We start from the raw sequence: 140,724 nt of genomic DNA on the forward strand, positions 1-140,724 counted from the left end.
TTCTGAAACAATTCACTCAACGACAACAACCAACTTTAGGCTTCTAATATGACAGCAGCTAGCTAATCAGTTAAGTACAATTCTCCCATTACAATTGTGGTTCATTTTCGTACAAAAGTAGAACAAGTAGAGCACTGCATATGCACACGTACGTACACACATTTCATAGGGCAACGTTTTGTCTATGTAGTGTTAGCTAAGCCAGGTGGTTCAGACTCACCCTGTCCAGTCTGGCAGCGCCGGCCACTCTCGAATGAGAACAGGTTGGAGTCGTAGCCGTAGCGCCGCAGACACAGGTAGGGCCACCGGATGGCGTCCCTCTTGCGCGTGTGCAGGATGAGCTCGGTCTCGGTGAGCTCCATGGTCCCAGAGCCCAACTCATTCCCCTCGTCATCCACATTGGTTACCTGGAAAATACCAAAAAGTACAATCAAGTTATCCCAATCAAGTTTGTGGTCCCACTTTAAACGAGCTACAACTTATAAAGGCTTTATATAGCATACATTTGGTCTTCGTAAGCACGTCGTAGACGCAGAGCATAAATATGTGGCTAATTTGTATTTGGAGGTACATTGTCTATAATGCAGACATTAACTGTATACAAAGCTTAACAGAGCACAGTACAGATATTAGGCATCATTAGATAGCTGAGCCATAATAGCCTGGGGTATAGGATTAAACACAGGAAAGAACAGTTCCTCATAACAATAATATACCATGGACTACACTCTAGAAAAAAAGCTGCTATCTAGAACCTAAAAGGTTATTTGGCTGTCCCCACAGGAGAACCCTTTGAAGAACCTTTGTTGGTTCCAGGTATAACTCTTTTGGTTCAAATTAGAACCGTTTTGGGTTGCATGTAGAACCCTTTCCACAGAGGGTCCTACATGGAACCCAATATGGTTCTACCTGCAACCAAAAGTGGTTTTACCTGGAACCAAAAAAGGTTCTCCTCTGGGGACAGCCAAAGAACCCTTTTGGAACACTTTTTTCTAAGAGCGTAGGTAACCGATACACCACACACTAGGTAGCCAACAGATGAGGGTTTAGAGATGAACCTTGAATTTGGTGAGATGGTTGTCTTGGATGGGGTCTCTGTATAGACAGCTCCAACAGCTCCCCATAGCTTCAGCAGGACAGCTGAAACCTACAGTACAGAGGGAAAGATACAGTAGATAGACATTACCCCATGAACACACACACACACACACACACACACAGTATTCCTACCTAGTCCAGGCCATCAGTGGGAGTGATCCCAGCATCAATCCCAGAGTCCTCTGCTGGGTGTCATGGTTGAGAGAGAGATAGTAGGTTTGATGGAAATCTTCAACAGGAGCAGTATTTTCTCCCTCCTGCAAGAGAGGAGAGTAACATGGTTAAATAATGCAAAGAAGGTTTACTACTGGGCATGTATTCATAAAGTGTCTCAGAGTAGGAGTGCTGATCTAGGATCATGCACCCCTCTAATCAATAATGATCTAAAAAGCTAAACTGATCCTAGATCAGAACTCCTACTCTTAGACACTTTATGAATACGGGCCCAGGTTTACAATATACAGTAACAGTCAAAAGTTTGGACACACCTACTCATTCAAGTGTTTTTCTTCATTTTTACTAATTTCTACATTGAAGACAAATAGTGAAGACATCAAAACTATTAAATAACACATCTGGAATCATGTAGCAACCAAAAATGTGTTTTATATTTGAGATTCTTCAAAGTAGCCACTTTTTGCCTTGATAGTTTTGCACACTCTTGGCATTCTCTCAACCAGCTTCATGGGGTAGTCACCTGGAATGCATTTCAATTAATAGGTGTGCCTTGTTAAAGTTAATTTGTGGAATTGCTTTCCTTCTTAATGTGTTTGAGCCAATCAGTTGTGTTGTGACAAGGTAGGGGTGGTATACAGAAGATAACCCTATTTGGTAAAAGACAAAGTCCATATTATGGCAAGAACAGCTCAAATAAGCAAAGAAAAATGACAGTCCATCATTACTTTAAGACATAAATGTCAGTCAATCCGGAACATTTCAAGAAGTTTAAAAGTGATCGCAAAAACGATCAAGCACTATGTTGAAACTGGCTCTCATGAGGACCGCCACAGGAAAGGAAGACCCAGAGTTACCTCTGCTGCAGAGGATAAATAAATTAGAATAACTGCACTTCAGATTACAGCCCAAATAAATGTTTCACAGAGTTCAAGTAACAGACACATCTCAACATCAACTGTTCAGAGGAGACTGCGTGAATCAGGCCTTCATGGTCGACTTGCTGCAAAGAAACCACTGTTAAAGGACACCAATAAGAAGAGACTTGCTTGGGCCAAGAAACACGAGCAATGGACATTAGACCGGTGGAAATTTGTCCTTTGGTCTGATGAGTCCAACATTTCAGACTTTTGGTTCCAACCGCCTTTCTCTTTGTGAGACGCAGAGTAGGTGAACAGATGATCTCCGCATGTGTGGTTCCCACCGTGAAGCATGGAGGAGATGGTGTGATGGTGTGGGGTGCTTTGCTGGTGACACTGTCAGTGATTTATTTAGAATTCAAGGCACCCTTAACCAGCATGACTACCACAGCGTTCTGCAGTGATAGGCCATCCCATCTGGTTTACGCTTAGTGGACCGGACTATCATTTGTTTTTCAAAAGGACAATGACCCAACACACCTCCAGGCTGTGTAAGGGCTATTTGACCAAGAAGGAGAGTGGTGGAGTGCTGCATCAGATGACCTGGCCTCCACAATTACCTGACCTCAACCCAATTGAAATGGTTTGGGATGAGTTGGACTACAGAGTGAAGGAAAAGCAGCCAACAAGTGCTCAGCATATGTAGGAACTCCTTCAAGACTGTTGGAAAAACATTCCAGGTGAAGCTGGTTGAGAGAATGCCAAGAGTGTGCAAAGCTGTCATCAAGGCAAAATGTAGCTACTTTGAAGAATCTCAAATATAAAATATATTTAGATTTATTTAACACTTTTTTGATTACTACATGATTCCATGTGTTATTTCATAGTTTTGATGTCTTCACTAATATTCTACAATGTAGAAAATAGTAAAATAAAGAAAAACCCTTGAATGAGTAGGTGTGTCCAAACTTTTGACTGGTACTGTATTTTTTATTTTATTACCAAAGTGAAGTTTGAGTAAAACAACAAGTCTATCACCCAAACTCTGAGTATGAAGTCGACTAGGCCTATTTCATCACCTGTATTCCAGAAATAAATGAAGACAAAAATATCCAAGATAAAACCAGACATTAGAAGTGTGGGTCATAAATCCAAAGCCTTTAGAGTAGTCTGGTGTCACCCTTGGGACCAGAGATAAATAATAGCATGTCAGCTGGCCCAGATATTGGTATTTCCACTAGTATGATGCATCATGTATTTTAATTGATGGTCATGTTGCATTTGCTACATTAACATGTTTATTAGGCCTACCATGTTATAACTTCAGAAACTGACTACTGAGAAAAACAGACTAACATGAATTTGTGCAATCCCCCCAATCAAACTGGACTTCCATTAGACGCACCAGCTGTCAATATGTCTTACCTGCCCATAATATGAGAGAAATGCTTTGATCATTCACACACGTGATTTCTGTTAGGGCTTACATACAACATGTATACGCGATCCTGTCCTGATGTGATATAGGTACTACCCTGTATTATTAAGCGGGAGGGAAATGTAATTCCTTTTCAAAAGAGATGCTATAGCCATAATCAATATGCCACTTAATATTATTGATTTCATTTCGTCATCCAGACACTAAGAAAACACAACGCATGGGGATATCTAAAAATAAAATAAATACAATGAATCGAGACGTCGCCATACAAACGCACGATGACACCGACAGCATTCATCAATTTGCAGCGCAACAGACGAACAGGTTTGATTGTAACATAACAGTTTTTTTGTGTATGAAACACTGCACCGACATTGTTTATCTATGAAAATGGGAGGGGACACATATGAGAATGCCATATCGCAGATATAACAGGTTTACTAGCTAAAGGAAACATATAGCAGCGGTTGCTACTCACATGTTTGGCAAGGATTGTTAGGCTGGCTATACGAAACGGGAACGATCAAGGCTGCAAATTGTTGTCAACGGCGGCTGCGAGAGTTGGTCAGCTAGGAGTCGGTTTCTGATGCTATTGGATATGACACTTGCTTAATAAGAAAGGAAAATAAATTACGTGAAAATAAAGCAATAAACTGTTGTTGTTTTTTTCCCCTTTACGCCCCCTGCTGCAGCACGGGCCTCTCTTTGACATTTCCCGACCAACGGGTTGAGAGTTCACAATCAGACAACGAGGTTTTGTGGAGCGACAAGAAGGTATAGAACGCTGGAGGACTGAATGTGATGCTGAAGGTGTAAATATGGTTTTCTATAGGACGATGAGTTACTGTAGGTGGAGCAAATCATCCCAGTATGATCAGAAGAGGGCTTTCCATCCATAGCCTAATGCTCTTGTGAGCACTGAGTCACGAACAAATCCAATCCATTAGAAGAATAATGAGAAAAAAAAACATGCTTTATAGTTTGAAGGTCATCTACTTTTACCTAATTCATCACCAGGTGTACACTACTGGACCATGCTGGTTTTTATAGGCCTAAAGGGAGTAATTTCACTGCCCTTCAACCTTATATTTTATTATTTTCTATTCTATTCCTATTCTGTGATATTCTATGTGATATCCAAGTACATTAAATGGAATATAATAAAATCTAATATCTTTACATCTTTTATATATACACTACCATTCAAAAGTTTGGGGCCACTTAGAAATGTCCTTGTTTTTTAAAGAAAAGCAAAAAAATCCATTAAAATAACATCAAATTGATCAGAAATACAGTGTAGACATTGTTAATGTTGTAAATGACTATTGTAGCTGGAAATGGCCAATTTTTTTATGGAATATCTACATAGGCGTGCAGAGGCCCATTATCGGCAACCATCACTCCTGTGTTCCAATGGCACGTTGTGTTAGTTTATCCAAGTTTATCATTTTAAAAGGCTAATTGATCATTAGAAATCCCTTTTGCAATTATGTTGGTACAGCTGAAAACATTTGTCCAGATTAAAGAAGAAATAAAACTGGCCTTCTTTAGACTAATTGAGTTACTGGAGAATCAGCATTTGTGGGTTCGATTACAGGCTCAAAATGGCCAGAAACAAAGAGCTTTCTTCTGAAACTCATCAGTCTATTCTTGTTCTGAGAAATGATGGCATGGAGAAACTGAAGATCTCTTACAACACTGTGTACTACTCCCTTCACAGAACAGCACAAACTGGCTCTAACCAGAATAGAAAGAGGAGTGGGAGGCCCCGGTGCACAACTGAGCAAGAAGACAAGTACATTAGAGTGTCTAGTTTGAGAAACAGACGCCTCACAAGTCCTCAACTGGCAGCTTCATTAAATAGTACCCACAAACCACCAGTCTCAACGTCAACAGTGAAGAGGCGACTCCGGGATGCTGGCCTTCAAGGCAGAGTTGTAAAGAAAAGCCATATCTCAGACTGGCCAATAAAAATAAAAGATTAAAATGGGCAAAAGAACACAGACACTGCACAGAGAAACTCTGTTATTGCACATATGTAATCATGTAGTAACCAAAAAAGTGTTAAACAAATCAAAATATATTTTATATTTGAGATTCTTCAAAGTAGCCACATTTTGCCTTGACAGCTTTGCACACTTTGGCATTCTCTCAAACAGCTTCATGAGGTAGTCACCTGAAATGCATTTCAATCAACAGTTGTGCCTTGTTAGAAGTTAATTTGTGGAATTTCTTTCCTTAATGCGTTTGAGACAATCAGTTGTGTTGTGACAAGGTAGGGGTGGTATACAGAAGATAGCCCTATTTGGTTAAAGACCAAGTCCATATTATGGCAAGAACAGCTCAAATAAGCATTGAGAAACGACAGTCCATCATTACTTTAAGACATGAAGGTCAGTCAATCTGGAACATTTCAAGAACTTTGAACGTTTCTTCAAGTATAGTCGCAAAAACGATCAAGCCCTATGATGGAACTGGCTCTCATGAGGACCGCCATAGGAAAGGAGGACCTGGAGTTACCTCTGCTGCAGAGCGTAAGTTCATTAGAATTACCAGCCTCAGAAATTGCAGCCCAAATAAATGCTTCATAGAGTTCAAGTAGCAGACACCTCTCAACATCAACTGTTCAGCAGAGACTGCATGAATCAGGCCTTCATGGTCAAATTGCTGCAAAGAAATCACTACTAAAGGATACCAACAAGAAGAAGAGACTTCCTTGGGCCAAGAAACACGAGCAATGGACATTAGTCCGGTGGAAATCTGTCCTTTTGGTCTGATGAGTCCAAATTTGAGAGGTGAACAGATGATCTCCGCATGTGTAGTTCCCACCGTGAAGCATGGAGGAGGAGGTGTGATGGTATGGGGGTGCTTTGCTGGTGACACTGTCGGTGATTTATTTAGAATTCAAAGTACACTTAACCAGAATGGCTACCACGGCATTCTGCAGCGATTTGCCATCCCATCTGGTTGGCGCTTAGTGGGACTATCCTTTGTTTTTCAAGAGGACAATGACCCAACACACCTCCAGGCTGTGTAATGGCTATTTGACAAAGAAGGAGAGTGATGGACTGCTGCATCAGATGACCTGGCCTCCACAATCACCCAACCTCTAGCCAATTGAGATGGTTTGGGATGAGTTGGACCACAGAGTGAAGGAAAAGCAGCCAAAAAGTGCTCAGCATATATGGGAACTCCTTGAAGACTGTTGGAAAAGCATTCCAGGTGAAGCTGGTTGAGAGAATGCCAAGAGTGTGCAAAGCTGTCATCAAGGCAAAGGGTGGCTACTTTGAAGAATCTCAAATATAAAATATATTTTGATTAGTTTAACACTTTTTTGGTCACTACTTGATTCCATATGTGTTATTTCATAGTTTTGATGTCTTCCTATTATTCTACAATATAGAAAATAGTAAAAAATTAAGAAAAACCCTTGAATGAGTAGGTGTGTCCAAACTTTTGACTTGTACTGTACATATACGAACCAGAAGCCATGGATTACAGGCAGCATCTGCACTGAGCTGAAGGCTAGAGCTGCCACTTTCAAGGAGCGGGACACTAATTTGGACGCTTATAAGACATCCTGCTACGCCCTCTGACGAACATTCAAACAGGAAAAGCATCAATACAGGACTAAGATTGAATCCTACTACACCGGCTCTGGCGCTCGTCAGATGTGGCAGGGCTTGCAAACTATCATGGATCATAAAGGGAAACCAAGCCACGAGCGGCCCAGTGACGCAAGCCTACCAGACGAGCTATATGCCTTCAATGCTCGCATTGAGGCAAGCATGAGATCACCAGGAGTTCCAGACGACTGTGTGATCATGCTCTCGGTAGCCGATGTAAGATTTTAAAACAGGTTAACATTCAAAAGGCTGCAGGGTCAGACAGATTACCAGGACGTGTACTCAGAACATGCGCTGACCAACTGGCATGTGTCTTTACTGACGCTTCCAACCTCTCCCTTGCCCAGTTTGTAATACCTAAATGTTTCAAGCAGACCACCATAGTCCCTGTGCCCAAGAACGGCAAGGTAACCTGTCGAAATGACTACCGCCCTGTAGCACTCACATCTGTTCTACAGCTGCACCATCAAGAGCATCCTGACTGATTGCATCACCTCTTGGTATGGCAACTGCTCGGCATCCGACTGCAAGGTGGTACAGAGGGTAGTGTGTATGGCCCAGCACATCACTGGGGACGAGTTAACATACACACAATTAGTATTTGGTAGCATTGCCTTTAAATAGTTTAACTTGGGTCAAACGTTTCGGGTAGCCTTCCACAAGCTTCCCACAATAAGTTGGGTGAATTTTGGCCCATTCCTCCTGACAAAGCTGCTGTAACTGAGTCAGGTTCTAGGCCTCCTTGCTCGCACACGCTTTTTCAGTTCTGCCCACAAATCTTCTATTGTGTTGAGGTCATGGCTTTGTGATGGCCACTCCAATACCTTGACTTTGTTGTCCTTAAGCCATTTTGCCACAACTTTGGAAGTATGCTTGGGGTCATTGTCCATTTGGAAGACCCATTTGCGACCAAGCTTTAACTTCCTGACTGATGTCTTGAGATGTTGCTTCAATATATCCACATAATTTTCCTCCTCATAATGCCATTTATTTTGTGAAGTGCACCAGTCCCTCCTGCAGCAAAGCACCCTGACAACATGATGCTCCCACCCCCGTGCTTCACGGTTGGGATGGTGTTCTTCAGCTTGCAAGCCTCCCCCTTTTCCTCCAAACATAACAATGGTCATTATGGCCAAACAGTTCTATTTTTGTTTCATCAGACCAGAGGACATTTCTCCAAAAAGAACAATATTTGTCCCCATGTGCAGTTGTAAACCGTAGTCTGGATTTTTTTAAGGCGGTTTTGGAGCAGTGGCTTCATCCTTGCTGAGCGGCCTTTCAGGTTATGTCGATATAGGACTCTTTTACTGTGGATATAGATACTTTTGTACCTGTTTCCTCCAGCATCTTCACAGGGTCCTTTGCTAATGTTCTGGGATTGATTTGCACTTTTCGCACCAAAGTACGTTCATCTCTAGGAGACAGAACGTGTCTCCTTCCTGAGCGGTATGACGGCTATGTGGTCCTATGGTGTTTATACTTGCGTACTATTTTTTGTACAGATAAACGTGGTACCTTCAGGTGTTTGGAAATTGCTCCCAATGATGAACCAGACTTGTGGAGGTCCACAATTGTTTTCTGAAGTCTTGGCTGATTTATTTTGATTTTCCCATGATGTCAAGCAAAGAGGCACTGCGTTTGAAGGTAGGCCTTGAAATACATCCACAAGTTCCCCTCCAATTGACTCAAATGTTGTGAATTAGCCTATCAAAAACTTCTAAAGCCATGACATTATTTTCTGGAATTTTCTGTTTAAAGCTGTTTAAAGGCACATTCAACTTAGTGTATGTAAACTTCGGACCCACTGGAATTGTGATACAGTGAATTATAAGTGAAATAATCTGTCTGTAGACAATTGTTGGAAAAATTACGTGTGTTATGCACAAAGTAGATGTCCTAACCGACTTGCCAAAACTATTTGTTGTTCACAAGAAATTTGGGGAGTGGTTGAAAAACAAGTTTTAATGACTCCAACCTAAGTGTATGTAAACTTCCACCTTCAACTGTACCTGGGTGTGATGTATGAAATAGAACAGAATGTAATAGAATATAAATAGAATAGAATAGAATGACTGTCTCCCCTAGATAGACCTTGTGGCATTCGGATTAAATAAAAAAACACAAAACAGCACAGTTCACACATGAGGAATAGCTTACATATTCGTATTTACTTAATTGTTAGTGTTTTTGTTGATGGCCCCAGGCCCACTCTGTGATGATGGTATGGTATCCACATCTTCCAGAGTATGGCTTTAAAAAAAAGTTAAAGCTTGCGCAGCTTCTGCGCAGCATTGATTCTACTCAGTAAAAGACTGATAGAGGTTATTGAATTACCGTTCTCCTAGCAGCAGGATATTATGCTGCAGCACGATCGTCGATAATGTATTTTCTAAATAAGAGTCCCCCTGCAAATATAACCGGGGCTTTTTAGCACTATAGTGCAGTACAACTGTTTTTTACAGCAGTGCAACCAGCTTTGAAAAAATAAATGGATAATTTGACCTATTTTGAAAGTTTACACAAATACTGGTAGGGTTACGTGGGGTAAGAACCCCCTAAGAACAATGTCCAATTGCTGACACAAAAAAGCAAAGTTTTGTATAAAAAATAAAAACAAATGTTACGTGGATGATGGACATGCATAGGCAAACAAACTATGAGGGGAAATAAGTGGCTACAGTTTACACTTTTTTGTTATTTGGTGAAATTTTGTTTTTAGAAAAGGGCCGTTTTCCTCAAGTAACTGCTACTCTACAACCCAATATGTATCCCATGTACAGTCTGTTTTTTTTATTTAACCTTTTTTTAACTAGGCAAGTCAGTTAATAAGAACAAATTCTTATTTACAATGATGGCCTACACTATTACAATGTATTGCAATTGGGGCTATGGAGGGGCGGAGTAAAAAGCCAGCAGCAGGCCATGCGACACAGTCCCCCTCAAAAACGAAACATATTTGGTTAGCAGAGACTCTACTGAGTATTTTCCACCCCACTTTAGCCGAATGAGTCCCACTGTAGTGCTGGTGCATTTTGGACTTCAACCCCCTGTACACATTGTGTGTCTGAGCTACAGACTTCTGGGTTGTACCATTGGATTCGTACATTTCTTCTGCATCTGTAGATACCAACCATTAGTCTGATTAAAGGGGGGATGAGCTAGAGCAAAGGGGGTGGACAACGAAGTGCTGCTGGATATGTACGACACAGTCCCCCTCCAAAACTTCACATATTTGGTTAGCAGAGACCCTACTGAGTATTTTCCAACCCACTTTAGTTGAGACAGGTAGAAAAGTTCTCTCTACAAGCCAAAATCTATCCCACGTACAGTCTAATATTACAGTGTATTGCATTGGGGGCTATGGAGGGGTGGAGTGAAAAGCCAGCAGAAGGCTGTGTGAGACAGTCCCCCTCAAAAACCTAACCATATTTGGTTAGTAAAGACCCTAAGGAGAATTTTCCACCCCACTTTAGCGTAGACATGTAGAAAAGCAAGTTATCTCTCCAGTCCAATATTCTCAACATACCAGTGTCAACATTGTATGTTTTCATTATTGGTCATCATTTTTTTTTTTTTATGATTTTATTTATTTTTCATAAATTACTTATTGCCTTTTCTTGTTGGCCATTGATTAAAATTAAATATATTTTGAATGAGTTATCCACATTGCAATATTTTAAAATGTGGGCATTACCATACGAACGTAGTTCATCATTTGTGCTGCTAGCAGAATACTAGTGGTTATAGAAGGGTTTTGTAACACATTGGGAGTGTCCTCCTAAACAAGAACTGCATGATAAGAGAACCCGATCCTTGAGAGAAGCATTTTATCTTCGTTTTTCAGAATGTTTTAGAAAGGTGGTGTCAGGCCACCATTTCATTTGTTCATTTCACCCTTCCCGAACCGTAGCCTACCAAGCTCCGTGTAACAACATCCTCGAACTATCGCACTCATCTATCTAACAGGTAAGCAGGTAAGAAGACTGCATTGTTACATTCGATTGACACAAGTTTGACAATGTTGCAATTTAACTTGTTAGTTGTTAGAAAGTTGCAAATTAACCATAACGTTCAATAATCATAAACGGAACAGAGTGGAGAATGTAGCTAGTATGGTTTGGTATTTGATAAATGTATCTAATTTCCTCTTCTGATGCATGAATGGGATCTTTGTAAAGCATTTACGTTATGTGTCATGTGTTTATTTAAAACGAAACGTATATAGCTTGATAATGCCATTTATTTTTCAGTGAAAGTGTGTTACAAGGCCTATCATTTTGCCTACTATAACTTTGTTGATGTGTTGCCAGGAGAAGTGAATGCGCACGGTCCTTTTACGTCATGTGATTGAATGACAGTTTTGTTTAAGGTCCTAAAAGGGAAATGGATTTGCAATTGACATAACCCTACTCTAAACTAGTTTCCAGGAAAGTGTTTGTAGTTTATAAATTATACATGCAGGCCTATAGGCTATTAACAATTATTCAATCTGGTTAATGTATTACACCATTTAGAGTTCAGCCGTTTGGTAGTTTAGTGTCATTTTAATTCTGAAGTTGCAATAGGCACATCAAATTATGGGACACACTTTTGCTATAGATATCAGCGCACAGTGTTGAGAACAAGCATCACTCATGTCTGGATCTTGGAAACTATTCAACACACTGTGCATTTACAATGAGGCCTTACCCCAGTGTTTAACCCAAAAGGCTCATACTGTAGTGTTACCATCTACGCGGGCCGGCACCTGTCTCTCACTGGGCCATGACTCCAGCGGACCTGCTCTAACTTGGGGCCAATGCAAGGCCGGTGGGGTTTTCCGGAATTCATTAACATAACAATAGCTAACTGTGAACATGGGTTTACAGTACACCTTTGAAGGTTAACACCGTCTCACAAAGCAACTGTTTTGATTATGCAGAGATTGTTGATTCTCTCTTCACAAGTCCCCACTGTCAGCCATAGCTATGGAAACACAATGGCGTTACAGTCGAAAAGCAGTAATAGAGAGCAGGTTGGCTAAACGGAACTATAGTAATGGATGTTGCTGTTTATTCAGGGTGCCACAAAGATGAAGTAAACCAATGTAATCGCTGAATGTTTGCTATTTCATGCAGACAAAGAAAATAAGCTAAGTCAATTATTTAGTATTTGAATTTCACATTTGTTAAAGTTCATAATTTACGCAAAGTAATCCTAATGCGATTAGAGCAGTGTTCGAATACTCATACTACCCACACTAACTGTACTATTTGTGAAGTGAATTCAGTATATAGCGTGCTTATTGGTCATAGTATGGATATAGTTAGTATGCCAAAGGTTCCCGGATGTCGTACTAAATTCGCCAAAATATGAAGTATACATGCAGAGGACACTATACTTTACGGCCCATAATGCAATTCTTCAGGAAATGGGCGTGACTTCATATCGTTTTCAGATTTGAAGAAAATGGCGGGAAATATGCAGTCGACGTACAACGAGAGCGAATACAAGTTCAGTGCATTAACTAATTATGACAAACGCTAATGAAAATGTTACTTGGCCACTTATGCATACAACTTGCCAGTATATTAACTATAGGCTATCTAACTAACTACCCAACGTTTATTGACTTGATTATTCCCTTAATTCTTTGTTTAGTGAAATGGTAGAGACGAGCGTTCTCAATGGACATTCGGGTGATTTCTAAATTCGCTCTGGCTATCTCTTGATTTCAGAGTACTCTCGTCTGAGTGTACCAGAGCGCAGAATAATGAATGTTCAACTGAAATGATACTGTTCGTTTACTGTATACTAAAATGAATTTATAGTATATACTCATTAAGTATGTAGTATACAGTATTGTAATGAAACAGGCGAGGAGCAGTTCTCGAACCCTCGACCTAGTCCGAAGTCCAGCGTGCTATCGATTGTGCCCCAAAAGCATGCTCAAGGGGCAGAGTCGATATCCGCTCTTTTAAACCAAGGGTCGTTACAGTATGTTAGTATGGGTATTCGAACACAGCTCAAGGGTGTGTTCATAAATTCAATCTGAAGTGCCAGAGTGAGCTCTGGCCCTTTGCCAATTCAGAGCATTGTCAGATTGTCTTTTCAAATTCAGACCTTTCAGGAGTAGGGTTGGTCCGAGCGTTCTGACCTCACAAAGGTAAATGAGAGATCACCTCACTTAAACTATTTTACTCGCCCAAGCAGAGCTGGTTAGGCTGTTTTCATATTAGCCAGTGTTGGTGACTGTAATTGTGATTACACAATTATGATATAATTACGCATTTTGCCAATATTTACTGGCACCTGCCATATTCAACGGGTGTTGAGCGTTAGTAAATTCCTGTTATCTTACACTCTGTCACACTCAGTGGATTTGCGAACGCGCCCTAGGTTGTGTGACTAGGTGTGTGTGCTTCCACTCCAGGATTACATGGTAGTTGGCCTCATGTTAGGCTCGCGAACAAATAAATGAAACAAAGGACATCAAAATACATCAGATTAACCGTTTTTAATGAAGCCAGCAATGCAAACAATGCATCTCAGTGATTGACAGTAGTCCACAGGTATTATTGCATGTTGACTAACACATGGCAGTGAAATTAGATTACATCTAGTCATGATCACTTTCATATATTTAATTCTGGTAAATTTAGTAGCTAGATTGGATTGATAGCGGCATATTGACGTTGTTTGGCTAGCAAGCAACACTTGGCGTTACACATCGTTCACTTTCGGGAAAACTGGCCCAGCCACTAGGTAGCTAGCTATCATTAGTTCAAATGAAGCAAAACGGCGTAACGTTACTAATATGAAAGTGCATTTGTAAACTATAAACCCACCATAGTTTCATTTATAAATGAGCTCTCAGGCGGAGTAGCCTGGTTGCGGTCTCTGTTCGGCTACTTCATTCCACTCCCTGTAGCCTACTTCGTGTCATATGCAGTTGTGCCAAAATCCTCCCCCCTCCTTCGCGTGAATGCGCACGCTCTCAATTCTTCATTGTTTTGCGACTTGCTTGCTAGTTGAGAATTCTGCTCTTCACTCCGGTGTCGGTTTAGCCTATATTTCACTGATCTTAGTAGCAGAAAGCATTTTCTATTTTGGACCCTCTTGTGGCCCCCTAAATGTGGAGTATGAAATCATCTTTACATAACTCATTTTTGCTATCGTTCTTTTTTTACATCCGTTATTATACAGTGGCAACGCGGAACACTAATGATTATGAACATGGTCTTTTGCCTGCTAATGCCTGCAATGCAGTGAAGAAAACAATATGACAACAATAACGTCTAATGTAACTGGCCCATCTATCAGTACAACTGGCCCCAGCTTGCCCCCCCCCCCCCCCCCCCCCCCCCCCCCCCCCAGTTGAAATGGTCTAGAACCGCCACTGGGCACAAGACCTGTTATTGTAAATAAGAATTTGTTCTTAACTGACTTGCCTAGTTAAATAAAGGTTCATAAAAAAATTTTAATGACCAGGAATAACTTTGGCAAATGACAGGAGGGGAAAGGACTGGAAAACCTGTGGTGTAAGTAATGTTAGCTAAAACGACTGGTACTGAGACTACAGGCAGAGGGTTCTCGTTGGAACGTGGACGCGCATCAGACAGTCCTTGCACTTTGAAACCCACGCCCACTGAGCAAAATGCCTTGAAAGGAGTGTGTCCCATCCCATGAAATTATAGCCTCCTTATACAAGTGTAATGAATTCTACAGAATAATAATTAACAGGTTTAACCAATGTAATTAACTAATCATTAACAGGCAGCTCCCTCTCTTCTCCAGACATGTCGTGGCTGCCTATGCTTGGTTTGACTGCCCTGCCTCATCTAGGGGGGCTCTATGGAGGCTACGTGACACGCAAGCAGGTGAAAACCTGGTACACCACTCTCAACAAGCCGTCATGGCGTCCACCTAATGCTGCGTTCCCAGTAGTGTGGACCACCCTCTACACAGGCATGGGGTGAGTGAGAGACAGCATACTCTGCCAGTTTGAAAACAATCCTCTAAACCCCTTCCATTATCAGATTTTAATTGCAACCAATATGGTACTGTACACCTATCTACACTGTGTGCACAATTATTAGGCAAGTCAATATTTTGACCATATCATCATTATTATGCATATTTCCCAACTCCAAGCTGTATAAACTGGAATGCTTATTGGATTTAAGCATATCAGGTGATGTGTATTTGTGTAATGAGGGAGGGTGTGGCCTAAGGAGATCAACACCCTATATCAAGGCAGAATGGGCCAAAAAAGAGATTTAACTGACTCTGAAAAGTCACAAATTGTAAAAAGTATTTCAGAGGAATGCAGCACTCTTGAAATTGCTAAGATATTGGGGCGTGATCACAGAACCATCAAACATGTTGTTGCAAATAATAAACAGGGTCGCAAGAACTGTGTTGAGAAAAAAAGACGCAAATTAACTGCCAAAGATTTGAGAAGAATCAAACGTGAATCTACCAGGAACCCATTATCCTCCAGTGCTGTCATATATTCCAGAACTGCAACCTACCTGGAGTGCCCAGAAGTACAAGGTGTTCAGTGCTCAGAGACATGGCCAAGGTAAGGAAGGCTGAAACCCGACCACCACTGAACAAGACACATAAGTTGAAACGTCAAGACTGGGCCAAGAAATATCTGAAGACAGATTTTTCAAAGGTTTTATGGACTGATGAGATGAGAGTGACTCTTGACGCACCAGATGGATTGGCCCGTGGCTGGATCAGTAATGGACACGGAGCTCCACTTCGACTCAGACGCCAGCAAGGTGGAGGTGGGGTACTGGTATGGGGTGGTATTATTAAAGATGAGCTAGTTGGACCTTTTTGGGTTGAAGATGGACTCAAACTCAACTCCCAAACCTACTGCCAGTTTTTAGAAGACACTTACTTCAAGCAGTGGTACAGGAAAAAGTCTGCATCCTTCAAGAAGACCATGATTTTTATGCAGGACAATGCTCCATCGAAGTACTCCACTGCGTGGCTAGCCAGTAAAGGCCGTAAGGATGAAAGAATAATGACATGGCCCCCTTCCTCACCTGACCTAAACTCTATTGAGAACTTGTGGTCCCTTCTTAAACGGACGATTTACATTTTTACATTTTAGTCATTTAGCAGACGCTCTTATCCAGAGCGACTTACAGTAGTGAATGCATACATTTCATAAATTTTTTATTTTTTTCCCCCCCCCGTACTGGTCCCCCGTGGGAATCGAACCCACAACCCTGGCGTTGCAAACACCATGCTCTACCAACTGAGCCACGCGGGACCAAAAAAAGAGAATATATGTCATTCATCAGACGCTTTTATCCAAAGCGACTTACAATAAAACCTGCTGTCGTTTATGTATGGGTGGTGACGGGAATCGAATCCACTACCCTGGCGTTGCAAGCGTCATGCTCTATCAACGGAGCTACAAAGGAGCATTTACGGCGAAGGAAAACAGTACATCTCTCTGACCAGTGTCTGGGAGGCTGTGGTTGCTGCTGCACAAAAAGTTGATCGTCAACAGATCAAGAAACTGACAGACTCCATGGATGGAAGGCTTATGACTGTTACTGAAAAGAAGGGTGGCTATATTTGTCTTTTTTTTTCTTTTTCTTTTTTAATGTCAGAAATTTGTATTTATACATTTTGAGTTGTTTGTTTATTATTCTCACTTTAACAGATGAAAATAAACAAGTGAGATGGAACTTTTCGTTTTTCATTTAGTTGCATAATAATTCTGCACACTAATAGTTGCCCAATAATTGTGCACACATAGATATTCTCCAAAGAAAGCCAAAACCTCACTTTTACTTTCTTAAATATTCAGGTTTGAGGTTTATTAACATTTTGGATTGACCAAGAGCGCTGTAGTTGTTCAATAATAAAATGAATCCTCAAAAATACAACTTGCCTAATAATTGTGCACAGTGTAGATTCTACATAATGAATGCTGTTTCCCAACTGAATGTGGTGGAAATCAGCTTCATGCACTTCATTCAGAAAAGCATTTTACCACTTGTTTTTTAAATGAGTCATGAAATATGGAACTAACGTGCATTTTATTTTTGATGATCACCCTGATAGGTATGGCTCCTACCTGGTGTGGAAGGAGTGTGGGGGTTTCACTGAGGATGCTGTGGTACCTTTGGGATTCTATGGGTTGCAGCTGGCTCTCAACTGGGCCTGGACTCCCATCTTCTTTGGAGCACACAAGTTGAAAATGGTGAGCTCTCAGATAATGCAATGGTTGTGGGCTGGGCAAAAGGACTCATGGCTTCAGGTTGAGATAATGAGGAGCAGTACACTCAAAATGAGAATTTCTCTGAATATTATTTTTGCCAGAAGGTGATCCATAGACACATTCCATTGTAAAAACCACCTCCATTCTGCTGCCGTGAGTGCGACATGACACATGATACATTTTGTGTCCTCTCTCCCCCAGGCACTCATAGAGATAGTGATGTTGACTGGTGCTGTTGGAGCCACCATGGTATCCTGGTATCCCGTCAATCGCACAGCCAGCCTGCTCCTGACACCCTACCTTGCATGGCTGTGCCTGGCCACCTCCCTTAACTACTGCATATGGAGAGATAACCCAGATGCGGATGAAAAGGAGGAGTAGGCAACACGGTATTCTCTGTACTTGGTTCCAGCTCCATTGGCCAAACAATTAAGCCATTTGTATAATGATGTGCTACTGCATTTTTTTTTTGCATAAAAAAAGGTTTCTCCAATAACCTAATCGCCAATGAAGAAATTGGGGCTTGGCTTTTGCAAGATTTAAGAAATCATGTTTTTCTATCTCCTTAATTTATTCCAATATTTCTGTTGAAGAAGCCTACCATGGCTTTGCATTATACCGATATTTCCTTATCTTATTACAAGGAAAGTACATGCCAGCAAAGCCTTAAGTATATCAGATTTGATTTACATTTGCCTATTATGTTGTTCATATTAAAAAACGTCATACTTTATATGCCCCATCATTTCTTATGTATGGTACAATGGCCCTGCTTAAATGACAAGAGAACCAAAGAAATAAGAATAACAATTTATTTCTAAAGTGGCTGAAGGGGAAAGGAAAGCTATATAGCACAAGTGCTACTTGTTTTCAGGAACCTTCTCAGGGGTGACATCTTCTGGTTTGGTGGAGAAACGCTCTGTGAGAGTTTTCCACAAGCCCTTCTTCTCTTCATCCATCTGCTGCATGCTACCTGTGAGGGGGAAGATACAAGAGGGGTTAGAGAGACATCAGAACCATTACCATGCATTTTCTGAACACCCTGTGGAGTTCCTTTAGCCTGTGTGCCAGTTTGCGGTTTCGGCTCTCTTGCAGTCTGGGTGCCAGCCTCCTGCTGAAAGAGTGCGGGTGTCTAGTCTGCCAGAGGGCCCACAGGCTAGTGCTAGTCTGTTTCTCCTCTCTAAGGAAAAAGCTCATATGAACATGCTGGTATCCTCAAAGTCCACTAGATAGTGCTATTAGGCCGATTAACACTTCAGGTGTTGTTTTTGAGACAACATCATGACTGGTATAGTAGTCTATGCTTTTTCATTGATGTGTCTAAAGCCGACAGTAGTAGAAGACATTAAATATTAATAGAACATTTGGTATTATTGATGAGAAATAGGGAGGTGTGCATGTCCTCAAAATAAATACAGAAGCATTTTCACTTGTGATGGCTAATTTATTGCAACATAACTAGACCTAATAACTAGACAATGTCATATTCACATAGCTGCAAGCATAAAGAAAGAAAGTGATATACTTGGGAAAATGGATATGTAGAGACATTGTGTCCATACCTGTTGCTAATAGCATTCTACATTCTTCCACTGTGACACCTGTAAAACTGGTGTCTCTTGTGCGGGGGAACTGTGAACAGATATTACAGGAGATAAAGGTGATGATAACCCTGACTGACATCACTTGGCTGATTCCAAGCTCTTTCATAGCAAATGTATCGAGTAATGAACAGGTATCGCTCTGAGTGGTCCTGGCTGTGGATTTGGGCCTATGGGTTGGTTAGGCCTATGCTATGATGTGAAAGTCTCTACATTAAAGCCAATACAATATCAATAGGGATATAAGGGAATACTTACTCGTTCTCTGTATATGTTAGTGTTAATCCGGGCCAAGCTTTCATACATTTGATCACACTTCTCTGGATCCGAGAGCTGTCAAGAAAGATCAGAACAGTTAATAAGGGGACCATACAATATCCACATCTAGCAACTATCCACATACAGATAAGGTCATTTTGTAAGATTTCATGCTGTTCAATGGTCAGTTAAATTTCAAAATAAGTGTGAAAATTACTAATTTATAGTTTCGAAATATGTTTAAAACCATCATGTTGATCTTAGGTCAGGCTACATTTCCTCAGCCCCATTCCTCAATTTAACAAAGTGGCAGAAGAAGGCTTTTCAAATGACAGATAATGCCTTTGCCTTTTGTAAGTAAACCAGTCCCTCCGTGCTACTGTATGATTGTTTGGACTGTCGTGTGTCACAACTCAATAAAATATATTGAAAAACATTTGAATATAGCTCTATAGGTTGCGATTTTCATTACTAAACATGTTTGTTTAGCCTGTAACGGCAAGGTCGATATGGACGGGTGCCCCATCATCACCATCCTACGCTAGCTAAACTTCAGCCTGAAGCTTTCTAGACACATTGGTTAGCGTTCTCGTGCGACATATGAAGCGGAATCGTTTTACCTGTGTGTTTTCACCTTCACGAAAGGCAAGAGCTACTCTCTGTCTTAGAAACGTTCCTAAATCACGACCTTTCTTTGATTCGTCCCGTGGCCATTCTTCGCAGAGTTTCAAGAACCGACGGTACCGTGTTGCAGACATTTTCTGTTATGGAACGCAAAAAACGAATGTGAATATGTTAGATAAAGACATCATTGAACGACCTGAGTTTGGGTGCTATCGGCGACCGTAGTTTAAACTTCATGGCGTTCCGTATTGGTGTTACATGTAAATCCTTCCCCTCGTTGGGAAATCGTTATTTAGCAGAAAGGCAAGCACTCACACTAAAAAGCTAATATGAGTGGAGCTGGAAAAAAGGCTGTCGGGGCACCGTCTGGTGGTGTCGGGGCACCGTCAGGTGGTGTCGGGGAATGGATCAGTACCGCATGTCGGTTCGCTACAGATAGGAATGATTTTCGAAGGTAGTTATGATTAAACATTCACATTTAGCTAACTAGCTAAACATGTGCATGCTTTGCCCTTGGATATACCGGTATGAACACCCCTTAGCTAATTGCTCAACAGTCATTGCAAACATAAGATCAAATTCGAACGAACATGTTTTTGTTATATTTGGGACACATTTTGTGATACGTTGTGGGGTTGGGCAACCCCATAACAATAACCCCAACACACACATTGTAAGAGTCAACGTGGATCTAACTCAGTAAAGTAATGAATATAATTAATTATTGTCTCCAGTGACTTTATTCATGAAGATCATTTTGTTGTATATAATTATATTAATTAATTGTTTAATGTGTCTTTATTTAGGAACCTACTGGTCAACCTGGGCCTTTTTGCAGCTGGAGTTTGGGTTGCCAGGAATCTCTCAGATTTTGACCTGATGTCTCCTCAACCGATCACGTAGTGCAAAGCTGGATGGATGTCGGGAGGTACAGGGCAGGCCTCACCTCAATTCATGTTTGATTACCTGGTATATGTGTAATATTGGTTGTTGCTCGTTGAATGAACACCAGAATGAATATCTCTATTTTATTTTCAGGTGTCTCGGACCAAAATGGCAGTCGAAGGGACAAGATATATGCTTTATATTTACTTTTTTGTTTGGTGATGGAATAATGTTAAAGATAGTCTGGAAACTGGTGTGACTGATAATTACTTTATTCAAACTGTATTGCTTTCAGTATCTCAACACACGTTCAGTTCTTTTCATTATGTACGTGTTAGATCCAATGCACACAGTGACATAACTTACGGCAATTATTTACCTGCTTAAATAAAGGTCATAATAATAATACTTTAACTCGTATCTTAAGTGCTAGAGAGAACTTCAAAACTGAGCTAGGTGTGGAATCAATAATAAAACAGAAATTCTTCAAGAATCTAAGTCTGTGCACGCCCACTTAGCCATGGGGCAAACGAACCAGTCTGCAATATGCTACTGCTGTCAGTGTCAACAAAGAAATGTGACGACCAGAAGCAGGCATACTTTGAAGTTACCGTTAGATTGATAAATAAACTTTAGAAACAATGGTCTATAGCCTACTAATTCATTAGTCAAAGTAAATTATATGTGGTAAGAAAGGCATGAGCGTTGAACTTGTGTACAATTTATTACTAGGCTAGCATTTTTTTTTGCTAGCTAGCTGCACTGTGCTAGCTAACTACACTGAACAAAAATATAAATGCAACATGTAAAGTGTTAGTCCCATGTTTCAAGAGCTGAAATAAAACATCTTAGACTTTTTCCATACGCAGAAAAAGCTTTAATCATATTTTGCGCACAAATTTGTTTACATTCCTGTTAGTGAGCATTTCTCCTTTGCCAAGGTAATCCATCCAATTGACAGGTGTGTCATATCAAGAAGCAGATTAAACACATGATCATTACACAGGTGCACCATGTGCTGGGGACAAAAGGCCACTAAAGTGTGCCGTTTTGTCACACAACACAATGTCTGCGGTCCAAACTCAAAGTAGACAGCACTCAGCCCTTGAATGACGTTTTACATCTTCACATCCGAGTGCTCCTTAAATGTCTCTTGCCCAAGCGAGGGAGAGTGTTGATCGGAGACGCAATGTCCTTGGTGTAAATCTTAAAGTTGAGCTTAAAAACAACCCACATAAAGCTATTGGTGTAGCTAGCTACAGTTACCCATACTAGCTGGCTAGCTAGTTTTATAGTTTGATCATTTATTCCAATACATTTCAGAATTCCCCAAAATATGTTTATGAAGCTAGCTAAGTTTTATAGCCTCCTCACTCTGAGACTAAGACTAAAATCAATGTCATTGTTGTGGAAATTCTTACACAGGGACACTCAAAGTCAATCTTAAATGAATCATTGTTTATTGTCAGCGTGCTGGAAAGGTTCCAACCAACTCATTGCACAATAGTACACAAGTCAATCAGGAGCTATGCCTGGGCAGACCCAGCAGTTGTTTAATATACAGCTATGATTTAGCATTAATTAATCATTACCGTTTTATTTCATTCATGTGACCGACCAATACTGTTTCATAACGTGACAGACCAATACCTCACAAGGCTTCTCTCTAAGCTGAGCCCTTGAAACGAAGATATCTTTCATTCGTTTTCAAAACACGGTCTGGGTGTACTGCCAAATTGCAGCTACTGATAAGTGAGGATTTGTACAGTCAGCCACTTGCATGAACACATAAATTGGTTATTAGAACAGCACATGAATAGAAGACAGAAATTTGTTAAAGGAAAAGCACAAAAATTAAAATTCCCCTACATCATATACAATAGTTCCAGTCAAAGGTTGACACACCTACTCATTCAAGGGTTTTTCTTTATTTTGACTATTTTCTACATTGTAGAATAATAGTTCAGACTTCAAAAATATGAAATCATGTAGTAACCAAAAAAGTGTTAAATTAATCAAAATATATTTGAGATTCTTCAAAGTAGCCACACTTTGCCTTGACAGCTTTGCACACTCTTTGCATTCTCTCAACCTGCTTCACCTGGAATGTTTTTTCAACAGTCTTGAAGGAGTTCCCACATATGCTGAGCACTTATTGGCTGCCTTTCCTTTACTCTGCGGTCCAACTTATCCCAAACCATCTCAATTGGGGTGTGGTCGGGTGATTGTGGAGGCCAAGTCATCTGATGCAGCACTCCATCACTCTGCTTCTTGGTCAAATAGCCCTTACACAGCCTGGAGGTGTGTTGGGTCATTGTCCTGTTGAAAAACAAATGATAGTCCCACTAAGCGCAAACCAGATGGGATGGCGTATCACTGCAGAATGCTGTGGTAGCCATGCTGGTTAAGTATGCCTTGAATTCTAAATAAAAACGACAGTGTCCCCAGCAAAGCACCATCACACCTCCTCCATGCTTCACGGTGGGAGCCACACATGCAGAGATCATCCATTCACCTACTCTGCTTCTCACAAAGGCATGGCGGTTGGAACCAAAATTGGCACATTTGGACTCATCAAACCAAAGGACAGATTTCCACCGGTCTAATGTCCATTGCTCATGTCTCTTGGCCCAAGCAAGTCTCTTCTTCTGATTGGTGTCCTTTAGTAGTGCGTTCTTTGCAGCAATTCGACCATGAAGGCCTGATTCACGTAGTCTCCTCTGAACAGTTGAGGTTGAGATGTGTCTGTTACTTGAACTCAGTGAAGCATTTATTTGGGCTGCAATTTCTGAGGCTGGTAACTAATGAACTTATCCTCTGCAGCAGAGGTAACTCTGGGTCTTCCTTTCCTGTGGCGGTCCTCATGAGAGCCAGTTCCATCATAGCGCTTGATGGTTTTTGCGACTGCACTTCTTAAAATGTTCCGTATTGACTGACCTTCATGTCTTAGAGTAATGATGGACTGTCGTTTCTCTTTGATTATTTGAGCTGTTCTTGTCATAATATGGACTTGGTCCAAATAGGGCTATCTTCTGTATACCACCCCTACCTTGTCACAACACAACTGATTGTCTCAAACACATTAAGAAGGAAATAAATTCCACAAATTAACTTTTAACAAGGCACACCTGTTAATTTAAATGCATTCCAGGTGAGTACCTCATAAAGCTGGTTGAGATAATGCCAATAGTGTGCAAAGCTGTCATCAAGGCAAAGGGTAGTTACTTTGAAGAATCTCAAATATAAAATATATTTTGATTTGTTTAACACTTTCTTGGTTACTACATGATTTCATGTGTCCAAACTTTTGGCTGGTACTGTATATATATATATATATATGTGTGTGTTTGTATGTAAATATATATATTTTAGCAAGCTAGCATAATTTTGTCTGACATGCCAAAAATGCAGCCGTGTTGATTAAATGTTACACTTCGTGGCCACCGGAGAATGACACCTGACTACAGTTTGCATTGTGGGTCCGGCTTCTTCACCTGTGGGATCGTCTGAAAAATCCATTCTGATTGGCTGGGTCTGGCTCCCAAGTGAGTGGGTGTCTGCCCTCCCAGGCCCCCCATGGCTGTGCCCCTGCCCAGTCATGTGAAATCCATAGATTAGCTTAATTCATTTAAATAGACTAATTCTCTTATATGAACCGTAACTTAGTAAAATCTTTGAAATTGTTACATGTTGCATTTATTTTTTTGTTCAGTATAGTTCCCCCCGCAAACTCGCTATGCAAACTGAAGTGGGTCTAGGGTGGCAGGTAAGGTGGAGGTGATATGCTCCTTGACTAGTCTCACGAGGAATAACTATGTAAGAATGCTGTTCATTGACTACAGCTTAGCATTCAACACCATAGTACCCTCTAAGCTCATCATTAAGCTTAAGGCTCTGGGTCTCAACCCTGCCCTTTGCAATTGGGTCCTGGATTTTCTGACGGGCCGCCCCCAGGTGGTGAAGGTAGGAAACAACATCTCCACTTCGCTGATCCTCAACATTGGGGCCCCACAAGGGTGTGTGCTCAGCTCCCTCCTGTACTCCCTTGACTGCGTGGCCATGCACGCCTCCAACTCAATCATCAAGTTTGCAGACGACACAACAGTAGTGGGCTTGATTACCAACAACGATGAGACAGCCTACAGGGAAGAGGTGAAGGCACTCGGAGTGTGGTGTCAGGAAACAACCTCTCACTCAACGTCAATAAAACAAAGATCATCATGGACTTCAGGAAATAACAGAGGGAGCACCCCCCTATCCGCATTGACGGGACAGTAGTCGAGAAGGTGTAAAGTGTTAAGTTCCTTGGCGTACACATCACTGACAAACTGAAATGGTCCACCCACACAGACAGTGTGGGTTAAACAGCCATACCTAACACAGAGGCTGCTGCCTACATACAGACTCAAATCATTGGCCACTTTAATAAATGGATCACTAGTCACTTTAAATAATGCCACTTTAATAATGTTTACATATCTTACACTACTCATCTCATATGTATATATTGTATTTTATATAATTTATTGCATCTTGCCTATGCCACTCGGCCATCGCTCATCCATATATTTATATGTACATATTCTTATTCCATCCCTTTACATTTGTGTGTACAAGGTAGTTGTTGTGGAATTGTTAGATTACTTGTTAGATATTACTGCACTGTCAGAACTAGAAGCACAAGCATTTCGCTACATTCGCATTAACATCTGCTAACCATGTGTATGTGACCAATAAAATTTGATTTGATTTGCCGTCACTGATCTACAGTGGGGAGCTATCAGGGACGATTCAGGCTTTACTTGCTCATATCAGACAGTTCGGGCAACAGAGATGGTGTGGAATAGTCCTCTGTATCGAAGAAAGATATTGTGACACATGGAATCTGTGCATTCTCTTTGGGATTCTATTGGGCTACCACTCCACCTACTGGTTTGGCCAGAGCAGGAGCTTTGAGAATCGCCTAGCTCTGCTACAGGCAGAGACTCAGTCAGTTCTGGATAACTGGACTAAACTTCAGGAAGGCTTTCAGCGCCGACTGACTCAGTGTGACCAGATCAACTGTCACCTTACCTTCTGTGGCTCTGTGATTCCAATAGCACTTTGTTGATGGATATTATAGAACATATTATAAAATGGATTTACATAAGTTGTTTTATTTTATTTATTGAAAATGTAAATCCCCCTCATTTGGTAAATGCATTTGTGAGGGGAATTTGCACCCATAACTGATACTGTGGTGTTGACATTACCTAGACCATGTCTGTGCACTGACAAGACTAGATCCCCCACAATATTATTATTAGTAGGCCTACATATCTAAAGCTCATCTTTAAAACTCTAAAATAGTTATTGCACCTATTTTCCATATTGGTGGTTGTCTGTAAAGTATATACTAGTTAGCTCAAGCGATGGATAGGTTAAGTGAAAAGTAGAATAATAACCATTAATTCCTATGAATGACTATTACTTCCAGGGAGGATCAATAAGGCGGGGGCTAACATCAGAATATTGCCCTGTCAGCCATAGAGTATACAGTGCCTTCAGAAAGTATTCATACCCCTTGACTTATTCCACATTTTGTTGCATTACAGCAGGGGCATTAAAATTCATTCCAAGGAAGGCCTAGTGTCTGCGGGTTTTTGTTTTTTCCTTTCAATTAGACCTAGACAACGAGGTGAGTGGAGTTCCATACTAATTAGTGACCTTAATTCATCAATCAAGTACAAGGGAGGAGTGAAAACCCACAGACCCTCGGCCCTCTGTAGAATGAGTTTGACACGTGTCTTACAGCCTGAAATCAAAATGGATGAAATTGATTTTTTTCCTCAGCCATCTAAACACAATACCTCATAATGGCTACCACTCTGTGAAAACATGTTTTTAGAAATGTTTACAAATGTATCTTAATTTAAATGCAGAAATCTCATTTACACAACAAAAATATAAACGCAACATGCAACAATTTCAAATACTTTACTGAGTTACAGATCATATAAAGAAATCAGTCAATTGAAAAAAATTCATTAGGCCCTAATCTATGGATTTCACATGACTGGGAATACAGATATGCATATGTTGGTCACAGACACCTTTAAAAAAGTAGGGGCATGGATCAGAAAAGCAGTCAGTATCTGGTGTGAGCACCATTTGCCTCATGAAGCATGACATATATATTTTGCATAGAGTTGATCAGGCTGTTGATTGTGGCCTGTGGAATGTTGTCCCACTCTTCAACACACTGTCATACATGTCGATCCAGAGCATCCCAAACATGCTCAATGGGTGACATGTCTCGTGAGTATGCAGGCCATGGAAGAAATGGAACATTTTCTGTATCCAGGAATTGTGTACAGATCCTTGCGACGTGGGGCTGTGCATTATCATGCTGAAACATGAGGTGATGGTGGCGGATTAATGGCACAATGGGCCTCATGATCTTGTCACGATATCTCTGTGCATTCAAATTGCCATTGATAAAAAGCAATTGTGTTTGTTGTCCATAGCTAATACCTGCCCATACCATAACCCCACTGCCACCATGGGCATGGGGCACTCTGTTCACATTAACATTAGCGAACCACTCTCCCACACGACGCCATACACACTGTCTGCCATCTGCCCGGTACAGTTGAAACCGGCATTCATCCGTGAAGAGCACACTTTTCCAGCGTGCCAGTGGCCATCGAAGGTGAGCATTTGCCCACTGAAGTTGGTTACAACGCCGAACTGCAGTCAGGTCAAGACCCTGGTGAGGATGACGAACACACAGATGAACGTCCTTGAGATGGTTTCGGACAATTTGTGCAGAGATTTTTCAGTTGTGCAAACCTAGTTTCATCAGCTGTCCGGGTGGCTGGTCTTATACGATCCGGCCGGTTGGACGTACTGCCAAATTCTCTAAAATGATAGCTTATGGTAGCTAAATTAACATTCAATTCTCTGGCAACAGCTCTGGTGGACATTCCTGCAGTCAGCATGCCAATTGCACGCTCGCTGAAAACTTAAGACATCTGTGGCATTGTGTTGTGTGAGAAAACTGCACACTGTAGAGTGGCCTTTTATTGTCCCCAGTACAAGGTACACCTGATTATCTTGGCAAAGGAGAAATGCTCACTAACAGAGATGTTAACAAATGTGTGCACAACATTTTAGAGAAATAAACTTTTTGTGCTATAAGCTATTCACACCCCTGAATCAATACGTTAGACTCATCTTTGGCAGCGATTAGGCCTACAACTGTGAGTCTTTCTGGGTACGTCTCTAAGAGCTTTGCACACCTGGATAGTACAATATTTTCACATTATCATTTTTTTAATAATTCGTCAAGCTCTGTCAAGTTGGTTGTTGAGCATTGCTAGACAGCCATTTTAAAGTTTTACCATAGATTTTCAAGATGATTTAAGTCAAAACTGTAACTAGGCCACTCAGAACTGTAACTAGAACATTCAAAGTCATCTTGGTAAGTAACCAGTGTATATCTGGCCTTCTATTCTAGGTTATTGTCCTGCTGAAAGGTGAATTTTTCTCAAAGTGTCTGTTGGAAAGCAGACTAAACCAGGTTTTACTCTAGGATTTTGACTGTACTTGGCTCTATTCCGTTTCTTTTTATCCTAAAAAAAAACTCCCTAGTCCTTGCTAATACAAGCATATCCATAACAGCCACCACCATGCTTGAAAATATGAAGTGTGTTGTTGGATTTGTTCCAAACATAACACTTTGTATTCAGGACATAAAGTACATTTCTTTGCCACATTTTTTGCAGTTTTACTTTGTTATTGCAAACAGGATGCATGTTTTGGAATATTTGTATTCTGTACGGTCTTCCTTCTTTTCACTGTCATTTAGGTTACTATTGTGGGGTAACTACAATGTTGTTGATCCATCCTCAGTTTTCTTCTATCACAGCCATTAAACTCTGTAACTGTTTTAAAGTCACCATTGGCCTCATGGTGAAATTGGTTTCCTTCCTCTCTGGCAACTGAGTTAGGAAAGACGCCTGTATCTTTGTAGTTAGGGATTGGGTGTATTGATACACCCTCCAAAGTGTAATTAATAACTTCACCATGCTCAAATGGATATTCAACGTCTGCTTTTTATTTTACCCATCTACCAATAAGTGCCCTTTGAAAGGCATTGGAAAACTTCCCTGGTGGTTGAATCTGTGTTTGAAATTCACAGCTCGACTGAGGGACCTTACAGATAATTGTATCTGTAGGGTACAGAGATTTGAATACTTTCTAAAGGCACTGTACATGTACAAGCCCATAACACATGATTCCTGGTTACTAGTAGTTTCCATCACTTCAGCCCAATGTCCTAAAGCTGATTGCATTGCTGTCAGGTTGACCAAGAGGTAGAATAGTAGAGCCCACTGAATAGTTCTCAAAACAATACAACATGGTGTCTGTGGATCAGTGACTGAAGTCCTAGTGAGGCCTTCTGTCTGTCTTTGTGGTCAGTGAGGCTGAATGACAGACAATACCTCCCCACAACGAGCACTGACTCTGAACTCTGCCAGGTGGTCGGCCCTGGTAGACCCAATGTTCAAGATGGCTACCGGGATCTTCTGTTCAGCTGCTGCCAGTAGGAACCTGTATCCAGAATAAACCTGGAAAATTAGAAGGGATGTGAAACTTCCACATATTGTAAGGTAGTTGAGTTGTTTCCTTTGTGTTACGGTTCACTCTGTCACAGGGACATGTTTTTATAAGTATACCATATCAGTAAGACAAACATAACAGAATAACACCTGCAACAAACAGTTGACCTGCAACCAAATGTCAACAACATAGCAACACTATCAATTTAAACATTTATGGTAGGTCGTGAACAATTATATATATCAGGCCCACCTGCAAAGAAGATCCAGCGACAAGAACCGCATCGGACTCAGCTAGTCTCTCATGTACAAACTGCACTGTCCTTCGGTTCACTGTGTCCCCAAAGAATGTCACCTCTGGCTTCAATATGCCCCCACAATCCTTACATGAAGGCACTCTGAAGTGGAGGACCTGCTCGTCCTCAATGAAGACATCACCATCGGGAGCCACACCTCCTGCCTGTGCGCCCCAGCTAGGGTTCAGTGCTTTGAACCGCTTCTGGAGGTCCTCCCTTGGAGACACGGCACCACAGCCCAGACACAACACCCTGGGAGGGACACACAGACACAAAGGTAAAAACTGAGTGTTGTTCTGAGCCAATGTCCTTGAAGAAGAAGTCAAGTCTGTATTGTGTGTGTGACAGACAGTACATTTCTACCTTCCTACCTGTGTGCGCAGCCGTGCAGTTCAGTCAGTCCTTGATGGCCTGCCTTGGAATGAAGCGCGTCCACATTCTGAGTTACCAGCCAGTGTACCTTTCCCTGCTCCTCCCACTGCTGCAGAGCCAGGTGGGCAGAGTTCGGCTGATGAGAGGAGAACTGTGGCCAGCCCATATAGTTCCTAGCCCAATAGCGCTGACGAGACTTGGCGCTGCGTATATACTCTGCATACTGCATTGGTCGCCTGTCTGTACGGGCGTAGAGACCCACCCCCTCTGAGCGGTAGTCTGGGATGCCAGACTCTGTGGAGAGACCCGCCCCAGTGACGACGAAGAGGCGCGTGGCACGGGACAAGAAGGCCTGTAGCTGCTCCAGGGCGTGGGCATCGATGGTGCTGCTGGCGGGCACAAAGCTCTGGATGCCCTCGGGAACTGATGATGATGATGCCCGTCTCCCAGGGGCTGAGCAACACAGTGCCAAGGGTCTCCATGGGAACCGCATCTGCATACAGAGTACAGTGTAAGATTGAGGCATATAGGTCGTTCCACCTCAAAAAGCACAAGAGGATTTCGACGCCCACTATCTCAGATTGTTCTGAAATAGTTTCTGTAGTTTGTAACAGATGCGATTAGCATTCCTGAAACATTACACTCCAGTGTTGATTTGGCCTTGTGGTTTAGGTTATTGTCCTGCTGAAAGGTGAATTCATCTCCTAATGTCTGGTGGAAATCAGATTTAACCAGGTTTTCCTCTTGCCTGTTCTTAGCTCCATTCAGTGTACCCACAGTGCTTGACTTGGGACGAAACTGTCCGGAACGCCGTACCGGCACTTCTAATTTTTGGGGAATTGCGTACCAGCTCCTCTATAAAAACAAAGATGCCTATCGCTGGCCCAGATTCACACACCAAGGCAAAACAGGTTGATCAAAGCTGAACGAAGTCGGGATCTTCATTGAATAGCAATAGAGAGTACGCATTAATTTCCTGATTCTGCTTTGTTCAAATGTATTTGCTACTAGTCTGTGTTGACAGTAGGCTGTTCGAGATTGCGCAGATTGAAAATGCGCCAGCCTGAATAGCATGATGTGCTGTTCCAAATTGTCAAATTAGGGTTTGTCAGGTCATGGAAATGAGTTTAATAATTGTTGTTACTGTAATTCATGAAAGCACACTTAAATATGATCAATCAATAAAACGACATATCCGCCATTATCGGAATGACCCTTCAGTGCATGACTGTGATGCTGCGTGTACGCCAGTGCGAATGGCCATTGTCCGAGGAGATACACGATGACATTTCAGCAGCAGGTATAAAATAATGACAGACGGACTAACTAGATCACTATTTAGAAATATAACTTGTAGCAGTTCTCGCTAGTTAACTATAGCTAACTAAGCATTCATTTCGTTGTCGCCTTTCCACCGGCACTGTTGAGCCTAAATAAATCTGCACCGTTGGAAAGCTGGGATTTACCTCTATAAAACAGTAGCCATGTAACGTTAATTGCGACAATGTTAAAAATATTCTAAGAATAGCCTAATTGACATAACTTGCTGTGCATAGATCTCCCCTGAAACATTAATATTTCAGCCTTATATATTAACATGTCTAGTTAGATACAGTACCAGTCAAAAGTTTGGACACACCTACTCTTTCAAGGGTTTTTCTTTATTTTGACTATTTTCTACATTGTATAATAATAATGAAGAGATCAACACTATGAAATAACACATATGGAATCATGTAGTAACCAAAAAAGTGTTAAACAAATCAAAATATATTTGAGATTTGAGATTTTTCAAAGTAGCCACCCTTTGCCTTGCTAACAGCTTTGCCCACTTTAGGCATTCTCTCAAACAGCTTCATGAGATAGTCACCTAGAATGCATTTCAATTGACAGGTGTGCCTTGTTAAAAGTACATTTGTGGATTTTTTTTCGTTCGTAATGCGTTTCAGACAATCAGTTGTGTTGTGACAACGTTGGAGTGTATACAGAAGATAGCCATAATTGGTGAAAGACCAAGTCCATATTATGGCAAGAACAGCTCAAATAAGCAAAGAGAAATGACAGTCCATCATTACTCTAAGGCATGAAGGTCAGTCAATACGGAACATTTCAAGAACTTTGAAGCGCTATGATGAAACTGGCTCTCATGAAGACCGCCACAGGAAAGGAAGACCTAGAGTTACCTCTGCTGCAGATGATAAGTTCATTAGAAATAAATGCTTTACAGAGTTCAAGTAACAGTCACATCTCAACATCTACTGTTCAGAGAGTGCTTGAATCAGGCCTTCATGGTCGAATTGCTGCAAAGAAACCACTACTAAAGGACACCAATAATAAGAAGAGACTTACTTGGCAATGGACATTAGACTGGTGGAAATCTGTCCTTTGGTCTGATGAGTCCAAATGAGATTTTTGGTTCCAACCGCCGTGTCTTTGTGAGACGCAGAGTAGGTGAACGGATGATCACTGCATGTGTGGTTCTGACCGTGAAGCATGGAGGTGGTGGTGTGGGGGTGCTTTGCTGGTGACACTGTCTGTGATATATTTAGAATTCAAGGCACACTTAACCAGCATGGCCACCACAGCGTTCTGCAGCGATACGCCATCCCATCTGGTTTGCGCTGAGTTGGACTATCATTTGTTTTTCTTCAGGACAATGACCCAAAACACACCTCCAGGCTGTGTAATGGCTATATGACCAAGAAGAGTGATGGAGGGCTGCATCAGATGACCTGGCCTCCACAATTACCTGACCTCAACCCAATTGAGATGGTTTGGGATGAGTTGGCCCGCAGAGTAAAGGAAAAGCAGCCAACAAGTGCTAAGCATATGTGGGAATTCCTTCAAGACTGTTGGAAAAGCATTCCTCATGAAGCTGCTTGAGAGAATGCCAAGAGTGTGCAAAGCTGTCATCAAGGCAAAGGGTGGCTACTTTGAAGAATCTAACATACACTTTTTGGGTTACTACATGATTCCAGGTGTTATTTTATAGTTTTGATGTCTTCACAATTGTTCTACAATGTAGAACATAGTACAAATAATATGCTATGCTTGAAAATATGGAGTGGTACTCAGTCATGGATTGTATTTGCCCCAAACATAACACTTTCTATTCAGGACAAAAAGTAAATTGTTTTGCCAATTTTTTGTTTTAAAGTATTACTTCAGTGCCTTGTTGCGAACAGGATGCATGTTTTCGGTACAAGCTTCCTTTTCACTCTGTCAATTAGGTTAGTATAGTGGAGTAACTAAAATGTTGTTGATCCATCCTCAGTTATCTACTATCACAGCCATTAAACTCTGTTTTAAAGTCACCATTGGCCTCATGAAGAAATCCCTGAGCGGTTTCCTTCCTCTCCAGCAGGATGAACGCCTGTATCTTTGTAGTGACTTGGTGTATTGATACACAATCCATCTATATTTACCCATCTACCAATAGTTGCCCTTTGTGAGGCATTGGAAAACCTCCCTGGTCTTTGCGGTTAAATCTGTATTTAAAATTCACTGCTCGACTGAGGGACCTTACAGATAATTGTATGTGTGGGGTACGGAGATGATGTAGTCATTCAAAAAATCATGTTGAAACACTATTGCACACAGTGTGAGTCCATGCAACTTGTGACTTGTTAAGCTAATTTTTACTCCTGAACTTATTTAGGTTTGCCATAAAAGGGGTTGAATACTTGAGTCAAAACATTTCAGCTTTTCATTTATTCATTTGTAAGATTTTCTTAAAACATAATTCCACTTTGACATTATGGAGTAGTGTGTGTAGGCCAGTGACAAACATATCCATTTTAAATTCAGACACTAACAACAAAATGTGGAAAAAGTATAGAGGTGTGAATACTTTCTGAAGGCACTGCATATTCTGAAATACAATTTTTCACATTAATTTATTCATGTTTGATTAATTTAGACATTGTTTGGAACAATATACAATTTCAAGTGGGCTCTCTGCTACTTGAAAAAACAAAAACGTTATACATAGAAATTAACATGTATAGGTCATTAACCAATCACAGCCCTCCTGTAGGATTGCCCATTCAACAAATCACCAGCAGAGGGAGTTCCCTTTGAATCCATTCCCTGTGTTGGTGGTGCTCATAACATTTATCGTAACTTTAAAAGTAGCAGGGAACCCAGTCTTGAAATGTGATGTATTTTCAGATTAATATCAATAGCTGTAAAATTGTATTCCAGAATGTAGCGATACTCCATATTTTAAACCACACTAAGGAGTACAATGACACCAAGGTGTTGTCTGTATCATGTACGGTTCACGGATCATTGGGTCTTACAGGGTGGCATGTATAGCTGGGGGGAGGGGTGAAGGAATAAGTTTGGTACTATATTTATTGAATATCTGAATCCTATTTATTAAAATGGCCAATTTGGGTGCAATAAATTAGCTTAATTTCCAATAGATAAAATTAAAATGTCAACAAAATAATATTACCTGTTTCTAACCACACTATTTCAGAACAATCTGAGATCGCGGGTGTCATGTCTTGCTGCAATGACATGGATCGACTCATATGTTGCATGCTGTTGTTTTCTTATACACCTTTCAAAAGGGAACCTGTTGGGATCAAGTGTTTCACTGGGTAATAAACTCCATAGTTGTCACGATCACTTGTGGGGTTGATTTGGCCCACAATGTAATGCAAAACTGTAGTCACATGTCATACTCAGGGTGGGCGCGAAGTGTGACATTCAATCAACACGGCGGCACTTTTGGCATGTCAGACAAAATTATGACGCTAGCTCGCTCAAAAGATATGACATTGTTTTCAGCGTTTGCCAATTGTCTTAGTCTCGTAGTGAGGAGCCTTTAAAAAGTACCTAGCTTCATACAAATATTTTTGAGGAATTCTTTTGGAATAAAATCACCAAACTATAAAACTACCTAGCCAGCTATGGGTAACTGTTAGCTTGCTAGGTACATGAATAGCTTTAGGTTGGTTGTTTATTAGCTCAACTTCAAGATTTCCATAAAGGAAGATTGCGTCTTTGATCATCTCTCTCTTCGTACACTCGGATGTGACATTTCATTCAAGGGCTGAGGGTATAGGGTAGAGGACGGTCTACTTTGAGTTTGGATTGCAACCAAAATCTCATCTGTTCATGGGAGAATCTCCATTCCTTCTCAAAACCCATTGGAAGAGGTCAGAAAGGCGGGACCTCTGGCTTTCTCATCCAATGGGTTTTGAGGAGGTGGTAACGAGAGAGAGAGAGAGAGAGAGAGAGAGAGAGGACGCGAGCAGTAAGTAATTTATATTTCTCTTATGTAAATTCAAGAAAACATGGACATGCCCTGATACCTCCTCGCAAGCTTGTCACATCTTTTATTTAAAATATAATTAGGGTCACCAAGCAATAATTACATGCATCTAGCTTTATCTGACACAGTAATTATTAATTTAGTCTTTTACGGTATTCGACTTTTGGTCAAGGATGATTTGTGTATGTTTACAAGTTCTGGCTTGTAAACATGTCATCAGTAACAAGGTTACGTGGAGGAAATACGATAAGAAGCATAGAACCACAAAAAGGCATGAATTAGACATTGTAAGTAGTAATACAATTCAGCGTTATGTGACGTACCTTACAATGGCACGAGGTACACGTTTGATTGAATAAACAGCCGATAATGTAGCAGGCAGCCAACTCTTACGAAAAAGAGCGACAGGAAATACCAGTGTAACGAAGAACGGCAACAGCCGCTATGCACGCTGGGACTTGTGGTCCGGTGGATTGAACCAATGTACTAACGTTCATAGCTCAGTGTGTGGTACACCAGGGGGTTCCCAAACTTTGTTTGTGTCAGGGACCCATTTCGTGTCAGCAAATGCATCAGTCGCCCTCATCAGAATACAACTCCTATTGTAGACTGCATTAAAAATAGCATACAAGCAGTTTTACGTTGACTTATACAGTGCATGTCCAGACTTTGGCAATACCATACCGTTTTAAAGCTAATTTCTTGCAATATTAAAATAATGCACTATGTTCAAAACCACATTTTGGGGGAATAGAAGAAGAATTGTGTTGAACAAGATCATTGGAGTATTGTGGATACCAATCTCTGTGAGCCTCACAGGCCCATGTTGTGCATTTAAGGGCTAAGAACATGACATTGTATTATAACTTCAACTTTTTCCATGTATCCCGTGTCCAAAATCCATTTAATTTGTTGTTACTAGTAATATTAAAAAAAAAAAAAGATATCTAAAAAAAAAAAAAAATAATTGTTTTAATATTTAGAGATTTTGCTACAGACCCTACTTTGGGAACCCCTGCACACATTACCAAAAGTTTGAAAAATGACATATTGCTAAAAAAAAATAGAAGCTTTCATTGAAATATATCTGATAATTATATATTTTTTGAACATTCAGGTGGGTGTGGACTGTCGAATTACAAGTAGCAAGAAACAATATTACATTTTGGAAAACCATTGGTTAGGGCCTCCACAATAGGTCAATGTGAAACATGTGATTGCTCTTCTCTCTGTTGCTCAAAATATGCTGCACACGTCCTGGTTGCAAAATTCCAAGATGTCTGTCAGAGAGAAAATGAATACATACATTGGCTACTTTATAGTCAATAACATTTCAACAGTACACAGTTTCAGTATAAAAATGACCATGATAAAGTATCAATTTCCACCTGAGTGTGTGCAGTTGAAGACAGCCTCTGCTAGTCTGTAGAACTCATCTCCAAGTATGGTGCGGTAGTCCAGGTGACTGGTGTGGATGAGGCACTGAGTGGCATCTTTAAACAGCAGATCACTCTCTCCATACTGCTGGGACTGAAACAGCCTGAATTCTGTGTCTGGGTTGGATGCCAGAGTCTCCTTCAAGGGATGGGAACATTTGGAATGGCTTGTTAGAAGAAAAAACAATTGTATGAAATTAATACAATGTCGCCAGAATAATTCAGTTGGTTTAGATTCCTGTTTGTCTGACTCCTCAGTCTCACCTGTGACTTCATGAGGAAGTCATAGACGCGAGAAGTGAGCACAGGTCTTGTCATGATGATGTTGGGTGGGATGGCTCCTAGGTTACAGTTCTCCCATTCAGATAAAGGTTCCCGCCGGCCATCCCCACACAAAAGCTCAAAGTCCCAGGACAGCCACCCATCCGCCCAGCCACTGGGGCTCAGACCTGGAGCACAACACAAACAAAATGTAATATCAAAAGTATCACAAACCAAATGAGGAAAAACAAGAACATTATGGCAGAACCTGTAACTGTTTGACTGAACATATACCATTATTACTTCATGGTGAGTGTGGTGGCCATATGTAGCAAACTATGTATAAGAGTTGTATGAGGTTCTCACTGAGGATGTTGCTCTCTAGATTGTGTTGCTCAACAAAGGCAACATCTCCATAGCTCTTCCCACTGGCATCTCCCACCAGGCACCTGCACAAATAACCATGGGGCAACGTCATAACAATCACAACAAACCTTTCACATTGCCAGGTTTCTGTAAAGCATTTTGTGACAACTTGATGTAAGATTGAATGACTGCATTTTTATCCATGAACAATGAATGCAAACATGCAACAAGAGAGCCACCACTCACCTCAAAGCCCCCATGTTGCCGTAGTAACGCTCATTGTGGTTATCTGCACAGCGTTTGGTGGCAGCCTCCCCAGTGCCCCCCATACACACTTTACACAGGTTTCCCTGAGAACCAGGGAGACAGCCCTTCCAGAACACCTCGTTGTACACTGGGAGAGATGAGCAGAATACACATCCTCACCAAATATCAGGCTATTGTGCTGTAAGAATTTTGGGTCATTTCATGTTGTCTACACGAGGCTAAAAGGGTGAATTGCAGTATACCAGAGCTAGTTATCTAAATACAGTACACACACACACACAATATAAACGCAACAATTTCAACGATTTTACTGAGTTAAAGTTCATATAAGGAAATCAGTCAATTGAAATAAATTCATTAGGCCCTACACTATGGATTTCACGATTGAGCAGGGAAGCAGCCATGAGTGGGCCTAGGAGGACATAGGCCCACCCACTTGGGAGTCAGGCCAAGATTTGGTACCCTTCTCCAGATCTGTGCCTTGACCCAATCCTGTCTCGGAGCACTACGGACAATTCATTCGACCTCGTGGCTTGATTTTTGCTCTGACATGCACTGTCAACTGTGGGACCTTATATACACTACCGGTCAAAAGTTTTAGAACCTCAAGTCATTCAAGGGTTTTTCTTTATTTTTACTATTTTCTACATTGTAGAATAATAGTGAAGACATCAAAACTATGAAATAAGACATATGGAATCATGTAGTAACCAAAAAAAGTGAAACAAATCAAAACTTATTTTATATTATTCAAATAGCCATCCTTTGCCTTGACAGCTTTGCACACTTCGCATTCTCTCAACCAGCTTCACCAACAGTCTTCATGGATTTGGCACATATGCTGAGCACTTACTGGCCGCTTTTCCTTCACTCTGCAGTCCGACTCATCCCAAACCATTTCAATTTGGTTGAGGTCGGGGGATTGTGGAGGCCAGGTCATCTGATGCAGCACTCCATTACTCTCCTTCTTGGTAAAATAGCCCTTACACAGCCTGGAGGTGTGTTGGGTCATTGTCCTGTTGAAAAACTAATAATTGTCCCACTAAGCCCAAACCAGATGGGATGGCGTATTGCTGCAGAATGCTGTGGTAGCCATGCTGGTTAAGTGTGCCTTGAATTCTAAATAAATATATCACAGACAGTGTCACCAGCAAAGCACCACCCACACCATAACACCTCCTCTTCCATGCTTTATGGTGGGAAATACACATGCAGAGATCCATTCACCTACTCTGAATTGGAACCAAAAATCTCAAATTTGGACTCATCAGGCCAAAGGACAGATTTCCACTGGTCGTATTTCTTGGCCGAAGCAAGTCTATTCTTCTTATTGGTGTCCTTTAGTAAGGGTTTCTTTGCAGCAATTTGACTATGAAGGTCTGATTCACGCAGTCTCCTCTGAACAGTTGAGGTTGAGAAGTGACTGTTACTTGAACTCTGTGAAACATTTATTTGGGCTGCAATCCGAAGTGCAGTTATTCTAATGAACTCAGCCTCTGCAGCAGAGTTAACTCTGGGTCTTCCTTTCCTGTGGTGGTCCTCATGAGAGCCAGTTTCATCATAGCTCTTGATGATTTTTTGTGACTGCACTTGAAGAAACATTCAAAGCTCTTGAAATTGTTCGTATTGACTGACCTTCGTGTCTTAGAGGAATGATGGACTGTCGTTTCTCTTTGCTTATTTGAGCAGTTCTTGCCATAATATGGACTTGGTCTTTTACCAAATAGGGCCATCTTTTGTATACTACCACTACCTTGTAACAACACAACTGATTAGCTCTAACGCATTAAGGGAAGAAATTCCACAAATTCACTTTTAACAAGGCACACCTGTTAATTGAAATGCATTCCAGGTGACTACCTCATGAAGATGGTTGAGAGAATGCCAAGAGTGTGCAAAGCTATCATCAAGGCAAAGGGTGGCTACTTGGAAGAATCTCAAATATATTTTGATTTGTTTAACACTTTTTTGGTTACTACATGATTCCACATGTGTTATTTCATAGTTTGGATGTTAACTATTATTATACAATGTAGAAAATAGTCAAAATAAAGAAAAACCCTTGAATGAGTAGGTGTGTCCAAACTATCTATATCTATCTATCTATCTATCTATATAAATAAATAAATAAATAAATAAATAAACACACACAGGAAAGGGAGATGCAACTGCCAGGCAGGAACGGTACCTTGGTTTGGTTCGCATTGAGAGGTGTTGTTGTGTTCCAGGCTGAGGGTGTGTCTAAAGGGCAGAAGCCAGCCTGCAGGGCTGTACATGTGGCCGTGGCAGGAGCGCCTGCCACCAAAGTTCCCAAAGAACACACCCCTGGTGGAGCGCTTCACGACCGCCACACCAACAACGGACGGCAACACTGTGGGGACACAAAGAGAGGCTGAGAATAAAATCGTGTACATTTACAGATTAATGGACTTCCCTTCTGTTCAGCTCACCAGCCGTCTCTAAATGGCCTGCTTTTTCAGCTCCTCCCTCAGCCGGTACGCACGTCTTCCCTGAGAGAAGTGGAGAGAGAAAGAGTCGACGACAGACACTGACTGCAGTGAGCGTCCCTGATAAATAACTAGTTCTGTAACCATTACATTATTATCAGCCATACCATAATACTCTGTTACCACGGGGACAAGGCCACATTTCCCAGCGATGAATGCGTGCGTGGCGTCCAGCGAGACAGCATCCACCTCATCTCTCTGTGACAACACAGTAAGTGGAGATCGAGATGTAGGGCTGCATAGAATGACAGTAGGTTATGGATAGGGTTATGATTGTCCACACCCTGTAGTTTTAGCTTTGTCTGCTTACCTTAATCTTCTCGACACAATCGCTCATGGAGATGGCTCTAACACACACCAATGGGTCTGACTTAATGCTGAGAGCCCACTGCTCACATTTCTTCTGTTCTGCATTGCTAATGCAGCACCAACGCACAACACTGTCCTCCAATGAGCTTCCTATAGATACACAACAGAATATTTTTTTTTTAGTTATGATGCATAATGTAGCAGCAAATTAGTTTTCCCAATGAGCAGCCTACATACACCCCCACTGCCCATGTGGATAGGTAGGCACCTTCATGTCCAAGGCCTTTGAGGAGAGCCACATAGTCCAGCCCCAGCACCTGACTGATGTCCTTGTTATCCTCTAGAATGGACAGCTTCTCTGTGACATCCTTGAAGAGCAGATCAGCGGCGCCGAACGGAGCAGAGTCAAAGAGCTGGAAACGCTGCCTCTCTCTACCCCGTCGGCCAAACGCCATCTGATAAGAAATCCACCGGACATTCTCTCAGCAACAAAAATACAAAACAAGGGACATACTATAGATGACACATGCACGTGGATGGACACAAATGTGATATACACTGATCTTAAATACAGTGGACACGCTTTCCCTTGCAAACCCAACCCTGTTTCACAAGTGGTCAAACTAAGGTAAGGGCTGGAAGCCCTGAGCTGTCCCGACAAGTCCCACATCTGCTGCTTCTAGAAGTGGTCGAAGACAGAATGGTGCACTACCTGTGCTGCCGCCAGGAACTTGCGTGCGATCTTACGAACATTGGGTCGGGTGACCATGCCCTGTCCTGGTCCCCTTCCCAGGTTGCAGCTCCCATAGTGGCTTAGTGGCGCACGGGTACCATCAGTACACAGCAGCTGGTAATCCTCCCTCTCACTCTCTGGAAGAGAAAACAAAAACAGGGATAGAGATAGAGCGGCGGGGGATGTTTCAACAGCTTTTTGACTAGTCTCGAGAACTCTGAAGTACTTGAATGGTAGTTGTGTATTGTTCCAGAATCATTTTGTTGTTGTTGTGTACCTTCAATACCCTCCAGGGCTGTATGGTCCACAAAAGCAACATCCCCTGCCCCAGTCTTGAGACACCTGATAGACAAAGAGAACAATTTTTAAATGACCATATCATTATCATTGTGTCTGTCCTCATATGACCCTCCCATCGGACCTGAGCGCCCCCTGGCTGTTGTAGAAGGGTTCGCCATGTGCCGTCTCACAGTGGAAGTTGCGCTGGGCGATGTAGGACTTCTGACCCTGACACAGGGCACACAGGGCGGGTGCTATGGCAGCCGCCCCAGGAACACAACTGGCATTGAAGAAGGCACTGACCGCTGCCAAAGAGAAGAGGGGGGTTAGAGACCTTTCCTTTGTAGCGGAGGTGATTTGGAATCACGCTCTAGTGATAAGTTAGGCCTGCCTGAGACTTGGAAGCCTTATTGTCGGCCTCTGACCTTGAGCATGTCCTTTTGGTCTAATGGTTAAGAAGTTGGATTAGCGAGCGGGAGTCCCGGGTTCTAATGCCACCAGAAACACCAGCGTTTCCCAAACTCAGTCCTGGGGACCCAAAGGGGTGCACGCTTTGGTTTCTTGCCCTAACACTACACAGCTGATTTAAATAATCAGCTAATCATCAAAAGAAAACGTGTGCCCCTTGGGGTCCCCAGGACTGAGCTTTGGAAACGCTGTTTAAAATGTAACAATCTCTTGTGGACAGATTCTCATTGGCAGATGAAACGGCGAGAATCTGTCAAGGCTCACTTCGAAGTGAGCAATTGTTAACGGCATTCCCCCCAGAAGTAAAACAGAAAATGACAAACTTTTGTGAGATAATTTTACTTCTGGGTAACCGAGATTACATTTAACAAAATTACGATTCAACAATTTGCAGGGATATGTCGGTGTATGTTCTTACCCTGACTGAGAGGCTGCTCCTCTGCCCAGGTCAGGTAGTTGCGGGACAGCAGGAAGCCCAAAGGTAGGCTCCAGCCTGCCGTCCAGCGGGCCCCAGTATGACAGCTTCTCTGGCCCTGCAGGGAGCGCACGTCCAGGGTGCTGTTCCTCACCACCGCCACCGCCAGAATACAGCCTCCTGGGCGAACAGGTGATAGACAGACAATAAACTGACACAGGCACACAAAATGTCATAAACAAAATTAAAAACTGGGTGGTTCGAGCCCTGAATGCTGATTGGCTGAAAACTGTGCTATATCAGACCGTATATCACAGGTATGACAAAACATTTATTTTTACTGCTCTAATTACACTGGTAACCAGTTTATAATAGCAATAAGGCACCTCGGGAGTTTGTGGTGTATGGCCAATATACCACAGCTAAGGGCTGTATATCCAGATACTCCGCTTTGCGTCGTGCATAAGAACAGTCCTTAGCCGTGATATATTGCAAATATACCACACCTCCTCGTACCTTATTGCTTAAATATTTCCCGTACACAGATTGTGTCTAGTTCTGGACTAAAAGGATCCAAATCGTAAGTGTTCGTTAACCAACCGTCACTGTAGATCTCCTTGGCAATGGCAGTGAGGCCAAACTGCTTCACTGCAGTGTAGACTTCCCCTGCATCCAATGTTACCATGTCAGCACGGTTAGCCTGGAGGAAAGGCATCAGATACAGTTGGCTATGAAGGAGCATCTGTATGGTAAACCTGCCCTGTCTGAAATCAGTATCAGCATTAACAACATGAGTGGTTAGGGCAAATAGTGAGTCTTTCTGGTATCTGGAGAGAGCAGGTATTTTCTGACCCTGATCTTGTTGATGCAGTCGGTGGTGCTGTAGGCGAGGACACAGGAGAGCCTTGCGAATGCTGCCACAGCAGCAGGAGGCAACACTGCCACCAGGGCCTTGGCCAGCTCAGCACACTTCTTCTGTTCCTGCTCAGACACCGTGCACCAGCGCATCTTCTTACCTAAAACGAAGGGAATTAAAACTGGGTTTAAGGATAGTAATATTAGGACCTAAGAAATAGCATCAATATTAACCTGCATGCATAACTCACTATTTCCTTTCCAACAGGAAATAAACAAACAACTGCTGTAGAGGGAGAATACATTGTTACAATACTGTATAAGATTAATTAAAATGTATAGGACCACAACATTTTCAGAACAATCCCTGAAATTAGGTGAAACCACAAAAACAAGAATATATTTGAAAAAGGCAACATTATCCAGCAAGGCTAACCAAACGATTAACAATTGGACTTTTGAGTACCACCACCCAAAACTATACTAGATTGGATGAACACTTACCCAAACTATAGTGAAGGCAGATGAAAATTATTAGAATGGCATGCATCGCCCTCATTTTGGTCTCTGAAAAGGACTGAAGAGCTGAACAAACCAAACGCAGTTTACTTTACGCAGCGAGGTTGGCGGACCCCTTCCAATTCGTCCTGAAATCCGTCTTCATAATTCAACATTATTTCTTATTACTACAGGCGACCTAAAGAAATCAAACTATTGTGCAAGCGTAGAACTTTCGAAATAGCCAAAAATAGGGGATTCTGCGCCACTGCTCTGCGCGCATCTGGAAAATATTTCCATATAACGTCACGCGGACGACCCGCATCCAAGCACTTTTACGCATTTGAGATCTGTAGAACAGTTGCCAGTATCTCACACCTCGAGTTTTTGTTTGGCTTATCGTGGTGAATACATTGAATGCATGATTATGTAAGAATAAAATTCGATTGTTACCTAAATAAATGTAATAGTTTTGTGAAAAACAGTCCAGCACTGCAAAGTTTAATGCAGAAAATACCAACATAATTAATAATGTAGCCAATATTTTATTAAATGTACAAACACCAAAACAGTATACATAAAAAAGGCCATTACAACATAGTCAAGTCAAACATAAATCAAACACAGCTGCCTTGCCGTACCATTATTTTTCAGTCCAACCGATTATCACCAAGATTAGGGTTCTACATTCAAAAGCTTCAATTGAACAATTTTCATAAATCTTCCTCTATTTTGAATAATTATGTTTTTATACTATAAAAACAACCAGTGGAGAATGGCAACTTGTCATTCTCTTACACCACTGGGGCGGCCATGGTCCGGTCTGTCGTCTAGTATGGTGGACAGAGTAATGATCAGTAGTCCCATGCTCTGGAGGCCTGCTGAAAACGGCCTGTCCCAGTCGCTGTGCTGCTGTGGAGAACAATCTCTATCCTGTGGATCCTGGCAGCATGCAAGATATTTACAGGCTTCTGCTCTGCCAGCACAGCTGACAGCCTGCCAATACACTCCATCTGTCAATAACAATACAAAGAGCTGGAAATGAATCTGGAATGACCAGATTTACAGCAAAAAAAATGGAAAAATCGTTGCACAATATGGCATGGTTATTATATGTTTGACTTGCTGTAAATTCTGACTGCTCCGTTTTTATAGCTGAAGATTTATGGCTCACATGAAAATGACACCTCCAGAAGAATGCATGCTAAATCAAAGCCATCAGTTTAGTTATTCATTTATAAGAGGATAGGAAACTAATGAAAAAACTATTACTTCAATGATTGGTTCTGGTTTTCTTTATGGACTGGTGAATAGCCGGTATACTTTTTTTTCTCTCCATATTTTTTTTCTTCATAAACACCACCATTGTTTTTGTTAATAAATCCTTAATTACTCTGCTTTAAAGTCATTGTGGCCCTTACATACATCAATGACCGCAGCATCTTCCCTTGAAATCTTACCTCATCCAGCCCTTGGCTGATTGTGTTCCTCTCCGCAGTCTCTCCCTCATTTCCACTCGTCTGCAGCCAGCTTCTCAACACCTCTTCAAGTCTTAGCTACAGTGGCTTGCGAAAGTATTCACCCCCCTTGGCATTTTTCCTATTTTGTTGCCTTACAACCTGAAATTTAAATAGATTTTTGGGGGTGGTTTGTGTCATTTGATTTACACAACATGCCTACCACTTTGAAGAGGCAAAATATTTTTTCTTGTGAAACAAACAAGACAAAAAATAATACTAAAATAAATAAAAACTGCAGCATGCATAACCATTCACACCCCACCCCCCAAAGTCAATACTTTGTAGAGCCACCTTTTGCAGCAATTACAGCTGCAAGTCTCTTGGGGTGACTATAAGCTTGGCACATTTAGCCACTGGGATTTTTGCCCATTCTTCAAGGCAAAACTACTCTAGCTCCTTCAAGCTGGGTGGGTTCCGCTAGTGTACAGCAATCTTTAAGTCATACCACAGATTCTCAATTGGATTGAGGTCTGGGCTTTGACGAGGCCATTCCAAGACATTTAAATGTTTCCCCTTAAACCACTCGAGTGTTGCTTCAGCAGTATTCTTAGGGTCATTGTCCAGCTGGAAGGTGAACCTCCGGCCCAGTCTCAAATCTCTGGAAGACTGAAATAGGTTTCCCTCAAGAATTTCCCTGTATTTAGCGCTATCCATCATTCCTTCAATTCTGACCAGTTTCCCAGTCCCTGCCGATGAAAAACATCCCCACAGCATGATGCTGCCACCACCATGCTTCACTGTGGGGATGGTGTTTTCGGGGTGATGAGAGGTGTTGGGTTTGCGCCAGACATAACGTTTTCCTTGATGGCCAAAAAGCTCAATTTTAGTCTCATCTGACCAGAGTACCTTCTTCCATGTGTTTGGGCAGTATCCCACATGCCTTTTGGCAAACACTGTTTGCCTATTTTTCCCCAGATTTTTGGTGGTCTTCCTAAGCTTAGTGGTGCCCCTTGCTTAGTGGTGTTGCAGATGCTGGGGCCTTTCAGAACAGGTGTAGATATACTGTCATGTGACACTTAGATTGCACACAGGTGGACTTTAATTATGTGACTTCTGAAAGTAATTGGTTGCACCAGATCTTATATAGGGGCTTCACAGCAAAGGGGGTGAGCACATATGCACGCACCACTTTTGCATTTTTTATAGAATTTTTTTGAAACAATATATATTTTTTCATTTCACTTCACCAATTTGGACTATGTTGTGTGTATGTCCATTACATGAAATCTAAATAAAAGTAGTGAAGAGTTTGACCCATGAGCCACTAGGCTGCCTTAGCTAGAATTTTTTTATATTACATGAAGAAAAAAAATCTCATTCAAAAAACAAAACCCACACACACACACACGTGTTTTTGGAATATAGTTACCGCGCTACCTTAGTTTGAGTGTGGGTGGTCATGAATGAGGAGGGGGGGGCAGTCTGGTCTACTGATCCATAATGTGGGGCTGTTGGGAGACAGATGGGGGCGCTGGGCGTGCCAGTACGGGACTGATGGGGAAGGAGGCTGCAGCAGGGTGGAGGCTCGCTGTCACTGGCACCTGGGTTGGAGGTGGTAGAGGAGCTGCAGGTGGTAGCAGCTCTTTGACCGGGGAGTATAGCAGAACTCTAGGCTGTCGTGGTTGTCATCTGGAAGCACGCACCGCCACCCTGCACACAGAGAGAGTTACTGTAAGACTCCCAAGGATTGGAGACATAGGGCCAGTTTCCCAGACAAACATTAAGCTTTGCCCTGGAGTAAAAAGTGATTTGGATTGAGACTCTCCATGTATTCGGGAAAACCCTCCCCGTAAGGTTTAGGGACTGATGTTGACATAGTGGCCACCAGTACAGGTGGTCTCCCCACTCCCTGCGCCACTGAGTCTGTGTCCGGCTGTGGGTGAGGCCCTCTGCACCAGGGCTGGGCAAACAGGTCACACCCTGGACCATTACACCGGATCTTCACAGCTAGCTAGCTGCTACCGAGTGGCTAAGGCCCTTGTCCAGAAGCATGCAAAAGTTAGCCTCGAGCTAGCCTCGAGCTAGGCCCATCTCCCAGCTAGCAAACGAAGTACACCACCTACAATACCCCTCTTGACAATTGGCCTGGACCCTTTGTCGACACGGAGCCCCGCCAATCCATCACGACTGATCTGCTGACGTAATTCAGCTGATGGGCTCTCAACCGGCCTTGTCTGTACACTATGCCCTGAATCTATCCTACCACGCCCAGAAATCTGCTCCTTTTATTCTCTGTTCCCAAAGCACTAGACGACCAGTTCCTATAGCCTTTAGCCGTACCCTCATCCTACTCTGTTAATGTAGAGGTTAACCTAAGCCCTGCAGCCTCCAGCATCACTTTTATTCCCCAGGCACTCTCATTTGTTGACTTCTGCTACCGTAAAAGCCTTGGGTTTATGCATGTTACTATCAGAAGCCTCCTCCCTAAGTTTGCTTTATTCACTGCTTTAGCACACTCCGCCAACCCTGATGTCCTAGCCGTGTCTGAATCCTGGCTTAGGAAGGCCACCAAAAATTCTGAAATGTCCATCCCCAATTACATTTTCCGTCAAGACAGAACTGCTAAAGGGGTCAGAATTGCAATCTACTGTAGAGATAGCCTGCAGAGTTCTGTCATTATATCCAGGTGTATGCCCAAACAGTTCGAGCTTCTACTTTTAAAGATCCATCTCTCCAGAAATAAGTCCCTCACTATTGTCGCTTGTTATAGACCCCCCCTCAGCTCCCAGCTATGCCCTGGACACCATATGTGAATTGATTGCCCCACATCTATTGTCAGAGTTCGTACTGCTAGGTGACCTAAATTGGTATATGCTTAACACCCCGGCCATCCTACAATCTATGCTAGATGCCCTCAATCTCACACAAATTATCAAGGAACCTACCAGGTACAACCCCAAATCCGTAAACACGGGCACCCTCATAGATATCATCCAGACCAACTTGCCCTCTAAATACACCTCTGCTGTTTTCAACCAGGATCTCAGTGATCTCTGCCTCATTGCCTGCGTCCGTCATGGGTCCACGATCAAACGACCACGCCTCACCACTGTCAAACGCTCCCTAAAACACTTCTGCGAGCAGGCCTTTCTAAATCGACCAGGCCCGGGTATCCTGGAAGGATATTGACCTCATCCCATCAGTAGAGGATGCCTGGTTGTTCTTTAAAAAGTGGGAATAGTCCCCGCGATATGAACATTTTCAGGGAAGTCAGGAACCAATATACAGTTAGTTAGGAATTTTTTTTTTTAAATCACTGAAGTTGGAGACATATCTCCCTCACATCTTGAAAAAGCATGCCCCATTCAAAAAAAATTGAACTAAGAACAGATTAGCCCTTTGTTCACTCCAGACTTGACTGCCCTTGACCAGCACAAAAACAACCTGTGGCGTACTGCACTAGCATCGAATAGTCCCCACGATATGCAACTTTTCAGGGAAGTCAGGAACCAATGCACAGTCAGATAGGAAAGCGAAGGCTAGCTTTTTAAAACAGAATTTTGCATCCTGCAGCACTAATTCCAAAAAGTTTTTGGACACTGTAAAGTCCATGGAGAATAAGAGCACCTCCTCCCAGCTGCCCACTGCACTAAGACTAGGAAACACTGTCACCACTGATAAATCCATGATAATCGAGAATTTCAATACGCATCCCTCTACGGCTGGCCATGCTTTCCACCTGGCTACCCCAACCCCGGGCCAACAGCTCTGCACCCCCCGCAGCAACTGGCCCAAGCCCCCCCCTTCTCCTTCACCCAAATCCAGACAACTGATGTTCTGATGGAGCTGCAAAATCTGGATCCCTACAAATCAGATGGGCTAGAAAATCTGGACCCTCTCTACCTAAAATGATCCGCCGCCATTGTTGCAACCCCTATTACTAGTCTTTTCAACCTCTCGTATCGTCTGAGATTTCTAAAGACTGGAACGCGGTCGCGGTTATCCCCCTCTTCAAAGGGGGAGACACTCTAGACCCAAACTGTTACAGACCTATATCCATCCTGCCCTGTCTTTCTAAAGTCTTCGAAATCTAAGTGAACAAACAGATTACTGACCATTTCGAATCCCACCGTACCTACACCGCTATGCAATCTGGTTTCCGAGCTGGTCACGGGTGCACCTCAGCCACACTCAAGGTCCTAAACGATATCATAACAACCATCGATAAAAAAACAGTACTGCGCAGCCATCTTCCTCGACCTGGCCAAGGCTTTCGACTCGTCAATCACCGTATTCTTATCAGCAGACTCAACAGCCTTGGTTTCTCTAATGACTGCCTCGCCTGGTTCACCAACTACTTCTCAGATAGAGTTCAGTGTGTCAAATCGGAGGGCCTGTTGTCCGGACCTCTGGCAGTCTCTATGGGGTGCCACAGGGTTCAATTCTCAGGCTGACTCTTCTCTGTATATATCAATGATGTCGCTCTTGCTGCAGGTGATTCCCTGATCCATGTCTACGCAGACGACACCATTCTGTATACATCTGGCCCTTCTTTGGACACTTAACAAATCTCCAAACGAGCTTCAATGCCATACAACTCTCCTTCCGTGGCCTCCAACTGCTCTTAAATGCTAGTAAAACGAAATGCATGCTCTTCAACCTATCGCTGCCCACACCTGCCTAGCATCACTACTCTGGATGGTTCTGACTTAGAATATGTGGACAACTATAAATACCTAGGTGCCCGGGCTAGACTGTAAACTCTTCTTCCAGACTCATATTAAACATCTCCAATCCAAAATTTTATCTAGAATCAGCTTCCTATTTCACAACAAAGCCTCCTTCACTCATGCTGCCAAACATACCCTCGTAAAACTGACTATCCTACCGATCCTTGACTTCGGCCATGTCATTTACAAAATAGCCTCCAACAGTCTACTCATCAAATTGGATGCAGTCGATCACAGTGCCATCCGTTTTGTCACCAAAGCCCCATATACTACCCACCACTGCGACCGGTTTGCTCTCGTTGGCTGGTACTCGCTACATATTCGTCGCCAAACCCACTGGCTCCAGGTCATCTATAAGTCTTTGCTAGGTAAAGCTCCGCCTTATCTCAACTCAGTGGTCACCATAGCAACACCCACCTGTAGCACACGCTCCAGCAGGTATAATTCACTGGTCATCCCCAAAGCCAACACCTGCTTTGGCCGCCTTTCCTTCCAGTTCCCTGCTGCCAATGACTGGAACGAATTTCAAAAATCACTGAAGCTTGAGACATATCTCCCTCACTAACTTTAAGCGTCAGCTGTCAAAGCAGCTTGCCGATCGTTGCAGCTGTACACAACCCATCTGTAAATAGCCCATCCAACCAACTACCTACCTCATCCCCAAATTTGTTTTTCCCTTCCCTTTTGCACACCAGTATTTCTACTTGCACATCCTCATCTGCACATATATCACTCCAGTGTTAATTGCTAAATTGTAATTACTTCGCCACTATTGGCCTATTTATTGCCTAACCTCCTTACTTCATTTTGCACACACTGTATACAGATTTTTCTATTTTTATTGACTTAATGTTTGTTTATCCCATGTGTAACTCTGTGTTGTTTTTGTCGCACTGCTTTGCTTCATCTTGGCCAGGTCGCAGTTGTAAATGAGATCTTGTTCTCAACTGGCCTATCTGGTTAAATAAAGGTGAAATAATGTATTTATTATTTTTTTTTAAACCTCACTGCTGTCTATTTCCACTGCAGCACCACCCCTGGAGACACCGCAAACTCTGTAGAGCACAAAAAAAGACAGGCTTGATACAGTTCAACACAGACAAGGCAGACAAGACATACTAGAATAATAAAACACAGCATCTGCTCACACACACCTGCTCCTGGCTGTGCAGTGCTATGTTGGTGCAGAAGCTGCCCATGTGAGTGGCGTGGGCCACCCCTTCCCTCAGAAGCTGGTCTCTATAGAACTGGGCAGCCTGGGCCAGCCTCTCCTGCTTCTGGTGCTGCTCCGCAACCCACAGCCTCCAGCACCTGGAACAGAATACACCAGGGGATCTTCAGTGTGTCTGAGGAATATACACTATTCTATATGTTTCCACTCTATTAACCAGGGGACATCTCATTCATTATGTCTATCGAGTCCCTTTCATATCCTTATTCCAGCTGTGGCCTGGATATCATCAATGAGGAAAATAGGTCTCTGACTTTACACCCATTAGCCTGGTCACAGAGCCGATTGTGCAGTCTTGCTAACTCCTATGGTCCATTGGAAAGACAGCACAAACCGATCTGGGCCCAGGCTGTACATTAACAGGGTCAGCAGTGGTAATCGTGCATGAGAGAGACTTCCTCCACTACAAACAGAGACAGGGATAATATTTCATGTGTTTTAGTTAGACTGAAGGCCAGCTGCCAGTGAAGTATGTGTCCAGGTGTTACCTTGGCCTGCAGACTGAGGGACCAGTGCCAGAGGGCCAGTTCTGTCTGCTCAGCCTCTCTCCTTCTGTGCTGCAGCTGTGAAGGCCAGGGAAGAAAAACACTGAGTTACATAACAGCCAGGAGTTCACCCCGACACTCAGAAGCTCACAGATGGATCATAGAAAGAGGAGATAATTGAAGCCAAGAAACATCCGAAAATACTATTTTTCAATTTAATCCTTGTATTTTAAAGTAACTTGAACACAATTTCTCACACAAGTCTTGAGACGTTGACTTTTAATATTTGAAACAACCATGTTAAAACAGCAATAAGCTCACCACAATGTTCCAGCGTGCAAAAAAAAGAAGAGCTGGCACGTATTGTTTAAAATCTAATTTTATTTGTCACATGCACCGAATACAACAACCTTAGAGTGAAATGCTTACAAGCCCTTAACCAACAATGCAGTTAAGAAAATACCCCAAAAAGAGATAAGAAAAACAAATAATTAAGAGCAGCAGTGGATAACAATAGCAGGGCTATATACAGGGGGTACCGATACAGAGTCAATGTGCGGAGGAACTGGTGTCGAGGTAATTAACATAATTATGTACATGCAGGTAGGGTTGTTAAAGTGGCTATGCATAGATAATAACAGAGAGTAGTAGCAGCGCATGGGGGTGCAAATAGTATAGGTAGCCATTTGATTAGCTGTTCAGGAGTCTTATGGCTTGAAGGTAGAAGCCGTTTGGACCTAGACTTGGCTCTTCGGTACCGCTTGCCGTGCGGTAGCAGAGAGAACAGTCTATGACTAGGGTGGCTGGAGTCTTTGACACCGCCTGGTATAGAGGTCCTGGATGGCAGGAAGCTTGGTCCCGGTGACGTACTGGGCCGTACGCACTACCCTCTGTAGTGCCTTGCGGCCAGAGGCCGAGCAGTTGCCATACCAGGCAGTGATGCAACCCGTCAGGATGCTCTCGATGGTGCAGCTGTAGAACCTTTTGAGGATCTCAGGACCCATGCCAAATCTTTTCAGTCTCCTGAGGGGAATCAGTTTTGTCATGCCCTTTTCACGACTGTCTTGGTGTGCTTGGACCATGTTAGTTTGTTGATGATGATGTGGACGCCAAGGAACTTGAAGCTCTCAACTTGCTCCACTACAGCCCTGTCGATGAGAATGGGGACGTGCTCGGTCCTCCATTTCCTGTAGTCCACAATCATCTCCTTTGTCTTGATCACGTTGAGGGAGAGGTTGTTGTCCTTGCACCACATGGTCAGGTCTCTGACCTCCCCCTATAGGCTGTCTCATCGTTGTCAGTGATCAGGCCTACCACTGTTGTGTCATCGGCAAACTTAATGGTGTTGGAGTTGTTCCTGGCCGTGCAGTCATGAGTGAACAGGGAGTACAGGAGGGGCCCCCGTGTTTAGGATCAGCGTGGCGGATGTGTTGTTACCTACCCTTACCACCTGGAGGCAGCCCGTCTCAACATTGAGTGTCCCGTTTCTCGCATCACCTAAATAAGGACTACATGAAGAACACAATATTAAAACACAGACTAACATAGGATCAGAATGTATCAAACACCACACAACAGACTCGAACACAGGACCGAACGCAGTATCCATCTACCTTAAAGCTCCGCTGATGCTGCAGGTACATAGTCCACAATCTGAACATACTGCAAAGAAGAGAGTGGTGGTGGTGCCTTTTGGTTTTCTCCATGCCTGTACTCTCCTCCACAACCGCTCTGCTTCGCTCCCGCCAACTCCTGAAAGTCCCCTGCTGCCTCACTGAGACATACAAAATGGTGGCAGTAGGCTTCACATTTCAGTGGAGGCTCCATTCAATGTGCCAGGAGACTGATCTAACAGAAAACAGCATCGAATAATGAACAATGTGTCTTCATCTTAGTATCTCTTTACCTTTATCCATGTGACTCGGAGCCCTGCCCACTGTCGGTGACGTTTTGACCCGGGATGTGGCTTTCCTCCATGCCAACAGCACCTATAGGAAAATAAATGACATTTGTTGGTGAGTATTTCACACTGACTTGAGCAGTAGTTGCAGCCAGAATCAGTCGTGGTAACAGTACTGATAACATACGAAGCCGTAGAAATAAATTAGAAGCTGAGTCATTGAGCTTCTATAAAACGTTCAATGAAGCCTTAGACTTTATCATAGGTAATAGATAGAGCTGCTCTAACACCTTAGCCTGAACAGTGCCGGTAGTGGTTCTCTGCCCTCTTCTCACTGCTCCTGCCAACGGGGCTGCAGTCTCCTTCCACACACGTAGAACCCTCCCGGGAAGACGTAATACAAGTGTCTGTCAGAAAGATGACCAAAATCAACATTACAAGTAAGAGACGGCGGATACAGAGATTGAGACGGTGGATCCATTTGGGTTGATCCAGGAGGAAGTCATGCTGATGCAGGCTGTAGCGCTCCTCTACAAGCTCATCGACCTGCTGTGTCTGGAGGTGATGTCACCACAGGGGATCATAGGCAGAGAGATGACAGCAGGTCCCCTCGGACAAACAAACAAAGCAGGGTGGAGTCTATTCTGCGAGGAGCATCAATCAGGTCAGACGGAACATGATGACCAAATGAATGAACAATAGAAATGTTAACTAACAACATTCAGAACAGTTAACATATTAATAGGGACGGGCAACTTTGAGGGGTGCATACACACATCCATACCCACAGCTGCAGTGGGGCCCCTAGCCTTTTGGCGGGGCCCCACCTCGCGAGCAAAACATTTTAGCACCCCCCCCTCCCTCTTGAAAGCGGTGCGATTTTTGTTGTTGTTTAAGTTTTAAAGTTAATTTCTTACAATGCTACATATTTTGACATGGGGCAGAGAGAAATGTTAGCAGCTTTTAATATGATACATCAGTGAGTGACTCCCAAAATCAAATGGGGGGCCCCCTGGTTGGTAATTCAACCATGACAAATACAAGTTTAGAAAGCGCGCCGCTAGGCTAACTTATCAATCTAATACATTTTAGTTGACATGGGACAATTGAGTGACTGTCAGTGACAGAAGATAAACTGATGATGCACAACCAAATTTTGAAGCTGCACCTTGTGTATTCTACTATTCTAACTGTCAAACGTTCAGATCCAGAGTTCCTAAAGAAATATAAATATATAGCCCATCCGTGATGTATATGATGTGAGCTCTGTTATGCCTTCCAGGCCTGTAAGGTGTTTGAGAAGTCTGACTCATGCCATGAAGACAACCTGATCCAGCCTGCTGTTCTTCTCTCCTCTTTGCTGGACACACTGACGTCAAAGAATGTAGGATTACTCTGGAGAAACCAAACAGAGCAAGGCTAATGGTAAACTATACTGTATATGGTAAGATGCTGTACCTCACTCCAGCCACTCAGGGCGCGTCGCACACAACACACTTCCCCATGTCGACCTGCCTGCGCCTCTCGGTTTCGCCTTAAGGGATACATAAAAACCAAACACACATGAAGGATTAACCAAAATCTCAAAAGGGTCTAATCAAATCCTGTTAAGAACACACACCCGTCTACGTCTTTCTGAACCAGTTGGTCCACAACAGTCAGCGTGAGTAGCAGGTCATTAACGTGCATTATAACCTCAAGAAAAATATCATCCTGATCCTCACTGATAATTTTACAGTCAGTCGTACAGTACCTGTCCCGGATCATGGTGAAGTCGTCCTTCCACTGGCTCAGTGTGTTGTGGACTACAGTATGGTGGTCCAGTATGTCAGAGGCTCTCCGTTTCCCCTTCCTCCACTGCCAGTGGTGCCAGGCTCTACTCAAACACAACCTCTCTTCATGCAGCAAGGCCCAAAGGGTAGGACAGCTGGGCTCTGTCTAAATGTAGCCCTGGGCCCTTTTTCAAATTTTTTTATAATAGTAGTGGTGCTGATCTAGGATCCGTTTTGCTTTTCAGACCATAATTAATAAGATCACATGGACTGGGTGGACCTGATCCTAGATCAGCACTAGTTCAGAAACAGGATGTGATTATGGGGTTGTGTCGTCTCACCTCTCCCTGTGCTGTTTCCTCTGGCAGGTAAACTCAACCCAGGAGTTCAGACAACGTGGAAAGATGTGGTTCGCAAACCAGGCCTCAGGACGACGCTCCAGACCCTACAACCACACACAGTAATGTACAGGTAACTGCCAAAATAACAGAAACACTTCAGTAATAAAGTGTATTGAAAGCAGGTGCTTCTACACAGGTGTGGTTATAAGTTGATTAAGCAATTAACATCCCATCGTGCTTAGGGTCATGTACAAAAATGCTTGGCAGGCCATTATTTTAGCTACCATGGCTATACATCCATAGCATGACAATGCCCCCATTCATAGGGCACAAGTGGTCACTGAATGTTTTGACGATCATGAAAATTATGTAAACCGTATACCATGGACATCTCAGTCACCAGATCACAACCCAATTGAACACTTATGAGAGATTCAGAGTGGCGCTTGAGACAGCGTTTTCCCGCCACCATCAACAAAGTACGAAATTATAGGATTTTGCGTGGAAGAGTGATGTCGTATCCCTCCAATAGAGTTCCAGACACTTGCAGAATATACACCAACTGAAGGCGCATTGAAGCCGTTCTGGCTCGTGGTGGAGTCAATGCCCTATTGAGACACTTTATGATGATTTTATCGTTATTTTGACAGTTACACGTAGGTGTGTGTGTACCTGCATGTGTCAGTGCTCAACAAGCTGCTCTCTCCAGTGATTCAAGCAGTAGCTCTGTAATGACGTGCGGTCCAGAAAAACCATTTTCAGAATTACTCTTCTACTAACACGCAACACACTAGTTGTCTGGGAAGTCAAAAAAAAAACATGTGTATGGACAGCGTCGCTGAAATTTGACAAAAGGAGCCTGCCAACCTGTAGTGGGTGTGTGTAATCTGCATCTGAAGTACCCCATCTTCAGCTTCCTCCAGACGTTGCTGCCAGAGTATCCAATACCTGCCTGGAAGATATGGAGAAAACACATAACATAGCAGATGTGGTACTAACTCTGGAACAATTCAAATAACTATTATTTCCTGGGAGGGAATTCATGTGTAATGATGAATGGTATGTACAAGATGCATAACATAGAACACAAAAGCATGTAGGATACAGTATAAAGGATTGATAGCATAGATTGCTTCTACAGGGTATATACACAGATGTAAACAAATAAAACCTTCAAGTTGTACTGACACTAAAGCAGGGTGAATATACTAACATGGATATTATAGTACTGTAGCAGCATAACTCTTACAGTGTGATGATGACGCTGGACAGCGATGTTCTTGTTGAGTCGATGAGTATCTGAGCGATACTAAGGGCCAGACTTCTCAGGCCAGCGTGCTGCAGACAGAACAAATTAGAGACAGAATGTTAAGGAATACTCTGTGCTACAGCAACTTGTCTATGGACCGAGTATTGCAGAAATAATTCAGAAGTGCTTTGCTCCATCTCACCAATAGATGGCGGTGTTAACTTGCTGCTGCCTGATCTCTCTGACTCCTGCATGCACAGCTCCACATCTGCACATAAGCTCAGGAAATTCACTTAATCTTCTTGCAATATGTTCCAAAGTGTGATGTTGAGGTGAATGAGGGCACATGAAGTTTACCATAAGGTGAGGATTGCTAATGTTGTTCTTGCAATAGTGTTTGACTTCACGTCGGTCAGTGTGTGTGTGTGTAGTAGGATAGTGTCTTCAGCGCTCCAGTGGCCTGCGCTGTATGCTGCATTGTGCCAGATGGTCAACACCCTGCTCTCTGTCCACCTCTCTCTGTAGTCCACATCTCCACACATACCAATACCTCAGGACCAAGCGGAGTTGCCAGGCTCGCACAGCAACAGCTGAAACACAGGAGGTAGACCAATGCACGAGGGTTAACAACAACAGAAAGCAATGGTAATGTGAATGCAAGTTCTAGAGGACAACAGGCAGGGTCTGTAGTATGTTTTGGAGACAACCCAAGTTCGGCTACAATTGTCAATATAGGTTTCTGATATCCTAAATTGGGAGTATATTATCCTGGACCATGAATGCCATCCAGTGATTGTAATAAGAGGTACAGTAGTACACATGATTAACAGAAGATGGCACCTTGTGGTTTCCTCTTAGCTTGGCGGAGGTGAACGTAGCTTACCCAGGCATGAACGTAGTGCCTATGACAGAATAACAACATGCAGAAATCATACAATGCTGCAAATGGACATTCATTGCAAATTGTCATTCACATTCAAGGTAGTGAATGGACCTTCCTCTCCATTGTGTTTTTAGAGGGGCGATGAGGATGTGAGGAATCCAGGAAAGATTCATTGAACAAGAGCCATAGAAATATTGATGTGATCAACTCACCTTACTCTGTAGAGTCAGATGCCCAGTGCTTGGTCCTCCATATCACATGCAACATATCTCCTCCGCATCCCAGTCTGCCACATAGTCCACACCCAACTGTATTGGGAGAAACACATCAGCAGTAACACAGGCTGCCCCCTCCCCTTTCACTCACAAATTATTATATTGTCAAACACATATGTAATCACTCACGCAATGACTGTATGTAGGAAGCTCACTAACCTCCCAGAGGCAGTGTATTGTTCCTAATTCAAAGTCATTTCAAATAAAATGAACAAAAATAGCATTTATGAGTTGTAATGCCTCACCGTAGAGCTGTGAGTTTCTGGAACTGAAGAGCAGATTCTTGCATCCTGTGTTTCGTCCTCATGTACACTTCCCAGCTGTCCCAAGCCACACGCAGATACCGCCTCTCAGCTGGCATACAGGAGTAACTCTTGTTACTGCTGTGACACAACATGCCCTGCCAGCCTTACTGCTGGGGTCCATCATTTTCAGAAGAGAAACATTCATCCTGATTAATACCAAAACCACAATCATGCCAGTCCATTTTTAATAATGTCATTTCCACAAACAGACTTTCTCCGTAAGTACTGATGGGCATGTATGGTCACCCCACAGCTGAGCAGCAGGTAGAGGGGTAGAGCCAGACACTGACCTGCAATGCCCTCACTGTGAGCCTCAACTCCCTCCTAGCTGTCCACCACTCATCCTTCCAGCCCCACTCTGCGATGTGAGACCTACAGATTGGACAAGGTAACAGTCTTCCAGTTAGCGAACTCAGGCTACACACAGTGGATATATTAACAGCATAGTATCAAGAGCTTACGAATGTTATTTCCCCACCATTTGGAATTGACATTGTCATGCATTATAAATTCAAGCAGTGATGTAATCTGTCTGTAATCTATAGGCTATTCCTGAGAAAATGCACCTGGCTTTGTAAGGATGAACCCATTCAAATATATTCTGTGTCCATAGTTTGAGGAACTCTGTGCACGGTGCATGGAAGAAAGACCGATTTCAGCGATGGCCAACTCCAGTCACTAAACATGCAGTACCTTAAAATCAGTGGTTCCCAACGTTTTTTGGTTACTGTACCACCAACTGAAGTTTGCTCTGGTCAGGAGGTACCCCTAAAATACGTCCTCGTGTACATTTTACCAGTAGGCTTATGGTCTCATGAGTCTTCTCAAGTACCCCATGTGGATAGGTCAAGTACCCCCAGGGGTACTTGTATTTGTGGTTAGTGCCATTTCGAATCCTTGGGACGTCCTAGCCCTTGATCGTGACTCTCAGTTCCATTACGTAACACATAAGAGTCATTGGACTCTTATATTTTTTATTTGAAGGATTCTTTCACGCTGATGAAAGATAAGGGCCATATGTTTCGAAAGCCGTATCGCAAGCGATGATTATTGACGTTTCTAAAAGAAAGCGTCGGGATTGTAGCTAGTTCAGGTGAGGTAGACGTGGGCGAAGCTAATTAGCCGGAAACTGTAGGTCCAAGGCAGAACATCGCCTACAGCTTTTGAGAACTACACCTACCCTAACCATTTTAAGATGTCAACTTCAAGTGGGGTAGGGACGTCCCAGGGATTCCAGATAGAAAATGCAATTTATTTGAAGGGGGTACTTCTCACCTTATTCTCGGCTCCTTGTCTTCCACCTTGGTTCCAGGTATATCCGACTTTATAACTGGATATAGCATTGCGTGGAGTTCCTTTTGTACCAGATATGTTTGGTTTTTGGGTTCCTCGACCTCTGGAAGTCATTGCCACAACAGTTGCCTAGCTAACTGCCTGAGAACACTAACTTTACTCACTAGCTCGTACTACTGGCTGTCAATCAGATTACTAACTTCTTCAACTAGCGAAACAGAATTCACCCTTTCATTATCTTCATATGAATAACGTAGTTACCATTACATTTTCTTAATTCCCTAACTAGTTTCACGTCTATAGCTAGGTTTCCAACCAATTTGGGGCAGATTTTCATGCGAATAACCTCAAATCTACCTAAAACAATATGCATTTTCCCACCAGAGATGTTTTCATCAAACCAAAGTTGATGGAAAATTGACAAGATTACATGTTTCTCCGCCCTAACAATGGGAGTCGTTGTTCACAAAGTGGCACGGCTGGCTGTCTAGTTCCCGCCTATGTTTTGGGATTGGTGGATACATCTATTTATTGTAATTCGTTTTTAATATTCGATGAGGGTTGTTAATTTCAACCGCCTGTATTCAATGACGAGAGAATATATGCTACAGCCACATTACATGAATACGATGCTAAACCATCTCGAGACAACTCGAATATAAAGTGTTTTTTTTCTCAAAGTTGCTGGGATGTCACGTGTCCTACTTATATCGGTATACTCGTAACAACTTAAGCATTACGAAACTTCTATTCGATCAAATAAACCTCGTGTAGAAAATAAACCATTACATTTTCGTTGAACAAATTCGACATTCTCGCGGTTTTATTTTCGCTGACATTTTTGGGGCTGAGTAAACCCTCTCGTTTAGCCCTTTCCCCTGTGATTTGTCGCCACATATGGTTTGTTTACATTTCCTCGGTTAGGGGTAGGCCTACATCTCCATCCAGTGGTCGCGTCGGGGAAAACAGCTGTTGACAACCGAAGCATTAGCTAACCCTAACTCTTTTCATAACCTTAACCTCATTCTCATAACCTGCTACATGAATTCACATATCCTGCTGCGTTAGTTCTCGTAACCTGCCACGTTAATTATCCTAACCTGCGACGTTAATTATCCTGACTGCTATGTAAACAAACCATCTGTGCCCAAAATCATCAGTATCACCACACCTGTTAAATTAGCTATCTTTGTGCGATTAATATAATTGATTTTTAACAAATTGTTTGATGCTTCTGTCATACCCAGTGAAATTAATAAACATGCGGATCTTTATGGTGGAACCAATGACGGTAAAGTTACCACCACTCACAGTGACCGCGTGTTGTCTTGCAAACGTTACTGTAGCAACCCTCTGTACAAATACTGAACTGATGAGCGTGATGTAAATCACATCGAACTTTATCCTAAAATGACAGGGTGTGGTATCATTTACAAAGAAAGAAAAAAGGTGGATGTGTTGAGTGCCATTTGGTTGGCCTATACGTCAAATTATTAATTAAGGAAAGGGCTAGTTTGTTTAAAAAAGTACATTGAAAGTATGACAATTATCGATCAGTTTGGGCTTTCATCGATCCGCTTTGTAATATCAACAATTAGCTGGCCATACATAATGCCTGATATAAAAATACTCACTCGTAAAATACAAGCAGTCGTTGAAATTTCATCTAAATTCATATATATTAATTTCGTAGTCAAAAGAGACTATGTAAGAGACAGTAATGGTTTAAATGAATGATTTATAATATTTTCATATGTTTGAGTAAGGCACTAGTGATGGGCACTATATAATCCTACGAAGGACCCTCATTCAGAAGCGGTGATCGGAGAAAAATCACTGCTACGACTGAGAAAAGAGACCGAAGAGAAGTATATTTCGACATTCGAATACAATCCCATCAAGACGCTAGTATACGTTTGGATTTCTGCTCGTAGAAATATCACGGGCGTTGGCTGTTTGCCAAAATAACAACCCTAGCTGTTTAAAAAAACGTATCGTACTTATTGGAAGGCTTTATCTCCAGCAAGCTAGCTGGCTAACTAGCCATAGAGCTAGCTTGGCTAGCTTCTGAGTCGGCTTCAAACGTTTTCTAAACAGCATTGTAAGTTAATTGTTACCTTATAGATGTATAAGTATCTGCAATTTATCCAGAGTGATATGATGGCGTGTTTGTTTGCTTGGTTAACGTTACATATGCACTCGGCGTTTATCAATTGAATAGCCGAACACAAACGTTAACTAGCTATCAGATTAGCCGACAAGTCGGCTTTCAGGCTAACTAGCTAAACTAAAGTTTTGGCAGCTAACTAGCTAATGTTCGCTAACTAGTTACCAGTAAACCAAACACAACGGTCGTGTAATTTAGCTAATTGTCCGCCGTCCATCGAAGATTTGACGATGGTCTTGTAAATTGGCATCAACATATGCATTAGCTACATCTGCCAACGCAGTTTTGCCAATTAGTTAGTTAATTACGCAAATATGCTAACTAACGTTAGCTAACTTAACTACTTCCAGTAGATTGACAGCTTGCTAATTAATTCTGGCCAGTTTCCTAGCATGCTAACGATAGCCAATTTAGCTACTTAATTGCTATGAATTAGTTTGCTTGTGCCGCTCAGGTATGGATGACATGTTGCCAGGCCAGCTTCCTTTGGCAAATTGGTTGAGTCGGATTTTATCACCAGTCCACGTCGAAGCCCTTGCGCTAATGTCGTTCATATACCTCGTTGCTTAATGTGTTAAGGTATAGTCGAAAAATCTAACGTCATTGATCTTAGGTTGTTGCGTTTTACTATTGTATCGATATTACTACACAAACTACATTTTAAAAGTGTGCCAATACGTTTTAATGTCTTTGCACGTACTTTATCAGCAGTGTCTTCCTGACCAACATAGAATTACTTTTATGTTTATGAATTGTAATTACTTTTGATAAGCCTGTGAGGGTTATGTCATAACAGCATGTCGTTTTTCAACAGGTCAACTACTAGTCTCAGAAGCTATACATTGGTTTAGCCCCCTAAAATAGTCATGGAAAAGGATGCTTGTGTAGAGGAGGATGCTTGTGTAGAGGAGCAGGAGAATGGTGACACAGTGGTGGTGAAAGACGAAGTGGTCAAGGAATCAACAGGACCATCCCCTTACAGATACACCAAGGTATTTGGAGATAGGCCTAGTATAAGTTGATAGATGTGCAAGTTATTGGATTGCTTCATGGACTTAATGTGTTCTTCTTACAGGAGCAGCTTTTGGAGATTAAAGATTTCCCAATTTCTAATGAAAGGCCAGACTGTCTTTCTGGAAAATATGACAGGTGAGTGTTTTACTTTGTCAGCCTTTGGATTAACTTGACACCCTACAAAGCTTATAGTCTTAGCCAATCATGTTAACTGTTGAGTTTGTCCCTCTGGTTTGGTCTTGTTTTTGGACCACAGTGATGGTGTTTGGGACCCCGAGAAGTGGCATGCCTCGCTGTACCCCACCTCAGAGTGCAGCTCACCTGTGGATGGATATAAGAAGGACTTTGTGGATGATAGGGTCCCTCTAAAACGTAGAATTGCAGGTAAATAAATCATGTAGTATATTATATTCATAGCTGATATTTAATTTCCTGTGGCATACATTTCAAATCGTCTATTGCATATTCAATAAGGGTTGAGGGGTTTTGAGCTCAAATTAATTTGGCTACCCTTAGACGTGCCACACTGCTTACACTTACTATGCTTTGTAAAATACAACATGAAGCATTATAGTGGATGTTATGTTTGTGCCTTGTGACGCTGTCGTCAGATCCCCGCGAGCGACTAAAGGAGGATGACCTGGACGTGGTGCTCAGCCCCCAGCGTCGTAGCTTTGGAGGGGGCTGTGTTGGCAATGCTTTGCCTGCACCCACCCGCCGCCCCGTCAGCCCCCTGGAGAACAAGGAGAACGAGAGTCTCCGGCTGGGTGGGGCGCGGCGCATTGGCAGTGGCCGCATCATGGCGGCGCGAGGCTTCGAGAGGGAACCCCGCATGGAGAAGGAACGGGACTTCAAAGATAAGAGGTTCAGGGTTAGTGTCTGTTGCTTCCTGATCTGCATTCAATTGAAACTCTTTATCCTTTTAGGGCTATTCTATCTGTATGTACCGACCCCACAAAATGGCAATTACTTGTGCCTCAAGGGGAGGCATACGTTCTGCAGTAATCAATCTAAATGACAATCATCAGGAGCTGTGTACACTCCATTATTTCCTCTTTAACGCTGCAATCTGTAACCTGACCAAATTTGGGTAGAAATGTGAGTTATAGATCTCATTGAAAGCAAGTCTAAGACTCTGATAAAATAAAGGTAAGAAAAAGAAAGCAATCTGGTCTGTGCGCCATTTCTGTTTTACTGTTCTGAAGTTAATTTTTTGTGCGTTTTACTTTCGGTTTTGTACACCAGCTGAAAATAAAATATTTTTAGTTATGGATATTTCAGTGGTTAGATGATACAATGGTTCTCAAAACTATACATTTCTTGTTTTGTCATTAGGGGAACTATTGGATTTTAAGCAAAAGAAAAGGCTGTGCGATTTCTGCATATTGCACCTTTTAAATATATCCCATGGTATTTAGCAGCATGTTAGATTCAATGTTTACTAGTGACTCAAGTGTTTTAAAATGTATTTACACTACTGTTCAAAAGTTTGGGGTCACTTGGAAAGTTCCGTGTTTTTCAAAGAAAAGCTGTTATTTTTTGTACATTAACATAACATTGATCAGAAATACAGTGTAGACATTGTTAATGTTGTAAGTGACTTAGTAAGGACTTTTTCTGAAACTCGTCAGTCTATTCTTGTTCTGAGAAATGAAGGCTATTCCATGCGAGCAATTGCCAAGAAACTGAAGAGCTATTACAACGCTGTGTACTACTCCCTTCACAGAAAAGCGCAAACTGTCCCTAACCAGAATAGGAGTGGGAGGCCCTGGTGCACAGCTGAGCAATAGGACAAGTACATTAGTGTCTAGTTTGAGAAACAGATGCCTCAACTGGCAGCTTCATTAAATAGTACCCGCAAAACACCAGTCTCAACAGTGAAGAGGTGACTCCGGGATGCTGGCCTTCTAGGCAGAGTTGAAAAGAAAAAGCCATTTCTTAGACTGGCCAATAAAAAGCAAAGATTAAGATGGGCAAAGGAACACACACTGGACAGAGGAAGATTGGGAAAAAGTGTTATGGACAGTATTCTAAGTTTGAGGTGTTCAGATCACAAAGAAGAACATTCACGAGACGCAGAAAAGATGCTGGAGGAGTGCTTGACGCCATCTGTCAAGCATGGTGGAGGCAATGTGATGGTCAAGGGGTGCTTTGGTGGTGTTAAAGTGGAAGATTTGAACAAGATAAAAGGGATCTTGAAAAGGAAGGCTATCACTCCATTTTGCAATGCCATACCCTGTAGACGGTGCTTAATTGGAGCCAATTTCCTCCTACAACAGGACAATGACCCAAAGCACAGCTCCAAACTATGCAATAACTATTTTGGGAAGAAGCAGTCAGCTGGTTTTCTGTCTATATAATGAAGTGGCCAGCACAGTCACGGTCAAGCTGCTCCCACAGGTATGGTATCTAAGTGCCCATCAAGGCAATCCAACTTGTGGGATGTGCTTCAGGAAGCATGGGGTGATATCTCTTCAGATTACCTCAACAAATTGACAACTAGAATGCCAAAGTTCTGCAAGGCTGTAGTTGCTGCAAATTGACGATTCTTTGATGAAAGCCAAGTTTGAAGGACATTTTCAATGAATCATTATTTATAACCTTGTCAATGTCTTGCAAAATGATAGGAAATATAGTCAACTAATTTCATGTTTTTATAGAAATTCACTTGTTTTCCAGGTGGCCCCAAACTTTTTTTTAATATATATATATTTTTTCCCTGCAGCGAGACTTTGGGGACAAGCGTGTGTTCAGTGAGAGGAGAAGGAACGACGCGGAAGAGGAGCCGGAGTGGTTCTCAGGGGGCCCAACCAGCCAATCAGAGACTATAGAGCTCATTGGCTTTGACGACAAGATCCTGGAGGAGGACAAGCGCAGACCCAAACGGTCCAGGAAGAGGACTGACTCTGTGAGAGAAGGCATGTCATGCTGGGTTCTTCATACTTTTTGATCTTCCCCCCCAAAAGGATCCCATTGGCTTTGCAGTGTTATGGATGCCATGTTCTATTTGTTTTATTTTCTTGGGTCCGGTTCAGGCTTGATATAAGTAGACAAAACATGGACTTAAGTTAACACTTACTATAAAACATTTTTTACTCAAGTCTATGTTAAAGACATGCACTGGCACTTGGACTAGTATTTCTGTTTTTGACCTCCCACTTTGAGCTGGCTGTGTGAATGTGTAGTTCATGCATGCATAGTCTATGAGCAGAATTACGGTCTTACCTCAATTAGCCATGAAATCCCTAGTTTGAAAGCAACTGTTTCCTGGAAGATGTGCAGCAAAATATCCACTACACCCACCCCCAGCAACTTGAGTTTCAGCCAATGAATGAACACGTAGTAGAGCGAGGGGAGCATTAACGTGGTGCACATATCTGTACATTTTGACGTAGTAGGCAATTTTCTGGGACAGTTGGCTCGTGGGCGCTACTTTAAGAACTACTGGCTAAAAAGCATACAAAAGTACTGTAGAATATCAAAATTATCTCAAGTCTGAATAGGCTCCTTGATGACAAGTGGTGTATATATTTTCTAATTATGACCACACTGATTTGAGGGTCAATGTTTGTGGGTCATGAGCATAGTAGCGTTTCTTCCTTTACAATGTACAGGTATGTCCTAAGTGTTTATTTTTTGGGGCTCCAGACACCGAATGATCAGTAGAGTATTTTCTGTATGTTACTGTATGCCATCGGATTGTTTACGGAAAGATGTTACCCTGAATGTTTATTTGCACTTTGTTTATTGCAGTGGAATGTAATGGTGGGCTTGCGGAGGAGCCAGAGCAGGTAGTAAAAGACTCTCACTCTACAGCAGACCAGGCGGTCCCACACCCAGCGGTCCTCCCAGAGCAGACATCTGGAGACTTTGACTTCAATGAGTTCTTCAATCTGGAGAAGACCATGCCAGGACTGGCCTCTGTAAGTCCTGGGGAGCACTGCATGTTTAAGGTGTGTTTTGGGTGCTATAAGTTGTGCTCTCTGGGCTAATGTCTACAGTAATGTGTTCTAAGTCGTATCTAAATGCATCACACATTGGGTTGTAGTTGGCTACACATGGTCCTTTTTCTTTTTAAGTGTTCAGTGTAGGTTAAAGGGATAGTTAACTAAAATTACACATTTGTTTCCTTAACATGTAAGCGGTGTGTGTGCCAAAACACTTGGTCCAGTCTGTGCTTTAGTTTCCCTGGCACTGTTTCCACATGCTAATTTTTTTTGCATTTGTTAGCATGTGAAAACTGTGCCATGGAAATCAAAGCATAGATTGCTGTCATACCTTGTCCACAAAATGCTTACGATTGCTGTCATACCTTACAGGGTAAGGAAACCAATATTATTTTCTAATTTGGGTGAACTATCCCTTTAACCTACACTGGTTAGTTCCATGTTTTTATCACTTGGTACTGTCCTTTGCCTGTTTGGATGGGTGGTGGTAGCGGCGGTATTGTCACCCTGGCCAGGACGATGTTTGTTTATTTATTTCTAAGGTTTTCTTGGTGTATTGTCATTTTCCAGTGAAACGTTGTCGTAAGGCAACAGGTTTTACATCTAGTAGGGTGGATTTGTTAGGTTTCAGTCAATGCAAATTTATGCCCATCTGTTCCAGTTTATTCAGCACTTATTACAATACCTTGCGAAGGAATCTATAAAAAAGGAAATTAGCTATGGGGTAGGGAAATAAAGTACAGATTCAATGAAGAGTACAATACCGTCAAAAAGCACTGACAAAATGCATCCAAAAAGCCCAAAAGTGTGCAGATGGACAGCGCCGTAAACGTAAGTGCAACCTTTGCTCACACCCACCCTTTAGCAGTCTGCCACTCTGGACCAGCAGCTTGCATCTGACTGGCCTCTGGTTCTGTGTTGCAGATGATAGAGGATGTTCTGGGGGAGGGCCCTGTTTCGGCCAGCCGTTTCAGCCGGTGGTTCTCCAGCAACCTGAGTCCCTCAGGCAGCCGCTCCTCCAGCCTGCGCTCCACCCCCCATGAGGAGCTGGAGAGACTGGCTGGTAAGAGGGCTGCTTCAGAAATAAATGTTTTTGATTAATACTAATGTGTTGCCCTCAAGGATCAAGGAATGTTTTGTGATAATTGCGTACCAAAATGCAATTGTTTTTTGTTGCAATTCTACTGTTTTGCATGGCAATGTGGGATATTTGTTGGGAAAATGCGCTGACGAGGGAGAGTTTGACATGTGGCTTGATTGAACCATATAATGCGGTAAATGTGTAGTGATTGGTTGAAATTGCGAGCCCTCTTTTGTACTGCCATGAGGGTTTATTTTTTTGGGGGTTAATACTGCCATTTTGACTACTTTATGTGGAAAAAGAGCAGTTATTCTTGATTTTGCAAGAGAAATTGCACTTGTGGAATCCTGGCAGGGACTGGTCAAATCTTAGTTTTATATATTTGTTTTTTGTAACTCAGAATGGAATTCAAGTAAGGGAAATGCATATTGGTACGCATCCTCGCAAACATTGGCCCTCAAGTATATAAAAAAATGTGCGCGAAATTATATGCAGTCTTTTGCATATGGAGGACCACCCTGAAACATTTTTCATATAATCATAAAGCCACGTTTCTGTTTTGATATGACGGTTCTTAACTTATTTTTTTTAATAGCCACAGTTTCTGAAATTACATACAAACCCCTCTAAGGACTCCATGATGCTTTTTGTTTTGACTGCACATTTTCCAATGAGGTTTTTGGAAATTGTTACTTACCTTCTCTCAGGGCAGGACCCCCGCTGCACGTCCCCCAGCCAGATGGGCCCTGTCCCCTACTTTACCCCCATCCCGTCAGTGGAGCACCGGGACAAGGTGGACATTCTGGAGCTGTTACACAAGGCCAAGATAGACCTGAAGCCTCTCCTCTCCAGCCTCAACGTCAACAAGCAACGGCTACAGCAGAGCAGTAAGTCGCAATTGTTCATGTGACCAGTACTTAATTTCCATTGGGGTCGTTTCATTACAGCACGAAAACATTTTGTAATGGGAAAACAATTGTTTCGTATTAAGCAGTTCCATGTTTCAGTCTGCTTTCTTTTGTTTGCTGCCTAATGTTATATGGTGAATTTGCATTAAGACATGTACACTTTTCCAACACCTGTAAAGCCCTCATCTTGTCCCCTAGCTAACTCTGGTGTAGTGCTCTCTCTGGAGGAGGTGGAGGGAGGCCTGAAAGGGCTAAAGGTGGGCTCTGAGCAGAACCACCAGTCTCATCGGACACTGCACCAGAATCCGCATCGGGGAGGAATCAGAGGCAGCACCAGCAGTGGCACACCCTTCATGGCTGAGCACTTGGAGCAGGCTCTAACAGGCGGTGTAGGCCCCAGTGCAGGGCCGCCCAGGTCACAGGCCAGAGACCCTGACATGTCAGCCTTCAACAAGCTGGTCAGCAGCATGAAGGCAAGTGGAACTCTGCCTACCCACCCCAAAGCCAACCAAGTGAACAACAACGTAAGTGTGCCACTCTCGGATGATGTTTAAAAAGCACCGACTATCCTGTCGGCAAGCTGCCTCGGGTAACGCTGGATATGTAAACCTTTACGGCTTTGAGCTGCATGCCGCTTCAGGTAAACTGACCCTTGCGTGTGTGCTGCTGAATGTTTGGCCTCTTACATCACATGTAAGTGCTACATGTAGGTTCTCAAAACCAAATGATGCGTGCAAGCTAGCATCCTAACCATAACGGAACTCCTAGACTAATAGTTGTCAGGTCTGGAAAATGATGGGCATAAATTTGTATAGTTCGAGTTCCTCCCAGGAGTTGTTCTGGATTCACATGAACTCCTATGAACTAACATGTCAATCAAATGATTGCATACAGAAGATTTTTATTTACATTAAACCTTAACGTTATCCTTTATCAAATTAGACTGGTTTACCCTTATGTTCTGTAACATTTGGAGGGTGGGGGGGTGGTGTTGTGCCCTGGTGAATTTGTCAGGGTCTGTCACTTTGGTGTCTGGGCATGGAGGTCTACATTCAGGACCATTTCATTGCCTCTGGCTGAGCCATGCTATGCTCGTCTCAATCCCAATGGGCTTTTCATATCTGATCAATTAATGTTGCATTTTGGTTGTTCATCTGCTGCAACGTTAGAATTTAGTCAAATAGGTTGTTACATATACGTCATTACATTACAATCTCATAATTTTCCATTGGATGAGTAACTTGTATTTGGACATTTGACAACATTGTAGCAATGTCTAACAATGTTCATTGGTCTGATGCATAACATTTATGCAAGTGAAAAATGCCCAGAGGGATTGGTTTTAAAAGCAGTGTCCACAACCAAGAATGCTGTCTGATTGCACGTTCTTCCACCCCTGTTACAGCTCAATCAGCCCACAGACCCTGCTATAGTGCCCCTGCCTGAAGTCACAGTGCCTGCCCCATCGCAGAAGACCGTATTCCAGGTGTGTAGTTTGGGGCTAGCTCGTGTTATCAGGGTGGGTGTGTGGAACTCTGTTAAAATAGTACTTATTTTAAGCTGTTGAGTCTGATAGGCTGTAGCATTCTGGTTGGGGTGTTTTCTAAGGAATAAGGGGCGGGTGTTATGTTGTGTGGCTCAGTTGGAGTGTTGGTCCTGTCTGAGCTGTGTGTATTTGCTACAGGAGCTTCTAGGTGCCCAGGGCCCTCCCCGTAGCTGCTCCCCGACCCTCCATAGCGTGCTAGGCAGCACTGACGCCCCTCCACCCCCTGGGCCTGGTCTTCAGCACAGGGGGCCCTCACCTCCACTCTTCCTACAGAGGGCTCCTTTGCCTGACTACTTCCATGGATGCATGCGGCCACCCGCTGGTAAGCATTACATCAATATGGAAGCAAAGGGTGGTGTTCCTTTAGGGCACACTGTAGCTACGGAAACAACTGGGCAATACAGTGCGACCACTTGAATTTGCGCCTAAAAATAGATGTGAGAACTGAACAAGTCGCGTATGAGCACGTGGAGGTTGTGATTTATAGCAAAGAAATTGCTGCCTTAACTAATTCAGCGGTTTTGTTTCATTGCGGGTAGCTAATCACAGAACTGTACTGAACAAAAATAGAAACAGATTTTACTGAGTTACAGTTCCTAATAAGGAAATAAGTCAATTTAAATAAATGTATTAGTCCTTTATCTATGCTGTTCACATGACTGGGAAGGGGTGCAGCCATGGGTGGGCCTTGAAGGGCATAGGCCCACCCACTGGGGAGCCAGGCCCAGCCAATTAGAATTAGTTTTTTCCCACAAACGGGCTTTATTACAGATATAAATACTCCTCAGCCCCCCCCCCCCCCATTAGATGATCCCGCAGGTGAAGAACAGTGCAAGGTGCACCTGCGTAATGATCATTCTGTTTAATCTGTTTCTTGATATGCTATCACATATTTGTGAACAAAATTTGAGAATTAAGCTTTGTGTGTGTATGGACAATTTCTGGGATTTCAGCTCATGGAACATGGGACCAACACTACTACATGTTGCGCTTTGTTTTTGTTCAGTCTGTAGTCTCATATCCCACCTCGTGAATTTCTCAGTCTATTAGTGACTTTGTAGTGTTTCTTGGCAGTTTACATCGTTTTGTTCACACGCTAAATTGTGTGTCAATCTTTGTTTGACCTTGCTCAACTGCTAGGAAAGAGACGTCGGCACATCTAATCTCCAATGTTACCAAATATTTTTCAGCGAAATCGTCTCCTGGCTCCTTGATAAATCGATAGGTGACGTTTTGCCGTGACTGTCACAGCACCCATTTGCCTTGCTGCGGTCCCCGACATAGCGTTTTCGCCTTCCTACCCGTGTTTCCTTCCAGTACGTGCACCGTTGCTGTGACTTCTGCACAGACATCTTCTCCCACTCTCGTTTGCTGTAGAATTGAGTGTGAGAAATCGCTAAATGCCATGTCTAAACTCCCCCAAAGGCAGCCTGAGAAGTAGCTGAATTTGTCGCTTGAATATTTGACCGTTAAGTGGCTGGTAACTCACGAAATATAGCGACAGTCACCAAGTTTCCAACACTGTTAATCTCAGACGTTTGAGTCCCGCTGTTGCCACAGTAACGGCCCATCCCTTAAAGGGGCAGCTGAACATTTGTCTCACCTAAGTGACTGTTTGAGGGTACATTGTACTTGATTGAGCATGGAACACTCCAATAATGTTTTAATTAACTTTTAGTAATTTATCATAAACACACTTCCCTCATATTTTCATTGTGTACCTAAATGTCTTTGTGCTCCTAACATTAAGTGATTTGTCTGATTGGTCTTGTTTCAGGGTACCCTGTTGGTGCGGTGCCCATGATGGGGGAGCAGTTCCCAGATATGCATAGATCCCTCAGCCCTGGACATGGACCCACCCTACACCAGCAACAGGTTAGAGATGTTGTTTATCAAATTGGCCAATGTTGGGACAGTAAACCTTATCTGAAGCACGTCTAACATCAAATCAATAATTGTTTATGGTGCAACACCCTTTGTTAGATTTTGCGTTGTCTTGGTAACCAAACAATTATGGCATGCAAACTGAAACCAGAGATGGGGTGTCATTCATTCCATGGAGGGCCTAATGTCTGCAGGTTTTGGTTTTCCCTTTCAATTAAGACCTAGACAACCAGGTGAGAGGAGTTATTTACCAATTAGACCTTAATTCATCAAGTACAAGGGAGGAGTGAAAACCCGCAGATACTCGGCCCTCCGTGGAATGCGTTTGACTCATGGTGTAAGTAAAAACTGGTGGTTGACACTGCCTCCTTTGCCTCCAGATGAGGGCGCTGTCCATGGCTGTGGACCAGGCTGACCTGGAGGCTCTGATTAACCAGCAGGACCTTGCTCTCCATGCCCACAGCGCCTTCCAGACCGGTTACAACAAACTGCCTCTGAACAAGGTCTACCAACACAACAGGTGACTGAGTTTGTGTCTCTTTTGAAGTAGGGTTAGAATTTGATATCTTTCACAATTTATGGGGGTGACATTGATATTTCAAGTCTTATGGGGGGCACCTGATTTATAAAAAAAAATATATATTAAATTGTTTTGTTTTTTTGTTAGGGGTTCCCATCCCTCCTGTAATTCCAACTGGTTTTAAGTTTAAATTGTGATTTTTACAAGTTTGGCAACCCAAAGCATGGAAATGTTGGCTATTTATTGCTGGATTTACATTGACGTGTGTTATCCGGCAACCCAGGATGAACCGATCCCCTGGTCCAGGCACTCATCCTGCAGGCAGACACTCCCCTGGCAACACAGTCACCAGTATGGTACGTCGAAAGGTTCTCTGCGTCGTATTCATTAGTCGCCAACCAGAAAACCAAAACGGGGCAGAACTACCTGAACTTGTCCAATAAGAAACACTCATTCCGTTTTGTAACATTGTAACTTTGTTCAATCCCTCTACTGACTCAAACCCATAGTGGTTTCAGGAAACACATGCTTATTTATCGAACTGTCTGTTACTCTTCCTTTTAAAGTGGACACTTCCCATCTGCTCAGTATTGATCAACTGTCTGGTTTAAGTTGCATGTTACTTTTTTCTTTTTTAAATGCCCTCCTATATAACTTAACTACTGATGCTTGTGTGTTGTACAGCTGTCACCATCTTTCGTGCCCACGTCTGTGATCCGTAAGATGTACGAGACGAAAGAGAAGAGTCGAGATGAGCCAGGTAGTCGTCCAGACAGCAAGGAGGGCCACTCCCAAGAGGGTATGTTCATCAACAGCTTTTTTTTTTTAATTTTTTATTTTTACTGTCAGAGGTTTGCATGTCAGTAATGACATTGTTTGGGAAATGCATTGAAGGCAACCTCAGGTAAAACCAGGTGGATGAATTCCCATGTCTCTGCTCCTTACTTGTGCGATGTTGTTTCTGCTGCTGTCTTGTCTAATGTAGCATTTGTGCGCCTGTGTTATAGACAGGCGCTCTCCCAGCTCTTTTCTGGATGGGATAGGCAGTAGTGGTTCTCAGTTGGGAGGGGTGAAGGCCTCCTCCCAGGCTCGCCAGCACGCCCAGGACCGCCCCAGACCAGGTTCTGCCGGGCACCACACCCCCACCCTGGTGTCCCCCGGGGAAGGGCGAGGCCGACCCTGCCCTATCTACCCGATACCACTGCTATCCCACGGACATGTGCCCATGGTGCGCCCCCCTCCGCCCCAGCTCCATCCCAGCCTTGTGCAGAGGATGCTGGCCCAGGGCATCCAGCCACAGCAGCTAGGCCCTGCTCTGGTGCAGGCAGGTTAGTACTGGTCTACCTGTTTACAGTACCTAGCTATTCTAAGCCATCACAAGGCCACTGCGAAGGGTTTTATAAGTTCCAAGATGAGTTGGCCTATTGAAAATAACACCATGCCTATATTACCAGGGGTATGTAGAAAAAACTATAGTTGGAGTTTGTTTTTAGGATGAGTTTACCTGCAATGTATGGTTGCGGTGTGTGGCAACTACTGAGCTCACTGACATTTCATTTTCCATCCTAGGCATATTTCCACAGCATGTTGACCTCTCTCAGCTTCAGGGTTTGCCCCCAGCCCTGCTAGGACAACCCCTCTACCCCCTAGGGGCGACAGGACACCCCCTCTTACCTCCCCGAGCCAGCAATCATATGCAGCTAATGCAGCAGCAACCGAGACCAAGTAAGTGACATTTTCTGTTCAGTCTGTCGTTGTTCAACATGAACACCTGTTTTGCATTTGTTTTACTAGTGTTTATGCAGAGATGAGGGCACCACAAGCTTGGCACAGTGTATCCCTTTTTTAAGGACATTAGTTTCCCAATGTTCCGAATGGCCTTTACTGATGAATTTCATTCTCTCTCTCTCTCTCTCTCTCCTCCCAGTGCATCCATCAGTCCCAGGCCACCAGTCGCAGAACCTCGGCCCTCACCGGACGAGCCACTCCCAGCAACATGGGGGTAGCCCCACTAGTGTGGGGGGAGCTGGTCTGTCTAAGTGGTTTGGCTCAGATGTGCTGCAGCAGCCCCTTCCTTCCATGCCTGCTAAGGTCATAAGTGTAGATGAACTGGAGTTTGAGCCCTGAGGAGAGTTTCATACAACCAGAATGCTGGATAAAGGAAGACTTCATTTCCCCCCCTCCTTTCGCCACCGCCCCATTTACAGAAAAGGTGAACTTTAATTTAAGACTAAGCACAGATCCTGGAGAACGAAGAGTCTGTGTCCATATTTTGTCTTAAACCTTGAAGTCACTGCTAAGAGTATTGAAGAGGCCTCAACTTAAGGGAAAGACTATGAGTTCTATAAGAATTATTTTCTTTTCTGCAGCATATTTTGGGATATGTTTTTCTATCTTTTTTTTGCAGTAAATATGAAGTAAATAATTTATAGGCCCAACATTGTACAGACTGTAGGAATGGATCTGATTCTTCTACCTGTACATAAATATGATTTCTTTTTCTTGGTAAGGGGAAGGTTGCATCTTGCTGTTTAAGTGTGAACTGCCGCAGTCAAACGGAGTAGAGACGTGAAGCGAGGGTAGCGGCGCTGCTTTGTCGTGTCCTGGTAGTTTTTATTTCTCCCCCCCCCCATGGATTTGAACTGCACTGAGAAAGGGGTGACTGCAAGTTCAATGTTTGATTGTGGAGTTGCCCTGCGTGTACCCCCTCAAAAGATGTCCTCCCTACGGCTTGGTCAGTCGGTGGCACTGCCTGCCCTGTCTGGAAAGGTGACTGGAGTGTTACAGGGGGAACAGCAAGTGCTGGTTGTGCCTTTCTGACTCTCAACTCATCTTTCCATGATTCTTTGCATCCCATCGGCTCGCCTGCCTCCTTTTCAACAGTATTGGAGAAGGCATGAGGTCCCTCCCTGTCGGACCTTCTCTAATGTGTTTTTGAGGAGGTGAAATGATGCAAGGAATTGAGGTAAGATTTGAGAGCCCACAGCTTTTCTTTTTCTTTACTGCGTCCCTCCCCCTCTGCCAGTCACTGGAACAGAGAAGCACTTCTGAATCACGTTATCACATTTGGGGGTAGGTGGTAGAGATTCAGTTAATGTGCTATTAAGTTATAAAAGCACAGAATAAATAAAATGTTCAATAAAAAAAATATATCACAATGGCTTTGTTCTCTATTTGTGAGTATTGAATGAAGATTGCTGAAGCCTTATCGTGTACCTTTGAAAATGCAGGAGAATGTGTGAATACTGCATATTTGGAACAATGAGCTGCTAAGACCGATACAATATCATTTGTGGCATTGTCACAACAACAAATCAGGCAATCTCACTTAAATGCATATTCTGTTAACGCATACCCAAATGTTGACTCATCCTACAGTATACTCATTTGTGGGCCAAGCATAAGTTGGAGGAAAAACATCTGCCTGTTTAAAAAGAATGCTTGCCATTTATTCTTAGAACATGTCATTGGCTGAGTTTGCCAATCAGGTTTACTTGGGTGAATATTATCACAGGTACACACTCACCATTCTGTTATAAGGTATGCCCACATCATTCCAACACACAAGCTGCTTAAGTTTTCCTTCCACATTTAAATGATCACTCGTAATTAATTATAGGTCATATTTCATTGGAACCACTGGACAGTTTAAGGGAAGCAGACTTGTCTTTTTGTGGGGGGGTCCCAATCTTACTGAATGTCACGGTTTGTTTACCTTTCTGCTTTTGGGGTGGCAACCGACGATAAACATGGACTTTTACATTTCAAATTGAGTTTCGGTTCTCGCAATTTCTTTGCCTTACTGCCATGAGCTGGCTATTTGCATATGCGAGTAGCGCCTTTAAATTGGGCAATTCTCCAAAGGCATCTGCAATGTGTGAATGGCATCAAGCCATACACATGTGTTATAGACTAATGTTTAGTGTCAGAATTGGATGGGTCATAAATATTGCCGCATCAAAGTTATGGTTGGAGTCGTCTGTATAGTTCAACTTTAAAGCTTTTTTGTTATTCTAACATGCGCACGGTCGCACCCTTTTTGTTCTGAAAGCTAGACGGTCAGGCTTTTCTCAGCGGCGCTGGGGGAGGGGGCTTGTTGGAGGAAAAAAAAGATGAAAGGAGAAACCAGGAAGAGGAATATTATGAATGTACTTGACAACTTCAACCCAACCTCTTGTAGCCTAAATGGCTGTACTATCAGAAGAATACCTTTTACATGAGAAACGCATACTTTGTCGAGTATCTAAAAGCGACGAAAATATCGAACGATAACCCCCCCCAGTTTAAAACGGAAAAGGTTAAAGTTCACAGGAAGCTGGGGGGCTGCCATTTTTCCCTGCTAACATTTTAGATGCTGAACAGAGGGAAGGGTGGTCGTCGTGTTTTTTATTTAATTTACCCCGACTATTGCGCTTTATACACTATTTGTTTCGCCACCCCTAGTCGCTAACCTAAATTGATGTTGAATGAATTCGGCATGGAGAGAATAGCGGAGCAGTCGTGGAATTCTTCATACACCTATCAGGTGAGCAATCATAGCGCGGAGATGCTACACAACCTCAACATTCAGAGGAAAGATGGAGGCAGGTTTTGCGATGTGATCTTGCGCGTTGGCGAAGAGAGCTTCCCTGCCCACAAGGCGGTACTGGCGGCGTGCAGCGAGTACTTCGAGTCCGTTTTTGGTTGTCAAACGGAGGGCGACGGGGAGGCAAAAGAACTCGAGATGCATACGATAAGCCCCAAAGTTTTTAAAGACATTTTGGACTTTGTCTACACCTCTAGGATTGTGGTACGATTGGAATGTTTCCCCGAGTTGATGACAGCTGCTAAGTTTCTGTTAATGCGTTCTGTCATCGAGATATGCCAAGAAGTAATCAAACAGTCCAATGTACAAATCCTTGTACCACCCTCTCGAGGAGGTGACGTCAGTTTGTTCCGTGCCACGGGGGGCTCTGAATTGGGTTTCAAATTAGCCGTAGACATGTCAAATGGGAATGGCTTGTTGGAAAATAGCAACAATGGGCACACACATAATGTGGACGGAAGTCATGCCAATGACACTGTCGTGTCGGATAGCAGCTCCCAGTCCGCTATTCCAGTCCTGCAGCCCGTGTCTCCATCAGAGAAGACGGGCAACCCGTTCCAAGAAGAGGGATCTCCGGGTTCTAAGAGAGGCAGGGGGCGACCAAAGAAAGCGACAGCCATAGAGCATATACATTATAACCACAGCACCTCTGACGTTATAGACATTGAGCAGCTATTTCCTTGTGGAATATGTGGCAAAGCATTTACAGAGGCTGTGCGGTTGAGAAATCACGAAGCGCAGCATGGAGCGTCCAGCCATGGCGCGAGTAGCGGAGGCGGCCCTACCTTGATAACGCACTCTGGTCAGCCCGGTCTGTTGGAGAATGGCATGCCCTTGCATGGAACAGTAGATATCAGCCGTAAACGAGAGAGGACGAGACGTCACGTTGGCTGTGACATTTGTGGAAAGGTGTTCCGGGATGTCTACCACCTGAACCGACACAAATTGTCTCATTCCGGGGAAAAGCCATATGCTTGCCATGTCTGTGGCCTGCGATTCAAGCGGAAGGATAGGATGTCATACCATGTGCGGTCACACGATGGATCTGTGGGCAAACCTTACGTCTGTCAAAGCTGTGGAAAGGGGTTTTCAAGGTGAGCTATGGACAGTTATTATGGTAGACCTACATTACCATCACTACTTCCAGGGGCATTCCCTATTCTATTCTAAACATTGTGTTCAAGGGAAAATATAGACAAATGGTCTTCTTACTCAGAACCATTCTTGTACTGTCTGCATCTGTCTCAACATGCCTATGTTTGTTTTATTCAGGCCAGACCATCTGAATGGACACATCAAGCAGGTTCACACAACAGAGAGACCCCATAAGTGTCAGGTGAGACAATGGTAACAACTGGATTCTCTTAGGAGAGTTGATGTGGATGCAATATTTGTCACCATGAATGAACAACACTTCAAATCGGTCAGTGTGGTATTTACTTGTTTTAATGATTGAATTGTCATTTGAATATGGTTACTCAATGACAATCCAAACAAATATAATAGTTTGTTTAAAACGTTTACGTGCTTTGCGAAATGAACGATTTCTCTAATAATCCAGTTTACATGGACACATCTGAAATCAGGCTACCTGATGGGACTGAAATAAATGGTGAAAATCAATCAAATAAACATTCTACCAATGTACCATGTTATTTTTGCAAAGACTATTTGATTCTGAGTTGAGACACAAAGTTTTTATGTGAACTTTTTTAAAGATGTTTGGTTTTACTCTCTTGACTAGGGAAAGGGGGATACCTAGTCAGTTGTACAACTGAATGCCTTCAACTGAAATGGGTCTTCCGCATTTAACCCAACCCCTCTGAATCAGAGAGGTGCGGGGGGCTGCCTTAATCAACATCATTTACAAAATAGCCTCCAACACTCTACTCAGCAAATTGGATGTACTCTATCATAGTGCCATCCGTTTTGTCACCAAAGCCCCATATACTACCCACCACTGCGACCTGTATGCCCTCGTTAGCTGGCCCTCGCTTCATATTCGTCGGCAAGCTTACAGATCCATAAACGCTATTTCTATGTTTCCCGTTCTTAAGTTTAGTTTTTTTCATCTTTTGCTTTCAGTTTTCTACACCAGCTTCAAACAGCTGAAAGTACTATATTTTGGTTTATGGAAAATATATTTCACAGTGGTTTAGATACCATGACTCTACACAGTACTTGTATGTTTTGTCACATAAACTAAAAACCAGGACTGAATTTTGGCAACCAGGAAATGGCAGAGCTATTTTTGCATCGTGCATCTTTAAAATAAGCAGAGTAAAGTGTTTATGACTTGCCATATTCGACCTACTGCCATAATCAGTTAAATATGGAATTATTTGGTTGCATGTAAACATACTCATTCTTGTTGATTAGAATATGGTTGACGGTAAATGAATACTGTTTCTGTACGTAACGTATGAGGGCATGCTCTTTACCTGTATTTTCCTCCTCCTCTTCAGATTTGTAATGCCTCCTTTGCTACGAGAGATCGTCTGCGGTCCCACCTGGCTTGCCACGAGGACAAGATCCCGTGCCAGGTATGTGGGAAGTACCTCCGGGCAGCGTACATGACCGACCACCTCAAGAAACACAGTGAAGGACCTCACAACTACTGTAGCATATGCAACAAAGGTAACCTCAAGGCCTAGTGTGCAGCAGCATCTCCTCATACCTGTCAGGAGAATCAGGGTGGCAGCTTCTGTTCTATGACTGCATTCTTGTTTCTTAGATTTGTATGGTTTTTTTCTTGTTAACCTGCCTCTCTTCCAGAATGGTATTTCCATCTTGCCACAAGGATGATCTACCAATATTTTTGCTATTCAAATCTAATAATGTAGTAACTACCTCAGCTGGTGCAAAGAATTTGGGTTGCTTTCTACATGTGTGACCTGCAAGGTAGTACATACAGTGGGGTCTGAAATAATTTACACCTTTGATAAAGATAAGCAAAAATGACCATATAAAATAAATAATTCAAAAACTGAGCTATATTGTATGCTCCAAAAAAATGGGAAGTTATTTTATACTAAAACAATTGCTGAAAGAAAGAGATTTTGTTTAACAAGTAATATGTTTTTTTTCTCAAAAGGGTAGGTGTAAAAATTGACACCCCTGTTTTCAAAACCTTACCTCAGCCTTTTTCTAAAATGTTTTATGAGTTGGAGAACACATTGGAAGGGATATTAGACCATTCCTCCATACAGAATCCTTCCAGATCCTTGGTATCCTTCATCTGCACTTATGGACTGCCCTCTTTAATTCAAACCACAGGTTTTCAATGGTTTTCACATCCATAGACTTGAGATGACCATTGTAAAATGCATATTTTGTGGCCAATTAACCATTTTCTTTGTGGATTTTCATATGATCCACTTGCGGCCAAGTTTCAGCTTCCTGCCAGAGACAACCAGGTTTTTGGCTAAAATGTCCTTGTACTGGGTAAAGTTCATGATGCTGTTGACCTTAACAAGGGCCCCAGGACCAGTGGAAGCAATATATCCCCTTAACATGAAAGATCCACCACCATATTTTACAGTAGGTATGGGGTTCTCTTCGAGCAATTGAATGTATAAAATAATATAATTTCCCTTTTTTTTTGGCACATACAATATAGCTCAGTAATTAAATGATTTATTTTTTGCAGTCATTTTTCCTGATCTTTATCAAGGGTGTCAATAATCTCAGACCCACTGCACAATGCTAGTGCATCAGTCATGGGCTGGCAGCCACCATGGTAGCTTCTTGTTTGTTGGTGTCCTCTGAACATTCTCTTGCTGCCATTCCAATTTACTCTCTTGTACTGTCGGTACGTTAATGCAACACAGGTCTCATTAATGTAATAAAGTCATTGATGGTTAATGTTTTGTCCAAAATGGAGCCGTCAGCTGCTCCTAGCGAACAGTGCCATTGTTTTATTTGAGAGAGGCTTGATTTCATATGTACAGGTTTCAAGACTTGTCTGTCTTACCTGATTGTGTGTACTACTATAGATTATTTCTGCCCCCCCCCGTGCAGTTTCTCTTTAGACCTATGGTCTGAGATTTTGCCCCAACATACTGTATTGGGCTTCTTTTGTCTTGATTTACCTTTCTTCGTTTGTCTTGATTTACCTGGCTAGAGATGGTGTCATTCTTGTGGTAAGCCTAATAGCTTAGATAAGAGAGAACAGTGGTTGTATATTTTTTGACTCTTGCTTGGGGTTACCCTTCCTTTTGCAGGTTCACATTCTCCCTTGCCTTTTGAAGTTAGATGCGCTTCATCTTTCTTTTTGAGGGGTTGTTACATCATCTAAAAGCTCAGCTCAGTTCAACAAAATCATATTGTCCCTGGTACCAGCTCTTATGCTTGTCTGCATGAAAATATAAAACAGTTTCACGAAAGGTGGACGTGGGAACAAGTTTTTGTTGTTGTCCCACAGTCATCTTTGGGTACATGACAACAGGGAGCATCCATTCTCTCCCAGCTGGATGTGTAGTGCCACTGCCCTTTTGTTCTGTGTTCTTCTCCTGGTCTCCAGGTTTCTCCACTGCATCCTACCTTAAGGTGCACGTAAAAACGCACCACGGCTCGCCATTGCTCCCCGCTACCGCCCCAGCACACGGTGCCTTCCCCGAGCCGCAGAACCACGGCGGCGCCCCCTACCACACGGGACGCCAGTGCGCAGTGGAAGGCAAGCGGCCGCCCACCCTGCTCCGCTCCACCTTGCCCCCCCCCCAGCATATGTCTCTTTATTGCTTTGTATTGGTCATAATCTGCTCTGCTGCTGCTTGTGGGGAAAACATGCTCCATCTGTCTTTTTAAAGCCTGACCAAAAACACAAGCATACACAAACACATACGCACATAAAATATATAGGCATGCTTGCCTATGCCTGTGCAGTAATGCTAACACCAAAGGATCTATCCGCTCTCTGCGCCTCCATCAGCTAACGGTAGGGACACTGTCTTCAGAAGAAGCGCCATACTTACAAGCTGGCTGATATTGCTGTCCTGGCTGATTTTGTGTATAGGGTTGTTCTGTATTAATGCACTTATTGACTGCACCCCATTTGATTTGAACGAAACCTTCAAAACATGTTAGCCCATAGTGGACAACCATGTCTTCATCATTGAAAAAGATAAACGGTTGAGTTTGATATGATTTGAAAGTGTACTAACAGGGTTGTTAAACTGTTTGTGCCATTTTTTATTGTCAATTATCTCAAACGCGTAAACATATGTTGTAACTTAGGCTAGAGGTCTTCTTTGTTCCAAAAAGTTGGACCCAGACCCAAGAACAATCAGACTCGAACACGAATGGACCTGACAACAGCCAGACCTAGACTCTACCCGTACCCTAACGGGTTTGGATTTAGACTAGACCCGAGTGACAAAAAAAGTATGTTTATCAGCCAAGTTGCTCTTCCAGTTAACTAATAGGTCTTTATATGTTGGCTAGGCCTTCTATAAGTTAATACATTCACCTTATTAGCATAAAATAAATATGCTATAGAATGGATGGGCAACTTTAATGGGGGTGGTGGCCACAAAACAAAGCTGCAAATATCATTAGGGGTCACCGTGGCTCGCAGGTCGGCATAACCACATCCATGCCTACACAGAGCTGGCCCTAGCCTCTTGAAAGCGGAGAGAAAATTGAAGTTTTAGAGTTAGTTTCCTGAAATTCTACAGAATGTTCTATGGGGCGCAGAGAAAATGTTGCAGTTTTAAACAAAGTTTGCTGTAAATCTACATTTACCCATGAGGTGGAGAGACGATTTAGCATTTATTTTATCTAATTTCATGCAATTCTACTTGTTTTGCCATGGGACAAAAAAATATAAAAAATTGAAGTTCATAGCTAATTTTCTGCAATTCTACACATTTTGCCATAGGGTAAGATAAATGTTAGCAGTTTTTAATATGATATCTGAGTGAGGGTGACTAACAAAATCAGTGGGGATCCCCCGGGCGGTAATTCGACCATGATTACTCCACGTTGCACCTTATGTATTCTACTATTCTAACTCTCAACTGTAAGATCCCGACTGAGTTCCTCCCCCCAAGATATATATCCATCCATCCATCCATCCATCCATCCATCCATCCATCCATCCATCCATACATACATACATACATACATACATACATACATACATACATACATATACAGTACCAGTCAAAAGTTTGGACACACCTTCTCTTTTCATGGTTTTTCTTAATTTTTTACTTTTTTCTACATTGTAGAATAATAGTCAAGACATTGAAATAACACGTATGGAATCATGTAGTAACCAAGTGTTAAAAAAATCAAAATATATTTTATATTTGAGATTCTTCAAAGGAGCCACAGCTTTGCACACTCTTGGCATTCTCTCAACCAGCTTCATGAGGAATTACTTTCCAACAGTCTTGAAGGAGTTCCCACATATGCTGAGCACTTGCCAAGAGTCTGCTTTTCCTTCACTCTGCAGTCAAGCTAAAATATATTTTGGTATGTTTAGCACTTTTTTTTAAGTACAACATGATTCCATATGTGTTATTTCATAGTTTTGATGTATTCACTATTATTCTACAATGTAGAAAATAGTACAAATAAAGAAAAACCCTTGAATGAGTAGACGTGTCCAAACTTTTGACTGGTACTGTATATATGTACAATATGTATGTTTTTTTGGTGTGTGTGTATATATATATGAGAGTGTGTGTGTATATATATCTTTATCTTTTTTGGGGGGGGGGGGAATTGATCCTCGGGCCTACAAAAGTTGCTCATCCCTGTGCTATAGGCTATGTAGAGCTGTGGTCAGGTCCTCTCTGGTCTATCACCTGTAGTTATATAGACCCAATGACAATGAAACAGGACCCAAGGGAATAGTTGGAATTTTGGACCTGGACCCTCTCGGGTATCCGGTTCAGGTTGACCCATGAAGACCTCAAGCTTAGACCCTATTTTACATCACCTGAGGTGTTTGTTGTGCCTGTCATCGGTTGAGACACCGCATATTCTTGAATACAGGGTGGGTGTCATTTCGATCATAGAAATATAATTCATAGAATGGACCTATTCCTTCAGACCACTGCAATTTAGCTGGTACACCATTGAAACATTAACTTCCAATTACTACAGAATGATGGCGGCTGGTCCACCCAACGTCAAATACCAATTTGATTGTCTATTCTATTATGCATATTTCTAGTTCAATAGGTTTCCTATGGAATATTGACAGTTTAATTTAAAACAGTGTATATTCCCACTCAATACGACATTGTCTGATTTCCATCTTTGTGGTTCCATTTGAGAAAGTTGAAATTTCAATTGTATTCACATTTTAGTACATTTCTCAGCCAAAACATGACACCCAGCCTGTATGCTGTGTCTCAACGATGGTGAGCACAACGCAAACATTTTAAATAGGGTGCTCTTCTTTATGGCGAAGAGAGGATAAGGAAAGTGAGAAGTAGAATGGGAAACTTCACGTTTAGATTTTTACTAAACATAGATTATGTGAATTAATCTTTTAATAAGGATAACTTTGCTCAATAAGTTAGAATTCGTATAGGCCTATTTCTTGAAGTAAAAGGATGACTTAATCAAGGTGAAAGGAAAATTTTAAATTGTAGCTTTTGGTGTCTTTTTTTAATGGGTCACTGCCACCCAGTGGTACATTTTTGGACACTGCAGTATCTACAACAAAGAAGTGTATGTATGCCACCCCATTTTCCAAATCAAGGCTCAGACATATAGACTGTTAAGCCCAATCGCCTTAGTGCCACACCCATCTGTCTCTGTTCAGCATGGCAATGTGAACTCTGTCTGAAAACGCTGTTTGTCGCTTGCTGTCATCTCCATCGCCTTGTGGCCATTGGTCAAACAATACACTAATGTTGTTGCATGTCTATTGAGTCATACTGTGCTGTGCAATGTTCCTCTGGATTCAATGGAGCTTTTTTCAACTATATTATTGCCATTGCAACCAGCAGCAGCCTATGGATTTGGCTGTACAGTACGTCCGACTCCGAGAGAGAGCCAAAGCAGTGTGGAGAGAAGTTTAGATGCTGTGCAAAAACCATTTTTTTGGTTGTAGAAATGGGCTTCCTAGTGATCACCTATCTCCAATCTAAAATCGATGAAAGAATGTGGCAGAATGCCAGAATTCAAAATCTATTGACCAACTGCTTTTATTTAGAGTAAAGAACTGTAGAATGCCACTGCCTTGGATGTGCCATTATAGTGTGACTGATCATGACAGATTTCATAGCATCTTCATTCAACACCATTGGTCAACTGTTTTGGCCTGATTGGCATGAGATGAGGGGCCTGTGCTGCAGACAGAACCCTGTTCGAGGCTCTAGGAGTGAGTAGTAGGGTTAAAGCGAGCTGGAGGAGCTGATAAGAGTATGGATTGAAGAATAGAAAAATGCTTCATGAAGATAAAACATATTTTATGAAGGAAATGGAAACAAATAGCATAAAGAATAGCTGTAAACTTCCTAAAGGAAAAATTTATTTTACAGAGAATAAATACCATTGCAAACACTCAATTCTCTAGAACAGACTAGCAGTCTGCTGGCTTGGCAAGTAATACAGGAAAAAGTTTCATTCACTGGACAAAGTAAAACTACTAAGTGAAAGACTTAGTAAGGTCTGGATAACATTCGGACTACGTTGACTGTATGGTTTCCTCTGGCCTTGTCTGTTGTCTCTGCTGTCCCCACTCTACTTTCTGTTGGTGGCCTGGTGTTTGTCTGTCGGTGGTGTAGACCTGTGCGCCAGTCGCCGGCTGCTGGTCACCTTTCAAGAGGCAGAGGGTCACTGCTTTCTCCCCCAGCCCGGCCCTCCCTTCCTGGGCCTGCAGCCCGAGCTGCTACTGGGGAAACCAGGGCCTGGGGGGGCTCCGTATTTCTGGGAATGTTCTGCCGGCCCGCCTGGGTTCCAACCCCTCCACGGGCCTCTGCCAGGTCAGTACGGGCCAGCCGGAGGGTGGGGGCTGGACCGGTCCTGGGCGCTAACAAGGCCCACTGATTGGACGGGTAACAAGGGTTCCACTGTAAAGGGTTGGTTGATGAGGAGATTCCAACCTCTATGGGTGCATGGGTATAAAGAGTCAAGGAAATTTGGTTGACGGGATGCATGAGAAAAAGGTTTCCTGGAAATAAGCGCTAGAAGTTAGCGGATGTGGAGACGAGATGTCGCAGGAGTAGTTCCGATGTGGTTTTGGTATCGTGAAAGAAACTGATACAATAGACTATTTCAGGGATGGGCAACTGGTGGGCCCCACTTTTGTAGGCCCTTTTTTTAGGAACTCACTCGGGGACTCAACTTTCTGTTGAGTTAGAATAATTGAAAACACACGGTACAATTTCAAAATTTGGTTTTGCATCAGCAGCTTCTCTTATGTCAGTCACTGACAGTCACTCAATTAACCCATGTCAGCAAGCATTTTTTGGTTTGGTAAGTTACTCTAGCCAGCGATCTAAACTTGAAGTAATCATGGTCGAATTACCGACCGGGGATGCCCCATATATATATTTTTTTAGTCTCACTCAGATATCATATAAAAAAATGCAAACATTTAACTCCACCCAATGGCAATGTGTAGAACTGCAGGGAATCCACAGTAAAACTGGTAATTTATTTATCTGCCCCATGGCAAAATGAGTAGAATTACATTAAATGTGTTACAAAATTGCTAAATCTTCTCTCCGCCCCATGGCAAAATGTGTAGAATGCAGCAAATTGCTTTAAAACTGCTGCATTTTCTCTAAGCCCCATGGCAAAAATGTGTAGAATTGCAGGAAATGAACTCTAAAACTTAATTTGTTTCTTTCCACTGTCAAGAGGGGGGGATGCTAAACAGTTTTGCTCGCAAGGTGGGGAGGGAAACAAAATTTCACTTAGGGCCTCCAAAAGGCTAGGGCCGGCTCTGACTGCATGTGTGGGTATGGATGTGGATACGCAGACCTGCGAGCCACTGCTGCTCCCTCATAATGAGTTCAGTTTTTTTGTTGCTCCCACCCCCATCAAAATTGCCTAAACCTGGACTTTTTCATATCAGATATTCTGGGCTGATATTGTACAGTGTTCAATCAGAGCTAAAATAATCTGCCATGGCTTGCTACCAATAAACACTTGTTTCCAGGTGAAAATCTTAAGTGTAAGGAAATGCCAAAAAAGCAGTTGTGTAGAATTGCGTTTTTTTGCCTGAAACTCACAAGGAAGAAACAGACTTTTTGCTCTCAATGAAAGCATATTATCTATTGGGTAAAGGAATGAAACTGCGGAATGTCTGCTTACCGCATAATCTGAACAAATGTGCCCTCTGTTCCTATAAGTATATTATTCGCTAACGTTCGGTCCCTGGAAAATAAAGTAGACGAGCTCAGGTTGAGGAGCTCCTTCCAGAGAATAATGGCTCTCTCTCCGAATATGTGCAAACTGGAAACCGCATATCATAAGGCTGCATTTATTGTAGTTGGGGATTTAATAAAGGAAATTTGAGGAAAAAGCTACTGAAATTCTATCAACACATCTGTTATGCTAGATGCCCAACACAGACCCTGGATCATTGCTACTCTCCCTTCCGGGACTGCCATTCTCCACCCTTCCTTTGGCAAATCAGATCACGCCTCCATTCTGCTCCTTCCCACCTATAGGCAGAAACTTAAACAGGAAGCTCCCATGATAAGGACTGTTCAACGTTGGTCTGACCAATCGGAATCTATGCTTTAAGATTGTTTTGATCACGTGGACTGGGAAATGTACTAGGTCGTCTCTGAAAATAGTATTGACGTATACACTGACTCTGTGACTGAGTTCATCATGGAGTGCATAGAGGATGTTGTTCCCACTGTGGCGATATAGAACTTATCCAAACCAGAAACTATGGGTAGATGGCTGCATTCACGCAAAACTGAAATCCAGAACCACTGCATTTAACCATGGTAAGATGTCTGGGAACATAAACGTCTACAAACAGACCAGCTACGACCTCTGTAAGGCAAACAAGAGGCAAAACAATAATACAGGGACAAAGGGGAGTCGCAATTCAACGGCTCAGACACGAGACATATGTGGCAGAGACTCCAGACAATCACGAATTATAAAGGGAAAACCAGCCATGTCGTCGACACCTCGTTCCCTGATGAGCTAAAGACTTTCTTTGCCCGCTTCGATGAAAACAACATTGAGACGCGGGCCCCCAACGCTCACGAGGACTGTGTGCTCTAGTTCTCCATGGCCGACCTAAGTCTTTTAACCGTGTTAAATGTGCAATATGCAGAAATCAATCCGCCTTTTCCTGGTTGCAAAAATTTGAATTGTTCGCCTAATTTCAGTTTGTGACAAAACAAGCAATGCGTAGTGTAGAGAGTCATTGTACTATCTAAACCACTGCGACATATCTTTTCAATAATCAAAAATAATGTATTTTCAGCCGATTGAAGCTGGTGTACAAATCCAAAAGTAAAAGACGCAAAAACGGAACTTAAGAACGGAAAGCCAAGAAATAGAGCGCATAGAACAGATCTACCGCTTTTTAGACTTGCTGTCATTGTGAATGACAGATCTATACCTTAGATTTCTATTTGAATTTGGTCGGGTTGCCCAAAAAGTTACATATTGCCGCTTTAACCCCAAGCCGCGTCCACAGAGCATGGGCAGACCAGCTGGCTGGAGTCTTTACGGACATATTCAATCTCTCCATATTCCAGTCTGTTGTCCCCACTTGCTTTAAGATGTCTATTGTTCCTGTACCCAAGAAAGCGAAGGTAACTGAACTAAATGACTTTCGGCCCATAGCACTCACTTCTGTCTCATGATGAAGTGCTTTGAGAGGCAAGTTAAGGACCATATCACTTCCACCTTACACAACACCTTAGACCCAGTACAATTCACATATTGCCCAAACAGATCCACGGACAGTGCATTCGCCATTGCCTTATCCCACCTGGACAAGAGAAATTCCTATGTAAGAATGATGTTCATCGGCTACAGCTCAGCTTTCAACACCATAGTGCCCTCCAAGCTCATCACTAAGCTCAGGGCCCTGGGTCTGAACCCCTCCCTGTGCAACTGAGTCCTGGACTTCCTGACGAGCCGACCCCAAGTGGTGAAAGTAGGCAATAACACCTCTGCCACCCTGATCCTCAACACGGGGCCCCACAGGGGGGAGTGCTCCGCCCCCTCCTGTACTCCCTGTTCACCCATGACTGCATGGCCATGCAAGTCTCCAACTCAATCAAGTTTGCTGACGACATGACAGTGGTAGGCCTGATTACCAACAATGATAAGACAGCCTAAAGGGAGTAGGTGAGATCCCTGGCGGAGTGGTGCCAAGAAAATAACCTCTCCCTCAGCGTCAACAAAATGAAGGAGCTGATCGTGGACTACAGGAGACCGCAGTGATAGCACGCCCCCATACACATCGATGGGGCCGCAGTGGAGAGAGTCAAAAGCTTCAAGTTCCCCGGTGTGCATTTCACTGACAACCTAAAATGGTCCCTTCACACAGACAGCGTGGTGAACAAGGTGTAAGAGCACCTCTTCAACCTCAGGAGGCTGATGAAAGTCGGCTTAGCCCCTAAGACCCTCACAAACTTATACAGATGCACCATTGAAGCATCCTGTCGGGCTGTATCACCGCCTGGTACGGCAATTGCACTGTCCGCAACTGCAGGGCTCTCTAGACAGTGGTGCGTGCGGTCAGCCCAACTTATCACCGGGGGGAACACTGCCTGCCTTCCAGGACATCTAAAGCACCTGGTGTCTAAGGAAGGCCAAGAACATCATCAATGACCTCAGCCACCTGAGCCACGTCATGTTCACCCTGCTACCATCTAGAAAGAGGAGAACGTACAGGTGTATCAAAGCTGGGACTGAGAGACTGATAGAAGCTGTTTATCTCCAGGCCATCAGACTGTTGAACAGTCGCCACTAGCCGGCCTCCGCCCAGTACCCTGCCCTGAACCTTAGTCAGTGTTCTAGCCGGCTACCACCCGGTACTCTACCCTGCACCTTAGAGACTGCTGCCTTGGTCACTTTTTAATAATGTTTACATACTGTTTTACCCACTTTATATGTATATAGTGTATTCTAGTCATGGCTCAGCCTATATAACTCGTTTTTATTTTATTTATGTGTATATTTGTTTTATTATTATTGCTAGGTATTACGGCACAGTAGGAGCTAGAAACACAAGCATTTGGCTGCGGTAACATCTACAAATCTATGTAGGTGACCAATAAACTTTGATTTGATATGAATGACCACCATGTCTTCTAAGAATTGCAGTACAATTCTACTTAAAAGCAAAACTATAAGAATACTACACATGGGAGTAGATGGTTAGTACACAAAGCATTAAATTGTCTTGTTTATGTTTCAGGTGGTGTTGGTGAAGAGCAGTGCTGCCTGGAGGTCTAAATAGCCAGATTTTGTGTTGTGCGCATGGCCTAATTTTCATTTTTTTTACTCTCCCCTTATCCTTCCCCTGCTTCCTGACTCTCCCTGTGTCCTTCCCCTCTCCCCAACCCACTCTGTACTCTCCCCATCCCCACCCACCATCTCTCCCAACTCCCACCTCCCCCCGTCCCTGTCCCTCTCCACCTTTGTCTTTACCTCAGACGGGCAAGAGAATGCTGGGAAATGCCCCCATCAGGCAGAATCTGAGGGAGACGAGCCGTCTTTCAGGGAGCTGTCCAATGGCGACGAGATGAAATCTCCGCATAAGTCCGAGGGGGAGGAGCTTGGGTCTCCGACACCATTCGCCTGCAACGGAGCCTCTGCTGGTACTGGGGCTGTGCAGGGGTCGCCGCCAGGTGGCGCTAAAGCCAAGACCAGCCAGGACTCTCCAGAGAAAAAGTTCCCCTGCAGCGAGTGCACCCAGACCTTCCGAACAAAATCCTACCTCAACAAGCACGTGAACAGAGTGCATCATCATGGGGTCCAGAAGAGTCTGGTGGTGGGTGCAGGGTCGGGGTCAGGTCTGGGGGAGCTGGGTCCTTCGCTGGGCTCGCCCTTCTCTCCACAACAGAACATGTCTCTGCTGGAGTCGTTTGGCTTCCAGATTGTCCAGTCTGCCTTTGCCTCGTCGCTGGTGGACTCTGAGGCAGGGCATAGTGGGATGGAGCCGGGGGGGAAGTGACCCGTAGGTCTGAGGGAAGGTGGGGGGGAAAGTGAACCTAGATTTGTGGGGGAAATGAGGGAACGTTGCCCCTAGGTCTGTTCAGCCTATCAGATGGAAGGGAATGACGTTGTCTTTAGACTACTTTGCTGTTCATGGCATCATCTCTCACTGTTGTTTATCACCTTCTGTTACCTTTCTGTGTCATGGACCTCGCTATATTACTATCAATATAAATGTTTTCTTCCATTTCATAGCAATATATAAAATGTATATAAACGTTAAGCAACTTCAAAAGCTTTTTTGAATCTGCTGTCTGTCTTTGAAGTCTATCATGTTTTTGTTTTTATTGTATTTGTATTGTTTATGACATAACCATCCGCTTATGATCCATTACCAAACACACGCACATATAAGAAACATATATTTGTCAATGCTGTTATTGTTGTTATCGTGTCTGGTCCAGAGTTTTTTTCTCAATCAAAATGGGGCTTAGGTGGTGGATGTGGCAGTGGGCGTGGCCATGGCACAGTCACCGACCAAACATTTTAGAGGCCCGATTGGGCACCGAGGAGACAATTTCCTGCAGTTTCCCAAGCTAGTTTCTTGCAGTTCCACACATTTTATCATGGGGCTGAGGGGGGGGAATTTCCTGCGTTTGCACACACTTTACCATGGCTTATGCGCGTTATTATGCTAGCTGAGTGACTCAGACATTAAAACAAAATCAATGTGGGGCCCCATGCCATGACCATTTTTTTGTAATATTTTATATTCTCCCTGACTGTCTAGTTTTTTTAAATTTAGATCCAAAGAGGATCTGTTTGAAAAATAAATATGCCTAGGTCCATTATCTTTTCAACATACGTTATATCTGGTTTTAGCCGTTTACACTGAAAACGTTTTCACTGTTTGGACTTAGGCGGCCCGGCCAAGACTTTTCTATGCAGAAAAAACCCTGAGGTCCTAGTCATATTGGTAATCTATGGGTTAGTACATATGTTGACTGGGTCATTTTGAAATGCTTTGTTATCTACATGGTTTTTACAGCTGCAGTGACACCTAACCCAAGGTTCCCCCTTACTTCAGACAGAGCCTCTGATGGGAAGAGGCTGCAGATGGACATCTAGTCCAACTCTGAAAATAAAGGAAAGGGGGATACCTAGTCAGTTGTACGACTGAATGCATTCAACTGAATGTAATCAGTCAAATCTACCAGTTTCTGCAGGGCAAGAATATAACCTTATGCCTCAGTATGGCTGTTACGTTTGAGAAGGTTGTATTCTCTTATTATGACATTTTAAAGAACCGATGTATTTGTTAGTCACATACTTGTGAAATCAGTTCTGGATATTCAACAGGGACCAAGTTCAGGTTTGACTATTAGAAATCGTGAGAAATGTAGAATATATATTTTATTAACTTATTGATTGCCCTGACCGCGTTGTGCACAGTTTTTTTAAAATATAAATCAACGTTTGAGATGTCAATGTGCTGTGCTGATTTTACTCTTAAGTTATGCTAGATACGGGAGGCCTACTAGGGAGCGACAAAAAGAGTATGTATGCTGAAATGCGTGCGTGTGTGTGCGTGTGTGTGTTTGGTGCTCTGTTATGTGTGCTTTTGTCCTCAGAATGTAATCAACTAGAAGGCTTTTGGTCTTTAATTTGTTTCAGATAATTTTGCTCTATTACTTTCAGTACATTCCTGCTTTTATTTATAGTTATATTGTGATTGTAATGAGTGTATATAACTTTCATATATATATATATATATATATATATATATATATATATATATATATATATGAAATGCGTATATATGTGATCAAACCTAATGATTGATTTTAATAGTTTGTCAATTAATGGGGATCCTGCGTGTGTGTGTGTGTATATATATATATATATATATATATATATATATATATATATATATATATATATATATATATATATATATATATATAAATGTTTTTTTCCTTCCTTGCCAATGATGGAAAGAGGTGTGTAGGTTTTGGTGGTGGTTGTTTGATTTGAAAGGTTTTCCTCACAGTGCACGCCCATGATCTGCTGTGTACTGTTCTGGATATAAATGTTTTTTGAGGGTGTGGATGGTGACGGAGGTTTCGCTGTTCACTGTAGACCTGGGTTCAAAAAGTACTCGAAAAGCATTCGCTTGAGTCTGGCTAGAGTGACTGATGGGTGAGTTTGCACTTTTGGGACTCTTCTATTGTGCCAGGCAAGCTAAATCGAATACTATTTGAACCCAGGTCTAGTTCACAGTGCTGTTACCTGGCTCTGGTAGTGTACACACTGCCAGTTTAGTGATACGACCCATGGCTTTGATCAATCAGTCTGTTTAGGTCATATTAAGCTCTTTTTATATCCCCACTGAATAGTGATGCTTTTCACACAGCGAATGGAGTAAAAACCGTTTATAAAGGCCTGTTTTTTATTATTTATTGGACAAGTGAGAGACGATGCTGTTTAGAAATCTGCTCTTATATAATTGGTGGTTGTGGCAACACTTGGGATCGCCCGTACATGCTAATCAAATCATCTGGTGGTATTGTTTTATTTATCTCACCTGTTTTGGTACTTCAATTTATAGATGTTTTTATTGATTGATTGCTTGGATACTTACCTTTGCTGTTTTCTTGTCTTATTCTGTTGGTCTGTTGCAAAGTGCCTTCCCAATACTGATTGTGCACGGCAGTGGATTTGAAACACGAGATAAAAAAAGGACCTTTCTCTCTAAATGGTAAATCATGCGCAGATTGACTTGCAATGACACTTTTGTACGCATAAAAACATGCACACACAGAAGATGTACATTTGTATATGTATGTTACCTTGGTATTTTATCTCTGTACTCTGCAAGATCGTTGAACTTTAAAAAACATTTGAGTTACATGTTTTGTTATAAAACCTTTGGACATATTTCAATATAAGCATACTTTTCTATAGATGTCTTGTTTTTGTACACTGTTTTTGAGTCTGTCATCTCTGTCTAATTGATACAGAGATGGGGATTCAATAAAGATGTATCTGAAACTGTTCCTGATTGTTATCTTTGTTATCTTTCCTCTTGAGCATGACACATGGTTCACTTTAGCCATGCCACTATGACTGGATTCAAACTTTTCATGAGGCCATAAGTAGAAAATAAAGATGTCACTGTGCAGAATAGATTATGAAATGTTCTGCCCCTGAACGAGGCAGTTAACCCACTGTTCCTAGGCCGTCATTGTAAATAAGAATTTGTTCTTAACTTGACTTTGTTCTTCACTTGACTTGCCTAGTTAAATAAATAAAAAGATTAGTCCTGAATAAAACATGGTAGCATAAAGGCTAAAACATTGATGACAAACACAATTTAGTCTAATATATATATATATATACTGGACAAAAATATAAACGCAACATGTGAAGTGTTGGTCCTATGTTTCATGAGCTGAAATAAAAATCCCAGAAATATTCCATACGCACAAAAAGCGTATTTCTCTCATTTTGCACACAAATTTGTTTACATCCCTGTTAGTGAGCGTTTATCCTTTGCCAAGATAATCCATCTACCAGACAGGTGTGGCATATCAAGAAGCTGATTAAGCAGCATGATCATTACACAGGTGCACCTGGTGGGGGGGTGGGGGCTGACTGGTTGGCTGAGGAGTGTTTCTGTCTGTAATAAAGTACTTTTGTGGGGAAAACGAATTATTGGCTGGGCCTGGCTCCCAAGTGGGTGGGCCTATGCCCTCCCAATCCCATGCATGGCTGCGCCCCTGCCCAGTCATGTGAATTCCATAAATTTGTGCCTAGTTCATTTATTTCAATTGACTGATTTCCCTATATGACCTGTAGCTCAGAAAAAATCATTGAAATTGTTGAATGTTGCGTTTAGATTTTTGTTCAGTATATATTTCTACTCACTTCCAGACAACCAATCTGCACAGACATCGGCTCCAAAGTGGTGACATTTAGGTGTTGAAAAGGAAAGACAGGCATGACATTTCTTTCCCAGCAACATTGTTTTGATTGGCTATTTTGTTTTCAGTGTCATATCATTGGAGCTCATGTCATGGTATTGATTTAGTCGGTTGAGTGTCAAATGAAAATAGAGGGCCCAAATGTAGTGTCTTGTTGGATAATCAATGGTAATATACAATTTTAAATCGGCACTAAGTTATATCAAGTAGTCCTAACTTAAACACGTTATTTGACAGTTTCCCGGACACAGATTGAGCAGAGCATGCAACTGCTAGCAGAAGTTGAACTGTCCAATTGACCTGGACAGCAAAAAAAAAAAACATTCCAAATTTGATTTGATATGAAAATACTTTTTTAAAATGTTCATTACAAGGTAATAAGTCATTGATACAGCTTTAAAAAATCAGTTCAAGATGTATAGGACCCTTGACTAGAATGTAGGAACAGCGCTATGACTGATTTAGCAACACGTTTTGGATTCATACTAATTGCTGTAAATCCACATTCAAATGAACAACTAAACAGAGTACATCTCTTAACATGTCTGTTCATACACTCTTACAAAAAAGGTGCTATCTACAACCTACAGTAAAAGGGTTCTTCAGCTGTCCCCATAGGAAAACCCTTGGAAGAACCCTTTTTGGTTCCAGGTAGAACCCTTTTGGTTCCAGGTAGAACCATTTTGGGTTCCATGTAGAAACCTTTCCAGAGAGGGTTCTACCTGGAACCAAAAGGGTGTTCCTATGGGGATAGCCAAAGAACCCATTTGGAAACCTTTTTTCTAAGAGTGTACAAGCCACTCAATACATTTCTTTAAAATGTCATTGCCATAACATAGTCAGCCTTTTTTGGTGTCTGTCCCCGTTCTTGTAGTTGAGTTTGTTAAAGTCCTCCATGATCTCCACCGTGCTCTTGCCTTTGGTCTCTGGGATGAAGTAGAGCATGAACGCTGAGCTGAGGATGCAGTGCGCTACAAAGATCAGGAAGCAGAACTGACCTAAACCATCCTCCATGAGAACATTAATAATGTTAAAGTTCAACAGATAAAGATAAGGGTACAGACAGACAGTAGGACCTCAGAGATATGCAACTGTCAAGAATGGCAGTCTTTTTGATCACTGAAATGTTTGCAACTTTTGAGGTTCTGTGTGTATGTTGACTTAGAGCAGCATTTGACTACTATGTAGCTCACTCGACTCCCAATACTCAGATCTGGAATCGTACATACCACTTAGCCTACAGCTGTAGACTTGTGAAAATAAGACATGCATAATACATAATAAATTATGTACTCGCAAGGTCCTAGTCCATAAATACAGATGACAAAGAAGATGAGGGTGATGTTAACATAGGGAAACCATGAGTACAGGTTGTGTTAAGAGAGAAAAAAACAGTGTTCGCTCTCATGTTGGCTGACACAGAGAAGCCCTAAATCAGGGGTGAGCATCCTGATTGCATAACAATCAGGATGGACATGATGACTTCCATCAACAGGTAGCCATAGCCCATCACCATCTTCCTGCCCATGCGGTCTATCAACAGAGACTGGGACACAACAAGGACAGGAGGTTAAAATGGCCACTAAAACAAATGGTGTGGTATTGTTCACTTACAGACAGTAATGTTATTCTCTGCTATATGACCTACGGTATGGTACTTACACAGAGAGTGATGGTGAGGAGATCTGTTGTTCCGATGCCAATGGAAAGGTAATGCATCTTGTCCTCTGCTACTCCAGCTTCACGGAAGATGTCGAAAGTGTAGAAATAAATCTATAGAACACATTTTGGGTAATTGTGGAGACGATGAGATGAAAGGAGAACGACAAAAGGTAGAGCAAGAGAGGGCTCCTATTTGCAGCTGTTTAATTCTCGAAAAGGAAGGGAATGGAACAGCTCTTCACTTCCCAGAATAACCTAATCAGGGGAAAATAAAGTATTGACATTGGATTCAGACTTGTGACTAATGGTAAGTGCAGTAAAGTTGCAGTAAAGGTAGATATGATCAAAACAGACTCACTGCGTTATTACCGCAAAACTGAATACCGGCACAGGGGATGACCAGAGCCAGCACCTGCCACCTGACACAGTGAGAAGTCAGCACGTCCCACATGGTCTTAACCTTCTGGCCCTGCATGCTCGCTCTCTCCTTCCCCATGTCATCCATCTACAGGTCATCCTCCTGTAGATTACAGATCCATACGCACAAATCATATTTTATACAACAGAAACATCATATACACGCCTCGGCTCACCATCTCTGATGATGTGATGTGTACTGATATGATATATTGTATGTGAATTGTTATGGAACGTATTCTATGTTTGACTATTGTAAGGTCTAGATGATCAAGGAACATCCTTCTCCCAAATGCCAGCGTAACATGTCAAAAGAGAAGTTTCACATTATGATATAGCCCTGGACTGAGTGCGTACCTTTTCTTTTGCAGCCCTCCCTTGTCGATGTATAGGTAGCGGGGAGCCTCAGGGAAGAACAGCAAGGTCACAAACTGGAGGATGGCAGGGAGGCCACCAAGGGCCATGAGCCAGGGCCACATGTCATCAGTACCCATCAGCTCCCTGCAGAGAGAGAGAGAAAGAGAGAGAGACTTGTTGACAAATGACTATTTCAACCATACTGTGTCTGTCTTCCTTCCATCCTAATTCTATGTTTGACACTTGAACATCAAACTCCAAAACTTGCTAAAATTCTCCTATTAGAATTTATTTCACATCTTTTTTTGGAGAACTTTGCCATAAATGTGTACAACATCATGCTACAAAGTGATTCCATTTCTAGTAATTTGTCAGATGAGCTGTTCAGAATCTTGTTCTTCAGCCCAGCCGGACCAGGACAGGGTAATCCAGGGCACATGATGGTGAGGTTGAGCTGGTCCGATTTGGAGTGGAGAAGGCTCAGGGCGGTCAACTGGAACATTCAGAAGGGGATTTGACTGAATGGTGTGAACCCTGTTTGTTCTCTTTCTCTAAGTAAGATAGATGGCAAGAGAGTTGGCTTCATTTTTTACAGAATGAGACTCTCACTGTGGCCGAGCTAACCTGTATGTTGCTTTCTTTGACTCTATGGATGCAATCTATGTAACTCCACTGTGACTGTGGGTTCTGAGGACGTATTAAGGTGTCATGAACATGAACTGTAGCCTGGTCAACCAGACTGAGTGACCGCTGCACTGTGAGCACAAAACTGAGGTCAGTATGCTTGACCAGGCTAGAACAACTGACCACTGAAAGGGTAAACGGACCACAGGACACGAGTCAGGTGGTTAAGTAACAACGGTACTGACAATCTGACCATGACCTTCCTGAAGCCATTGAAGATGGAGCTAGTCAGGGCCAGGAATCCTCCCAGCTTCTTAGGTGAACTCTCGCCCAGGTACACCAGGTGCACGCTCAGCCCCAGGCCTAAAACCACAGATAGTGAGAGAGAGGAGGGAGCGGTATGAGGAAAGAGATATATAGAGAAAGAGTGAAAGAAAGAGAGAGAGAGAGAGCGTGAGAGGGGAGGGAGAGGTTACAAAAACAAATAGTAAGTTACAAAAACGAATATGTAAGCTACACAAACTAATAGGTAAGCTACAAAAACTAACACCACAGGCTAAGCCCATATTCTCATATATAGTAGGTTATACACAGAGGAAAAAATGACCACAACACACATACCGACATTATATCCATAGAGAAATATGTTCAACAGGATCACCTCAAAGGACTTGGCCAAGCGACGAAAGACCATCATTACAGCGTCTATGTTGAACAGCAGGGCTTTCTTCCTGCAAAACTATACAGAAGACATCAGGAAAACCTGCCTAATATTGAGTTGCACCCCCTTTTGCCCACAGAACAGCCTCAGTTCGTCAGGGCATGGACTACACAAGGTGTTGAAAACGTTCAACAGGAACGCTAGCCCATGTTGACTCCAATGCTTCCCGCAGTTGTGTCAAGTTGGCTGGTGGATGTTTCTTGATACACATAGAAAACTGTTGAGCATGAAAAACCCAGCATCGTTGCAGTTCTTGACACACTCAAACCGGTGCATCTGGCACCTACTACCATACTTAAATCTTTTGTCATCCCCATTTACCATCTGAGTGGCACACACACAATCCATGTCTCAATTGTCTCAAGGCTTAAAAATCCTTCTTTAACATGTCTCCTCCCCTTCATCTTCATCAAAGCTCTGGATGTACTACAGACACACATGGAGAATGTTGTTATCTATTTGCATTGCCCCCTCCTCTTTTACACTGCTTCTGCTCTCGGTTGTTATCATCTACGCATACCGTAAATTCCGGACTATAACCCGCAATTTTTTACCCACGCTTTGAACCCCGCGGCTTAAACAACGCGGCTAATATGTGGATTATTCCCGCTTTCAATTTTTTTTTCTCCAAAAAAACACATTCTGTGACGTGCTCAGTTTTTTGGCGGCATGAAGCTTTCATTAGACCAATGAAATTGCCAAACGGGTTAAGGTCAAACAACTTTTTTGTTTACTGTTTAGATTAAATCGAGTGCTCTCAAACTTCCCATCATTCTGATTACGGTAGTCATTTTGTCACCCTCATCATGGCAAAGACACGGAGAAATGCATATGATGCAGCTTTCAAGTTGAAGGTGATTGATCTGGCTGTTGGAAAAGGAAATAGAGCTGCTGCACGGGAGCTTGGTCTTAATGAGTCGATGATAAGACGTTGGAAACAGCAGCGTGAGGAATTGACTCAGTGCAAAAAGACAACTAAAGCTTACTGCAAATTATTATTTTTTTGTTACAAGCCGTGTTTCGTTAAAGCCTATTTATTTTTGTTACAAGCCGTGTTTCGTTAAAGCCTGTGTAAAGTTCATTTGTTTCAATGTACCGGTAGGTACCTGCGGCTTATAGACATGTGCGGCTTATTTATGTTCAAAATAAAAAAAAAAAATTTATTCAGTGGGTGAGGCTTATATTCAGGTGCGCTTAATAGTCCGGAAATTACGGTAGTCACTTTAATAACTCTACCTACATGTACATACTACCTCAACTAACCGGTGCCCCCGCCCATTGACTCTGTACCGGTACCCCCTGTATATAGTCTCGCTATTGTTATTTTACTGCTGCTCTTCATTACTTGTTACTTTTATTTCTTATTCTTATCTGTATTTTTTTTAACTGCATTGTTGGTTAGGTGCTTGTGAGTAAGCATTTCACTGTAAGGTGTACACCTGTTGTATTCGGAGCATGTGACTAATAACATTTATTTGATTTACATTTACATTACATTTAAGTCATTTAGCAGACGCTCTTATCAAGAGCGACTTACAAATTGGTGCATTCACCTTATGATATCCAGTGGAACAACCACTTTACAATAGTGCATCTAAATCTTTTAAGGGGGGAGGGGGGTTAGAAGGATTACTTTATCCTATCCCAGGTATTCCTTAAAGAGGTGGGGTTTCAGGTGTCTCCGGAAGGTGGTGATTGACTCCGCTGTCCTGGCGTCATGAGGGAGCTTGTTCCACCATTGGGGTGCCAGAGCAGCGAACAGTTTGGACTGGGCTGAGCGGGAACCGTGCTTCCTCAGAGGTAGGGGGGCCAGCAGGCCAGAGGTGGATGAACGCAGTGCCCTTGTTTGGGTGTAGGGCCTGATCAGAGCCTGAAGGTATGGAGGTGCCGTTCCCCTCACAGCTCCGTAGGCAAGCACCATGGTCTTGTAGCGGATGCGAGCTTCAACTGGAAGTCAGTGGAGAGAGCGGAGGAGCGGGGTGACGTGAGAGAACTTGGGAAGGTTGAACACCAGACGGGCTGCGGCGTTCTGGATGAGTTGTAGGGGTTTAATGGCACAGGCAGGGAGCCCAGCCAACAGCGAGTTGCAGTAATCCAGACGGGAGATGACAAGTGCCTGGATTAGGACCTGCGTCGCTTCCTGTGTGAGGCAGGGTCGTACTCTGCGAATGTTGTAGAGCATGAAACTACAGGATCGGGTCACCGCCTTGATGTTAGTGGAGAACGACAGGGTGTTGTCCAGGATCACGCCAAGGTTCTTAGCACTCTGGGAGGAGGACACAAGGGAGTTGTCAACCGTGATGGCGAGATCATGGAACGGGCAGTCCTTCCCCGGGAGGAAGAGCAGCTCCGTCTTGCCGAGGTTCAGCTTGAGGTAGTGATCCGTCATCCACACTGATATGTCTGCCAGACATGCAGATTTGAGATAATAACAGAGTAGCAGCGGCGTAAAAGAGAGGGTGGGCAGTAGTCTGGGAAGCCATTTGATTAGATGTTCAGGAGTCTTATAGCTTGGGGGTAAAAGCTGTTTAGAAGCCTTTTGGACCTAGACTTGGCGCTCCGGTACTGCTTGCCGTGCGGTAGCAGAGAGAACAGTCTATGACTAGGGTGACTGGAGTCTTTGACAATTTTTAGGGCCTTCCTCTGACACCACCTGGTATAGAGGTCCTGGATGGCAGAAAGCTTGGCCCCAGTGATGTACTGGGCCGTACGCACTACCCTCTGTAGTTCCTTGTGGTCGGAGACCGAGCAGTTGCCATACCAGGCAATGATGCAACCAGTCAGGATTCTCTCGATGGTGCAGCTGTAGAACCTTTTGAGGATCTGAGGACCAATGCCAAATCTTTTCAGTCTCCTGAGGGGGAATAGGTTTTCTCGTGCCCTCTTCACGGCTGTCTTGGTGGTCTTTGGACCATGTTAGTTTGTTGGTGATGTGGACACCAAGGAACTTGAAGCTCTCAACCTGCTCCACTACAGCCCCGTCGATGAGAATGGGGGCGTGCTCGGTTTTCCTGTAGTCCACAACCATCTCTTTTGTCTTGATCACATTGAGGGAGAGGTTGTTGTCCTGGCGCCACACGGCCAGGTTGGATGATCAGTTGTGCAAGTACTCAATGTAGACTATTCTAATTGAGCAAAAACGAGTAGATCTCTGTTAGATATTAGTGTATTCATTTCCACTTAAACTAGAGGTTTAGCTGAGTAAGCAGCTGATTTATCATGTGTGTCATCCCAGTGCTTAGGAAGTGAACAGGATGAAGCTCTGTTGACTGATCAACCCATGGTTAGTAGACAAGCCTGCTTATGATGGCCATACTTCAAATAGTATCACGCATAATATGCATTGCCTATCATATACAGTGCAAACATATGCCAACAGGATTCCTGTAACCTCAACCCCACCATGTTGTTTTCACTCTGCTCACATGATATGACAATGCACAGTTGGATCTGTAATAAATTGGATTTGAGAAAAAGCTGAAATGTTGATGAACTGTTGATCACAATGCTATCCAATAGGCGGTGGTCTCTGGCTGGGAAGTGATACGACATCACCCTATTTGCCTGGGAACCTGTTTATTATGTATATCTTTGTTTACTCTCTCATACTTTGTATGCATCCTGCTGTTTGCAGCTTTTGGCATGCACTCAAGTGAAGCTACTTCTCGTATTCTCAGATAAAAACTGTAGTACTATAGTCTAATTGTGACATGTGAACATAATAACAATAATAATCATGCTTTTTCTTAATTTAAAGCTAATTTGTACTCTATGTGGCTCAGGTAATACACAGTTGTCCTATACCACTGCAAAAGGATATATATGGGATATCTTTACAGGCTCAGCGGGTAGGGAGCTATTCATCTCAAGTCAGATAACACCTTCACTTTTATCCCTCAATGTTATTCTTCACTGTCAAGTTTCTATTCAACTCCACAGAGCTGACCATCAGACAGCTTTCTTACCTCAGCTGGAGAAGCCATGATGGAAACTTGCATCCCATGCTGATCCCCCGATTCCCAATACCAACGTCAACAGGCAAAGCCTCCAACACTGCAACCAGAATATAAACAAGGATGTCTTACAGTAACTACAAATTCTAAACTTCTCAACGAAACAAATACTAATATCACAGACATTATTCAAGTTTGATAGACCACAGTCAAATGAGATGCTTAAGTTTAGTGTAAAGTTTTGACTCAACAATAGATATTTGTATGAAATTGTAATTTCAGGATGTCACTGTGAGAGCAGAAATTGCAGTGTGCAGTCTATTTCTGACTATTTACTGAACAATTCCATCAGCGATAGTGTAACTGATGTTCTAATGTCTTACCAGGTCGTTGAGTGTTTCTCCTGTCTTTCCGGTTGAGGCTCCCTGGATGCTGGGTGGAACAGGAGAGCAGGTGGACATTGGGTCGATCACATGATGCTGGCCCATGGGCCATGTATCGCCACCCTCTCCCCCCCTGTCCCCGTTACTCATCACACCGTATGGGTTGATCATTCAGCCGAATAGTGGAAGATAACCTTCACATTGGATGGGGGGCGGGGGTTCATTCCTGGTCCAAACTGGATCTCACCAGGTTCCTTCCCACCGATATCGAGCCCCGGCCTTGTGACTCCAGCATTTCAGCCAAAACTAAGTTACATCATGTTCGCTTGTGTCCTGTTTGGCATTAGGTTTAATTTTTTGTAAGGGATAAACGTTTAGGGAAGTGTCTTGATACAACAGGAATAACTTACTAATTGTTCTGTGAGACACTGTCTGAACATGTCCATCTGTAAACTGGACAGTACAGGTGTTGCCCAAAGCCCAGTTTCACATTGAGCACATTATAAGGAATAAATAAAACAGTAATTTCCGACTTGGTTTGATACTGTAAGTTATGTACTGGAAAAGTATTGTGCATTATTTATAAGTTATAAACTATACAAATAAATAATACATAAATAAATAGAGTTGCACACTCAATATATAAACTCCCTTTACTGGGCAAATCACCAACGCTTCACCCTGAAGAAGGCACATTGATGCCGAAACATTGGTGATTTACCAAATAAATTACTGGGAGTTTATATATGGAGTGTGCGACTCTCTTAATTTTTTTGGTTTAGTTTATTCGCCGTTAGACAGCACCTCCAAACAAAATATTTTTTCTGGGTGTAAGCCATCTCATGTTTTTTTGTTCTACTATTGTTTTTAAGTTGCCTTTTTTCCCCCCCTGTTTGTTTGTGTTGTTTTGATGACTGAGCATCACCGTACTGGTGATTGTTATTGGCAAAAAAAAAAAAAAAAAGACAATTGCCCCCTAAAAAGAATAAAGAAACTGCATTTTTGTTTCGACTGAACTTCTGAACTGATTTCCTAACACAAGTTGAGAATAAAACATGAATTAACATGCATTTTCATGTGCATATGACAGATAAATCTAGCAGTTGGATTTTCATAACTATGTCTAGCGAATGCGACACCAAAGAAAATGTGGAAATATGTTTGTTTTATTATAGTATGTATTTGATGACTGCTTACTCCAAAGTAGATCATTTGTCTAATTGGTATTTCAATGCATTATTTATGAAAAACCGTGGGGATGCCATTTTAATTGATGGATAAAATAACGATCTGTACTGAACGTAAACTTTCCCGCCATAATAAAGAATATGCACGACATGGGGTCTCCCTTTACTTGTGATGTTTATCATACTGTGTAATCAGTTAGTTGATATTTTACTCACTGTTCTCTGCTGCTCCTCCACGTGGCTCTACAGTACACTTATTCGTCTGGTTCACATAGACAGATGCCTTGAATGGTCTTGTTTATTCGGACAAATCTTAGGTTGTCATGTTCTTGCTGTAACAAAGGTGTTGATGAAGGGATGTCTATGGAATGATAGACCGCACGGGACCAAAGTTGAAAGCCTGTAGACATTTATTAACTTCGAACATTTATTTTCCAATCTAACAGAAGGATACATCATTTATTAGCACAATCTGATCTAAACGATTCAATATTACACACCATTACAAACAAGTTGGATTATTTGCCAATATAGCTTTATGAAATGATCTAGAAATACAGTAGAATACTCTCTCAACATACAGTAGCTTTAGATAGCTTTGTTTTTTAGTTTTTTTTTAACCTTGTTACAATATCATCCACCATATCTGTATGATAACCCTATGACACACGTAGCAGCAGTCGAACTTTCCCTTTGACCTGGATAGCAAAAAAATGTAACATTCCACATTTGATTTGATGTGAATATACTTTTTTAAATGTTCATTACAAGGTAATATCGAATTGATACAGCTTTACAAAATCCGTTGTATAGTGTGCGCATTGCTGCGCTTATAATGTGAAGAAATAGCCTAATCGTTTATCAACATTTTAAGCTAAACGTTCTCACCTGTTGCGTCAGGCTCATAGTTTAAAACAGTTTTTTTTATGATAGTGGTTGTATTAATTTGGGATCTATCGTATCCCACAACTGTCCCAGACTATGTTTAGAATATTTATTTCTCGCACAGAATAGTTCACCATAAATAACTCTAAAGTAAGCATATAGGAGTAGCTGTTTCCTTGTTAAACACTCAACGCAGAATAGCCACGTGCACACTCCCTCAAATCCTCTGGAGAAAATATAATTTCGATTTTATTCAGCTATGTTCAATTGTATTCTTCATACTATGAAATAATATAGAATAATGCCACGGAATTCTAAGCAAATCTTGTCTGCTAAATGAACTAGTGTAGCCCACAGCCATTTGGCATAGCCAGATCAGGGCCTAACAAAAGGACAACTCAGAGTATGCTATTCTGTTCTTCTGAAATAGACTAGATTTTCTTCATATCATGTTTCTTTAGACCTGTCTAAAATAAATAATAGATTTATTGTGATGGTGTAGGCAATATTACATGGATTTATTATAGTTTCTTAAATGTAGATGTTCCAAAGGTCTGCATTAGGTTTGTAGGCTATGAGTGGAAGCCAGGAGATGCTAAATGTATTTATGTTCATTAACGGTCAATTACCCTGAGACCGGTAGTTATTTGCTTGACAATCATCTGCTGACAAAATTTCATGACCACCACAGCCCTATATAGGACCCCCACTAGAATGTAAGAACAGCGTTATGGCATATTTTTTGCTGTAAAGCCAAATTCAAATGAACAACTAAACAAAGTACATCTCTTAACACTTCAATGCATACACTCTTATAAAAAAAAGTGCTATCTACATCCATAAAAGAAGAAACGGGTTCTTCGGCTGTCCCCATAGGAGAACCCTTTTTGGTTCCAGGTAGAACCTTTTTGGCTTCCATGTAGAACCCTTTTCACAGAGGGTTCTACCTGGAACAAAAGGGTGTTCCTATGGGGACAGCCGAAGAACCCTTTTGGAAACCTTTTTTCTAAGAGTGTACCAATATCGCTCAAGCCACTCAATACATTTCTTTAAAATTTCGTTGCCATAACAAAGTCAGCCTTTTCGGTGTCTGTTCCCCTGTTCTTGTAGTTGAGTTTGTTAAAGTCCTCCATGATCTCCACCGTGCTCTTGCCTTTGGTCTCTGGGAGGAAGTAGAGTACGAACGCTGCACTGAAGAGGCAGTATGCTACAAAGATCAGGAAGCAGAACTGGCCCAGTCCATCCTACATGGGGCACACAAATACCAATGTTAAACAGATACATAGATCTACAGCAGTGTTTCTTGATGGAGCCGCTGATGAGCCCAAGCACACTTGATTCAACTAATCAAAAGTTTGATGATGAGTTGACAAGTGGAATCAGAAGTGTAGTGCTAGGGCAAGAGCTAAAATGTGCACCAGGATCTACAGTAACTCACTGACCGTCTGTCAAGGGACACGTAGCCCATTAGCCTGCATATGACAGAAAAAAGACTTTCAGAAACCGCCTACCACAATTCATGAGCATTTATCTTATTTATTTTATTTTCAGTAAAAAGCAGGCTTACTGCTTGCTACAGTATGTCCAGTGTGTTCTAATGCTTGATTCACACTATAGGGGGTGACCTGAACCATACTATGCTCGTTTGAATGTTTTCTTTTTACACTGTCCTTTCCAGGACAGTCCGAGCAATTATGGTGGATGCGTAACCAGGCCAGCCCAGTACAGTTTGACTTGGCTCGGCTCGATTTGTTTCCATTGTGAAAAAAAGGGTATGTTCCAATCATCAAGTGTGTGCATGAAGACTTAGACCAGTAAGTATCTCACCACTATGAAGGGGAAGAACATCCCAATCAAGAACAGGCTTAACCAGTTGATGGAGCCGCTAATGACGTAAGCGGACGGCCTCCAGGCCTGAAGGAAGATATCTGCAGGGAGGGTGCTGGCTATTCCAGCTAGGAAGAGAATTTAGTACCATGACAAATAACTCCGTCTGGGGTTAGCTCACTTAGCTAGCTACAATCACAAACCACTCAGACCACAGGTGTAGACTTGTGAAATATGACTCATGAGGGGACTATCATTTTTTTGAGAACTCACAAGGTCCTAGTCCATAAACGCAGATGACAGAGAAGATGAGGGCGATGTTAGCATACGGGACCCAGTACTGGTCCTGTTGAGAGACAAATAACTGTATTGGATCTCATGCTTGGCCCTTCTTTTATGGCATGGCACCAGCAACATCAAAGCTGTGGGTTCAATTTCAGCAGGAATCACATCATGTACATGTATACAGTGGCAAGAAAAAGTATGTGAACCCTTTGGAATTACCTGGATTTCTGCATAAATCAAATTTGATCCGATCTTCATCTAAGTCATAACAATAGACAAACCATAGCGTGTTTAAACTAATAACACACAAATTATTGTATTTTTCTTGTCTATATTGAATACATCATTTAAACATTCACAGTGTAGGTTGGAAAACGTATGTGAACCCCTAGGCTAATTGGAGTCAGGAGTCAGCTAACCTGGAGTTCAATCAATTAGACGAGATTGGAGATGTTGGTTAGAGCTGCCTTGCCCTATAAAAAACACTCACAAGATGTGAGTTTGCTATTCACAAGAAGCATTGCCTGATGTGAACCATGCCTTGAACAAAAGAGATCTCAGAAGACCTAATATTAAAGAATTGTTGACTTGCATAAAGCTGGAAAGGGTTACAAAAGTATCTCTAAAAGCTTTGATGTTCATCAGTCGACGCTAAGACAAATTGTCTATAAATGGAGAAAGTTCATCACTGTTGCTACTCTCCCTATGAGTGGCCGTCCTGCAAAGATGACTGCAAGAGCACAGCGCAGAATGCTCAATGAGGTTAAGAAGAATCCTAGAGTGTCAGCTAAAGACTTACAGAAATCTCTGGAACATGCTAATATCTCTGTTGACGAGTCTACGATACGTCAAACACTAAACAAGAATGGTGTACATGGGAGAACACCACAGAAGAAGCCACTGCTGTCTAAAAAAAACATTGCTGTCTGAAGTTTGCAAAAGTGCACCTGGATGTTCCACAGCACTACTGGAAAAATATTCTGTGGACAGATGGAACTACAGTTGAGTTGTTTGGAAGGAACACACAACACTATGTGTGGAGAAAAAAGCCTCAGCACACCAACATCAAAACCTCATCCCAACTGTAAAGTATGGTGGAGGGAGCATCATGGTTTGGGGCTGCTTTGCTGCCTCAGGGCCTGGATAGCTTGCTATCATCGACGGAAAAATGAATTCCCAAGTTTATCAAGATATTTTGCAGGAGAATGTTAGGCTATCTGTCTGCCAATTGAAGCTCAACAGAAGTTGGGTGAAGCAACAGGACAATGACCCAAAACACAGAAGTAAATCAAAAACAGAATGACTTCAACAGAAGAAAATACGCCTTCTGGAGTGGCCCAGTCAGAGTCCTGACCTCAACCCGATTGAGATGCTGTGGCATGACCTCAAGAGAGCAGTTCACACCAGACATCCCAAGAATATTGCTGAACTGAAGCAGTTTTGTGAAGAGGAATGGTCCAAAATTCCTCCTGACCGTTGTGCAGGTCTGATCTACAGAAAATGTTTGGTTGAGGTTATTGCTGCCAAAGGAGGGTCAAACAGTCATCCACCTCTGGCCTGCTCGCCTCCCTACCTCTGAGGAAGCACAGTTCCCGCTCAGCCCAGTCAAAACTGTTCGCTGCTCTGGCACCCCAATGGTGGAACAAGCTCCCTCACGACGCCAGGACAGCGGAGTCAATCACCACCTTCCGGAGACACCTGAAACCCCACCTCTTTAAGGAATACCTGGGATAGGATAAAGTAATCCTTCTAACCCCCCCCCCTTAAAAGATTTAGATGCACTATTGTAAAGTGGTTGTTCCACTGGATATCATAAGGTGAATGCACCAATTTGTAAGTCGCTCTGGATAAGAGCGTCTGCTAAATGACTTAAATGTAAATGTAAATGTTACTAAATTCAAGGGTTCACATACTTTTTCCACCCTGCACTGTGAATGTTTACACGGTGTGTTCAATAAAGACATGAAAATGTATAATTTTCTGTGTGTTATTAGTTTAAGCAGACTGTGTTTGTCTGTTGTTGTGACCTACTGTAGATGAAGATGTTATGTTATGACTAATTTATGCAGAAATCCACATACTTTTCTTGCCACTGTAAGTTGATTTGGCGTTTAAGCTTGGTGAGTAAATGTCAGCTAGGTGGCATATATTATTATAATATGAAAGAACAACCCAGAAAAGCCCTGAGGGTTTGTCCTGTTAGTTACCTTGATAGACAGCATAACAATCAGGACGGACATGATGACTCCCATCAACAGGTAGCCATAGCCCATCACCATCTTCCTGCCCGCGCGGTCTATCAACAGAGACTGGCCCACGGCACAACCCGTAATGTATTGGAAACACATTATAGAAACGAAACAATATAAATGACATAAACAATATCATTTATATTATTAACATTTGTGAGTATATCTATGGACACAACAGACTGATTGTGGGACAACAAGGCTTTGTCAAGGGAAAAGGTCAAGGGAAAGGATGTCATCCGGAAACAGATTAAGCCTAGACCTGGACTAAAAAGCATGTTCAAACAAGATTCTCAATTTGAAACACTTTTTAGGACTCGGCTCAGTTACAGACAGTGATGGTATTCTCTGCTATGACCTACGGTATGGTACTTACACAGAGAGTGATGGTGAGGAGATCTGTTGTTCCGATGCCAATGGAAAGGTAATGCATCTTGTCCTCTGCTACTCCAGCTTCACGGAAGATGTCGAAAGCGTAGAAATAAATCTATAGAACACATTTTGGGTCATTTTGGGTAATTGTGGAGACGATGCGATAAAAGGAGAATGACAAGAAAAGGTAGAGCAAGAAGGGGGCTTAGCTGGAAAATTGGAGCAATTCTTAAGTTTGATTAAGAATACAGAATGACATTATCAGTAAATTATAACGCATTTCCATTAAATGTACACTACCGTTCAAAAGTTTGGGCTCACTTAGAAATGTCCTTGTCTTTGAAAGAAAAGCCATTTTTTTGTCCATTAAAATAACATCAAATTGATCAGAAATACAGCGTAGACATCGTTAATGTTGTAAATTACTATTGTAGCTGGAAACAGCTGATTTTTAATGGAATATCTACATAGCAACCATCACTCCTGTGTTCCAATGGCACGTTGTGTTAGCTAATCCAAGTTAATCATTTTAAAAGGCTAATTGATAATTAGAAAACCCTTTTGCAATTATGTTAGCACAGCTGAAAACTGACACCAGTCTCAAGATCAACAGTGAAGAGGCGACTCCGGGATGCTGGCCTTCTAAGCAGAGTTGCAAAGAAAAAGCCATATCTCAGACTGGCCAATAAAAAGAAAAGATTAAGATGGGCAAAAGAACACAGACACTGGACAAAGGAACACTGCCTAGAAGGCCAGCATCTCGGAATCGCCTCTTAAGTTAACTGTTGACCTTGAGACTGGTGTTTTGCGGGTAATATTTAATGAAGCTGCCAGTTGAGGACTTGTGAGGCGTCTTGTTTTTCAAACTAGACACTCTAATGCACTTGTCCTCTTGCTCAGTTGTGCACCTGGGCCTCCCACTCCTCTTCCTATTCTTGTTAGAGACCGTTTGCGCTGTTCAGTGAAGGAAGTAGTACACAGCGTTGTACCAGAGCTTCAGTTTCTTGGCAATTTCTCGCAAGGAATAGCCTTAATTTCTCAGAACAAGAATAGACTGACGAGTTTCAGAAGAAAGTTATTTGTTTCTGGCCATTTTGAGCCTGTAATCGAACCTACAAATGCTGATGCTCCAGATACTCAACTAGTCTAAAGAAGGCCAGTTTTATTGCTTCTTAGTAAGCACAACAGTTTCAGCTGTGCTAACATAATTGCAAAAGGATTTTCTAATGACCAATTAGCCTTTTCAAATTATAAACTTGGATTAGCTAACACAACATGCCATTGGAACACAGGAGTGATGGTTGCTGATAATGGGCCTCTGTACGCCTATGTAGATATTCCATAAAAAATCAGCCGTTTCCAGCTACAATAGTCATTTACAACATTAACAATGTCTACACTGTATTTCTGATCAATTTGATGTTATTTTAATGGACAAAAAATGTGCTTTCTTTCGAAAACAAGGAGTTTTCTAAGTGACCCCAAACTTTTGAATGGTAGTGTATAATTGCCATGAACGTAGATCAATATTTTGCCCTTTTGGACCGAGCTGAATTGTACTGCGCTGGCCTGGTTACACATCCACGTTGCTGCTGGAACCGTGCTGGAGAGAACAATGTGAAAAGAAAATATCTGAGCCAGCATAGAATGGTTTCGGTCTGTATAATAGTTTGAAAAGGGTATTGGCCACACCGCATTAAACCCACAGAACTGAACGCCGGCACAGGGGATGACCAGAACCAACAGCTGCCACCTGACACAGCGAGAAGTCAGCACATCCCAAATGGTCTTAACATTCTGGCCCTGCATGCTCGCTCTCTCCTTCCCCATGTCATCCATCTCCATCTGCACGTCATCCTCCTGCCACAGCCAGTGCAGGGCTATTAAACACACACACACACACACACACACACACACACACACACACACACACACACAAAGATCAATAATTTGTTGATCAATCAAAGCAATAGAAAACTTACTCTCTCTGATAGCCAATTAAATGATAAATACAACAAGAACATGACAAGCCCTCCCCCCTCCCTTTGATGTGTTTGACTGTAATGTAATGTTATAGACCATACCTGGACTGGACGCATACCTTTTTTGCAGCCCTCGGTGTCTCCCTTGTCGATGTATAGGTAGCGGGGAGCCTCAGGGAAGAACAGCAAGGTCACAAACTGGAGGATGGCAGGGAGGCCACCAAGGGCCATGAGCCAGGGCCACATGTCATCGGTACCCATCAGCTCCCTGCAGAGAGAGAGAGAAAGAGAGAGTAAGACAGAGAGAGTGAGTGAGAAAGAGAGAGAGTGAGTGAGACAGAGAGAGACAGTGAGACAGAGAGTGAGTGAGTGAGACAGAGTGAGTGAGTGAGTGAGTGAGTGAGTGAGTGAGTGAGTGAGTGAGTGATTGAGTGAGAGACTTGACCCATTCCAATATACTGAGTCTCTGCCTACTACAGTTTGATTCCGATACTTACATCTTTTGATATTTGAACTTTCTAGCTTGACAAAGTTCTGCAACTAAATTGGAAATATATGATTGGTGTTTCACACAATTGTTTTGTTAAAACATTCTTTGTCATTGAGAGCTTTGTCATTTGCACGTTGTGCTCACAAAAGGATGACATTTAGAGTAATCAGAATCTTGTATTTCAGTTTGGCAAGGACCAGTAACGGTGCGTTGGTAAAATCTCTGGGGAAGCTAAGCCAGGGGGAAAAAAAGACATAATACAACCTATGTGTTGTGATAATAGCATTGTTTGCTCTATAACCTCCACGTCTTGCCACAGTGATATGCAGTATAGGCTTAAGGCCGAGACAATAAGAAGACACAGTGGCAGAATAAATTAAACCACACCTTTGTTTCATCACAAAACCGGAGAGCAAGCTCTGTCCGGTGAAGTCCACAAATCATATAGTGGAGGCAAACAGTTACATGACCTACAGCATGGTCAAGCAAGTTAATGTTACCGACATTTTCTGACTACTGAACAACTATTGATTTAGAACCACAGAGTGGCAAGTCGCAAAGAAAACAGGAGCTGCCTCCACTATTCCAGCACCATTTCAACATCATCAAATCACCTCTGCTTAGTCTAGTACAGTGACAACTAAAAGATTCCCAAAACGATTTAGTCCAATCAACATAAGCTAAATATCACGTGGCAGTCCATGGTACTGATTACTGTGTGTGTGTGTGTGTGTGTGTGTGTGTGTGTGTGTGTGTGTGTGTGTGTGTGTGTGTGTGTGTGTGTGTGTGTGTGTGTGTGTGTGTGTGCGTGTGTGTGTGTGTTTGTGTGTGTGTGTAAGTAGAAAAGACATGTTGACTCACCCTACTTGTAGAGAAACGCCAATGCCATCCTCCTCTCTTTCATGTTGACGAAACTGTCATACAGTACACTATTTTAGTTTTTGTTGTCCTAGGCTACCTGGTTAAAATGCTTGCTCGCTAGCCTAACTTCCTTTCATTGGCAACGCTTAGCCAGCTATTTAACATTAGCCTACTACATCTAGCTACACATTAAACTTCCATCCTCTCAGACCAGAGGCACAATGTATGAATTTGTGGTTGGATCAGAATTGCTGTTATAGTCATTGGCCAGTACTTAGTATAGAAAAAAACGACAAGTCCAAATCCCAATCTCCATCCATGGCTAATTTATGAAAGGGACAATTTTAGCTGGCTAGCTAGGCACTGGAGGATAACAACACAACAAGATGCAACAATTAATAATTATTTTCTGTCAATGACGTTTGACTTGATGTAATGTGATTGGTGTGAAGCCAAATCCAAACTGGCTTCCCTTCATACTTTTTTTTGGTGTTCCAGGACCATTCACAGATGAGCTCACTCAGTTTAGCTGAACGCTACTATTGTTTAAAAATATCAAGGGAGGCCAAATGCTCGCAGGCTTCTCTTGCATTCAATGCTACGAGTGGCAACAGTATCATACTCTTTTTGACCATTATTTTATGTTTTTTTCTTGTTCAATTTTTTGATGAAGCCTGGCTTCCCCTGGCATCATGAATACATGCCAATGGCCAGGACAGGGACACGTGAGAGTGAGAAGATTCGATCTAAAGTGGAGAAGACTCAGGACGGTCAACTATAACATTGATGGTACTGACTTGATTCCAACAATCTGACCCATGACCTTCCCCAGGTTATTGAAGACGGTGATGGTGATGGTCAGGAATCCTCTCAGCTTCTTGGGTGAACTCTCGCCCAGATACATCAGTTGTATGTTCCACCCCAGGCCTGAGAGAGAAAAAGAGCGAGAGAGAGAGAGAGGAGAGAGAGACAACGAGAGTAAGAGAGAAAGCGAGAGAGAGAGTGACAGAGGAGGGAGAGGCCAGGTAGAAAGGCACAAGAGATGTTACAAACACTAGTACCACAGGCTGCCCCGACATTCTCACAATAAAGTACACACACGAGACAAAACAGACACATACCAGCATTATATCCATAGAGAAATCTGCCCAGCAGGATCATCTCAAAGGACTTGGCCATGGGACTGAAGACCATCAGTACAGCGGCTACGAGGGCCACTATGTTGTTGAACAGCAAGGCTTTCTTCCTGCAAATCCAGACAGAAGAGACATCAGGAGTATCCACATTAGCTAGTATAAAAACAAGACTTCCTGGGTTACACTGGTGTGTGTATCGTGTACAGTGCCTGACCTGCCGTAGGTGACAGAGAGGCTGCCACTGTGTATAGCCCCGACCCATCCTCCCAGGCTGAACACAGACACTATGAAAGACCATATGAGCATGTTGGTTGAATCGCTTACTGGAACCTCATACCTCCCCAGCCAGGTCTGGTTCACAAAGCTCTGGATATGCTACAGACACACAGAGAGGGAGAGACACGGGTTTACTACAATGAGATTTGGCTCAAAGAAATTTGGCTCATTTATTCCTTATAGCAATGGCATGGCCAGATGTTGTGATCCATATGTTATTACTCATATTATGCATTGTGTACATTAACTTTGATCCCTTAGCTCCTCACAGCAAATACTGAACACTGCAGAGCTCAGAGCTGGCCGTCAGTATTCTTTCTTACCTCAGCTGGAGAAGCCATGATGGAAACTTGCATCCCCAATTGAAATGATCCCCCAATTCCCAATACCAACGTCAACAGGTAAAGCCTCCAGTACCGCACCTAGAGTACAAAATGTCTTCACCAGTGATTGACCTTAATGGTTGCCATATTACCTGGGGCAAGTGAACTGGGCTGTTTTCTTTTTCTGAAAACAACAAAACTGCAAAGAATTCCAGTAAGCCTAAAATCCCCATTGTTGAAGTAAATGACGGACAATTTATGGCATTTATGGCAGGCGAGCAAGTTGAGCCTGTTCTGTGGTTTCCCAATTGGGCAAGTGATTTATCACAACTGAATTACAGTAGCCTAACATTGGGGCTACACTGGGTATGGAAAGCCAAAAGGTTGAAATTGTCTCAGAAAACGCATTGGATTGGTATCTATTACAAGCGGTGTTGTCGCCTGGTATTACACTACACACATGTTGTGAATGTCCAGTGTGCATTTACAGGTGATGTTAATGGTTGATATGTTGTTCAATTGCTTTTTTTCAAGTGTCAAATGTCATATTTACATGTGATCTTTTCACGTCCAGTGTGTATTTACAGGTGAATAGACCACCTGTCTTCTGTACATCAAACAGCTTTTCAAACAAATATTCCCCTGCTTAAATGCCCCCCCCCCCCCCAGAACAGCCTCAATTCGTTGGGGCATGGACTCTACGAGGTGTCGAAAGTGTTCCACAGGGATGCTGGCCCATGCTGACTCCAATGCTTCCCACAGTGTCAAGTTGGCTGGATGTCCTTTGGGCGGTGGACCTTTCTTGGTACACACTGTTGAGCGTGAAAAAACCCAACAACATTGCAGTTCTTGACACAAACCAGTGTGCCTGGCATCTACTACCATACCCCGTTCAAAGGCATTTAAGTCTTTTGTCTTGCCCATTCACCCTATGAATGCCACACATTCACAATCCATGTCTTAGTTGTCAAAAACAAACATTTCAACCCTTCTTTAACCTGTCTCCTACCCTTCATCTACACTGATTGAAGTGGATTTAACAAGTGACATCAATAAGGGATCGTAGCGTTCACCTGAATTCACCTGGTCAGTCTCTGTCATGGAAAGAGCAGGCGTTCTTAATGTTTTGTACACTAAGTGTGCATTTAAAGCTGCAATTTGTAACTTTTTGAGAAACCGCAACGAACAGCCCTTAGCCGTGGTATATTGACCATATACCACACCTCCTCGTGCCTTATTGCTTAATTAGAACATAATGCAAAAAATGCTAATATCGATACCATGACTTCTCCTATCCTTGCTGAGATTTCTTTCCTGTCCTTTCCTAGCTCTCTTTCTGCCTTTCCTTTCCTATCCTCCATTCCTAACTTCCTTTCCTAGCGCCATTTCTGCTAGTCCTTTCCTAGCTCTCTTTCTTTATTTTCTTCCTTTTTTAGCTCTTTCCTTCTTTCTTTTTTCTAGCTCCCTTTCTTCTTTTACGTTCCCAGCTTCCATTCCAGCTCCATTTCCTTCTTCCCTTTCCTAGCTTCCTTTCCTTATCTCATTTCCTCTCATAACTCTTTTCCTTTCCTCCTATCCTTTCCTTGCTCCCTTTTCTTCCCTAGCTTTTCCCTTTTCTTTCTTTCCTGGTTTCCTTTCCGTCCTCCTATCATTTCTGAGCTTCCTTTGCACCTTTTCTAGCTCACTTTCCTCCTTTCCTGGGAAAAGGATCTAGGAAATGAGGAAAGGAAATTAGGAAAGGGAGCTAGGACAGGATAGGGGAAAGGGAGTTAGGAAAGGATAGGATGGGAGGAAAGGAAGGAATGAGAGCAAGGAAAGGAAGCTAGGAAAGGAGGAAAAGAAAGGGGGCTAGGAAAAGGAGGAAAGGAAAGGAAGCTAGGGAAGGAAAATTAGTTAGGAAAGGATAGCAGGAAACAGAGCTAGCAAAGCAAAGGAGGGGAGGTATGGATCAAAGAAAGGGAGCTAGGAAATGTGGAAAACAAACTAGGAAAGGAGGAAATGGGGCTTGTAAAGGAAGCTTAGAATGGTTAGGAGGAAAGGCAAGGAGGAAGGAAAGGAAATTAGGAAACTGAGGTAGGAAAGAGAGCTAGAAAAGGAGAAGAGGAAAGGATATAGGAAAGGAAATAAGGAAAGTGAGCTAGGAAAGGAGGAAATTAAGATAGAAAAGGATGAAAAAGAACTAGGAAAGGATGGGAGAAAAGGGCGATAGGAAAGGAGGAAACGAAGCTAGAAGACAAAGAAAGGGAGCAAGTCAAGGAAGCTCAGAAAGGAGGAAAGGAGCTAGGAAACAAAAGGACCCAAAAGAGCTAGGAAAGGAAAGGAGGAAATGAAGGTAGGAAAGTAAAGGAGAAAAGGGGTCTAGGAAAGGATGGACAGAAAGGGAGCTATGAAAGGAAAGGAGGAAAGGGAGTAGGGATCTTTAGACTGCTAACTACTCACATGATTTTTTTTAGAGTGCTGGGATACTCAAATGGAAAAAACATATTTGCGGATTTATCTACAGTATATGCCAACAGGTCGCAACAAAGCAAAATGTATAATAACCATTACAGATAACAAATCCTAATTGCTAAATTGCCCCATATATATTCAGTCAATAAAAAAGCAAGTGGCGTTTAAAATGAATTCATTGAAACCATAATGTCAATATTATATCGCAGAACACCATCTTTAAAAAGGCAGTAACCTCAGCAGTGGCGCTTACTTGTAGAAGCTTATGGCTGTGCAATAGCATAGCCTTGCTCTGTTCATTTAGAAGAGAAGACGCTCTTATTACCGGAGCCTTTGTCACAGTCAAGACAAATCTAATTTATAGTAAAAAAAACACGATGATATATAACAGTTTAAAATAGGATCAAATATTTTTCAAAATTAAAAACGTAATAATGTTTACATATGGTCCATCCTAGTCAACTACTGCTGTATATATACTATTCTGTCCTACGTATTCTTCAGATACGCTACATATTCTATCCACATACTGTCCATAATGTTTATACATCCATATATATAAATATTTTCTATATTTCTTAATTGCATTATTTTACTTTTAGATTCATGTGTATTGTTAGATATTACTGCACTGTTGGAGCTAGGAAGAAGCATTTTGCTACACCCGCAATAATCTGCCAAATATGTGTATGCGAACTATAACATTTGATTTGAATTCAGCATTGAACACTGCATGGAGATGAATTACGGCCACGACATCCGTTTGGCGAGTAGGCATATGCTTAATGATCCTGATGAAAATACACTCTTTGTCTTTATCAAACTACTGTTTTTGCATATTTTCAGTGTGAACCTATTTAAGTTTAGGGGGGTTATAGCCTAGGCTAACCCATTCTAAAAGGCACCAGCAGTTCGCAGAGGAGCTTAAATGGAAAATAGACTCAAAGCAATTATTCCAAAACTGCAGCTCGTTGTTGGAACACATATTTTCCTACTTCAATCAACCAGTCCATTTTTAATTTGTGATGAGACTGTCGTCATTTGGCAAGGAATGTAGCTTGTGTATCCCATTAGTTAGATGGGATACATCTAACTGATGTTTTTATAGGCATTTCTGTAGTCCTAACGGGAGCTTGTGTGCACACTCAGCATGTGTGTGTGGAGGGAGCAGTCAGAATGCAATTGAGTGAATGGGACAGGGGGGGAAAAGGGGAATTTAGGGAGAAGAACGGTGTGATGCTTGGCTTGGTTTTATTTTTGTTGCGTCTGCAAATGTGCATGTATAAAAGGAACAGTAGATTCAAAGCAAATTAACGTTATCTTCAAGACAAAATTTCACTTGTCCGTTCAAGCAGCCACAAAGCACATTCCACCAAATAGTTTTACAGTATTAAACAAAATCTCTGGTTAAAGATCGATCTTTGACCTCCGTTTACTCGATTACTCATGCCCATCCCTAAAAGAGAGCTAGAAAACGAGGAAAGAAAGCTCAGGAAAGGATAGGAAGAAAGGAAATAAGAACATTTGTTAGGAAAGAAAATGAGGAAAGGAAAGGAGGAAAGAGAGCTAGGAAAGGAAAGGACATTTATCTTCATGTACAGAAGACAGGCGATCTATTCACCTGTAAATACTCACTGGACAGGTGTGAAGATCAAGTATCAGAATACATAACAGGCGTTTACAACAAGAGTAATTGAAACAGGCGATATTGTCACCTAGAAATGCAAAAACTGAAGTGAAAAATAATAATAACAAGCGTTAATATGGCCTGATTTAAGAGCCAAACTTTTCCTGTGACACTACACAAGTTTTCAACTCGTGTAGAGGAATAACAGGCGACCACATTGCTTGTAATTGACACCAATACACTTGTTTTGGACGGTATAATAGCAAAAGCCTGTTTTTGTGGTGAGACGATTTGAACCTTTTGGCTTTAAAAGTCAGCTTTTAAAGCATAACTTTTGGTCTGGGCGAGCAGAATGTGTCGACATCATGAAAATACATTTATAACCAGAACAGGCCAGTAAAACAGATGTGTTTCTGCTTGCTCCCTGTTGTTTACTTAAGTGACCAACAGGTTCTGACAATGTTGTGTGAAAATAACATTTTCGGGCAAGAGAGAAGTGACCAACAAAATACTGCTGACTTGTCCGATGGACAAGTGCCTTTCAGACCTTAATGTCAATCCCTGTTCACTCCAAACTATACCTCATAACTCATTGAAACAAAGGGCAACATTAGGGTATACAGTACACAGACATGATTCAAGTTTGAGATTACTGTCAACAGTCAAATTGGATACATAGGCCTACGTTGTTTGTAACATTGACATAGGCTAAGTGCCACATAACAAAAAGATTAGTAATTACAACGTGTGCCTCATCAGTTAATCAAATGTATTTATAAAGCTCTTTTAACATCAGCAGTTGTCACAAGTGCCTCATGATCAGTTAGTTTGTGAGTGATGTTCTGTGCTCCTACCAGGTCCTTGAGTGCTTCTCTCATCTCTCTGTTTGAGGCTCACTGGATGCTGACTGGAACAGCAGAACAGACGGTCATTTATCCCCACGACCAACCCGCCCCTGTCCCTGAAATAGTTACTATTTACGCCAACTGGGTTGATCATTGAGCCTTATAGTGGAGAGGAGGTAAGATGGGAGAAGGAGGTTGGAGGGAAGGAGGAAAGGAGAGAGAGGCAGAGAGATAGAGGGAGAGAGAGTGAGTGTAAGATAGAGAGAGAGAGTGACAAAGGAGGGAGAAGGCTGGCAGAACGGTGTTGTACCTGGGAGCTGTTTGTAGGTATTGCATTTGATAACTGTTTAGTATGGCAACGCAAATCTTTTTGCTGTTTTCAACTTGCATATGTATGTGTTTTTATATTGCTCCATAGGATATTATTTTTGTTGGCATGGGTATACATTCGTTTACAAAAACCTTTGGGACAACAACGTAGTCAGTGATTAAGGAACTATCGGCACTTGGTCTGACAGATGGTATATTTTCCTGCCAAAATAAAGATATGCAACTTCCTGTTACTGTTGTGACGTAACAGACATGGGTCTCAATTGTGTAATAAGTTAGTTGATATCTAACTCAGTGTCTCTGCTGGTCCTTCTATACTTATTTTCCAAACGTACAGTGCCTTCGTGAAGCATTCAGACCCCTTGACTTTTTCCTAATTTTGTTAGGTTACAGGCTTATTTGAAAAATTATTACATCGTTTTTCCCCCTCATCAATCTACATACAATACCCCATAATGACAAAGAAAAAACTGTTTTTTAGACATTTTTGGTAATTTATTAAAAACCAAAAAAATGGAAATATCACATTTAGATAAGTATTCAGACCCTTTACTCAGTACATTGTTGAAGCACCTTTGGCAGCAATTACAGCCTCAAGTCGTCTTGGGTATGACGCTACAAGCTTGGCACACTTGTATTTGGGGAGTTTCTACCATTTTTCTCTGCAGATCCTCTCAAGCTCTGTCAGGCTGGATGGGGAGCGTTGCTGCACAGCTATTTTCAGGTCTCTCCAGAGATATTCAATCCGGTCTGGGCTTTGGCTGGCCACTCAAGGACATTCAGAGACCTGACATGAAGCCACTTCTGCATTGTATTGGCTGTATGCTTAGGGTCTCCTAGTCCCTGCCGCTGAAAAACACCCCCACAGCATGATGCTGCCACCACCATGCTTCACCGTAGGGATGGTGCCAGGTTTCCTCCAGATGTGATGCTTGGCATTCAGGCCAATGAGTTGAATCTTGCTAGCTCATGGTCTAGGAGTCTTTGGGTGCCTTTTGGCAAACTCTAAGCGGGCTGTCGTGTGCCTTTTACTGAGGAGTGGCTTCTGTCTGGCCACTCTACCATAAAGGCCTGATTAGTTGAGTGCTGCAGAGATGGTTGTCCTTCTAGTTTCTCCCATCTCCACAGAGGAACTCTAGATCTCTGTCAGAGTGATCGTCGAGTTCTTGGTCACCTCCCTGACCAAGGCCCTTCTCCCCCGATTGTTCAGTTTCGCTAGGCTGCCAGCTCTAGGAAGAGTCTTGGTGGTTCCAAACTTCTTCCATTTAAGAATGATGGAGGCCACTATGTTCTTGGGGACCTTCAATGCTGGAGTAATTCTTTGGTACCCTTCCCCAGATGTGTGCCCTCGACACAATCCTGTCTTGGAGCTCTACGGACAATTCCTTTGACCTCATGGCTTGGTTTTTGTTTTGACATGCACTTTCAACTGTGGGACCTTATATAGACAGGTGTGTGCCTTTCCAAATCATGATCAATCAATTGAATTTACCACAGGTGGACTCCAATCAAGTTGTAGAAACATCTCAAGGATGATCAATGGAAACAGAATGCACCTGAGCTCAATTTCAGGTCTCATAGCAAAGGGTATGAATACTTACATAAATAAGGTATTACAGCTTTTTATTTTTAATATACTTGCAAAAATGTTGAAAAACAGCTTTGTCATTATGGGGGTATTGTGTGTAGATTGCTGAGGATTTCAAAAAATTTTTTAATCCATTTTATAATAAGGCTGTAACATAACAAAATGTGGAAAAAGTCAAGGGGTCTGAATACTTTCCGAAGGCACTGTATTTCACATAGATACATTACATGGTCTTATTTGTTTATGATCACAATCTATTCCAAACAATGAAATATATGACATACTGTTCAAAACAAGTTGATTATTTGATAATATAGTTTGATCTGAGATGATCTATAAATACAGTATAATACTCTCAACATACAGTAGCTTAGATACCTTTGGTTTTACCTTGTTACAATATCATCCACCATATCTGTATGATAACCCTATGACACATGTAACAGCAGTTGAAATGTGCATTTGACTTGGACAGCAAAAATAAACAAATGATCCAAATTTGATTTGAATATACTTTCTTCATTTTCATCACAAGGCAATATGTGATTGATATGGCATAAACAGGCTCACAGTGATTTGATAAATATTGGTCCTAAAAATAAAAAATAACTTCACTGATCAGTGTATATGGAATTCACCATTAAAGATTTATGTGTATTACATTCACCCTTTCAAGATATGGGACCCAGAACATTGCATTTTCTTCTGTACTGGTAGACTAAAAGTGCACACTACTTGATGCCAAAGGCACATTATTAAAATGAACAACTTTCAAAGTAAAGACAGTCCATCCCTTAACACCCCTCTGTACATAAGGCTTTCACTCAAGCCACTCAATAGTACATAATTACATATTATAACTGTAATGGGATCTCTGTGCTCAAAACAATAATTATTCTCTCCAAGAGTTTATTGCCGAAAATTGACTTACTGTACTTTCATTTTAATGAAAGGGAATACACCATCTTTGAATGCTTTTTTCAAACCCAAGACGATGGAAAACCTGGTTTCCAGTGGGAAAAAGGTATTCTGACCTCAATTGGATCTCCTGGTTAATTAAGGTTAATTAATTAACCTTAAATAGTACTGTGGTCAATAGTAGAGGTCGTAGGTCATAGGTAGGAGAGCAGTAGGCCTACAGGGCAGTGGAGTGGCAGACCTCTCCCAGCTGATACTGTGCCTGAGGGGCTGGTAGACCCTGCTTGTCCTGGCCCCTATAGTTGAGTTTGTGGAACTCGTTGGCGATGGCTGAGAGGGTCTTCCCTTTGGTCTCTGGCAGAACCAGGCCCACGTACAGAGCAGACAGGAAACAGACAGCAGCGAATGGGACAAAGCAGAACTCACCCAGCTCACTCTGCAGAGAGAGAGAACAACAAAAACGTGTCAGTGTGTGTGTTTGAATGTGTGTGTGTGGGGGGGGGGGGGGTCGTTCCACCAATTAGTTGCCTTTTGAGTATTGGAACTTGATGATTTTTTTTAAAATTTCATCTAATTTTAACCTTTTGTCATAAAGAGCACATGTTCAACTTAATAAAAACATGTTTACCCCATCTCAAGAGATTCAGTTAAAAAATGACTATAGTAAGTGCCTACTAAAGTAACAGGGTTGACCGTAACAGGGTTGACCGTAACAGGGTTGACGACTTCATCTTAAATCATACATAAATCCCCATGTGACAGGGGGGCTGGAAGCTTGTTGTGTGCAACAGAGAGGGGCAATTGAATGCAAGCTTCACCCAAATGTTTATATAGTTAAAACATTTATATCTTGTCTATTGTATTTATTGTTAACAGGGTTGATTTATAGATTTTTCCATGTGGTCTATTTGAAGCATCACTTATTTGATATAACAAGCTTTTAAAATGCAATATTTTTGCACAATTTCTACTTATATCAAAGTGACGCAAAAGGCACTCGTTTAGTAGAATGACCCTGTTGGTGTGTGTGCGTTTTTATTTAATTAACCTTTATTTAACTAGGCAAGTCAGTTAAAAACAAATTCTTATTTACAATGACGACCTACCCCAGCCAAACCCTAACGACGCTGGGCCAATTGTGCGCCGCCCTAAGGGACTCCCAATCACTGCCGGTTGTGATAAAGCCTGGAATCGAACTAGGGTCTGTAGTGATGCCTCTAGCACTGAGATGCAGTGCCTTAGACCGCTGCGCCACTCAGGAGCCGTGTGTGTGTGTGTGTTTTTCACTCACCACCAGGAACGGAAAGATCATCCCCATAATGAAAAGGTTGATCCACATCATTGAGCCAGCTATCATGTAGGCTGCTGGACGGGCAGTCTGGCTAAAGATCTCTGTAGGGAGGACCCCTGTCACTCCAGCTGTAGGCAAAGATACACACAGACCGTACCCAATGCCGTCACCCTACTGTAGATCATTTCCCATGAACATTCAATTATGAGATGAGTGTACTTTATTAATCCCCAAGGAAAAATACATTTGTCATCCTTACAGCCATAGTTGAAATGAAATTATATCACACTTTATTTGGACAGACCCTTATATATGATCTACAGATGCTCAAACTATCAACTGCGTGTAGGATAAAATACTTAAATGCCAATGTAATTCCCTTCAATATGAGCTAGTATTTCTAACTGACTGGTCTAATAATATTAACGCTAAATATTAATATTTAAGCTATTGAAAGGAAGAGACTGGCTCACCTGGGCCCATGCCAAAGCTGAGTATATAGGTGAAGATACAGGCCATACTCAAGTAAGGCATCCACTCCACCTTGTGCTGTTACAGTAAAACAAAGAACTTAGTTATCAAGTCAAAAATATATGATTTAGCAAGTTTTTAAAATTTATTTCACCTTTATTTAACCAGGTAGGCTAGTTGAGAACAAGTTGTCATTTACAATTGCGACCTGGCCAAGATAAAGATAAGCAATTTGACACATACAACAACACATACAACACAGAGTTACACATGGAATACACAAACATACAGTCAATAATACAGTAGAAAAAGTCTATATGCAGTGTGTGCAAATTATGTAGGATAAGGGAGGTAAAGGCAATAAATAGGCCATGGTGGCGAAGTAATTACAATATAACAATTAATCACTGGAATGGTAGATGTGCAGAAGATGAATGTGCAAGTAGAGATACTGGGGTGCAAAGGAGCAAGATAAATAAATAAATAAATACAGTATGGGGATGAGGTAGTTGGATGGGCTATTTACAGATGGGCTATGTACAGGTGCAGTGATCTGTGAGCTGCTCTGACAGCTGGTGCTTAAAGCTAGTGAGGGAGATATGAGTCTCCAGCTTCAGTGATTTTTGAAATTCGTTCCAGTCATTGGCAGCAGAGAACTGGAAGGAAAGGCAGCCAAAGGAAGAATTGGCTTTGGGGGTGACCAGCGAGATATACATGCTGGAGCGCGTGCTACGGGTGGGTGCTGCTATGGTGACCAGTGAGCTGAGATAAGGCGGGGCTTTACCTAGCAGAGACTTGTAGATGACCTGGAGCCAGTGGGTTTGGCGGAGAGTATGAAGCGAGGGCCAGCCAACGAGAGAGTACAGGTCGCAGAGGTGGGTAGTATATGGGGCTTTGGTGACAAAACGGATGGCACTGTGATAGACTGCATCCAATTTGTTGAGTAGAGTGTTGGAGGCTATTTTGTAAATGACATCGCCGAAGTCGAGGATCGGTAGGATGGTCAGTTCTACGAGGGTATGTTTGGCAGCATGAGTGAAGGATGCTTTGTTGCGAAATAGGAAGCCGATTCTAGATTTCATTTTGGATTGGAGATGCTTAATTTGAGTCTGGAAGGAGAGTTTACAGTAAAACCTGACACCTAGGTATTTGTCCACCTATTCTATGTCAGAACCGTCCAGAGTAGTGATGCTGGACGGGCGGTCAGGTGCGGGCAGCGATCGGTTGAAGAGCATGCATTTAGTTTTACTTGCATTTAAGAGCAGTTGGAGGCTACGGAAGGAGAGTTGTATGGCATTGAAGCTCATCTGGAGGTTAGTTAACACAGTGTCCAAAGAAGGGCCAGAGGTATACAGAATGGTGTCGTCTGCGTAGAGGTGGATCAGAGAATCACCAGCAGCAAGAGCGACATCATTGATGTATACAGAGAAGAGAGTCGGCCTGAGAATTGAACCCTGTGGCACACCCATAGACTGCCAGAGGTCCGGACAACAGGCCCTCCGATTTGACACACTGAACTCTATCAGAGAAGTAGTTGGTGAACCAGGCGAGGCAATCATTTGAGAAACCAAGGCTGTTGAGTCTGCCGATAAGAATGTGGTGATTGACAGAGTCGAAAGCCTTGGCCAGGTCAATGAATACGGCTGCACAGTAATGTCTCTTGTTGATGGAGGTTATGATATCGTTTAGGACTTTGAGCGTGGCTGAGGTGCACCCATGACCAGCTCTGATACTAGATTGCATAGCGGAGAAGGTACGGTGGGATTCGAAATGGTCGGTAATCTGTTTGTTAACTTGGCTTTCAAAGACCTTAGAAAGGCAGGGTAGGATAGATATAGGTCTGTGGCAGTTTGGGTCTAGATTGTCTCCCCCTTTGAAGAGGGGGATGGCCATGGCAACTTTCCAATCTTTGGGAATCTCAGACGATACGAAAGAGAGGTTGAACAGGCTAGTAATATGGGTTGCAACAATTTCGGCAGATAATTTTAGAAAGAGAGGGTCCAGATTGTCTAGCCCGGCTGATTTGTAGGGGGTCCAGATTTTGCATCTCTTTCAGAACATCAGCTATCTGGATTTGGGTGAAGGAGAAATGGGGGAGGCTTGGGCGAGTTGCTGTGGGGGGTGCAGGGCTGCTGATCGGGGTAGGGGTAGCCAGGTGGAAAGCATGGCCAGACGTAGAAAAATGGTTATTGAAATTCTCAATTATAGTGGATTTATCGGTGGTGACAGTGTTTCCTAGACTCAGTGCAGTGGGCAGCTGGGAGGGGCTGCTCTTATTCTCCATGGACTTTACAGTGTCCCAGAACTTTTTTGAGTTTGTGCTACAGGATGCAAATTTCTGCTTGAAAAAGCTAGCCTTAGCTTTCCTAACTGCCTGTGTATATTGGTTCCTAACTTCCCTGAAAAGTTGCATATCACGGGGACTATTCGATGCTAATGCAGAACGCCAAGTTAAAAAATATATATAAAAAAGAAAGTAATTTTCCTGACAACTCAGTTCTATCTTGCTGAATCAATATCAGTAAAATTGAAAAGATCGGACTTTCTTGCAGACCAAAGGCTGAGGTAATCACTGGTCCAAAAAGAATTGAGCTAAATCAATGTTAATTCAAATCAGCACCACATAATACCACTGATTGAGTGGGCTTTTTAAGAGTGCCCTGACGCCTTACAGATGTAGAATCTTAATTGAGACAGTTTTCTACAGCAGGGAAATAATCCTGCAGCAAGAGGAAATGTGAATTATGATGTGGATTATCATTTTTTGTAGGGGTTGATACATTTTTCATTAGGGCAAATCAAGTCTGACATTTGAAAGTGGAAATTACAAACTTTAGAAGCCTTTTGAAACCTTGAATACACTACAAGTTTGCATTTTCTGCTGTGCAGGAAAATTCTCAGCAACAAGAGTGATCAAATTAAGATCGTACAACTGTACCTGACTATACCTATCCAACCACCCGCTGCACCTACACATGCAAAGCACAAAGTAGAATTACCCCTCCTAGTGGATAGAGTGATGTGTTGTCACAACACGAAGAGGAATAAACAACAGTGGGTTCAAAAGGGTATGTTTACTTTTCTGACTGGTACACAGCAACCCAAGCATGACTGTAACGCAGATGAACCAAGTCAGACTGCTATCCTTCCATTAGGATGAGTACGTACGCCCTTCAGAAGTAATAGAGTCCCAAAGGTCAATAAAACCAATGAAATTAGAGACTGGGACATGACTAGGACATGGCATTTCAGCCACGTATCTCCATCATCTAGTTTCAGATCACCTTTTGATTTCCACTCGCACTTTTATTTTCTTACATTGACAGGGGAAGAGGATGACATAAGAAGATAGAATACCTCAAAGCACAGAGCTATGGTGAAGACAATGGCCCAGACTGTCATTAAAACGTAGCCTCCCATCAAAAGAATCTTCCTGCCCTGTCGCTCAATCAGCAGGTTCTGAGGAGGATGCAAACATTACAATGTAAATTCAAATCATATAATTGTCAGCCCTGAGGTTAGCCATAGACGCAAAAGAGAGGTGTTTCATCTTCTATTACGTCTCTGGTTACACTGAGGTGAGCATTTGTTTTTAGCCTTGTGTGAAAATACATTCTAATCCAAACATAACGCCTAGAAAAGCACTTTAACAGCTCTCAGAATGCAGGAACAATTTTGAAATGTAACTTTTCTTACAGAGCAACTTTTTCAAAGGTCTGGATTAAGGATTTAACGAGAGAGAGAGAGAGAGAGAGAGAGAGAGAGAGAGCGAGCGAGAGAGCGAGAGAGAGAGAGAACAATCCCTACTTGCCTCTGGGGTGGTTAGTTAGTTACACAACAGCCACATTATTACTCAGGAATACTCACACATATTATACAGGCTGTGAATTCACATGTACCAGTGCATATGGTGATATACTGGATCATATCCGGAGAGATCCCGGACTCTTTAAACACATAGTACGCATAGAAGTAGATCTGTTGGAGTGAAAAAGAGAACATCACATACACTGTACATACAGTAAGCGTACTGACAGAGCACAGTGGCTGCTGTTTCAGTTATGATGATTTTTTGAATGAAACGATACTTTTTCTATCGTTTTTCATAAAAAAGAGTCCCGTCCTTATCGTGTACTGACAGAGTACTGACAGACTGACGGAGCATTTCAAATCATTACATCAAATGACCAAATTGAAATTGTGTTGTTGATAAGCTGATTCAGCCGCAAAGCATTTAGCATATTACTGCTCTAATACCCAGTCAGCTCTCTCCCTAAGGCTTCCAGCTGCCAGCCCCCTGGTCTAAATAATCCCCTGAAGAAAGGTACTGTAATTACACAGTCATCAGTTAGGGACTGTGAGACGTAGCGTGAAGGCAACTAAGAGACTGCAGCAGCACTATTAACTTGGCATGGCCTTGGACTGACTACACCTCTTCATTAAACCCTATCTGAAATACAAACAACCTGCTCTCTTTCAAATAATTGTTTGGTGTCTCACATTGGGATTCGCTGGATAAGCAAATCACTACAGAAGGTCCACTCTCACGATGTTTGTCGCAGACAGACAGGTTGCGTAGCGAATGAGGAGAGACCCTACTCATTATAAGTTGTCACGGCCCCGCCCTCTGGTCATTCTCACTCTCTAAGCTCTCCTCAGCACGACTTCATCCCTGTCTCCCTGCTTAACTGTTCTCCAATGAACCGTGAGCTTTACGCTGCCGAACGTAGGACCTCAGCTTCAAGGCTCTAGTTTTGAGTACTGTCCAAAAGTAAAGTTTTTGCTTTGAGTAGAATTCATGCTTCACCTTTTTCTACTCGCTCCAAGTCTTCGGTGGTAGCTAGCGTCACACGCCTAGCTACTGCAGGTAGCCTACTGGTTAGAGCGTTGGGCCAGTAACCGAAAGGTTGCTGGATCGAGTCCCCGAGATGCTCACTAACCCACAAAAGACGCACACTGCTCTCTGTCCTTTGCGCTGGCACACCCCTTATCCCGCGAATACCAATGTGAGACACCCCACTCTTATCAGAGAACTGGCGTTACGGAAGTAACCTTAAGTTATGTACTCCTCCCTAACTCTCGCAGCATTACAACTGTAAAGTACAACCACATGTCATCATCACCAGCATGCATTTTTAACAAGGAAATGTAAACCCGTCGACACACAGTATGAAATATTGATAGCTGATATCACATTTCTAATCAAGTTTGCTGTGAGAAGGAGGGGTCAGGAACACTGTGGCCAAAATTGTATCTGAGCTGGGTATGTTCTACTGTCAGAACAATGGTGTTCTTTAGAGGTAGGTAACTTTGATCCTAGAGAGAGAGAGAGTTCTCAGTCAGAAACCCCAGGACCAGAGAGAACCAAAACCCTGCTTACTCAAAACCAAACATCTGAGAAACCCAATAACTGTGGGGAGAAACCATGCTTACAATAACAATAAGAAGTCTACTGGCAGGAGTCTGCTTCTTACATCATTTGTAAGAGGGTAAATTAATAATAAAAGGACATTGCGTCATCATTCACCACAGATATTATTTGTGATTTTATGCGACACATGTGGCCTACTTAATACACTACTACTAACTGAAAAATACAGTTATTTAAAATTCTACGTTTTAGTTCTAAGTTCTTATTTCCGAGTTTTGTAGTAACTCACGGAGTCGTTGCCACAGAGCTGCATGGCGCTGCTGAGAGTGATGATAGAGATCACCTGCCAGCGCACATTACGGTCAGCGAACAGCTCCCAGGGTCTGCTGGGCCTCAGGCCTTTAGCCTCAGCCTGCTCCTGGAGGATCTCATCCAACTCTGATCTCTGGACCTCACAGCCACGCAGACGCCTCAGAGCTAACACACGCACACACAGACACATACACGTGGACGGGCAAAATGGATTTTGGAAATACAAATGATGGCAAAGTACACAGACACATATATAAGATTTAAACACTACCCATCCCTGTTGACGCAGAGGCGGCACAATGAACATCAAAATAACCTGCTCATGCTTTTACTGTATATCTCTTTAACTCGCATACAAGAGGAACAGAACAACGTGGACCATGGTTTGGCTCTCCTCCTACCTACCATTGATACAGGCTTCCTTGTCCCCCCGGTCTATGAGGAGGTATCGAGGGCTTTCTGGGAACCAGGGGAGAGTGAGGAGCTGGATGAGGCCTGGGATGGCATTACTGGCCAGTAGGTATTGCCAACAGGGCTCACTGCCCAAGATCTCCCTGGAAACATATGACACCATCAAATGAAATACTGACTTAATTAAAACAAAGTTTACATCTGCAATTATTTCCCCAAACAAATCACACAATCCATTGTAGTGCTAGATTTATGTGTAAGTAACACTAAATTGCAGGCTGATTTGGTAGCCTCTGAATGCCCTGCTTGGATGTTTGTCTTTGTTTTATGTGTCGGTGTATTGTATGTGTCCTACCTGAGGCCCACGACCTGTCCTAACACCACTCCAAACGCTGTGAAGATAGCTGACGACAGGGAAGCAGCCCCTCGCAGGTGCTTGGGAGCACTCTCACCAAAATACATGGGTTGCACATTCATACTGATCCCTGTGAAAGGAGTAGATCATTTCTCTACTGTCTGTGGTTTCAGTTTCTTGCATCAAACATAAGACAAACAGCTGTACAATTACAGTATTATCTATATCTACAATGTACATGTCATTGACATTTAAAGACCTAAGACAGCAACAAACATACAACCAGTATTACACGTTCTTTCTCTATACACAATGTACAAGCAATGCAGTCAGTTGCACAATGAGCATGGATTGATGACATGAGAACCCCCATTTGAGAACCCTCTGGTTGAATATACAGTAGATACCAGCATTGATTCCAACCAGGACCCTCGAGATGATGATCATCTCAAAAGACTTGGCAGCTCTGCTGGTCAACGCTAGGAGTGAACTCAGCATCAAGAAGATATTATTCAACAGCATAGTCTTCTTCCTGTGGGAGCAACACAAGGGGGTTAGAGTAGAATATAGTGGAGTAGTGTAGAGTAGAGTCGAATTTAATAGAATAGAATAGAGTGGAGACGAGTAGAATTTAGTAGAATATTGTAGAGTAGAATTTAGTAGAGTACAGTAGAGCAGAATAGAGTAGAGTGGAGACAAGTAGAGTAGAATAGAGTAGAGTAGAATAGAGTAGAGTGGAGACAAGTAGAGTAGAATAGAGTAGAGTAGAATAAAGTAGAGTGGAGACAAGTAGAGTAGAATAGAGTGGAGATGAGTAGAGTGGAGACGAGAAGAATAGAGTGAAGACAAGTAGAGTAGAATTTAGTAGATTAGTGGAGTGTACAGTAAAGTAGAATATAGTAGAGCAGTGTAGAGTATAGTACAATTTAATAGAGTAGTGTAGAGTAGAATTTAGTAGTGTAGTGTATAATAGAATAGAGTGGAGACAAGTAGAGTAGAGTTGAGTGGAGGTGAGTATAGTAGAATAGAGTGGAGATTAATAGAGTAGAATGGAGATGAATAAAGTAGTGGAGACTAGTAGAGTAGAATAGAGTGGAGATGAATAGAGTAGTGGAGATGAATAAAGTAGAGTGGAGACTAGTAGAGTAGAATATAGTGGAGACGAGTAAATCCAAGTAAATCTTGAGTATCAATTAACTTATACTTTAGTAATGATGTTATAATTACATTTATGCAAATACTACTCTCTGTCCAGATATCATATATGCCCTGGCGCCAGCCTGCAAGGTTCAGTGTGCTCTTTCAGCCTTGAGAAACATAAACACCACCACATTGTTCATTGACTGACTCCACTGTGAAGAGAAAACATAAAGTAGCCTTGCTGTCTTCAGCGATACTGTGTCTATGCTCTCTTTGATGCAACCCCCTTTTACATCTGACCCATAAACAGATGACAATTTGCTCATCAGTCACTAAACATTTCTCTTTGAGACATATCACTGATAGATCCCTGGTAATATTGAATTGTAAAGCACATAGTAAGCTTTTCAGTGAGGGCCATATACCAAGATTAGCGCACATCCTTGTGTCAATATCTGACATTGACATTGCCTTGACATTGATGACATTACCTTCCAAAGGTTATGATCATGGATCCAGATATACAGCAATACATTATTACCGTCCAAAAGTTATGCTCATGGGTCCAGCTATAAGAGCTCCGGCCAGCCCCCCCAGGGAGTAGATGGACACAATGCAAGTCCAGACCAGAGTGACCTGGTAGTTCTTCAGCTGCACGTCCCAGCGCTCCCGAAATGTCTCGTTAACAAAGTTCTGAATGAACTGAAAGGAAAGGTCAAGTGTGATCAAATACACTCACGTGAGCATGTGCGCACACACACACACACACACACACACACACACACACACACAGATTGTATTTGTTTAATTGGATCCCCATTAGCTTTAGAAGAAGCAGCAGATACTCTTCCTGGGGTCCAAAAACACACACACACAGGCACGTAGACACACAGACACACACACACACACAGGTGTGTCAAAATAACCTTACTATGGTGGGTGCGTTCATTATGGCAAGGTTGTAGCCATACTGAAGAGTGCCTCCAATGGCACATGACGTCACCATTAACATCAAGTTTAGATCATTGCCCTGTCAGTACAAACAAGTATTAATAAAAAAGAAACAGCAATGATAGGTTGTTCACTTTAATAAATATTGGAGATGTACAATAGTGCAAAGTACTTAGCCACAGAGTATTGATTTACATAAGAGAATTAGGAGAAACACTGTGTTACGCCCCCAGTCCTATGTTTTCAGGTACTATTCGAAAAGTATGCAATGGGAACAACTGTGCACGAAAATAAGAACATGCCAATAGTCAGAATAGTCTGACTAACTGGATAAATGTCAATAAACAAAAAAACACGTACACATATTACATTTTTCTAATGCATTTCTGTGACTATCATTATTTTCACATGGGGAAAAAAGTGCATTTTGCTAAAATAAGTTTAACGCGACACCAAACTAAATTACACGGTCCATAAAAACAAATATAGCCTATTACGAAATAAAACCAAAATGACTGTACCTTCTTATCCACTCCAACATGAGACATGACGAGTCGAAAATTATATTTTGTATTTTTAAGTAAAAATATAACAGCAGACCTATTCAAATCTTTGCAAAATCCTTGAATCATACAGGTTGCCAGGACGCAGAGCGCAGGACTGTGGACATCACCGAACTCCCCAACCAACTGAAATACTGTATAAGTACAGTATCCACTCCCCCTGCACGTGTGTGTGTCACGTTTCGTGTGATACCCAACTCCTGTTATGTTAAGGGAATGTTTAACCATTATATGAAATGTCAAGTTTATGTATAACGTTGACCTTAATGTGGGTGTTATCCTACTGTAGGTCTCATGCAATACGTTGTTATTCTCTATACAATACCTCAGATATGGAATATGGATCGCCTCCCACTGGGCAGAGACGTAAATTCAACATGTACTCCACGCTGGTTCAACTGACGTGGAAAAAACATTGAATCAACCAGTGTGTGCCCAGTGGGCTGTTGCCTCAGATCAAATACGTAATGGCACTAGGCTATTCACCTGTCACCTCGCTCGAGTCATTTACCTATACTGTGGAATTTGTCTCATATCGTTCTCACAACATTGCAACATCATAAGTCTACAAAATGTTTGTATAGCAGTTTATTATTATATGCAACGTCTGTGCAGAATATCTGCCCAGTCTTTCTGGAAATCAACTTTCAGGCCGTGTAGCGACAACGAACATTACAGGTGCGTGCAGCTTGCTTGCTCTCGTCCAGTCGCCAACGTCCGATAACGTCATGCTGTCTGTCGATTTACAAATGCTGGACCATGTCTGGAGTCATGCTCAAACCAGACCGATAGCCTATACTCTCATTACGGGGCTGCATCTTTACTTCAAACGCACGTTCTTGCGCAAATGTCCAATTGACATCAATTTATGACATGTTGACGCTTGTGTAGCCTGTACGTCACCAAATGGAATTGAGGCATATACTATCATCATTCGTCATTGGCTACCATGATCAGCCTCTTCAAATGTCGCTGTCTAGCCAGCAGATGGTGCTGAATTGTAAGCCTATAAATCACTCCATAGGTTGAGTCTTCAATACAATACTTCCAAGACACAACACAGTTGTAAAATACTAGGGTGGGTTGCACCAACATGAATTAACTCTTAAACTGTGTTAAATCAAGGTTTATCTATTAATCATGTTGCACAAAACTTTAAATCTAGTATGAAATTACTCCTAGTTAGATGTAAGCCTTCATCTAATTTTAAGTTTAATTTTCACTATCATTTTTTTGTGGTCACTCTTGGCCACTATAGTGTACTATTTATTCTTGCCTGCCTTGAACACATTCAACTTTTAATTGATTAGCCCATCATGGACTGAATGGGTTTTTAGCTGTTCTCTCATTAACTTCCTGGTGGTAAATTAAATGTACACTTTATATACAAAAGTATGTGGACACCCCAGCCACACCCATTGCTGACAGGTGCATAAAATCGAGCAAAAGAGAACCATTGCGCTCTCCCAAAAGCTTGGCTCGTGCGTAAAAGCCACACATTTAGAAAAATGAAGAGTTATAATGGGTTTGCTGTCAAAAATATGTTGCATAAAATGTAGTTTTTTTTACTGCATCAGGGATAGCGTACACAGACGTTTCGGCTTTACAGCCTTCTTCAGTCTACACACACAGCCATGCAATCTCCATAGACAAACACTGGAAGTAGAATGGCCTTACTGAAGAGCTCAGTGACTTTCAATGTGGCACTGTCATAGGATGCCACCTTTCCAACAAGTCAGTTCATCAAATGTTTGCCCTGTTAGAGCTGCCCCGGTCAACTATAAGTGCTGTTATTGTGAAGTGGAAACGTCTAGGAGCAACAATGGCTCAGTCGTGAAGTGGTAGGCCACACAAGCTCTCAGAACAGGACCACCGAGTGCTGAAGCACGTAGCGCATAAAAATGGTCTGACCTTGGTTGCAACACTCACTACCGAGTTCCAATCTACCTTTGGAAGCAACGTCAGCACAATAATTATTCGTCTGGAGATGAAATGGGTTTCCATGGCCGAGCAGCCGCACACAAGCCTAAGATCACCACGAGCAATGCCAAGCGTCGGCTGGAGTGGTGTAAAGCTCAACGCCATTGGACTCTGAGCCATGAAAACATGTTCTCTGGAGTGATGAATCATGCTTCACCATCTGGCAGTCCGACGGATGAATCTGGGTTTGGCGGATGCCAGGAGAATGCTACCTGCCCCAATGCATAGTGCCAACTGTTAAGTTTGGTGGAAGAGGAATAATGGGTCGGGCTAGGCCACTTAGTTCCAGTGAAGGGAAGTCTTAATGCTACAGCATACAATGGTATTCTAGACGATTCTGTGATTCCAAATTTGTGGCAACAGTTTGGAGAAGGCCCTTTCCTGTTCCAGCATGACAATGCCCCGTGCACAAAGCAAGGTCCATACAGAAACGGTTTGTCGAGATCGGTGTGGAAGAACTTGACTGGCCTGCACAGAGCCCTGACCTCAACCCCATCAAACACCTTTGGGATGAATTGGAACTCTGGCTGCAAGCCAGGCCTAATCGCCCAATATCAGAGCAAACTCTTGCTCTTGTGGCTGAAGGGAAGCACATTTCCACCTCAATTTTCCAACATGTAGTGGAATTCCTTCCCAGAAGAGAGGAGGCTGTTATAGCAGCAAAGGGGGAACAACTCCATATAATTGCCCATGATTTTGGAATGCGATGATTTTGGAATGAGATCCATGGGTGTTGTTGGATCAACATAAAGGGAGTGATTGCTCATCATCCTTTTATGTTTTATGCTGATTTGTGAAACTGTAATTGCCCTAGGCAGGCATAATCAGGCCTACAAAATTGAGCAATATGAAGTATGCATGAATTCTGGATAGTCCATCAGTACACCCACATATGGGTGCACTAGACCTAGGCTATACAGGCACTGCTCATATGAAAGCCACCACAAATTGAAATATGAAAGCTGGTAACTTGAAGATTGAGTTATCATAATGAAATTCCTGTGATGAGAGTAATTCTACAACATTCCCTAAAAACAAGCTATTTTAGGCAACTAGAAGTGAGCAATATTGATTTCTCTCTCCCTCCCTCCTCAGGGGAAACCATTGAAAGGATTATGTGTGAGAGCGTTTATTTAGACTGTGGAGGAGAGTGGAATTGTTTAGCGCTTGGACTAAACTTATCCGTTTAAACTGAAGAGAAATTAATCGAAACAACGTATTTGAAGACTTGTTACGTTAAATTAATGATATATCAGACAAGGAAACTCATCTTGCACATGGCACTGGAAATTAATCAAGTTGCGGAATAGCGACGCACTTGCATTTTTTTGCGAAATTTCTGAAGACTGTCAGTAGCCTATAGCCTAAGATACGCGGAAGGAGTTTTGTGATGGAAGAAGGATTTACTTTATTTTATACAAACACATTTCTCTCTCCTGACTGACCTATGCGAGCATATACAAATGTTTATAGACTTGAGCAAAGAACACTAGCATTTCGGAGGATTACCTTGACAAACATACAACCTTCATGATGAATCGGGCATTCTGGGATGTGATCTTTCTCATTACTGGTGAGTTCTATGAAGAAGAAAAAACAAACACAGTTGGTAAAATATTTGAAAGACTACAAGCGAAGTGGCAGAAAGTGGGAATGATTGTAAAATGTTGTATGGGGGGGTTAGTGAATTGGAATAGGCTATACCAGAAGGGGAAATGTCATTATGTCCTAATAGGGTTTGCGTCTGTGGACCTTTCTTCTTATAAATTAAGCCGCAACCAGGGGACCCACGCGGGCCTCAGTGACTAAGGTTTCCATGAAAAAGCGCGGGAAAACGAATCATTGAATTATAGAATGTAATCAGTAACCTCAATTTCCCCAATTTATCACATTTTAAAGAAGAGCATTATTTTAGTGAGCATCAGAAAGGTGAAAGCTGAGAACCCCAGGACTATAGGCTAGCCTACCCTACTCTTACGCAGGAAGTCCGGTTTACAGTTTTGATTGTATATGACTCCAATTTGTGAATTATAACCATTGTCAGGCTGCTCAGTGATATTTCTATGAGAAACAAAGATGGTACCAATGAGCCACCATTGATGTTTTATGTAGCGTGCGTATGCTGCCAGTGCAGACCTATTCATAGATTTCTAATGGCCTCATCCTTTTAGCAGGTGATACTTGACCCTCTTACTGTTATTGGCTGGTCAGTCACTTTATGCGTCCCAAATGGTACCCTATTCCCTTGATCACGATTTACAGTTCCATTACATTATGCCTAAGTCATTGGTCTTCTGTACAGGGAGTTTTGCTAAGAGCCCCGACGCTTAATCGAAACATTAACACGCGTCACTTGCAGTATGGTTTTGGAAGCATAAGGACCCTTTCCTTTCATATCAGCGAGAAGTAATAATATATATTTTTTAAAAGGTTAAATTGATACACACCTTGAATAGGGTTAGGGTAGTGTGCCATATCTCCATGTCACAGCGTTTGTTTACGGAAGACAAGAGGCAATCACCTGTGCTATCAAGCATCCGGCAAACACCTGTGTGTAAGCTTAACTCGGGAAGTGTAGGTCAAGTGTAGTTTTGTCGGGTGGCGGCACCCAGGACCGAGTTTGAGAAACCCTGTCCTGCAATGTGCACATCTTTTGACCAGGGCTCGTAGGTCTCTGGGGTAAATCCATTTGAATTCAGACACTGTTTGACAGCATTCCTTTTGATTTAAACAAAACCTTCCATACATGTTTGCCCACGGAAGAAGTGGTCAGAAAGCTACTTTTTGGACCTGAATGCCAAAACATTCAATAGATAAAGGTGTTCAAAGTTGACCCATTATGCCTACCCCACCATACCCTGAAACATCCACGTCTTCATCACTGGAAAAGATTAACGGTTGAGTTTGATAACTTACAAAAGCTTACATTTAAAATCTTACAAACAGTGTTGTCAAACTATTTTATTATTTATTGAGAAAAAAAGGTTCACATATGTTGCAGCTTAGACCATATTTCACAACATCTGAGGTTTTTGTGTTGTGCCCGCCATCGGTTGAGACACAACATGCTCTTGAATACAGTGTGGGTGTCATTTCAATCATAAAAAATTGATTTCCCTTAAGATCACTGCAATTTAGCTGCTACTTCATTGAAATGTAATTATAACTTCTAATTACTACCACAAAGATGGCTGCCGGTCCACCCGCCGTCGAATGTCAACTTAAATTGTCATGTCTATTCTATCTATATTTCTATGATTTCGATACGTTTTCTATGGAGGATTGACAGTTTGAATTTAAAACAACACATATTCCCATTCAAGTCAATATTCTCTGATGTGTGGACCTCCAAATATTTCAATTTTATTCCCATTTTAGTACATTTATCAGCCACAACATGACACTGACCCTGTATTCAAGAGCATGTTGTGTCTCAAACGATAGCCAGCACAACACAAAAACCATAGATGATGTAAAATAGGGTCTAAGATACAACATATGTGAATATGAAAAACATCTGAGTTTAGGCGTTTTTAAATAAAACTTTTTTTTAAAAGAAAGTACATTTTCACAGAAATGATAAAATACATTGACAACCCTGTTTGCAAGCTTTTAAATGATATCAATCACAACCATTTTATATTTTCCAGTGATGAAGACATGGATGTCTCAGGGTATGGTGGGGTATGCAACATGGGTGAACTTTGAGCACCTTCTATCTCCTTGAATGTTTTCGCATTCATGTTCAAAAAGTCACTTTCTGAGCACTTCTACAATGGGAAAATATGTATGGAAGGTTTCGTTCAAATCGAAAGGGGTGCTGTCAAAAAGTGATTCAATTCAAATTGACCTTACCCTCTTGTCAAAAGTAGTGCACTATGCACAGAATAGGGTGCCATTTGTGACGCAGCCTGCCTTGACACAGCATTCATCCACCGTCTCTCTCTCTGGGCTTTGTACCTTGTCACACTCAGAGTCCTTAGCAACATCAGGGACGTCACTCATTGACTGGCTGATGAAATGCTCAGTGGTTCTCATCTCCTTCATAACCACCTGACACTGATTAACCTGTGTTATATGAGCAGTGTGTTTTCAACCATTATTTGAATTGAACTGGAGAATGAAGCTCTAATTTGATACTCAGCACTTTCATTGTCATTGTCTGATATCTCCACATCACTGAATCTCGTCTCTCATTGGCTGCCTTTCAGAATTCTAATTGTGTGATGGCTCTCCGGGATCTGTCTATATTAAGACTATCCCAGCTTAGTCCCATTACAGACCCATTGTAGTGTGTCCATCCTTTCATCCCATTGTCATTCTTGAAATACGCAACACAAGCTGGTAAGAGGAAATCCAAACATCATGACAAATGGGAAAGTTGTGTGTGAGTTATGAGTACAGCACATGCCTCAGGATTCAACCCTCAATGGGCCCAATGCAACAGAAAAAGGGAAAGTGGCTAATTAAGGCCAAGAACTAGAAATAAGATATAACACCATTTCAGTGCAATATTTGGTTAAGATCTCCTGGCAAGAGGCAAAAGCCCTCGCACAGAAGAGTCAGGTGGACACCCTATGCTCCCAAGGGGGCCAAGAGGTTTAAGTTAAGTAAGTCTGATATGTTAACATATAGTGATTTGGCAACGGAAAACAAAAATCTGTGTTCTTAGGTAGTACCTTCATTTCAGTCAGTTTCTCTCTACTGAATAGGACTCT

General features: G+C 42.3%; 11 protein-coding genes and 1 pseudogene across 31 annotated transcripts in view; 5 read left to right on the forward strand and 7 right to left on the reverse strand.

The window, feature by feature from the left end:
* The window catches only part of frs3 (fibroblast growth factor receptor substrate 3), an 11,941-nt gene extending 7,618 nt beyond the window's left edge, over positions 1 to 4,323 (reverse strand). The window contains exons 1-4 of one of the 2 annotated variants that reach the window (XM_029775809.1): positions 4,052 to 4,323; positions 1,231 to 1,355; positions 1,059 to 1,147; positions 221 to 407 (exon numbers count right to left, since the gene is read on the reverse strand). In XM_029775809.1, the coding sequence (XP_029631669.1) occupies positions 221 to 407; positions 1,059 to 1,124 (253 nt within the window). In that variant the 5' untranslated portion in view covers positions 1,125 to 1,147; positions 1,231 to 1,355; positions 4,052 to 4,323. Of the gene's footprint in view, positions 1 to 220; positions 408 to 1,058; positions 1,356 to 4,051 lie in introns of those variants that run through there. The other variant, XM_029775810.1, reaches the window with a different exon arrangement.
* A 6,615-nt stretch (positions 4,324 to 10,938) lies between these two features.
* Positions 10,939 to 18,160, forward strand: tspo (translocator protein). 3 transcript variants are annotated; one of them, XM_029775812.1, is made up of 4 exons: positions 10,939 to 11,173; positions 14,976 to 15,153; positions 17,271 to 17,409; positions 17,629 to 18,160. In XM_029775812.1, exons 2-4 carry the CDS (start codon positions 14,978 to 14,980, stop codon positions 17,806 to 17,808), a joined length of 495 nt encoding a protein of 164 aa, XP_029631672.1. In that variant the 5' UTR covers positions 10,939 to 11,173; positions 14,976 to 14,977; the 3' UTR covers positions 17,809 to 18,160. The 3 variants fall into 3 exon arrangements, with proteins under 3 accessions (XP_029631672.1, XP_029631671.1, XP_029631673.1); XM_029775811.1 differs by having other exon boundaries at positions 10,939 to 11,165; XM_029775813.1 differs by lacking the exon at positions 10,939 to 11,173 and adding an exon at positions 13,321 to 13,344.
* Positions 18,161 to 18,225: 65 nt separating this feature from the next.
* On the reverse strand, positions 18,226 to 20,090 carry uqcc2 (ubiquinol-cytochrome c reductase complex assembly factor 2). The gene is made up of 4 exons (XM_029775815.1): positions 19,907 to 20,090; positions 19,287 to 19,361; positions 18,990 to 19,059; positions 18,226 to 18,400 (listed from the first exon to the last, which is right to left on the reverse strand). Exons 1-4 carry the CDS (start codon positions 20,042 to 20,044, stop codon positions 18,288 to 18,290), a joined length of 396 nt encoding a protein of 131 aa, XP_029631675.1. The 5' UTR covers positions 20,045 to 20,090; the 3' UTR covers positions 18,226 to 18,287.
* A 58-nt stretch (positions 20,091 to 20,148) lies between these two features.
* On the forward strand, positions 20,149 to 21,679 carry tomm6 (translocase of outer mitochondrial membrane 6 homolog (yeast)). Its single transcript, XM_029775816.1, has 3 exons — positions 20,149 to 20,364; positions 20,717 to 20,838; positions 20,949 to 21,679. The coding sequence occupies exons 1-2, from the start codon at positions 20,240 to 20,242 to the stop codon at positions 20,811 to 20,813; spliced, it is 222 nt and encodes a 73-aa protein (XP_029631676.1). The 5' UTR covers positions 20,149 to 20,239; the 3' UTR covers positions 20,814 to 20,838; positions 20,949 to 21,679.
* Positions 21,680 to 28,871: 7,192 nt separating this feature from the next.
* LOC115208069 (NAD-dependent protein lipoamidase sirtuin-4, mitochondrial) lies at positions 28,872 to 36,097 on the reverse strand. 2 transcript variants are annotated; one of them, XM_029775832.1, is made up of 4 exons: positions 35,674 to 36,097; positions 30,066 to 30,559; positions 29,652 to 29,946; positions 28,872 to 29,407 (listed from the first exon to the last, which is right to left on the reverse strand). In XM_029775832.1, the coding sequence occupies exons 2-4, from the start codon at positions 30,557 to 30,559 to the stop codon at positions 29,255 to 29,257; spliced, it is 942 nt and encodes a 313-aa protein (XP_029631692.1). In that variant the 5' UTR covers positions 35,674 to 36,097; the 3' UTR covers positions 28,872 to 29,254. The 2 variants fall into 2 exon arrangements, with proteins under 2 accessions (XP_029631692.1, XP_029631694.1); XM_029775834.1 differs by having other exon boundaries at positions 29,275 to 29,390.
* A 329-nt stretch (positions 36,098 to 36,426) lies between these two features.
* On the reverse strand, positions 36,427 to 60,523 carry sxph (saxiphilin). 9 transcript variants are annotated; one of them, XM_029775829.1, is made up of 35 exons: positions 59,651 to 60,523; positions 58,666 to 58,747; positions 58,316 to 58,482; positions 58,008 to 58,103; positions 57,753 to 57,814; positions 57,270 to 57,502; positions 57,115 to 57,180; positions 56,913 to 57,001; positions 56,531 to 56,615; positions 55,304 to 55,767; positions 55,009 to 55,084; positions 53,841 to 53,957; positions 53,557 to 53,638; positions 53,264 to 53,424; positions 53,092 to 53,158; positions 51,654 to 51,728; positions 51,089 to 51,245; positions 50,938 to 50,989; positions 46,642 to 46,914; positions 43,244 to 43,407; positions 42,992 to 43,091; positions 42,395 to 42,571; positions 41,651 to 41,813; positions 41,507 to 41,571; positions 41,209 to 41,366; positions 40,765 to 40,951; positions 40,498 to 40,646; positions 40,295 to 40,385; positions 40,131 to 40,190; positions 39,869 to 40,051; positions 37,660 to 37,807; positions 37,414 to 37,496; positions 37,051 to 37,235; positions 36,739 to 36,925; positions 36,427 to 36,630 (listed from the first exon to the last, which is right to left on the reverse strand). In XM_029775829.1, exons 20-35 carry the CDS (start codon positions 43,397 to 43,399, stop codon positions 36,587 to 36,589), a joined length of 2,136 nt encoding a protein of 711 aa, XP_029631689.1. In that variant the 5' UTR covers positions 43,400 to 43,407; positions 46,642 to 46,914; positions 50,938 to 50,989; positions 51,089 to 51,245; positions 51,654 to 51,728; positions 53,092 to 53,158; positions 53,264 to 53,424; positions 53,557 to 53,638; positions 53,841 to 53,957; positions 55,009 to 55,084; positions 55,304 to 55,767; positions 56,531 to 56,615; positions 56,913 to 57,001; positions 57,115 to 57,180; positions 57,270 to 57,502; positions 57,753 to 57,814; positions 58,008 to 58,103; positions 58,316 to 58,482; positions 58,666 to 58,747; positions 59,651 to 60,523; the 3' UTR covers positions 36,427 to 36,586. The 9 variants fall into 9 exon arrangements, with proteins under 9 accessions (XP_029631689.1, XP_029631685.1, XP_029631687.1 ...); XM_029775825.1 differs by having other exon boundaries at positions 55,304 to 55,426; positions 55,664 to 55,767; positions 57,115 to 57,502; XM_029775827.1 differs by having other exon boundaries at positions 55,304 to 55,507; positions 55,664 to 55,767; positions 57,115 to 57,502.
* On the forward strand, positions 59,592 to 75,893 carry LOC115208066 (eukaryotic translation initiation factor 4E transporter). Of its 5 annotated transcripts, none has more exons than XM_029775819.1 (19): positions 59,592 to 59,687; positions 62,650 to 62,827; positions 62,911 to 62,984; positions 63,106 to 63,233; positions 63,461 to 63,720; positions 65,575 to 65,767; positions 66,603 to 66,802; positions 67,721 to 67,859; positions 68,585 to 68,764; positions 68,984 to 69,309; positions 70,191 to 70,271; positions 70,470 to 70,653; positions 72,109 to 72,206; positions 72,596 to 72,735; positions 73,019 to 73,091; positions 73,420 to 73,534; positions 73,743 to 74,063; positions 74,305 to 74,460; positions 74,663 to 75,893. In XM_029775819.1, the coding sequence occupies exons 2-19, from the start codon at positions 62,702 to 62,704 to the stop codon at positions 74,860 to 74,862; spliced, it is 2,994 nt and encodes a 997-aa protein (XP_029631679.1). In that variant the 5' UTR covers positions 59,592 to 59,687; positions 62,650 to 62,701; the 3' UTR covers positions 74,863 to 75,893. The 5 variants fall into 5 exon arrangements, with proteins under 5 accessions (XP_029631679.1, XP_029631677.1, XP_029631681.1 ...); XM_029775817.1 differs by lacking the exon at positions 59,592 to 59,687 and adding an exon at positions 61,471 to 61,769; XM_029775821.1 differs by lacking the exon at positions 59,592 to 59,687 and adding an exon at positions 61,471 to 61,769 and having other exon boundaries at positions 68,984 to 69,258.
* A 765-nt stretch (positions 75,894 to 76,658) lies between these two features.
* LOC115208070 (POZ-, AT hook-, and zinc finger-containing protein 1-like) lies at positions 76,659 to 91,727 on the forward strand. Of its 2 annotated transcripts, none has more exons than XM_029775835.1 (4): positions 76,659 to 78,414; positions 78,593 to 78,656; positions 79,786 to 79,957; positions 90,928 to 91,727. In XM_029775835.1, the coding sequence occupies exons 1-4, from the start codon at positions 77,195 to 77,197 to the stop codon at positions 91,446 to 91,448; spliced, it is 1,977 nt and encodes a 658-aa protein (XP_029631695.1). In that variant the 5' UTR covers positions 76,659 to 77,194; the 3' UTR covers positions 91,449 to 91,727. The 2 variants fall into 2 exon arrangements, with proteins under 2 accessions (XP_029631695.1, XP_029631696.1); XM_029775836.1 differs by lacking the exon at positions 90,928 to 91,727 and adding an exon at positions 81,843 to 83,151.
* A 4,020-nt stretch (positions 91,728 to 95,747) lies between these two features.
* On the reverse strand, positions 95,748 to 104,125 carry LOC115208071 (solute carrier family 2, facilitated glucose transporter member 11-like; annotated as a pseudogene).
* A 2,062-nt stretch (positions 104,126 to 106,187) lies between these two features.
* On the reverse strand, positions 106,188 to 121,036 carry LOC115208072 (solute carrier family 2, facilitated glucose transporter member 11-like). Its single transcript, XM_029775837.1, has 12 exons — positions 120,335 to 121,036; positions 115,403 to 115,501; positions 115,018 to 115,178; positions 114,789 to 114,913; positions 114,465 to 114,594; positions 112,436 to 112,584; positions 112,027 to 112,214; positions 110,339 to 110,449; positions 109,921 to 110,022; positions 107,702 to 107,774; positions 107,429 to 107,556; positions 106,188 to 106,845 (listed from the first exon to the last, which is right to left on the reverse strand). Exons 1-12 carry the CDS (start codon positions 120,356 to 120,358, stop codon positions 106,651 to 106,653), a joined length of 1,485 nt encoding a protein of 494 aa, XP_029631697.1. The 5' UTR covers positions 120,359 to 121,036; the 3' UTR covers positions 106,188 to 106,650.
* Positions 121,037 to 122,431: 1,395 nt separating this feature from the next.
* On the reverse strand, positions 122,432 to 138,543 carry slc2a11a (solute carrier family 2 member 11a). 4 transcript variants are annotated; one of them, XM_029775839.1, is made up of 13 exons: positions 138,454 to 138,543; positions 137,516 to 137,586; positions 133,444 to 133,542; positions 133,054 to 133,214; positions 131,780 to 131,904; positions 131,373 to 131,502; positions 131,012 to 131,160; positions 130,584 to 130,771; positions 128,791 to 128,901; positions 128,281 to 128,382; positions 124,926 to 125,001; positions 124,453 to 124,580; positions 122,432 to 123,597 (listed from the first exon to the last, which is right to left on the reverse strand). In XM_029775839.1, exons 1-13 carry the CDS (start codon positions 138,479 to 138,481, stop codon positions 123,379 to 123,381), a joined length of 1,587 nt encoding a protein of 528 aa, XP_029631699.1. In that variant the 5' UTR covers positions 138,482 to 138,543; the 3' UTR covers positions 122,432 to 123,378. The 4 variants fall into 4 exon arrangements, with proteins under 4 accessions (XP_029631699.1, XP_029631701.1, XP_029631700.1 ...); XM_029775841.1 differs by lacking the exon at positions 138,454 to 138,543 and adding an exon at positions 137,711 to 137,794; XM_029775840.1 differs by lacking the exons at positions 137,516 to 137,586; positions 138,454 to 138,543 and adding an exon at positions 134,352 to 134,530.
* Positions 137,071 to 140,724, forward strand: part of LOC115208075 (protransforming growth factor alpha-like) — a 12,113-nt gene continuing 8,459 nt past the window's right edge. Inside the window, exon 1 of the mRNA XM_029775842.1 lies at positions 137,071 to 137,579. Within this exon, the coding sequence (XP_029631702.1) occupies positions 137,537 to 137,579 (43 nt within the window). The 5' untranslated portion in view covers positions 137,071 to 137,536. The remainder of the gene's footprint in view (positions 137,580 to 140,724) is intronic.

Source organism: Salmo trutta, chromosome 14, assembly GCF_901001165.1.
Source record: "Salmo trutta chromosome 14, fSalTru1.1, whole genome shotgun sequence".
Taxonomy (NCBI): Eukaryota; Metazoa; Chordata; class Actinopteri; order Salmoniformes; family Salmonidae; genus Salmo; species Salmo trutta.

Coding starts and splice junctions, on each gene's coding strand:
- tspo (XM_029775812.1), top strand. CDS start 14,978: ATGTCGTGGCTGCCTATGCTTGGTTTGACTGCCCTGCCTCATCTAGGG. Junction 15,154..17,270: donor ACCCTCTACACAGGCATGGG/GTGAGTGAGAGA, acceptor TCACCCTGATAG/GTATGGCTCCTACCTGGTGT. Junction 17,410..17,628: donor GAGCACACAAGTTGAAAATG/GTGAGCTCTCAG, acceptor TCTCTCCCCCAG/GCACTCATAGAGATAGTGAT.
- uqcc2 (XM_029775815.1), bottom strand. CDS start 20,044: ATGTCTGCAACACGGTACCGTCGGTTCTTGAAACTCTGCGAAGAATGG. Junction 19,060..19,286: donor CTAACATATACAGAGAACGA/GTAAGTATTCCC, acceptor ATCTGTTCACAG/TTCCCCCGCACAAGAGACAC. Junction 18,401..18,989: donor TAGAATGCTATTAGCAACAG/GTATGGACACAA, acceptor TCCCCCTCACAG/GTAGCATGCAGCAGATGGAT.
- tomm6 (XM_029775816.1), top strand. CDS start 20,240: ATGAGTGGAGCTGGAAAAAAGGCTGTCGGGGCACCGTCTGGTGGTGTC. Junction 20,365..20,716: donor GATAGGAATGATTTTCGAAG/GTAGTTATGATT, acceptor GTCTTTATTTAG/GAACCTACTGGTCAACCTGG.
- LOC115208069 (XM_029775832.1), bottom strand. CDS start 30,559: ATGCGGTTCCCATGGAGACCCTTGGCACTGTGTTGCTCAGCCCCTGGG. Junction 29,947..30,065: donor CTGCACGGCTGCGCACACAG/GTAGGAAGGTAG, acceptor TGTCCCTCCCAG/GGTGTTGTGTCTGGGCTGTG. Junction 29,408..29,651: donor TCGCTGGATCTTCTTTGCAG/GTGGGCCTGATA, acceptor CTAATTTTCCAG/GTTTATTCTGGATACAGGTT.
- sxph (XM_029775822.1), bottom strand. CDS start 43,805: ATGAGGGCGATGCATGCCATTCTAATAATTTTCATCTGCCTTCACTAT. Junction 42,572..42,991: donor CAAGGAGATCTACAGTGACG/GTTGGTTAACGA, acceptor CTGTTCGCCCAG/GAGGCTGTATTCTGGCGGTG. Junction 40,952..41,208: donor AGTTCCTGGCGGCAGCACAG/GTAGTGCACCAT, acceptor ATTTCTTATCAG/ATGGCGTTTGGCCGACGGGG.
- LOC115208066 (XM_029775819.1), top strand. CDS start 62,702: ATGGAAAAGGATGCTTGTGTAGAGGAGGATGCTTGTGTAGAGGAGCAG. Junction 65,768..66,602: donor GACTGACTCTGTGAGAGAAG/GCATGTCATGCT, acceptor TGTTTATTGCAG/TGGAATGTAATGGTGGGCTT. Junction 72,736..73,018: donor AAGGTCTACCAACACAACAG/GTGACTGAGTTT, acceptor CCGGCAACCCAG/GATGAACCGATCCCCTGGTC.
- LOC115208070 (XM_029775835.1), top strand. CDS start 77,195: ATGTTGAATGAATTCGGCATGGAGAGAATAGCGGAGCAGTCGTGGAAT. Junction 78,415..78,592: donor TGTGGAAAGGGGTTTTCAAG/GTGAGCTATGGA, acceptor TGTTTTATTCAG/GCCAGACCATCTGAATGGAC. Junction 79,958..90,927: donor CTGTAGCATATGCAACAAAG/GTAACCTCAAGG, acceptor TCTTTACCTCAG/ACGGGCAAGAGAATGCTGGG.
- LOC115208072 (XM_029775837.1), bottom strand. CDS start 120,358: ATGAGAGAAGCACTCAAGGACCTG. Junction 115,502..120,334: donor GAGAAGCACTCAAGGACCTG/GTAGGAGCACAG, acceptor TTTGTACTCTAG/GTGCGGTACTGGAGGCTTTA. Junction 110,023..110,338: donor TCCTCACCATCACTCTCTGT/GTAAGTACCATA, acceptor GCCGTGGGCCAG/TCTCTGTTGATAGACCGCGC.
- slc2a11a (XM_029775838.1), bottom strand. CDS start 134,095: ATGATTCAAGGATTTTGCAAAGATTTGAATAGGTCTGCTGTTATATTT. Junction 131,161..131,372: donor GGACAGGTCGTGGGCCTCAG/GTAGGACACATA, acceptor ATATGTTTCCAG/GGAGATCTTGGGCAGTGAGC. Junction 124,581..124,925: donor CAGCTTTGGCATGGGCCCAG/GTGAGCCAGTCT, acceptor CTTTGCCTACAG/CTGGAGTGACAGGGGTCCTC.